We start from the raw sequence: 144,179 nt of genomic DNA, 5'->3' as shown, positions 1-144,179 counted from the left end.
GTTTCAGGTTCCTACCACTTTCAGTGTTAAAAGCTTTCTCCTCACATCTCCTTTAACTTTCCCCCTCTCACCTTTAAATGCATGACCCCCACCCCCGCCAGAATTAGAATTTCAACTGTGGGAAAATCTATTCTGACTGTCAACCCTATCTGTGCATCTCATAATTTTGTAAAATTCTGTCAAGTCTCCCATCAGCCTTTTCTGCTCTAGAGAAAACAACCCAAGTTTATTCTAGCATCCTCTTTTAGCTCATACCTCTCACCCAGGCAGTATCCTTCTACTGCATCCTCTGTAAAGCTTCCACATCCTTTCTGTAATATAGAAACCAAAATTGAATGCAATACTCTAAGTATGGCCTGACCAAAGTCTTATAAAGCTGCAACATAACACCCTGACTCTTGTACTCAAATCCCTGACCAATAAAGGAAAGCACACCAAATGTCTCCTTTACCACCTTATCTGCTTGTGTGGCTGTTTTCAGGGAGCTGTAGACATGAACCCTAATAGCCCTCTGTACATCAACTACTGTATTTCCATGAAGCCAAAGACATGGAAATAAAGCAAAGAAGAACAGGGCTGGACATGCTGTCTAAAAAGGATGTTACGCCATTCAGTTTGATAACTGGTCGTACACTTCTATAGCAGAGAAAAAAAAGCCTTCTAACTTATCAAGCCTAAACCTAACTATTCAAAATGCATTTGCCAGCACTTGGCCCAGAGCCTTGTATGCCGTGGCATCACAAGTACACAACTAAGTACCTCTCCAGTGTGCTGAGGGTTTTTGTATATAATGGAGAGCAAGCTTCAGGTTCCCACCACCTTGGGTAAAAAAAACACACCTTTCCTCACATCCGTTTTAAACCTCTGGCGCATACCTCAAATCGGTTGCCTGATGATTGGTCCCTCTACCAAAGGGAAAGTTCATCTTGTGTACCTTACATATGCCTCTCATAATGTTATACTTCTCAGCCTTCTCGCTCTTAAATGCTACACTCTACTAACAAAGAAAATTATCCCATATACTTCTTAACCACTATATCTATTTGCTGTACTACTTTAAGGGACTGGCAGACATGCAAACTAAGATTCCTCTGATTTTCACTCCTTTGAAGGGTTCTAACATTTATTACCTATTCACGTGCCTTTTTTGACCTGTCCAAGTACCTCATCTTACATTTAACTGGGTTGTGGCTGATTGGATGAAGATTTACATCTTCTTTATCACTATGTCCCATCTGTCTATCATAGTCTTCCTTTACTTCCCCGTATTTCTTCAATGATAATGCTGTATGGGCACAGACAATAAGTACTCGCAGGCTTCAGAAAAAAAGACATTCATTAATTTGCAAATTCCGTATCACCCAGAGATTCCTTTTATTCGAAATTTGCTTTAGACTCTACAAATAATATAACAGTTTAGAACGAAGAACAAAGAAAATTACAGCACAAGAACAGGCTCTTTGGCCCTCCAACCTGCGCCAATCGAGATCCTCTGCCTAAACCTGTCATCTATTTTGTAAGGGTCTCTATCCCTTTGCTCCCTGCCCATCCATGTACCTGTCCAGGTACATCTTAAAAGACACTATTGTCTCTGTGTCTACTACCTCCGCTGGCAGTGTGTTCCAGGCACCCACAAACCTCTGCGTAAAGAACTTTCCACGCATATCTCCCGTAAACTTTCCTCCTCTCACTTTGAACTCATGACCCCTAGTAATTGAGACCCCCCTTCTGGGGAAAAAGATTCTTGCTATCCACCTTGTCTATACCCCTCATGATTTTGTAGACCTCAGTCAGGTGCCCCCTCAATCTCTGTCTTTCTAATGAAAATAATACTAATCCACTCAAACCTCTCTTCATAGCTAGCACCCTCCATACCAGGCAACATCCTGGTGAACCTCCTCTGCACCCTCTCCAAAGCGTCCACATCCTTTTGGTAACGTGGCCCAACACCGATTTAACACTGGTCTCATCAGTGAGTCCAAACACAGCCACATTGATTTGGCTCAGGAACGACAGGAAGGCCAGATTAAGTCAGGATATCAGTTTTCCTTTACTTGAGCACATTGCGAAGCAAACATTTCTTTTTCTTAAAAGAACTGACAGTGACCAACATTGAGACAAGTCTCCAATTCCAGATTGATGTTTTAATTGCATTTAAATCCCCTGAGGTGCACTGACGATATCTGTGTCAATTTCGATAGACCGTCACCCTGGGATTTGTTTTCATGAGCAGCCAATTAACTTCAGTATTGCATGACTGTCTCTTCCCATGATTGCACAAGATATGCGTCTGATTTATCTGAGCGACTAGTATTAATGTGGTTTCCACGATATGGAGAACATGTCTCCCCATCATGAGGGATTCACCACCTTCAAGGTCCACGTAGGAGTGTAATTCAATATCTCCTCTTCACTGGATGACTGCAGACTCAAAAATGTCACAAATTCTACCCAATCCAAAGAAACATCTGGTCTGATTGATAACCACACTACATCTTAAACATTGACCCCCCCCCCCTCTCAACATTGGCACACAGTTTGATGACCTTTCTGAGGAAGGGGCACTGGACCTAAAATGTTAACTCTGTTTTCTCCTTCACAGATGCTGCCAGACCTGTTGAGCTTTTCCAGCAACTTTGGTTTTTTTTCCTGATTTACAGCATCCACAGCTCTGTCCATTTTTATTTTGATAGCCTTTCAGTTACATTTCAGTAATTTGCTGAAGCACCTTAAACTTTGCCACCTTCAATGGAAAACCTGAGCACCTAGAAGATAACAGACTTACCCATGTGTCCTGCAACTCGATTAGCAGCTCTCTTTCACTTCCTGGGTCTAACTCATATTTATTTCAGAATCCCCTTTTCTCTCCCCCATTTCTGAAGGGGGGTCCAGACCCAAAACATCAGCTTTCCTGTTCCTGTGATGCTGCTTGGCCTGCTGTGTTCATCCAACTCTACACCTTTGTTATCTCAGATTCTCCAGCATCAGCAGTTCCTACAATTTCTAATTCATCACTGGGTTGCATGATTTATGGGACCGCGGATAATGCAATCCATTCAGATGATATGACAACTTCCCTCAGTAAAATACGAAGGCCTCAATAATCAAATTGAAAATGATATCCAAGAGTTTTGAAATAAATAAACTTGAAATACTACAATAATAATATGAGCATACCTTGTTCTCGTAATATGTTGCAGTCCATTATATTCACTCTCACTAACTGATTGCAAATAAAATAAAAATTATTATCACTTTCTTTGATTGTTAGAGGACTAATGGGCAGTTATCAGTTAGTTTGGAGTTAGATATAGTGTCATAGATATACAGCGTGGAAACAGACCCTTCTGTCCCATTCATTCATGCTGACTAGATATCCTAGATTAATCTAATCCCATTTGGCAGCAATCAGCCTATATCCCTCTAAACCCTTTTTATTCATACACTCATCTGGATGCCTTTTAAAATGCTGTAATTATACCAGCCCCTGCCACTTCCTCTGGCTTCTCATTCCTTACACTCACCACTTGTGCTCCTTAGTTCCCTTTGAAATGTTTCCCCTCTCATTTTAACCCTATGCCTTCTAGCATTGAATTCCCCTAGCCTTGGGTAAAGACCTTCTCCATTTACCATATCCATACCTCTCATGATTTTATGAGCTTCTTTAATGTCACTCTCAGCCTGCTATGTTCCAGGGAATAAAATGCCCCAGTTTGTTCAGCCTCTCCGTAAAGCTCAAACCCGCCAACCATGGCAACGTCCTTGTACATCTTCTAACCCTTTCAAGTTTCACCACAAGGAGACTGGATTGCGCACAGTATTCCATTATTGGCCAAACCAATTTCCTGTACAGATGCAACATGGCCTCCCAATTTCTGTAGTCAATGCACTAACCAATAAAGGCAAGCACAGCAAATGCCTTCTTCACTACCCTGTTCACCTGTGACTCACAACATCTTTCTTATAGCAGGGAGATCAGAATAACATGCAATTCTCCAAAAGTGGCCAAAGAGCTGCAACATGACCTCCCAACTCCTAAACTCAATACACTGACCAATGAAGACAAGTATACCAAACACCTTCTTCACTATCCTGTCTACCTGCAACTCCACTTTCAAGGAACTATGAACCTGTACTAAAAGGTCTCTTTGTTCAGCAACACTCCCCAGGCCATTACCATTAAGTCTACAATTCCAGCCCTGATTTGCCTTTCCAAAATGCAGCATCTCGCATTTATCTAAATTAATCTCCACCTGCCAGTTCTTGGTCCATTAGCCCTTCTGACCCAGGTCCCATTGTATTTTGAGGTAACCTTCTTCTTTGTTCACTATTCTTCCAATTTTGGTGTCACCTGCAAACTTTCTAACCACACCTCTATGTTCACATCCAAATGATTGACACAAATGACATCAAGCAGTGGACCCAGTTAGTGGTAAGACCAAGCTCAGAGACCATTTTGTAGAGCATCTGCACTCTGTACGTGACAAACAGCAGCACTTTCTGGTCACAAACTATTTTAACTACCCCTCTCACTCCCTGGGTGACACATTTATCCTGTACCTCCTCTAGTGTCACAATGACACCACTTGCAAACTGGAGGAACAACACCTCATACTCTGCATAGGGAGCTGACAGCACAATGGGCTGAACGTGGATTTCACCAGTTTTAAAATCTCCCCACCTTGGCCTCATCCCATGTCTAATCCTCCCTCTCATCTCTGCCTCCTTGACCTGACACACCCCTGTGCATCTTCTCTCCCAGCTATCCGGTCCTCCCACCTCACTGACCAATCCCCACCACTGCTTACTTGTACTCACCTATCACCATCCCACCTACCTCCTCCAGCCCCACCCAACATAGAACATTACAGCACAGTACAGGCCCTTCGGCCCTGGATGTTGTGCCAACCTGTCATACCGATCTGAAGCCCATCTAACCTACACTATTCCATGTACGTCCATATGCTTATCCAATGATGACTTAAATGTACCTAAAGTTGGCGAATCTACTACCGTTGCAGGCAAAGCGTTCCATTCCCTTACCATTCTGAGTAAAGAAACCACCTCTGACATCTGTCCTATATCTTTCACCCCTCAATTTAAAGCTATGCCCCCTCGTGCTTGCCATCACCATCCAAGGAAAAAGGCTCTTCCTATTCACCCTATCTAACCTTCTGATTATTTTATAGGTTTCAGTTAAGTTACCTCTCAACCTTCTTCTCTCTAACGAAAACAGCCTCAAGTCCCTCAGCCTTTCCTTGTAAGACCTTCCCTCCATACCAGGCAACATCCCAGTAAATCTCCTTTGCACCCTTTCCAAAGCTTCCACATCCTTCCTATAATGTGATGACCAGAACTGTACGCAATACTCCAAGTGCGGCTGCACCAGAGTTTTGTACAGCCGCAGCATAACCTCTTGGTTCCGGAACTCGATCCCTCTATTAATAAAAGCTAAAACACTGAATGCCTTCTTAACAGCCCTGTCAACCTGGGTGGCAACTTTCAAGGATCTGTGTACATGGACACCGAGATCTCTCTGCTCATCTACACTACCAAGAATCTTACCAATGCTTTGCCTACCGGTTACTCCTACCAAAGTGCATCGCATCACACTTGTCTGTATTAAACTCCATTTGCCACCTCTCAGCCCAGCTCTGCAGCTTATCTATGTCTCTCTGCAACCTACAGCATCCTTTGTCACTATCCACAACTCCACCAACCTTAGTGTTGTCTGGAAATTTACTATTCCATCCTTCTATGCCCTCATCCAGATCATTTATAAAAATGACAAACAGCAGTGGACCCAACACCGACCCTTGCGGTACACCACTAGTAACTGGTCTCCAGGATGAACATTTCCCCTCAACTACCACCCTCTGTCTTCTTTCAGCAAGCCAATTTCCCATCCAAACTGCTATATCTCCCACAATCCCATTCCTCCGGATTTTGTACAATAGCCTACTGTGGGGAACCTTATCGAACGCCTTGCTGAAATCCATGTACACCACATCAACCAGTTTACTCTCATCTACCTGTTTGGTCACCTTCTCAAAGAACTCAATAAGGCTTGTGAAGCATGACCTTCCCTTCACTAAACCGTGCTGACTATCCCTAATCAATTTATTCTTTTCTAGATGATTATAAATCCTATCCCTTATAACCTGTTCCAACACTTTACCAACAACTGAGATAAGGCTCACTGGTCTATAATTACCAGGGTTGTCTACCCTTCTTGAACAGGGGACCTCATTTGCTATCCTCCAGTCATCTGGCACTATCCCTGTAGACAATGACGCGTTAAAGATCAATACCAAAGTCTCGGCAATCTCCTCCCTGGCTTCCCAGAGGATCCTAGGATAAATCCCATCCGGCCCAGGGGACTTATCTATCTTCACCTTCTGTAGGATTTCTAATACCGCTTCCGTGTGAACCTCAATCCCACCTAGTCTAGTAGACTGTATCTCAGTATTCTCCTCGACAACATTGTCATTTTCTAGAGTGAATACTGTTGAAAAATATTCATTTAGTGCTTCCCCTATCTCCTCTGACTCCACACACAACTTCCCACTACTATCCTTGATTGGCCCTAATCTTACTTTTGTCATCCTATCCGCCAATAACTTCTCATGTCTCCTCCTGGCTCTTCTGAGATCTCTCTTTAGGTCTTTCCTGGCTACCTCATAGCCCTCAAGCGCCCTAACTGAGCCTTCACATCTCATCCTAACATAAGCCTTCTTCTTCCTCTTGACCAGAGATTCCACTTCCTTCGTAAACCACGGCTCCCGTGCTCTACCGCCTCCTCCCTGCCTGACAGATACATACTTATCTAGGGCACACAGGAGCTTTTCCTTGAATAGGCTCCACATTTCTAATGTGCCCATCCCCTGCAGTTTCCCTCCCCATCCTATGCTCCCTAAACCTTGCCTAATCTCTTCGTAATTGCCTTTCCCCCAGCTATAACTCTTGCCCAGTGGTATACACCTATCCCTTTCTATCACTAAAGTAAACGTAACAGAATTGTGATCACTATCACCAAAGCGTTCACCTACTTCCAAATCTAACACCTGGCCGGGCTCATTACCCAGTATCAAATCTAATGTGGCTTCGCCCCTTGTTGGTCTATCTACATACTGTTTCAGGAAGCCCTCCTGCACACACTGGACAAAAACTGACTCATCTATAGTACTCAAACTGCAGTGTTCCCAGTTAATATTTGGAAATTTGAAGTCCCCCATGACAACTACCCTGTCTCTCTCACTCCTATCGAGAATCATCTTTGCTATCCTTTCCTCTAAATATCTGGAACTACTCAGAAGCCTATAGAAAACTCCCAACAGGGTGACCGCTCCTTTCCTGTTTCAAACCTCAGCCTATACTACCTCAGTTGACGAGTCCCCAAATATCCTTTCTGCAACTGTAATACTGTCCTTGACCAACAATGCCACACCTCCCCCTCCTTTTACATCTTCTCTGTTCTTACTGAAACATCTAAATCCCAGAACCTGCAACAACCGTTCCTGTCCCTGCTCTATCCATGTCTCCGAAATGGCCACAACATCGAAGTCCCAGGTACTAACACGTGCTGCAAGTTCACCCACCTTATTCCGGACGCTCCTGGCATTGAAGTAGACACACTTCAATCCAACTTTTTGCTTGCTGGTGCCATCTTGCGTCCCTGAAACTTGATTTTGGGCCTCCCTACTCTCAATCTTTTCTATACTCGAACTACAATTTTGGTTCCCATCCCCTGCTGAATTAGTTTAAACCCACCTGAATAGCCTTAACAAATATCCCCCCCAGGATATCAGTACCCCTCTGGTTCAGGTGAAGACCATCCTGCTTGTAGAGGTCCCACCTACCCCAGAAAGAGCCCCAATTATCCAAGAATCCAAAACCCTCCATCCTGCACCATCCCTGTAGCCACACGTTCAACTCCTCTCTCTCTCTCTCCCTATTCCTTGCCTCACTAGCACTTGGCACAGGCAACAAACCAGAGACAACAACTCTGTTCGTCCTAGCTCTTATCTTCCATCCTAGCTCCCTGAATTTCTGCCTTAAATTCCCATCTCTCTTCCTACCTATGTCATTGGTGCCAATGTGGACCAAATCTTGGGGCTGCTCCCCCTCCCCCTTAAGGATCCCAAAAACACAATCAGAGACATCATGCACCCTGGCACCTGGGAGGCAACACACCAACCGTGAATATCTCTCGTCCCCACAGAACCTCCTATCTGTCCCCCTAACTATGGAGTCCCCAATGACTACTACTCTGTTCCTCTTCCCTCTTCCCTTCTGAGCAGCAGGGACAGACTCTGTGCCAGAGACCTGTGCCCCACCGCTTTCCCCTGGTAAGTCGTCCTCCCCAACAGTATCCTAAACGGTATACTTATTGTTGAGGGGAATGACCACAGGGGATCCCTGCCCTGCCTGCCGGTTCCCTTTCTGACCCCTGACCGTAACCCATCTGCCTTTTTCTTGTACCTGAGGAGTGACTACCTCCCTGTAACTCCTCTCAATAACCCCGTCTGCCTCCTGAATGATCCGAAGTTCATCCAGCTCCAGCTGTAGTTCCCAAACGCGGTTTTCGAGGAGCTGGAGTTGGGTGCACTTCCCGCAGATGTAGTCAGCAGGGATACTAGTGGTGACCCTTACCTCCCACATTCTGCTGGAGGAACATTCAACTGCCCTGACCTCCGTTCCCATTATTCTAAATTCCCAAAGAGACTGTTAAAAATAAAGAATAAAAAATAAAGTTGTTACCTTACCAAATCAGGAGCACAGAACATTTTTTTTTGGTTAGAGGAGGACGATGGGTGGGACACACTACCCGAGTAGTGTTTCGGGTAATGCAACCACACAAATATATTACCTCACTTACTCAGCAGTACTGAGTACGCTCCTGCTCAGCGTACCTCCGCCTATTCATGAGGTAAGCTTTTTATAAACTCAAAAACAGTGACTCACCGGCTTCCCGACAGGCCCCTGCTCCAAGCTCCCGCTCGTGCTGCTGCTCAACCAGAAATGGAAGGCACCGACACTCGACACCCCACCTCTCTATTTATTTCAGAGCTTCCATCCCCTTCCCCATTTCTGATGCTGCCTGGCCTGCTGTGCCCCAGATCCACACTGTCTTATCTCTGACTCCAGCATCGACAGTTTTTGCTATCTCTGGCCTAGTTAAACATTTTTTTTTCTGTGGGCAGGACAATGTGAACAGCACATAACTGAGCATTTTCCATGTTATTGAGTGAATGTTAGATTTTAGCTTGTGTAAAATATTTGGCTCGAAGTGTAGTTTTGGAGTACAAGACTTCAGTAATATTTCAAGATTGTTGCCAGGGCCTCCTACCCTTTGAGGTGCTCAGTATCACCAGCTATTTCTTGGTGCCTTCTACAGAAAAGCTCTGAAGAGGGGCCATATCAGATACGAAATATAAATCTTGTTTTTCTCCGTCAATTGATGCTGCCAGACGTGCTGAGCTTCCCCAGCATTCTGTATGTGTATCAAATGTTCACATTCTGCAGTGGTTTGCTTTCATTTGAGGTCAGGTTCCACTTGAATTAAATGTCATAGACACTTGAAGATTATTTTACAGAAGTCATTTACAGGCTGTGTAAGATAAGTGTGTACACTGTTGGAGAGACATATAAGGCACACAAAAGTCACGTCAATCTTGTTACAAAAAAATCCGATATGGAATGTACATTAAACTTTTAAAATCTAGGGACCCAATACACTAATTTCTTAAAGATCTTGGAACCCACCTTTCAAATCAGGTGCCTGCATTTGTCAGTGACTTTCTGAAACATTGCAAATGCTAAAGTTTTCACACAGGTTCTTTTAGTGGTAGCTCCTCACTATGACATCTTGAATGCTTTGCCAATTCTCCAATTCATGCATAGGGGTGATCACCATTATTAAGTCCTTGACTAGATTGTAGTGTGCAATTGGTGCAGCCAAATCTCAATTTCTGATTATTTCCTGCTGTTAGTTTGGGTAGACCTACTGCCAAGAAGGTGCAGAGGTAACTGACAGAAATGGTTCCGGGAATGAGGAGCATCATAATCAGGATACTTCAAAGAAGTTAGGAATGTCTTCCTTATTGAGAGGAAAGCCGATAGGGAGATCAGATAGAGATTTACAAAATCATATGGAAGCTGAACAGAGTAGGTTGGAAGAAGCTGTTCCCACTCATAAAGCATAAAAACTAAAAATGAAGAAACGAGGAGTCTTATACTTAAAGTGAGATGCAAAAGAAGCAAGGATGATGTGTTGAAAAAAAAAATGCAGAATGTAATTAGCATCTGGAATGAACTGCCTGGAAATAGACTGGAGGCAAGTTCAGTTGAAGCATTGAAGATGGTATTTTTTGGATAACATTCATTTCAGCTGATACTCAACAATTGAGGCCTTTTGATTTCTCAAAGGAGTCTACTTTCAACAGAATGATATTTTTACTTGCTGTCTTCATAACTTCATTTTTGTACAAAGGTGCATCATTCAGGGGTGATTCTGGGGATGGCAGGACTGATGTATGAGAAGAGATAGATAAGGTTTGGATTGCATTCAATGGAGTTCAAGTTAATGAGGCACAATCTCATAGAGGCTTATAAAATTCTAACTGGACTAGACAAGGTAGATGCAGGGAGGATTCGGGGTAGACCATTTAGGACAGAGTTGAGGAGACATTTGTTCACCCAAAGAGTGGTGAGCCTGTGGAAATCATTACCACAGGAAGTAGTTAATTCCAAAACATTGAATGTATTCAAGAGACGGCTAGATATAGCACTTGAGTTGAATGGGATCAGAGGTTATGAGCAGAAACAGTATTAGGCTATTGAGTTGAATGATCAGCAATAATTGTGATGAATGATAGAGCAGACTCGAAGGGCCAAATGGCCTCATCCTGCTCCTATCTTCTATGTTTCTGTGTGTTCACATCTATAGAGTACTCCAGCACTATGGGAAGGAACAGGTTTCTCAAAATGATGAATCAAGCTAAGGGAGATATGCGTGGAAAGTTCTTTACACAGAGGGTGGTGGGTGCCTGGAACGCGTTGCCAGCGGAAGTGGTAGACGCAGACACGTTAGCTTCTTTTAAGATATATTTGGACAGGTACATGGATGGGCAGGGAGCAAATGGACACAGACCGTTAGAAAATAGATGATAGGTTAGATAGAGGATCTTGATTGGCACAGCCTTGGAGGGCCGAAGGGCCTGTTCCTGTGCTGTAATTTTCTTTGTTCTTTGTTCTAACAGCTATTTCTTCCACTGCTCCTCTTATGACACTGGAATGGATTTTTCTGCATTTTGGAATCAATTTATATTACATGTGGGAATGTGAGCAACATGATCCTCTGGAATCAGAATCATAAATTTTTAGCTTACAAAAATTGGAGCTGCTTTCTTGTTGCATCAGGGAATGAAGTTTTATCAGAGGAAGAGGAATGTACACATTTGAGGTTATAATCAGATCAACCATGAACTAATTAAATGGTGTAGTACGCTCAAAGGTCCGAACAGGTGTTTCCTGCTCTGTGGTCAGGTGCTAGGCTTCAAACGCATGAGCGTCATAGATGAAGAAGAGAGAGAAAAAGAGCTGTTCCCTCTGTGGGAAAGATTCGTAATGAGAGAGACAAAAACAGATGTTGCTGGAAAAGCTCAGCACGTCAGGCTCCATTTGTGAAGAGAAATCAGTTAATTATTCGGGTCCAATGATCCTTCCTCAGAACGAATGGTAGCTAGGAAAACATTGGCTTATATACAGAAGAAAGGGTGGGGGTTGGACTAAGAAGTAAACAATAGGTGCGGTAGAACCCAAAGAGGGAGAGAAGAACAGTTAGACAGACAAAGGAGTGTATAATGATCTGGCTAGGAGAGTGAATACCTCTAAATGGAGACTGTTAGTGGCTAACAATAAATAGATTGTAATGGCAGACTATGTGATAGGTATGTGGGGTAGGGGGCTAGGACATGGAAGAGTTCAGGCCCTAAAATTATTGAGCTCGATATTAAGTCTGGAGGGCTGCAAGGTTCCTAAGCGGAAAATGAGGTGTTGTTCTTCCAGCTTGTGCTGAGCTTTGCTGGAACACTGCAGCAACCTGAGACAGAGCTGTTGGCCAGGGTACAGGGTGGTGTGGTAAAGTGGCAGGCAACTGAAAGATCACAGTCTTTTCTGCAAGCAGAGCATAAATCTTCTGTGAAGCGGTCACCCAGTCTATGCTTTGTTTCCCTCAGGTGGCGTGAGCAGAAAATTCAGTAGCCGAGACTACTGTGCAGGTAAATTGCTGCTTCACTTAGAAAGTATGTTTTGGCTCTTGGACACTTGGGAGGGATGAAGTAAATGGTCAGGTGTTACACCTTATGCAGTTTCAGAGGAAGGTGCTGTGTGGTTGTGGGGGTTGGTGCTGTGAGTGAAGGAATAGTGGACTTGGATATCCCAGAGGGAACAGCCCCTGGGCAGATAAGAGATGGGAGGGGAATATGCGTCTCTTGGTGGCATCTCACTGGAGGCGGCAAAATAGTAGCTGAAGATCTTCTGGATGTCAATACTGGTGGTATGGTAGGTAAGGACAAAGGACATTCTATCACTGTCGCGGGAGGTAAGAGAGGGTGTGAAGATGGAAATGTGGGAGATGGGTCAGACACAGTTGAGGGTCCTGTCAAAAACCATGCCGTGGAGTCTTTGTTTCAGGAAGAGGGTGGCCATTTTTCAGGCTCCCTTTTCAAAGTTGGCCTCATCGGAACATATGCTAAAGAGACAGGAGAACTGGGTGAATGAAATGGAGTCTTTTCAGGAAGCAGAATGTGAGGACATGCAGTCCGGGTAGCTGTGGCTTTATAGTAAATGTTACTGACCAGTCTATCCCCAGAAGTGGAAACAGATGTCGAGGAAGGGTAGGATAGAGTCTGAGATAGACCAGGTGAAAGAGGTGGAATTTGGAAGCAAATTTTTTGAACTTCTCAAATTCTGAACAAGAGGAAGAAGCAGCACTTTTGATATCATCAAATTTTCAGAGTTAGAGTTGTGGGTTGGGTACAGAACAGGACTGGAAGAACAAATGTTCCACCTACCCCATGAAGAAAAATGCATAACTGAGGTCCATGTGGGTACCCATGGTCAACCCTCTGACCTGCACAAAATGAGAGGAATTAAAAGAGGAGTCATTGAGGGTGAGAACCACGATAATGAGAGGTCAAGTGCATGGCAAAGACCTGCTCAAATACTTTCTTGCAAGGCGAAAAAAGTGGATTAATATTGGTAGGGGATAATGTGCAGGGTTATGGGAAGAAGGCTTTGTCACTACATGCATTTCTCACTTAGAAACATGGTACAGGAACATTGTGTGGAATACCCTCCTTCAGTATCATTGCTCTTCACATAATCTGCTGACTCATTATAACTATCCCAAAAACTATTGCACTTTTCCACAAACTTTAACCGTACTGCAATTTATTGGGTTAATTTTCAACCTAACAGCCCAATATAAAAATGAAGCAAAAAGAAAACAGGAAATGTTAGTCACTTAGGCAAAATCTAAGTATTTGGACAATGCTAGCAAACATTATTGAGTCGATTGGAGCTGGAGATTTTGATGCCATAATGCAATGAGGTACAGTCAATTTGCTTTGTGAAATAGAAGTCACTTTGAACACATTTAGTAGATACCATTGAGAATGTTGCATGCCAGAGTAAATAAAGGGATGAAACACTGTATTTAGATTTGTGCAAAGACCCAAATGATAAGGTGCAAACAAACAGTTACAGCCAAAACACAGTTGTTATAGTTTTGGAGCTGATACATCATTTTGGCTCAAATTCAAACCATGTAACATGGAACTGGGATTTTGGATTAATTGTCAATTTTCAGGTTGGCAAACTTTAATATGCAAATGCTACAGAGTGCAACACTGTGGCCTCAAGGTTTTTAAAATTTGTACTCCTGTGAAAGAGGCGATACATTGTGTCAGAGCTATATTTCCTTTTATAGCCATAGAAACACGGAGCAGGTGCAGGCCATTTTGCCCTTTTACCTGGCTCTGCTGTTCCATGTGATCACGGATGGCCATTCCAATCAGAACCTTCTTCCAACTTACTTTCCGTTTGATCTCTTCATTCTTCAAAGCTATATCTGTACCCTACTTCACCATATTCAATAGATTGGCCTGAATAATTCCCTGTGGTAAAGAAATCCACAAAACCTCTACTCTCTGGAAGAAAACATTTCTCCTCACTTCCCATCCAAAATCGCCTGCCCCTGTTCTTAAGTTGTGATGCTTGCATCTGGACTCCTCGGTCATCAAGAACATTCTTCCTGTATTTACATTGCTTGAGGTTCTATGAATTTTAGAGGCTTCTGTTAGATTCTCGTGACCCCATTCATCTGATCTCCAGTGAATATATAACCTACTGAAATAAAATAAAGGACTGCAGATCCTGAAGATCTGAAACAAAAGGAAACATTGAGAATGGGCAGAAAGGCGGGCATGTGGAATTGATCAGCCATTACCAAATCGAAATCCAGATTAGCTTGAGAGGCCTAGCCATCCCTTTCCTGTTCCATTTATTACTGTATAACGGTATTACATTGAACTGAGTTCATTGAGAAGGTGACATTATTTACCAGGTCTAAAAGAAAGTAACCAAGGACTCCACAACTATGCCTGTGAAACAAAAATCCATGAAAGCCATTTAAGTAACAAGTGGGAGGTTTCCAAAGTGTGATAATGGGATTTGGAGGCATTATATTCCTCTGAGAGTGAAGGCTGGTTAGAGTATGGAACAATACAAGAATAAAGATATTAAGGTTCTTGTCAAGAATAATAAAGAATCAAATGTCAGACATAGACAACTGAGATCAAAAAATCTTTTGAAGGATCATTCATTAGAAGGAAATCAAGAGTGCAAAGAGGAGATCTAAGATAGTCTTGACAGAAAAGGTTAAGGATGATCCAAAGAGATTTTGCAGGAACGTTAACAGCAAAAGAACAACTGGAGAGAGAAAAGGTCCTTTAAACGTGAATGAGGTCATTCATGTGTTGAAGCTCAGCTGATGACAAGGGAACATAAATTAATATTTCATGCCCACTTTTACAGTGGAGAAAGACATGGAGGTTAGAGAACTCAGTAAACTACATACTAATGTTTTGAAAATGGTTCATTTTATAGAACAGGAAGTGCTAGAGCGTTTAGAACATACAAAGGTGGATTAAAATCTGACACCTGATCAGATGAATACCAGGACGTGTGGGAAGTTAGGGAAAAAAATTGCAGGGTCCCAAGCAGAAATATTTGTATCATCTATAACAACAGGTGAGGTGCCGGAGAAATGGATGGTGTTTAATAGCGAGAAGCTTCTTCCCAGAGTGGGGACTCAATTACTAGGGGTCATGAGTTCAAAGTGAGAGTAGGAAAGTTTAAGGGAGATATGCGTGGAAAGTTCTTTACACAGAGGGTGGTGGGTGCCTGGAACGCGTTGCCAGCAGAGGTGGTAGACGCAGACACGTTAGCGTCTTTTAAGATATATCTGGACAGGTACATGGATGGGCGGGGAGCAAATAGACACAGACCGTTAGAAAATAGATGACAGGTTAGACAGGATCTCGATTGGCGCAGGCTTAGAGGGCTGAAGGGCCTGTTCCTGTGCTGTAATTTTCTTTGTTCTTTCTTCTTCGTTGTTCTTTGTTTGTAATGTTGTGCCTTCATTTAAGAAAGGCTGTAAAGAGAGGCCTGGGAACTAAAGACATGTGAGTCTGACATCGGCGGTGGGTAAGTTATTGGAGGTGACTCTGAAAGATAAGATTTACATGGATTCAGAAAGGCAAGGACTGATTGGGGTACTCATCATGGTCTTGTGTGAGGGAAATTGTGTTTCACAAAAGTGATTAAGTTTTATTTAATGAAGTAACAAAAAAGATTGATGAGGGCAGAGCAGTAGATATGCTTAATTGGACTTTCGTAAAGCCTTTGATAAGGTTCCACTGGTAGACTAACTAGTAAAGCTCAATCACATGGGATTCAGGGAGGTCTTGTCAACTGAATACAAAACTGGCCTGACTGTATGCAACAGGGAATGGTGGTGGAAGGTTGTTTTTCAGATTTGATGCCACACGTGTTTGTCAGGTCTAGAAACAATCAGGATGGGATGAGGTTATAGACTTGCTTGTCAAGCCAGTGGGTTTGGTTCCAAATGTTTCGTCACCCTGCTAGGCAATATCATCAATGTGCCTCCAATGAAGCGTCAGTGTTCTCTTCAGCTTGTTTTAAATGCCTCGTTTGCTGGGGCGGTTGCTCAGTGGTTAGTACAGAGGGTCTAATTCAATGTGTTTGCTGATGGAGTTCCCAGCGTGAGGTATAAACCACCGGTCAGCGATCCACAGGCACAGGGGATAGCTGAACAGAACAGCTGCAGAAAGATAAGGGTTATGATGAATAGTGCCCATGATCACCTCCACAAATACGAGCTAGAAATTGTGTACCAAAACACTCTGCACTCCAATACAACCGAACAGGAGTAGACATTCACACTGGAAAAAGCCATCAGCATACAACAGCTAGAGACTAGAGCAAAGAAAAGAACAGCCCTTCATGAAAAGTTGACCAAAATCACTCACATCAAAGACATGGAAACACAGATTCATGCATAAAAAACATCTCAGACACAAACAAGACAGTCCTAGTACACAGACTAGACTATAACTGCAGAGACAACAAAAAGACTGACTTCCTGGCTGTGCTGGAATCGACACTAAAAAACAACGGATTCACAGAAGAAGTACAACAGAACATTAGTCACAGACAATAGTCCCGCCCCTGAACAAAAAAAGTAAAGTGGAAGACATTCACTATCAAGGAGAGGAAAGCCCTGGAAAGAGTCAGGAAAGACGGGAACATTGTAATCTTACCAGCAGACAAAGGACACATGACAGTATCATCAATAGAACCCTATACATCAAGAAAGCTAATGCACAACTAACAGTTTCTGACACCTACCAACAGATGGTGATAGGATTAGGAAACTGGATTTAAATGACCTTGAGGAAATTACACAAGTCAGGAGACATCAGCAAGTCAAGCCTACCAAAACTAAAGCCGGAGGGATCCGATTCTACGGACTCTAGGTACACAAACTGGGGCTCCCCCTCAGACCCATTGTCTCACTGCCTGGCACACCAACATATAGACTTGTCAAAAAACTACAAAGTAATTGAAAACTAAATAGACAACACGACCCAATCCATCCAGTCATCCCAAGAATTATAAGATTCCCAAAAGTCATACTGGCAGGAAATTGACAATAGGGATACATGAATACCAAATAGCCACCAAGAGACACGATCAATTCTCACTTGTTGCACTATACACAGACTATGAGGGACACAAATTTGACTGGGACAGCACATCACTTATCGCAGAGGCCAAACAGAGACATAACATAACAAACCCTGGAGGCCTGGTATTCAAACTGGAACTCCATCATCAAACACATTGAATTAGACCCTGTGTACAAACGGAGAATCAAAACTGGAATGAATAGCTACCACTCCAGTAAACCAAGGCATATGAATGACTAGCGGCACAGGACTTCACCGGAGGTGCACTGACGATGTTACCTAGCAGGGTGACAAAACATTTGGAGCCAACTCCACTAGCTCAGCGAACATGTCTACAGCCCCATCCACAACTCAAGCTACAAATCTTCTCAAAAACTTTTAAGTTGCATGGTAATATAGAAGGTGTGGTTAATATGATGGCACATGACACCAAAATTGGTGGCATAGTGGTCAATGAAGAAGGTCATCTAAGATTACAAAAAGATCTGGATCAATCAGTTCAATGTGCTAAGGAGCAGCAGATGGATTTTAATTTGGACAAGTGTGATGTACAGTATTTTGGTAAAACAAACAAGGTCAGGACTTATTAGGGCCCCTGGATTGTGTTGTAGAACAGAAACACTTAGGGGTTCAGTTCATAACTATTCGAAACTGGCACCAGACCTAGGTAAGATGACTAACGTTTAGCACAATTGCCTTCATTACTCAGACCATTAAGTATAGGAATTAGGACGTCATGTTGAGTTTGTACAAGACGTGGTAAGGCCTCTTCTGCATGCAGTTCCAGTCAGCCTGTTTTTGTAAGGACATTATGTATTTGGAAAAGGTTCATAGAATATTTATCAAAATATCACTCAGAATGGAATATTTGAGTTGTAAAAATGGACTGGATAGGCTGAAACCTTTTTCAATGGAGACTAGGAGGTTGATAGGTGACTGTATATAGGTTTATAAAACATGTGGGACATAGAAAAGGTGGCTAGTAAAGGTCTTTTCCCTACGATGGTGGAGTTCAAAATGAGCATTCATATTTGTAGGGTGAGAGGAGAAACATTTACAGAGGACATGAAGGGCAAACATTTAACACTGATTTGAAGGAAGTGTTTGATGGGCGTTCAGTTGCGACATTTAAAAGACATTTGGATAAGTATATAAACAGGGAAATGTTGGTGAGATACAGGACAAACACAGACAAGTGGGACTTGTTAAGATTGAGAGCTTGCTTGACGAGGACTAGTTGGACCTAAGGGTCTGTTTCCATGATGTATGACTGGAAACTTTATTCAGTAATCTGGCCATTAATTTTTTAAAAAATTAATCCCTTAACTGTGTTTACTTAACTGTCTTTCTCTTGTATGAATGTGTGCTGGATTTATTTTTTCCTTTATCCATTCTTGGGGTGAGGGCATCACTGGATAGACAGCATTTATTGCCCATCTCTAATTGCCCAGATGGCAGGTAAGAGTTAACCTCATTGCTGTGGGTCTGGAGCCACATTTAGGCCAGACCAGGTAAGGATGGCCGTTTCCTTCCCTCAAAGACATTAGTGAACTAGATGCATTTTTCCCAACAATCAGCAATGGGTTGATGGTCATCATTAGATTCTTAATACCAGATATTTATTGAATTCAAATTCCACCACCTGCCATGACCTAACAGTTCTAATTAACCATAAATCAGCTATTCAAGCCTTGAGGATATCAACTGTCAACACCCATATCTAACATAAATGCTCACATTTTCATGACCCTTTCGTTAACCCAACTGTTAATCGAACATTAACACAAATTTACCCCCATCCAATACTCACTGTAACCATAATGGCACTATACTTAACTCAAACCCCAGCCTAAACTTAATGTTACATCCAAACAGCACTCCAGGCAACTCATTGCAGTTCCATTAAAATTGAATCCTTTATTCAATATTAAGGCTGATCCTAACACCAACTTCCAACCATAACGCTGAAACCACACTACCTCACAGAGAATAGGTTGTGGATCTGAAATGAACCTTGTAAGAATGTGGCGAGCCTATAGACAATAGGGTGGAAATGAAGAAGAAAAGTAAAGAGAAGAGAATGAGGTCATGATGGAGAGATGCGAAGGAGTGAGACTGGCTGATCTGGTCCGGCACACCTGAACAAGACCGTGAAAATGTCTGAATTCTGTATTGCTGATTTTGATTCTGTGAAGTACTCAACTGGCTCTCCACAGCTAAAGAGAGCGATGATGCTTCTGAACTTCATCAAACAGTCCGAAGTGTGTGGTCTGTTGGTAGGAATTCAATCATTAAATGGTTGTTAGGGAAGGTCATCTAACGAGTTCTCAAGGTAAAACTAGAAGTGTTTGAAGGACCATTTGCATTAACACAGCTTCCAGTTCTGTTTTGTTTTTTCATGCGTTCAGTGCTATTCTTTGGTAAGGGAGTGAGTATTTGTTCAATTCAATCCCCGTGGCGAACATCTTTCAGTATCAGAGGTTTAATTCAGCTGTCGTCATCTGTTTGTTCCAACTTTTCAAAAAAACACTTTCAAATATTGTGCAACATGAATATCCCAGTAGAGATATTGATGAGCATAAAATTAAGGCCCTGTGAATCAGTCATCACAGAATTAAACTGAGGGGGATTGTCTACAGAATCAAGAACAACTTGCAGCAAGCTGAAAATGCACAGCCTGATTCAAACGGTGAGCAAAATATTCTACCTGGTTCTACGCATCATTGGCTTTCCTGGTGAGTGCATATAACTACTGAGGCTGTTGAAATCAGTGTCAGATTCAGTTTCTGCTGCTACCCATTGAGCAATAATGTTACCTGCAACAGCATATTAGGTCAAATGTGCCGGAAGTTCTCTGCAGTTTAATTGTGCTGCTTTTACTTTTTCAAGCTCTCCCCACTGTGTTATTACACTCAGTGAATGACTGTTCCATGAAAAGAGCGGAATTTCTGATGTATATTATGCCAAGGAATATATGGAATTCTGCAGTGATTAAACTGAATGAAAATGAGATTTTATGTTGCAATTCTTGAAGGGTGAGAAAGTCATTTAGAAGATGACTTCTGAGAAAGAAGTATTTTCAAGAAATTGTATGGGTTGATAAACAACAAGTAGGTCAACTGAGGATATTATAGCAGAACATTGGCTGCCTGAAGACAACAGAGTGAGAGAAGCAGGTACATTTACACAGAAGCAATTTTAACAGGGTGAAGGGGTCCTCACCAGCATGGGTGCTGTTGAAGGGTAAACTGCACAGTCAGCTGGGGTGGGATGGTAGTGGCAGGGAAGCCTTACATTTGCTTTGAAGAAATACAGAACCAGAGGTTGTGGAAATGTTAGAGACAAGCAATGAGGCTATTTTGGGCACACAGTGAAGAAATGTATCTCAAATAATCAGCAGTTTGGTTCAAGATTTCAAAGGAAGATGCTGGGGAAAGCAGAATTTGATGTTTGGGAAGGGTCCCAATCCAAAATATCAACTTTCCTGTTTCTCTGAGGTTGCCTGACCTGCTGTGTTCCTCCAACTCTACACTGTGTGAGGTTCTGTGGAGTGTTGTTTTTGTTTATTATTCCTCTAACTAGTTCCTTTCCCACATTTGTATTGATAAAGTCTAATCCGGAGCACTGAGCCTCAGTGATGGAGAATGTTTTTCATTTCTTTTCATTTCTTTCCCTCTCTTTCAGTCAATTTAGTGATTGTTGCGATCCTGTTTCGAGGAAGATGTGGACTCTCAGCCTGCAGCTCTCACTACCTTCTGGCCATGGCAGTGGTTGATCTATTGGTCGTTATCATTGAGATCATACTCAGCCGAATCAAACATGATTTTTTTCCCAGTATTATTCTTGGACATCACCCCTGTGTGCAGTGTTCACTATGCCCTGCGCCGTCTAGCCATAGACTGTTCTGTGTGGTTCACCATCGCGTTCACCTTTGATCGATATGTCCCCATTTGTTGTGAGAAACTGAAAGCCAAATCCTGCACTGAAAAAACAGCAACTGTGGTTCTTGCAACAACTAGCAGTCTGCTCTGTTTTAAAAACATTCCCATCTACTTTAGATTTGAACCTGAGGGGATTATTGACAACATACCATGGTTCTGTTCTAGTGATAATGGGAACTGCAGATGCTGGAGAATCCAAGATAATGAAATGTGAGGCTGGATGAACACAGCAGGCCCAGCAGCATCTCAGGAGCACAAAAGCTGACGTTTCGGGCCTAGACCCTTCATCAGAGAGGGGGATGGGGTGAGGGTTCTGGAATAAATAGGGAGAGAGGGGGAGGCGGAGCGAAGATGGAGAGAAAAGAAGATGGGTGGAGAGGAGAGTATAGGTGGGGAGGTAGGGAGGGGATAGGTCAGTCCAGGGAAGATGGACAGGTCAAGGAGGTGGGATGAGGTTAGTAGGTAGGAGATGGAGGTGCGGCTTGGGGTGGGAGGAAGGGATGGGTGGGAGGAAGAACAGGTTAGGGAGGCAGAGACAGGTTGGACTGGTTTTGGGATGCAGTGGGTGGAGGGGAAGAGCTGGGCTGGTTTTGGGATGTGGTGGGGGAAGGGGAGATTTTGAAGCTGGTGAAGTCCACATTGATACCATTGGGCTGCAGGGTTCCCAAGCGGAATATGAGTTGCTGTTCCTGCAACCTTCGGGTGGCATCATTGTGGCACTGCAGGAGGCCCATGATGGACATGTCATCTAAAGAATGGGAGGGGGAGTGGAAATGGTTTGCGACTGGGAGGTGCAGCTGTTTATTGCGAACCGAGCGGAGGTGTTCTGCAAAGCGGTCCCCAAGCCTCCGCTTGGTTTCCCCAATGTAGAGGAAGCCACACCAGGTACAGTGGATGCAGTATACCACATTGGCAGATGGGAAATGCTCTCTCTCCGTGACTCCCTTGTTCGCTCCACACTGCCCTCCATCCCCACCATACCCGGCACCTTCCCCTGCAACTGCAGGAAATGCTACACTTGCTCCCACACCTCCTCCCTCACCCCTATCCCAGGCCCCAAGATGACTTTCCACATTAAGCAGAGGTTCACCTGCACATCTGCCAATGTGGTATACTGCATCCACTGTACCCGGTGTGGCTTCCTCTACATTGGGGAAACCAAGCGGAGGCTTGCGGACTGCTTTGCAGAACACCTCCGCTCGATTCGCAATAAACAACTGCACCTCCCAGTCGCAAACCATTTCCACTCCCCCTCCCATTCTTTAGATGACATGTCCATCATGGGCCTCCTGCAGTGCCACAATGATGCCACCCGAAGGTTGCAGGAACAGCAACTCATATTCCGCTTGGGAACCCTGAAGCCCAATGGTATCAATGTGGACTTCACCAGCTTCAAAATCTCCCCTTCCCCCACCGCATCCCAAAACCGGCCCAGTTCGTCCCCTCCCCCCACTGCACCACACAACCAGCCCAGCTCTTCCCCTCCACCCACTGCATCCCAAAACCAGTCCAACCTGTCTCTGCCTCCCTAACCTGTTCTTCCTCCCACCCATCCCTTCCTCCCACCCCAAGCCGCACCTCCATCTCCTACCTACTAACCTCATCCCACCTCCTTGACCTGTCCATCTTCCCTGGACTGACCTATCCCCTCCCTACCTCCCCACCTATACTCTCCTCTCCACCCATCTTCTTTTCTCTCCATCTTCGCTCCGCCTCCCCCTCTCTCCCTATTTATTCCAGAACCCTCACCCCATCCCCCTCTCTGATGAAGGGTCTAGGCCCGAAACGTCAACTTTTGTGCTCCTGAGATGCTGCTGGGCCTGCTGTGTTCATCCAGCCTCACATTTCATTATCATGGTTCTGTTCTAATTCATTTACATATTATTATGATCCTATCTGGATAGGATTTAAAAACTTTGAAAAGATTCTAACATCCATATTCCCATTTGGTTTAATTCTGTTCCTCAATGCTCTGACAGTTAGACATATTTTAGTGGACAGTCAAGTCCGGAAAGTTCTGAAGGGACAGAGTCAGGGAAAGAATTCCAGTGACCCAGAGATGGAAAGTAGAAGACAGTGTGTAATTTTACTCTTTGCCATATCTGGCAGCTTCATTTTCCTGAGGCTGTGGTATATTTTGTATTATTTTGGTGTTGATGATCCTTTAGATAGTGATGGTGAATATATATTTGAACAATTTGCATATATGCTGCGGAATTTGAATTGCTGTACGAATACCATTGTCTATGTGGCATCCCTTTCCAAATTCAGAGAGAAGCTCAGGAACCCACTGGAAGCTATCTTTACATAATGATTAAACCAACTAAAAGTCAAAGCAACTGAGTGTGGATGATCACAAAAGTATTAGCCTGGTGGAGGAAATAAATGCCAAAGGGATGTTATCAATCGTCAAGAGGAGATAGAAAGTCAGAGATTCAGAAGAACATTGGCAGCAGTTGTCAGACGCCAAATAATTCACGGTCAAACAGAAGAGATGACTGTTGGGTAACCTGAGGTCAACGAAAAGGAGAAATCAGTAATGTTATGGAACAGCAGAACAAGGGCAAGAAGTGTTATACAGAGACCCACATGGAAATAAATAGAAAAGAAACAGGAGCAGCAGGAGTCCATTCAGCCTTTTGAAGTTTATGCACCATTCAAAGAGATCTTGGCTGATCTCTTGCTTTCCTGCTTTCCAATTCAGTTGTTGTTAAACTGTGAAAATTGAACAATCCCAGTATTGAACTGAAACTATTGAGTGTTGAAACTAACAAGAGGAGATAGGAATGCCAGAGAAAAGTCAGCAAAGCAAAAGAGCTGACCTTTGGGAGACCAACAATAAAGATGGTGGGAAGAAAGTTGAAGCGCCTCCTGCAGGACAGGAGGAAAAGCAGGATCGACAGCTTCTCCTACACATGCACTCGTTCTTAGCTTGTTACATCCACTCAGGAAAAGAAATGTATTTTCACAAAAGTAAATGCTGTTAATGATGCACATCAAGATATATTGATTCACTATTAAATCTAATGATATTCACTTTGAGAAATAAGTTTTTAATCTGATTTCCTTCCACTCCTGCTGCTGTGTCATAGCTGTCTCTCCCTTTCCATCTCAACCAGGCCCTAGGTTTTAGCTTCAATTGCAGAAAGCCAACCACTGAGCTGGAATGAGATTATGGGACATCGAATAGAGGGTTGGATGATACAGTTCCAGTTATGATAAGGGTGAACAGTGCCCGAGAGCTAACCTGGGAACTGTTCTCCCATTCCATGTTCATCCCTGTAAACGGGTTCAGAATGTATTATTTGCAGACAGTTCTTATCTGAGCCAAAGGTTAATCTATGGTGATCAGAGTTGACGTTTTTATCTCCATGATTTCATGAGTCTGTCCCTATGTCAGTCTTATCGCTGAAACCTTCATTCATTCCATTGCTTTCCTCCGTCTTGATTATTGCACAGCTCAGTATCACATATTCCACACGGTATAAACTGAGCATAAGCAAAACCTCTGCTGCTTGATCGCCAGCTTGCACCTGCTCCCAATCATCGACACTTCCCGTCTGCTCATGTCCTCACTCAGACTCCCTGTTAACCATTATAGAAGATAGGAGTAGGAGGAAGTCATTAGGCCCTCCGTGCCTCCTCTGCCATTCATCACAATCATCGCTGACCATCCAACTCAATAGCTTAATCCTGCCTTCTCCCTCTAAATGTTTACCCCCTTCACCCCAAGTGCTATATTTAGCCACCTCTTGAATTCAGTGTTTTGGCATCCAATACTCCCTGTGCCAATGAATTCCACAGGTTCACCACTCTTTGGGTGAAGAAATATCTCTTCACCTCTGTTCTAAATAGTCTCCCCCGAATCCTCACACTGTGCCTCTGGTTCTCAATACACCCACCATCGGGAAAATCCTCCCTACATGTACCCTGTCTAGTACAGTTAAAATTTGACAAATCTCTATGAAATACCCTCTCGCTCATCTGAATGTCAGCAAAAACAATCCTAATCTAGTCAATCAGTCCTCATATGTCAGTTCCACCATCCTCAGAATCAGCCTGGTAAACTTTTGTTGCATTTCCTCGAGAGCAAGAGCATCCTTCCTCAGAAAAGGAGACCTCATTCTACGTGAGGCCTCACTAAGGCCCTGTACAACTGCAACAACACATCCCTGATCCTGTACTCGACACTTCTCACAATGAACATACCATTTGCCTTCTTTAACACCTGCTGCACCTGCATGCTTACCTTAAGAGACTGTTGCACACAGACACCCAGGACCCACTGCACACTCCCTTCTCCCAATTTATAGCCATTTAGGTAGTAACCTGCCTTTTTTTTTTGCTTACAACATGAATAACCTCATTGTCTTCGTTGGAGAGTAGAAAACTGAGGCGGTGATCTGAATGAGACTTACAAAATCATAAAGAGGCTGAATAGAATGGGTAGGGAGAAGATGTTCCCGCTCATAAAAGAGAAAAATGAAGAAACAAACAGTTGTTTACTTAAAGTGAAATGCAAAAGGAGCAAGGATGATGTGTGGATAAAAAAAATACAGTATGTAATTAGAGTCTGGAATGAACTGGCTGGAAATACAATTGAGTCAAGTTCAGTTGAAGCATTGAAGAGGGTATTTTTTGGATAACAATAAACCGCAAGGATATGGAAAATGATAAGATGACCCCTAGGTAACAGAGTCAGACTATTTCATATAGCTGATGCACATACAATAGGTCAAATGAACTCTTTCAGTGCACAAAATTTTTCTGAGATCTTATGATGCTGTTCCAGCTCACAGTTATTGCTGCTATTCTAATATTCATTCCAGCTAATACTGGATAATCGGGGTCTTTTGAATTCTCAAAGGTGTGTTACTTTCAGGGGAATGATTTTATTTACTTGCCGTATTCACAACTTCATTTTTGTACAAAGGTACATCATTTGGGGGTGATTCTGGGAATAGCAGGACTGACATGTGAGAAGAGATAGACTAGGTTTGGATTGCATTTGTTGGAGTTCAGGTTAATGAGGGACAATCTCATAGAGACTTATAAAATTCTAACAGGACTAGACAAGGTAGACTCAAGGACAATTCGGGGTACACTATTTCGGACAGAAATAAGGAGATATTTGTTCACATATTTGTTGGTGAGTCTGTGGAATTCATTACCACTGGAAGTAGTTGATTCCAAAACATTGAATATAGTCAAGAGGCAGCTAGATATAGCACTTGGGTTGAATGGGATCAGAGGTTATGGGCAGAAACAGTGTTAGGCTATTGAGTTGAATGATCAGCATTGATCGTGATGAATGATGGAGCAGGCTCGAAGGGCTGAATGGCCTCATCCTGCTCCTATCTTCTGTGTTTCTATGCATTCACATCTATAGAATACTCCAGCACTATGGGAAGGAACAGGTTTCTCAAACCGGTGGATCAAGCTAACAGCTATTTCTTCCACTGCTCCTCTTATGGCACTGGAATGGATTTCTCTACATTTTGGAATCAATTTATATTACATGTGGGAATGTGAGCAACATGATCCTCTGAAATCAGAATCATAAATTTTTAGCTTACAAAAATTGGAGCTGCTTTCTTGTTGCATCAGGGAATGAAGTTTTATCAGAGGGAGAGGAATGTATAGATTTGACATTATCTTCAGATCAACCATGAGAGAAAGAAGAACAGTTAGACAGACAAGGGAGTGGCAGGAGAGTGAACAGCTGTTAATGGAGACTGTTACTGACTAACAATAAATAGCTTGTAATAGCAGACTATGTGATAATAAGGCATGTGTGTGGGGTTGGGGGCTTGGACAGGGGACAGTTCAAAATTATTGAACAGGATATTCAGTCCAAAGGGTTGCAGGGTCCCTAAGCAGAAAATGAGGTATTTTTCTTCCGGCTTGCGCGAGCTTTGCTGGAACACTGCAGCAAGTCTGAGACAGAGATGTTGGCCAGCGTACAAGTTGTTGTGTTAAAATGGCAGGCAACTGGAAGCCGAGTCTTTTTTGCAAACATAACATAGATGTTCAGCGAAGTAGTCAACCAGTCAGCACTTTGTTTCCATAATGTAGAGGGAGCAGCAAATGCAGTTGGCCAGATTGTGAATATTGCAGGTAAGGTGTTGCTTCAACTGCAAGGTACGTTTGGGCCCTTGGATATTGGGGAGGGAGGAGTTAAATGGGTAGGTATTACACCTTTGCTGCTTGCAGGGGAAGGTACTATGGAGCTGTAGGAGAGTGGTGTTGGAAGTGAAGGAACAATGAATCGGGATGCCTCAGAGGGAAAGGCCCCTGCAGAAGGCAGGCACGGGATGAGAAAGGAATATGTTCTCGTAGTGTCATCTCATACAGTTTAAAACTCAATAGGCAGTCGTCTGACATTTACTCATGTCCAGGTCTGGAAAGCTCCACAGACAAAAATGCACATTAAGGAGAAACACAAGGGAAAGGCAACTCATACCTGCATCAAAGCTCAAACAGCTGCGCAACGTGATCTGTCGTTCTCAGATTCTAATGCTAACTCAGCTTTCCAGATGGAGGGCTTTCTTTGAGTCAGTTATTCTGCAATTCAGCATGATTTTCTGAAGAAGAGTCTCAACCCAAAACGTCAACTTTCCTGCTCCTGTGATGCTGCTTGGCCCACTGTGTTCATCCGCATCACATCGTGTTATCTCTAATAACTCTGTTTGCTTATTCCCCTTTTGCATGACTGGGACTGAATGCATAGGCTTTCTCAAGAACAGTCTAGGCCCGAAACGTTAGCTTTCCTGCTCCTCAGCTGCTGCTTGGCCTGCTGTGTTCATCCATCTCTAAAACCTTGTTATCTCTATATCACTATGATGTTGAATCAGGTCACTCCTTGTAGACTATTTCACTGTAATGCTGACTGCAGGCCACTCCTTGCTATCATTTCCATTATGATTTCATTGCAGACCACTCATCCCATTAGATTCGCAATGATGCAGGTAACACTTTCCAAATATTTTCATGGTGAGCCACTGCAGGCCACTCACCCCAGTTTGTTTAATTGTGATGCTGATTGCTGGACTGCTCCGTTGAGATGCTGACTTCACAAGACTCTTCCTGGACTTATTTACTGTAATGCAAACTTGAAATCACACTTCAGAAACCTTTTCACTGAATTACACACTGCAGACCACGCTTCCCAGTCTGCTGCACTGTGATGCTGAATTCAGACTACTCTTTATCAACTGCATCACTGTGATGCTCACTGCAGGCACTCTTCTCAGTTCTGTTCCACTACGATACTGATTGCAGACCACTCTTCCCAAACAGCTTTACTGGGATTCTAACTGCTTGGCCACTCCTTGGATGCTTTTTCACTGTAATGCTGACTTCAGGCCACTTTTCCCAGGTTGTTTCCCTATGTTGCTCCCAGCACACTACACTTCCTAAACTGCTTCACTGAGATGATGACTTCAGGACGATCTTCCTGGACTGTTTTCAATGCTGACTTGAGGTAACCCTTCCCGAAATGGTTTTACCCAGGCTTCTCCTGCACACTCCTCAACATTACAGACACCAGTCTTCAGACAATTCTATTCATGCCAGATGATATAAATAAACAGTTAGAGATAAGGGATGCAGCAAAGGTTACAGGCCCTTGACAATATTCCAGCAATAGTACTGAAGACTTGTCCTCCAGAGCTGGCTGCTCCCCTAGCCAAGCTGTTCCAATACAGCTACAACCCTGGCATCTACCCGATAATGTGGAAAATTGCCCAGGTAAGTCATGTGCATAAAAAGCAGGATAAATCCAATACAGCAGATTACTACCCGATCGGTTGACTGGCAAACATCAGTAAAGTAATGGAAGGTGCCATCAGGAGTATTATGAAACAGCACCTACACAGCAATAAGTTGCATACTGATGCGTAGTTTGGGTTCCACCAGGGCCACTCATCTCCTGATCTCATTAGAGCCTCCATTCAAACATGGAATAAAGAGCTGATTCCAGAAATGAGGTGACAGTGACAATCCCTGTCATCAAGGCTGCATTCAACCAAGTATGACATTAAGGAGCCCTAGCAAAATGGGCATCAATTGGTATCGGGGCTAAATATCCTCTGGTTAGAGTTATATAGGAATAGTGATGTTGTGCCACAGTTATACAGGGTCTTGGTGAGGCCACACCTTGAGTACTGTGTGAAATGTTGGTCTCCCAGTCTGAGGAAGGACATTTTTACTACTGAGACACTCCAGCAAAGGTTCACCAGACTGATGCACGGAATGGAAGGACTGACAAACCAAGAAAGACTGGATCCACTGGGCTTGTACTCACTGGAATTTAGAAGAATGAGGGGGGACTCTCATAGAAACATATAAAATCCTAATGGGACTGTACCGGCTAGATGTGGGAAAGGTGGTTGTGGATGTTGGAGATCAGTCAATTCAGCAACAGACCATTTCTGTAGCAGTTTCTTAGGGTAGTATCCTAGGCACAATGGATACTACTTCATCCACTTCATCAATGACTTTCCTTCCATCTTAACATCAGAAATGGGGATGCTCACTGATTATGACACAATGTTCAGCACCATTCGTGACTCCTCAGGTACTGAAGCAGTCCATGTTCACATGCAACAAGATCTGGACAATATCCATGTCCTGGGCTGACAACTGACTAGTAATATTTATGCCACACAAATTCCAAGTTCTGATCATCAACAATAATAGGCAATCTAACCATTACCCTTGACATTCAACAGTTTTACTATCACTGAATCTCCCAATATCAACACCCTGGGATAACACAACTGGATGCACCATCTCCATCTTTGGTCCACCTCCCCCTCTCTCCCTATTTATTCCAGAATTCTCACCCCATCCCCCTCTCTGATGAAAGGTCTAGGCCCGAAACGTCAGCTTTTGTGCTCCTGAGATGCTGCTGGGCCTGCTGTGTTCATCCAGCCTCACATTTTATTATCTTGGATGCACCACATACACAGAATGGCTCTAAGATCAAGCCAGAGAATGCTGCAACGATTAACTCAACTCCTCATTTCCCAAACCCTGTCCATCATCTACAAGGTCTAAGAGTGATGGAATATTTCCCACTTGCCTGGATGGGTACAGCTTCAACAATACTCAGGAAGCTTGACAACATTCAGGAAAAAGCAGCCTGCTTGATTGTCAGCACATCGAAATGCATCCACTCCTTCCATCACAGCAGTGTACACTATCTACAAGATGCACTGCAGAAATTCACCAAAGATCTGCATAGCACTGCTTCAATATCCACAACTGCTCCCATCTAGAATGACATGGACAGGAGGCATGTGGGAACACCACAGCCTACAAGTTCAATAGACAATAGACAATAGGTGCAGGAGTAGGCCATTCGGCCCTTCGAGCCAGCACCACCATACATTATGATCAGGGCTGATCATCCACTATCAGTATCCTGCCTTATCCCCATAACCCTTGATTCCACTATCTTTTAGAGCTCTACCCATCTCTTTCTTGTAAGTATCCAGAGATTTGGCCTCCACTGCCTTCTGGGGCAGAGCATTCCATATATCCACCACTCTCTGGGTGAAGAGGTTTTTCCTCAACTCTGTTCTAAATGGCCTGCCATTTATTTTTAAACTGTGTCCTCTGGTCTGGACTCACCCATCAGTGGAAACATGCTTCTTGCCTTCAGAGTGTCCAATCCCTTAATGATCTTATACGTCTCAATCAGATCCTCTTTCATCCTTCTGAACTCAAACATATACAAGTTCCTCTCCACGTCAGTCACCATCCTGACTTTGAAATATATTGCTTTTCCTTCACTATTGCTAGGTCAAAATCCTGAAATTCCCTCCCTAATGGTTGACTGCGGTGGTTCGAGAAGCAGTTTGCCACCATTTTCTCCAGGGACGTGAGGGATAGGCAATAAATACCAGCCAGTCAGCGACACACAGATACCACAAATGAATCCAACAATCACTCTAAGTCTATTTCCACTCATTCTTGCTCCTTTCTCCATCCCACTTATAATTGTGAAAACCTCCATCACATGTCCTCTCAGCCTTCTTCTCTCCAAGGATAACAGTCCAAACATCTTTAGCCTACTCTCATAAATGATATTCCTCATTCCTATAACCATTCTTATGACCTCTCCTGTACTCTCTCCAATGCATTCACATCTCTGCTATAAGATGGTGACCAGAACTATACACAATATCCCAAATGAGTTTTCACATATATCATGAACAAATACTTTATTCTCTCCTTGCTCTTGTCATCCACATCCACATCCTATCAATGTAGCTGAGAACACGCTATATGTTGTATCAGCTCTCTCCACCTGTTCTGCAACCTTCACTGACCTATGTTCATATACACTTAGGTCCCTCTACTCCTGCTTTCCCTTTTGAATTGGACCCCCTGTTTTATATTGCTGTTCAAAGTTCCACCTGCCAAAGTGCATCACCTCACTCCTTTCGGCAATGAAACTCTTGTGCCAATTCTCTGCCCACTCCACTGAATTTTCCAAGTAATTTTGGAGTTCCATACCGACCTCCTCACTGTTTATCAAGCTTCCAAAGTTTGTGTCACCTGCAAACTTGGAAATTGTCCAATGCATATAAAACCCAGATCAATAATGATATCAGGAAAAGCAAGGGTACCAATACCAACCTCTGACAAAATCTACTCCAAGCATTCTTCTGGTCCCAGAAAATCCATTTTGCATTGAAATATAGAAAGTTAAAAATATGACCGGTAACAGGTCATTGGATCATCCTCCACCATTCAATACGACTAGTCATCTCACTCAGTTCCTGGTCCTACTTTCTCCCCTATAACATTACAACATTTTAGCTCTAAGAACTGCATCTGAATCCTTCTTGAAAAATTCCCAAGTCTTGGATTCAGCTGCTTTCTGTGGCAGAGAATTCCACAGAATCCCCTCTCTCACTGCAAAGACATTTCTCCTCATCTTAGTCTGAAATGGCCTATCCCATTCACTTGGACTGTGACTCCTGGCTATATGTCACTTTTCCTTGCTTATTATGCAACTACTTTGCATCCATGAAGCTACTTGTCCTTTTTATTTCATGATCAATAACCTTCCTATAGCAAAGGAAAAGGTGGCACCCATCTCTGCCTTTTGAGTGAGAGGAGTTTTGGAATATTCCCTACAAGTTGTACACTTGTGTGGTCTGATTGACAATGTCATAGAGAGTTTGTGCATTGATGTGTTATTTTGCAGGATGTGTTATGACAAGAGTCTAGGTAGCTGTGCATCTTGCAATAGCTGTTTCCAACCCCAACTTGGTATAAAATGTACATTATTAATTGAATAATAAGCAGAATCAAAGGGGCGAGGTGAAATAACAGCCAGCATTTTAGGTTATGCTCACTCTGAGCTGGCCTTCCCTGAATTCGTACAAGAATGAGGTACATGCTGCTTTAAAGCCTGGCTTTCTTACACTCCTGGGCCAATATGTGACTAGGATTGTGGAAGGAAGGATGTTCATGGGAGCTGGTCATAGCATCATAGAGATTTAAAACACAAATAAAAACCTTCAGTCCATGGTGTGTGAGTTCAGTTTCATCACAGCCTCAGTTTACACAACCTCTCTTTGTCACAAATTATCCTTAAACTGTGATACCTACTTCTGGACTACTCAGTCACCAGGAACACCCTTCTCTCTGTTCACCTTGCCTTGTCCTCTTAGAATTTTAGAGACCTCCTACACCATATTTTCCTGATCTCCAGTGAATACAATCCTCATCTAAATAAATCCAAGAACTGCTGATGTTGAAGATCTGAAATTAATAACATAAATTGTTGGAGGAACTCAAGAGTGATGGCAGTATATGTAGAGAGAAAATAGAGTTAATGTTTCAAGTCCACTCATCCTTGTTCTGAAGAAAGGTCGTTTGACACAATGTGAACTCTGCTCACTCTCCACAGATCTCCCACAAGGGCAGAGTTTCTCCAGCATTTCCTCTTTTTGTGATAACCCTGTGCAATCCAGTCTGTCTTCATATGTCAGAGCTGCATTTCCAGCAAATGGTCAGATAATCCTTGGGTGCTCTGCTCCCAGAGCCAGAATTTCTTCCTATGTTATGAAGACAAAAATTACACACAGTACACCAGATGTCATCTACCAAGGCCCCGTACAACTGTAGCAAGATATTCCTTCTTGTGTACTAGAATCTTTTCACAATGAAGGCTAACATATGGAATTCAGTCTGGATCACTGCAAAGTGATAGGCTTGGGCATGGCTAAAAAGGCCTGAAATACATGATGCACAATGGGACCCTGAGAAGCTTAGGTGATCAGAGGGCCAATGATGCACATACCCCAGTGCCTTAAGGTAACAGGTCAGCTAAATAAAGTGGTCCTAAAAAGGTACAAAACACTTGCCTTTATTAGCCAAGGCATAGATTTTAACAGTTGGGAGGTAATGGTCTCAACTTCATGAAATGTTGGTTATGCCACTGCTATTCTGGAATTCACGGGATGTGATAGCACTGGAAAGAATGCAGAGGAGATGTTGCCTGCACGGGAGAGTTTCATTTGGAAGAGAGTTTGGACAGACTGAAAGATGATAAAATGTGAGGCTGGATGAACACAGCAGGCCAAGCAGCATCTCAGGAGCACAAAAGCTGACGTTTCGGGCCTAGACCCTTCATCAGAGAGGGGGATGGGGGGAGGGAACTGGAATAAATAGGGAGAGAGGGGGAGGCGGACCGAAGATGGAGAGCAAAGAAGATAGGTGGAGAGGGTGTAGGTGGGGAGGTAGGGAGGGGATAGGTCAGTCCAGGGAAGACGGACAGGTCAAGGAGGTGGGATGAGGTTAGTAGGTAGCTGGGGGTGCGGCTGGGGGTGGGAGGAAGGGATGGGTGAGAGGAAGAACCGGTTAGGGAGGCAGAGACAGGTTGGACTGGTTTTGGGATGCAGTGGGTGGGGGGGAAGAGCTGGGCTGGTTGTGTGGTGCAGTGGGGGGAGGGGATGAACTGGGCTGGTTTAGGGATGCAGTGGGGGAAGGGGAGATTTTGAAACTGGTGAAGTCCACATTGATACCATATGGCTGCAGGGTTCCCAGGCGGAATATGAGTTGCTGTTCCTGCAACCTTCGGGTGGCATCATTGTGGCAGTGCAGGAGGCCCATGATGGACATGTCATCAAGAGAATGGGAGGGGGAGTGGAAATGGTTTGCGACTGGGAGGTGCAGTTGTTTGTTGCGAACTGAGCGGAGGTGTTCTGCAAAGCGGTCCCCAAGCCTCCGCTTGGTTTCCCCAATGTAGAGAAAGCCGCACCGGGTACAGTGGATGCAGTATACCACATTGGCAGATGTGCAGGTGAACCTCTGCTTAATGTGGAATGTCATCTTGGGGCCTGGGATGGGGGTGAGGGAGGAGGTGTGGGGACAAGTGTAGCATTTCCTGCGGTTGCAGGGGAAGGTGCCGGGTGTGGTGGGGTTGGAGGGCAGTGTGGAGCGAACAAGGGAGTCACGGAGAGAGTGGTCTCTCCGGAAAGCAGACAGGGGTGGGGATGGAAAAATGTCTTGGGTGGTGGGGTCGGATTGTAAATGGCGGAAGTGTCGGAGGATAATGCGTTGTATCCGGAGGTTGGTAGGGTGGTGTGTGAGAACGAGGGGGATCCTCTTGGGGCGGTTGTGGCGGGGGCGGGGTGTGAGGGATGTGTCGCGGGAAATGCGGGAGACGCGGTCAAGGGCGTTCTCAATCACCGTGGGGGGGAAGTTGCGGTCCTTAAAGAACTTGGACATCTGGGATGTGCGGGAGTGGAATGTCTTATCGTGGGAGCAGATGCGGCGGAGGCGGAGGAATTGGGAATAGGGGATGGAGTTTTTGCAGGAGGGTGGGTGGGAGGAGGTGTATTCTAGGTAGCTGTGGGAGTCGGTGGGCTTGAAATGGACATCAGTTACAAGCTGGTTGCCTGAGATGGAGACTGAGAGGTCCAGGAAGGTGAGGGATGTGTTGGAGATGGCCCAGGTGAACTGAAGGTTGGGGTGGAAGGTGTTGGTGAAGTGGATGAACTGTTCGAGCTCCTCTGGGGAGCAAGAGGCGGCGCCGATACAGTCATCAATGTACCGGAGGAAGAGGTGGGGTTTGGGGCCTGTGTAGGTGCGGAAGATGGACTGTTCCACGTAACCTACAAAGAGGCAGGCATAGCTGGGGCCCATGCGGGTGCCCATGGCCACCCCCTTAGTCTGTAGGAAGTGGGAGGAGTCAAAAGAGAAGTTGTTGAGTGTGAGGACGAGTTCCGCTAGGCGGATGAGAGTGTCGGTGGAGGGGGCCTGGTCGGGCCTGCGGGACAGGAAGAAGCGGAGGGCCTTGAGGCCATCTCCATGCGGAATGCAGGTGTACAGGGACTGGACGTCCATGGTGAATATGAGGTGTTGGGGGCCAGGGAATTGGAAGTCCTGGAGGAGGTGGAGGGCGTGGGTGGTGTCACGGACATAGGTGGGGAGTTCCTGGACCAAAGGGGAGAAAATGGAGTCCAGATAGGTGGAGATGAGTTCGGTGGGGCAGGAGCAGGCTGAGACGATGGGTCGACCAGGGCAGGCAGGTTTGTGGATTTTGGGAAGGAGATAGAAACGGGCTGTGCGGGGCAGCCCAGCTCTTCCCCCCCACCCACTGCATCCCAAAACCAGTCCAACCTGTCTCTGCCTCCCTAACCGGTTCTTCCTCTCACCCATCCCTTCCTCCCACCCCCAGCCGCACCCCCAGCTACCTACTAACCTCATCCCACCTCCTTGACCTGTCCGTCTTCCCTGGACTGACCTATCCCCTCCCTACCTCCCCACCTACACCCTCTCCACCTATCTTCTTTGCTCTCCATCTTCGGTCCGCCTCCCCCTCTCTCCCTATTTATTCCAGTTCCCTCCCCCCATCCCCCTCTCTGATGAAGGGTCTAGGCCCGAAACGTCAGCTTTTGTGCTCCTGAGATGCTGCTTGGCCTGCTGTGTTCATCCAGCCTCACATTTTATCATCTTGGAATCTCCAGCATCTGCAGTTCCCATTATCTCTTGGACAGACTGAGTTTGTTTTCCTTGAGGAGATTTAGCAGGGGTATGATTGAGGCATGTAAAAATGATGGGGGACATAGATAGGACAGGAGGAATATTTGCCCTTGAATGAGGGATGAATGACAGGGAGACAGAAACATAAAGTAAGGAGCTGGAGGTTTAGAGGAGATAGGACAGAAATTGTGTTCACCCAGAGAGTGGTGGAATTCTAGAACTCATCGCCTGCGAGGATGGTGGAGTCAGAAGCCCCAAAAAATATTGAAATGGTATTAAATGTGCACTTGTGATGCCAGGACATAAAAGGCATGGCAAAATCATTCCAATACAGACGAGTGTGAGGTGTTGCACTTTGGAAAGTCAAACCAAGGCAGGACTTACGCAGTAAGGACCTGAGGAGTGTTGAGGAAAAGAGGGATCTAGGAGTATAAGTGATAATGTGAACTGCAGATGCTGGAGAATCCAAGATAATAAAATGTGAGGCTGGATGAACACAGCAGGCCCAGCAGCATCTCAGGAGCACAAAAGCTGACATTTCAGGCCTAGACCCTTCATCAGAGAGGGAGATGGGGTGAGGGTTCTGGAATAAATAGGGAGAAAGGGGGAGGTGGACCGAAGATGGAGAGACAAGAGAGTTGCAATGGGAGAGAGATTCCCTGAGGTTGGTCCGGAGGGAGAAGATTCCCATTATCACTGATACAATTTTAACCTCACTGCGAAGCCTCTTCGAGGGATGCCTAACCTGAAGAAGTTACCCTCCTCCCTCCGGACCAACCTCAGGGAATCTCTCTCCCATTGCAACTCTCTTGTCTCTCCATCTTCAGTCTGCCTCCCCCTCTCTCCCTATTTATTCCAGAACCCTCACCCCATCCCCCTCTCTGATGAAGGGTCTAGGCCTGAAACGTCAGCTTTTGTGCTCCTGAGATGCTGCTGGGCCTGCTGTGTTCATCCAGCCTCACATTTTATTATCTAGGAGTATAAGTGCATTGTTTGTTGAAACTGGCATCACAGGTAGAGAGGGCGATGAAGAAGGCATTTAGCATGCTGGCCTTCATCATTCGAGGTATTGAGGATAGGAGTTGGGACATTATGTTATAGTTGTATGAGTTATTGGTGAAGCCACACTTGGAATATTGTGTACAGTTTTGGTCACCCTGTTATAAGAAAGACATAGTTAAACTGGAAAGTGTGCAAAGAAGATATGAGGATGTTGCCAGGACTAGTAGTCCTGAGTTACAGGAAGAAGTTAGACAGGATAGGGCATTATTCCTTGGAACATAGTGGGTAACCTTAGCGAGGTGTATAAAATCATGAGGGGCATAGACAGGATGAATGCATAAGTCTTTTTCCCAGGAATGGGGAATTGAAGACCAAAGGGTATAGGTTTAAGAGTGAGGGAAAAGATTTAAGAAGGACTTGAGGGGCAAATTTTTCACACAGAGAGTGATGCATATATAGAAAGGATTGCTGGAGAAAGTGGTTCAGGCAGGTACAATAGCAACATTTAGAAAAGAAAATATTTGGATAGGTACATGGATGGGAAGGGTTTAGAGAAAGATGGACCAAGTGTGGGCAATTGGAACTAGCTGAGTGGGCACCATGGTCAGCATGAACTAGTTTGAGCCAAAGGGCCTGTTTCCTTGCTGCATTACTCTGTGACTCTATGACTATATGACTCTAAGAATATGGGCCAAGTACTGTAAAACAGGTTTAGAATAGTTAAGTGCTTGGTTTTGACTGGCACCGATTCGATGAGCTGATATCTCTCAGCAGATATGTATTTCCATATGATTACTGAAAGATTTTATAACTCAGAATATATTAGGAACTAACACATATCCTACAGTTTGAGAGAAAAAATAAAGAGACAGAGTGAGTGAGTGAGAGAGAGAAAGAGACGGAGATATAAAAAGAAGGAGCAATTGTGGAGAAAGAGGATTATAATTTGGAAAGACAAGTGTTTGAGAATATGAGCAGAATTGCTTAGAATGTATCCACAACCACTTACAACATGAGAGCAGGAGACTGGAATATTACAACCAGTGGCAAGAGTTTCTCCAGCTTACTGCAAATTATGTTGTACCATCATTAGACTGACGGATTTATTATAGAGCCATAGAGACATACAGCAAAGAAACAGACCCTTCGGTCCAACCAATCCATGCCCATATCCTAAATAAGTCTAGGCCCATTTGTCAGAATTTGGCCCATATTCCTCTCATTCCATACATGCACCACTGTCTGCATGAAAAAATTGCCACTTGATCACTTTTAAATCTTTCCCCTCTCACTCTAAACACATGTCGCCCAGTTTTGGCCGCTCCCAAATCTGGGAAAAGATTTACCCTCTCCATGTCCATCATGATTTTATAAACATCTATAAGGCCACCCTCAGGCTCTGACGCTGCAGAGAAATTTGTCCCAGTCTATTCAGCCTCTCCCTTTAGCTCAACTCCTCCAACCACACTGTAGGGATTCTATGATTCGATGACTCTATGATAACCCTGGCAACATCCTGTAAATCTTTTCTGAACCATTTCAAGTTTAGCAGCATCTTTATTGTAGCAAGGTCAGCAGAATTGCATGCAATATTCCAATAGTGGCTGAACCAATGTTCTGCACAGTCGCATCATTTCCTCCCAACTCCTATACTCAATACACTGACCAATAATTCAAGCATACCTTCTTCACCATCCTGTGTACCTATGACTTCACTTTCAAGGAAATATGAACCTGCACTCCAAGGTCCCTTCAGTCAGCAATGCTCACCAGGACCTTACCTTTAAGTGTATAAATCCTGCCCTCATTTGCCTTTCCAAAATGCAGCAATCACATTTATCTAAATTATACTCCACTTCAGACTGCAAAATATATTTATTATTCCATAATCGCTATTGTTGGTGGGCTTGGCAATCTTTCTACACAGCTGCTTATTCCATAAACCGTGATGCATGACTGAAGTTACTGTTTACCATCTCCTCTTTACTGCTAACAATATTCCTGGCAATTCCATAGCTCATTGTTAATAAGTCCTGCCATTTCTGAAGGTATTTGTTCTCTCAAGGTAAACTTGCAGGTTGAGTCAGTGATCTGGAAGGCAAATGCAATGTTGACATTTATTTTGGGAGGACTTGAATATAAAAGCAGGGATATACTACTGAATCTTTATAAGGCTCTGGTCAGGCCACATTTGGAGTATTGTGAGCAGTTTTGGGGTCCAAATCTCAAGAAGTAAGTATTGGCATGGAATGGGTTCAGAGGAGGGTCACAAGAATGGTGCCAGGAATGGAAAGATTAACATATGAGGAACGTTTGAGAACTCTGGGACTGTACTCATTGGAGTTGAGACGGATGAGGGGCGAATCTAATTGAAACTTTCAGAATACTGAATGGCCTGGACAAAGTGAATGTTGGGAAGATGCTTCCACTGATAGGAGAGTCTAGGACCCAAGGACACAGCCTTGGAGTAAAGGGAAGACCTTTTAGAATGGAGATAAGGAGAAACTACTTCGACCAGAGAATGATGAATCTATGGAATTCAAAGCTATGGAAGCTAGGTCATTGAGTACATTTAGGTTAGATTAGATTCCCTACAGAATGGAAAGATGCCCTTCAGCCCAACAAGTCCAAACCACCCCTGGGAGCAACCCACCCAGACTCATCCCCCTATAACTCACACACCCTGAACATTACGGGCAATTTAGCATGGCCGATCCACTTAACCTGCACATCTTTCGGACTACGGGAGGAAACCAGGGCACCCGGAGGAAACCCACACAGACACAGGGAGAATGTGCAAACTCTGCACAGACAGTTACCTGAGGCTGGAATCAAACCCAGGTCCCTGGTGCTGTGAGGCTGCAGTGCTAACCACTGAGCCACCATGCTGCCCCAAATACTGAGATAGATAGGTTCTTGATTATCAAGGGGATCAAGGGTTACGGGGAGAAAGTAGGAGAATGGGGTTGAGGAACTTATCAGCCATGATTGAATGGTGGAGCAGACTTGATGGGCCGAATGGCCTAATTTCTGCTCCTCTGTCATCTGGTCTTATGGTGTACACACTTGCTTATCTCTGGTCTAGAACAAAGAACAAAGCAAAGGAACAAAGAAGATTGCAGTTTAGGAACAGGCCTTTCGGCCCTCCAAGGCTGCACTGATCCAAATCCTCTATCTAAACCTGTCACCTATTTTCCAAGGATCTCTGGACTCAGTAGTATATCCCTGCTTTTATATTCAAGTCCTCTCAAAATAAATGCCAACATTGCATTTGCCTTCCAGATCACAGACTCAACCTGCAAGTTTACCTTGAGAGAACAAATACCTTCAGAAATGGCAGGACTTATTAACAATGAGCTATGGAATTTCCAAGGATCCCTCTGCTCCCTGCCCATTCATGTGTCTGTCTAGATACATCTTAAATTATGCTACTGTGCCCACCTCTACCACCTCCGCTGGTAACACGTTCCAGGCACCCACTACCTTTCTGCATAAAGAAATTGACATGCTATCTCCCTTAAACTTTACCCCTCTCACTTTGAACTCAGGACCCCTAGTAATTGAGTCCCTCACTCTGGGAAAAAGCTTCTTGCTATTCACCCTGTCTATACCTCTCATGATTTTGTAGACATCAATCAGGTCCCCCCTCAATCTCCGTCTTTCTAATGTAAATAAGCATAACGTACTCAATCTCTCCTCATACCTAGCGCCCTCCATACCAAGCAACATCCTGATGAACCTCCTCTGCACCCTCTCCAAAGCATCCACATCCTTTTGGTAATGTGGCAACCAAAACTGTACGCAGTATTCCAAATGTGATCAAAACAAAATCCTATGCGATTGTAACATGACCTGCCAACTCTTGCACTCAATACACCCTCCGATGAATGAAAGTATGCCGTTTGCCTTCTTGACCACTCTATCAACCTGCATTGCCACCTTCAGGGTACAATGGACCTGAACACCCAGATCTCTCTCTGCATCAACTTGCCCCAGGACCTTTCCATTTACTGTATAGTTTGCTCTTGAATGGGATCTTCCAAAATGCATCACCTCACATTTGCCTGGATTGAACTCCATCTGCCATTTCTCTGCCCAGCTCTCTAATCTATCTATATTCTGCAGCACTATCTGCTACTCCAGCGTTTTCTCAGCAGTGCAGACATTCTCGCTTGAAATTATACTGCTGTCCTTACACAACCTTTCTAAAAAAAACGCACATGTCCACAAGCACTTCCATTTATGTCAAACATCATGGGATGTGAGAACTTACAATGGAGGAGGTGACACGGTGGGTCAGTGACTAGCGCTGCCGCCTTACTGCACCTGATCTCTCAAGATTCAATGGCACTATTATGGTGGGGTCATCTGATCTCTCCCTGTCAGTGTCACAGAGACAGAGTGGAGCACTGCAAAGCTGTATGCAGTCAGAAGGCAATTGGAGTAGCTTTTGTGTACAGTTTTTGTCTGTCTGATTGTTGAATCAGAATAACAAATGTCCCGCTAGAAAATTGTCTTGATGACTGTGTCTTAAATTACTCAACATAGTCATCGAAAACATCACTTCAACTTTCCATGGCAAACATCTTTATAAATAAGCAATTATACATCACATTACATATCACTTAAAAAGAATTTTTCAATTTAAATTCATCCTTCCCGATTTGTGAATTGACAAATCCACATTTGAAAACAGAATTATAGAAAGCAAGGAAAATGGGAGTTGTCGTAAACAACAACCCCCCCAAAAAATACCCAAGTCTATTGCAACATTTAACATTATCTTAAATTGGTTTTCATTATGATGCCATAAACCTGTTCTCTCTCCATATCCATGAATGAGTTAGGGGTATGTGGTGGAGAATTGCACAAGTTCACCACCTTCTAAGAGAAAAAAAATCTTTCCATTAAATTCTAATTTGCTTAACCTGGATCCTGAAATCCTAAATTCTTGTTCTGAATCACACTGCCCCCAGAAGGTCATAAGATGTAGGAGCAGAAGTAGACCTTTCAGCTCATTGGGTCTGCTCCACCATTCAATGAGGCAATGACTGATCACATCACCATTAAATGTTGCCCACCAAGTCCTCATCACCCCGCGCCCCACCCCCCTCCCTGCACCAGGCTCTGATGTGCTAGCAAAGTATCTCAACACTGTCTTCCACCTATTTTTGTGTTATCCACAAACTTTGTGATAGTGTATTCAATTTCCTCACTCACATCACGAACATACAAAGTAAGATATTCTGGCCCCATTCCTGACCTTTGAGGAAAATTAATCATTATTAGGTTGCCATCATGAATATGCCCTCTTATCCCGACTCTCCATCTTCCATCATGTACCCAATTCCCCATCAAAGCTAATGTACTTTCTCATACACCATGGGGTCAATCTTATTTAGTACATTATTGAACACATTTTTAGTTGGAAATATGAATGTGCATCATCGACTGGTTACCATCCCACACCAGGAATTCTAACATATTTTTCAGGCAAGATTTGCCCTTCATGAAGCCATGCTGAATCTGCTAGATCATTTTTAAATGTTTTGCTCTTACATCCTTTAGAGCAGACAAAAACATTTTCCCAATAACCAACTTTAAGCAAACTGGCCTATGTTGCTTTGTCTCTTCCTTTTTTTATACATATGCAGGTCTTACATTTACAGTTTTTCAATGATCTGGGACTATTTCAGATTCTAAGACTTCTTGTAATAATACAGCCAGTGCAAACACTATCCCTGAAACTACCCCATTTAACAACCCAAGAAATCTCGGGTACCTGTTGGACTTGCGCCACTTTTGGTCCTGCAGCACTTTTCTCTCTAGTGTTAGCTATTCAATTTCCTTCCTCTCTTCATTTTGTTCCTCGATTATTTAGTTTGTTTCGAATGTTAGTGCTTGCTATCGTGAAGACAAATGCAAAGTATTTCTTCAACTCTTTTTCCATTTCTTGATTCCTCATTAATATTTCCCAGCCTTATTCTCTAATGTCAACTCTAGTCTCCTTCTTTTGTTTTATTTATTTAAATATGTTATTGCTGTCAATTTTTATATTACCTGCTGGTTTACTCATAGAATTTATGTCCTCAAAATGATGTTACACCACTTTTTAGTTTGAGATAACTTCTTAAAGTGCCTCATTACTGATTAACAGAGCCAAAACAGCCTGATCCCTGACCACAAAGTGTGAAGCTGGATGAACACAGCAGGCCAAACAGTATTCCAGGAGCACAAAAGCCGACTCTTCGGGCCTAGACCCTTCATCAGAGAGATGAAGGGTCTAGGCCCGAAACGTCAGCTTTTGTGCTCCTGGGATGCTGCTTGGCCTGCTGTGTTCATCCACCTTCACACTTTGTTGTCTTGGATTCTCCAGCATCTGCAGTTCACATTATCTCTGATAGCCTGATCCCTATTTGATTCCACCACATGTTGTTCTAGGAAATTGATCTAAACGCAGAATCTGAATTTTGCTTCCTTTCAATCTCACTGCCCCAAGCTCTACAAAAATTAACTACTCAGGATTAAGGTACTGTCCTTTTTACTGGCCCTCACTTTCTCTGATGTATTCTGCATCCAGCTGTACAGTTTTACTTGCAGGAATTGACAATCTTCACGTTTGTCTTCTCCCCCTAGTAATTCACTATCTCAAACTATGTTGATTCTTCATATTCCCAACCATGATCTTTTTTGTTTGCTGTCATACTTATTCTCTTCCTCAATAACAAGGTTACACTACCCTTTTCTTTCCCGACTGTCCTGTTGAAATGTCATATATCACTGAATAATTAGTTCACAGCTTCGATTTCCTTGTAAAGATGTTTTCAGAATATCAATACAATTAACTTCTACTTGTGCTGGTAATTCATTGACCTTGTTCTGAAACAACATATCTTTAACTTCTGCATTGGAAGCCTATGGATCACCTCTCTGGGGATCCATTCATCTCAAGCTTTACATTTGAGCCTTGCATTTATCCTCTTGAACATTTCTTACCCTATGCTAGTTTACCCATGACAAAAGTAGTAATCTGGCAATTATTGCCTAGGAGGGTCTACTTTTTTTCCAGTAACATTATTTATAACCATACTCTCTCCTACCACAATTATCTTCATACTTCTCCCTCCATTCCCTTAATTGGATGGAATCTGTGCCCTGGTCAGTTTGTTTGCTCCTACAATCCATGTGCTTGTCCATGCATTTTCCAAAAACCTGCTATATATTGGACAGTGGCTGGGGCTGTGACTCCTCAAACACTGCAAACATTGGGTCGTCATACCTGCCTCACCTACAGTACATCCTCCTGTATCTGATCACAGATGTAACTATAATAATCTAACCTTGTGACTGTCTCCTGGAGTAAAATGTCCAGGTAAACCTTTCTCTCTCTGATCTTGTGAAATATCTGCTGCTAAGACTCCAACTCCTCAACTCAGATCTGAAGTTCCTTGGACTGTAAGACTGTACTAGAGATGTGTTTGCTCTGGATCACTTTGGTGTTCAGAAGCTCTCATGTTCTCAAGCAGCAACACATCACCCGCTGTACCATCTTGAAAGTATTTGATTAAATATATTAATTGCTCTTTTATCCTTGCTCTTGGTACTTCAAGAATTTCTGCATGCTTTACACTTTTAACACCACAATTACCCTTATGCTGACATCATTATGTTTAAGAAAAAGAAACAGATGGAAAAATAGACTTATATTTATTTTAAAGAATGGACATACTCAACAATCCCGTCCACAAATGAGTGAGTCTCTTGCTGTCATGTAATCCCATGGCGTGCTGTGTCATTCTGCCTTAGCCTTATTGCAGTTAGGTCTCTCGAACTATGCCTTTTGCCCTCAGCCACACACCTCTTCATCAAAACACACTAATTTTGAATCTTTGGCACGCAATAGTACTTAATCAATTGCCAGAAACTCACCAATTGTCAAGTTTCTTCTCCTGTGACAGAGCAAGAATAATGAGATCTAAGGACATGGGAGCATAAATATGCCATTCAGCTCATTAAGCCTGCCTCGTACCCAAAGAGGCAAAAACGTTTCAATAAGGCTACCTCCCATGCATCCATATTCCATTGACTGTAAAGCCTACACAACCTCGACTCATAAGATAGTCCCTTCACACAACAATTAATTTCTGGAGTTTGGAAAAGGTTCAGCAAAATAAAAGCTCCTCTTGCCCTTCCTGTGCTGAACTCACCACTGCCGTCAATTCTGACTCTCCGTTGTAATCAACACAATGCTGAAGAATGCCTTTTGAACTGCAGTTATCACAGGCATTGTCAAACTGAATGTTCCTCAGAAGACAAACCTGCCAATTCCAGCAATGCATTTGGTGAACGTCCGGTGCACCTCTGTGATAATTGAGAGAATCAGGACAGAACTATGTCTAATGGTATGAGCCTATCAGTGACCTGTGGAGCAGACATTGCAAAGTCAAGCACCAAATCTCAATCATGAGGAATACTAAAACTGGGGTGAAATAGACACTCAGAACTGAAGAATAATAGACAGCTACACAGTCATAAAGTCCTATCAGTCCATTGCACAGAAAACAAAAGGGTAATTTAGCGCACCAAATCTGCTTCAGGAACATGCAACCACCTAACTATTCTCATCACATTTTCCAGCACTTGGCCCATCGATTTCCATGTGGGGGTATTGCAAGAGCACGTCTAAATGTTTCTGAAAATTTATGAGAGTTTCTATCACTACTACTCTTGTAGACACCAAGTTCCAGATTCTCACCCGCACAGGGTGAAAATATTTTTTCCTCATATCACGTTTCAACCTTCAGTCCCATTTGTTAAATCACTTTGCTGAGAGTCCTAACTTCTATTATGATGTTAGCATGGTGGGAGGTGGGGGTGGAATGATAATAGGGGTTGACATACAGCCTCTATAACTCTATAGCCCAGGGGAGGCGATGGCCTAGTGGTATTATCGCTGGATTGTTAATCCAAAGACCCAGATTATGTTCTGGGGACCTGGGTTTGAATCTTGCCATGGCAGATGGTGGAATTTGAATTCAATAAAATATCTGGAATTAAGAATCTAATGGCTCCATTGTTGTTTGTCAGGAAAAACCCATCTGGTTCACTAATGGAAGGAAACTGTCATCCTCACCTGGTCTGGTCTATATGGTCCACACTCATTTGAGAGTGAGTGAGTGTGTGTGTGTGTAGCACTGTGTATCTGCTCATAAAAATAAAACAAAAAGATAGTAAAGTATGAAGCATACCATTTCAAAGATTAATCTGTCAGACTCCAAAATGATATATATCGTAGAATGAATAGCTGCTGCCTGAGCGCCAAACTTAGTGGACAAATGTCGCTGGCTATTCTGAACTGCAAGCTAAATTCTTTGAGAATCCAGCTGAATTTCACTGTTAAGATCTCCAAATTCATCAGTTTGCATCAGCAATGAAACTGGCTTGTGGGATGTGCAGGAACGTAGCAAATTACGAATCAAATGTGGTGCATGTTTCAAGTCAAAGAAACAACATTGTCAATGATTCACAAATATCTAAACCACAGCCTTAGTTGAAGGTACTAAATTGGGGGAAGACAAACTATAATAACATTAGGCAGGAATTGGAGAGTTTTGATTGGCGGCGGCTGTTTGAGGTTAAATCGACATTGTTCACATGGGAATATTTCAAAAAGCAGCTGATAAGAGTTCAGTAGTGGCATGTTGCTGCGAAAATAAAGGATACGTATGGCAAGTTGGATGACCAGGGATATTTAGCCTTGGTCAAAAAGGACAAGTAAGCATATATAAAACTTCAGAGGATGGGAACTGATGAAGCCCTTGAAGTATATAGGGAAAGTAGGAAAGAACTTAAACAAATAATTTGATGGCCTAAAAGGGGTCATGAAACATTGTTAGCAAACAGGATTAAGAAGAATCCCAAAGCTTTTTATACATAAATAAGAAGCAAGAGGGTAGCCAGGGAAGACTTGGCCCACTTAAGGACAAAGTAAGCCAGAAGAGGTAGGTGAAGTCTTAAAGGAATACTTTGTGTTGGTATTCATCAAAGAGAAGGAATTAGTAGAGGATGATCTCAGGAAAGGGAGCTCCGAATTTCTAAGCCAAGTTGCCATTAAAAATAAAGATGTGTTGACCGTCTCAGAAAGTATGAAGGTCGATAAGTCCTTGGGTCCTGAGAGGATTGATCCCAGAATATTGAGGGAGGCAAGGGAACAAATTGCTGGGGCATTAACAGACATAACTTTGTATCCTCTATGGCCATAGCCTCGGTCCCAGAGGACTGGAGAATAGCCAAAGTAGTTCCATTCTTTAAGGACCAAAGCAAGGATAATCCAGGAAATTGCAGCCTGTGAGCCTCATATTGGTGTTCTGGAAGTTGTTAGACGATGTTCTCAGGGAAAGACTTACATGCATTTAGAAGCAAGTGGATTTATGAGTGATGGGTAGCATGGTTTTTAGCAATGGAGTTTGTGCCTCACCAAATTGTTTGAGTTTGTTAAGGAGATGATGAAGAGGATTGATGAGGGAAAAGCACTTGATGCTGTCTACATGGACTTCAGTAAAGCTTTTGGCAACTTTCGTCATGATGGACTGCTACAAAAGGTGAAGTCACATGGTATTGGGGTGAACCGGTAAAATGGATACAGAACTGCTTTAGTCATAAGAGACAGAAGGTAACGGTGGAAATATGCTTTTCAGAATGGAGGGTTGTGACTAGTGGTGTTCCATCGGCATCAGTGCTGGGATCTCTGCTCTTCATAGTCCCTGCAAATGATTTGGAGGAAAATGTAGCTGTTCTAATTTGTAAGTTTGAGAGTGGTACAAAGATTGGTGTTGTGGATAGTGAGGAGGATTCTGAGAGGATACCATTGAATATAGTTGAGTCAGAGGCATGAGCAAGAAAATGGCAGGTGGAGTTTAATCCAGACAAATGTGAGATGATGCATTTCAGAAGGACAAGTGCAGGTGGTAATTGTACAGTGAACGACAGAAACCTTAGGAGTATTGATATACAGAGGAATCTGGGTGTGCAGGCCCATTGATCAGTGAAGATAGCAGCAGAGGTAGATAAGGTAGTATAAGGGCCTATGGTATGCTTGCCTTCATTGGAAGGGGCATTGAATACAAGTATAGGCAAATTATGCTGCAGATTAATGGAACTTTATTTAGGCCAAACTTGGAATATTGCATACAGTTCTGGCCACCACAGCACTAGAAGGATGAGGATGTATTGGACAGAGTAGAGAAAAGGTTTACCAGGATGTTATCTGGTGTGGAGGACCTTCACCATGAAGAAAGGCTTGATAGACTGAGTTTGTTTTGACTGGAATGCAGGAAGCTGATAGATGTTTATGAGATTGTGCATGCTGTGGCTGGAGTGGAAACTATGAGTCTTTTTCCCAGGGTTAAGGGGTAAATTACTTGGGGGACGCAGGTTCATGGTGCAGGATGGCAGAGGATATTTAAAAGACATGTGCAAGGTAAGTTTTTCACACAAAGTCTGGTGAGTGCCTGGATGCGTGGCCAGAGGAGGAAGTGGAAACAGATACAATAGCAGCATTCAGGAAACACCTGAACAAATACATGAATAGGAAACGCGTAGAGGGATGAAGATCCTGTAAGTGAAGGCAGCTTTAGAATGGAAGGGCAAAATGTGTCAGCACAGGCTTGGAAGGCTGAAGGGCCTGCTTCTGTTGTTGCAAAGTTGGGTAGAGTACTTGTGGATTGGAAGGCAGGAAGTTAGAATTTGGTGTTTGCAAAATGGTGGGGGTGGAGTTGGGGTGGGGTACAATCATTGAGTGGTCCCTTTAGAAGATTGTGTTTTTTTGTATGCTTAGAGATTTAACAATATGTCTGTGACCAGCTTGAAAGTTTGAAGGTACACAGAGAGCTCCTGAATTGAAACATCTGTATCCAAAGGCCATATAGTTAGCAAGCCAAGAAACAGTTTTGTTTGGCTCCTAATGCAACAAGTTTTGAATTTAGCTCATCAATTTGAATCAGACACTTGGATTCCAAAAACCAATTAAATTTAAATCTGATGGCTTTGACAACGTCAAACCAATCCTGTTTTAAGAAATTGACACGTCATCAAGGGACAAAGCTAGGAGAACAACCTGCCTTCTGCCAGAGTAAACAGCTCTCAGCTCACAAGAGAGAATCGCTGTTTCACACAGTCTTCTCTAAGTCTTAGAGAAAGCACTATCCGAAGGTCAAAGGTACCAATAGCACAATCAGTTAATATTCCTGACAGAAGAATTGACAGAGAAGGTGTTCCTGACAGAACACTTGATAGAGAAGGCACAGAACATTTCGGAAGATACATAAACTGGCTGTAATTTTGAGAGACTAAATTCTATTTTCTTAAATTTTATTTTATATAATTAGAACTTATATCTATTGGAACAGCATACCATTAGAATCTTGTTTTATTCAGGAATATTTGGTGGTTATAAGGGGTCTATTCAGTTTGTTAATGGTTTAGTTAATTTGTTCACTGATAGAGTTAGATAAATAAATTATTACCTATTGGTTGTAAAGTGAGTGTCGGAATTTATTTGATTTTAACCACTAGAAGATGCTGAAAGACAAGTTAGATCCCTTTTAACACTTGTTTTGCAGATTGTGGGTCAGGGTGCTCCTCTTTGGTTGTTTCAGTTTTAATTCTCAGGAGGGTGTCAAATCTCCACCTTATAACATATTGTGGGCTCATGTCCAGGATTTGAACGGATATGACAGATTAGAAGAGATCCAAAGAGATTTGGATAGAATTGAACAGATTTCGGGGATGAGAGATCCCAACAGGTTTAAACAGATTTGGGGTTAGTCAACTAGATCTTTAAATAAAACTTAGGTGAGAAGATGAAAATCTGTTTTTAATTTTAGTTTTTTTTAGATTAAGTCAAAGGTGAGGTAATGGTTCTTTCAGGCAGTAGGAGTTTCCTGGGGGTAAAAGAAGTGACTTTGGAGGTTTTATAAAAGCTGATCAGGGAAAAACTGCTGGAATTGGCAGACAAGCTGGAGTTGGGATTGCCTTTGTCTGTGAAAATCGAAGAGGTAATTACTTCAACATTTCAACTTGCTGGAAACACCATTAGAATCTTTGGAAAAGGCTAGAATTCAATTGCAGATGAAGTAGTTTGAATGAGAAAGGGAACTGAAATTATTTGAATTACAGTTACAGACAGAGGAAAGACAAAAACATAAAGAGAGAGAAGAAAGGGAGAGAGAAAGAGTTTGAACTTTGGAAGTTCAAAATTAGACAGGATAGCTGACTTAAAATGGTGGAAATGGATGCAGAAGGCAGGCTTAGTGAGGAGGAGGGTGATGCTGAGCAGACCCATTGTACTCAAATAGCTGCTAGTGGGGATACAGGGGGTTCGCATACAACATATATTCCGCCAATGCGAATTGGCATAACACATTTGGCGAATAGGTCAATGGTGTTTGTAAAATGCAAACACTATGTTGACTATAATGTGATCCCTGCAATGCTTAGCATTAGAGAACTGTAATAATAAAGTTGAAACACAACAGTGTTGGTACATAAGAGCACAATGTTTGAAAAGTTACATCAAAATCATTACACACAATTCTGGATAATTGCCTGTCATTTTCAAATTCAGACCTTTCAAATTCACAATCGATTAAATATTCTGGGAGATATTTCCATAGGCATCGTGGCTGTACAGGAAACATCTTTAACTCTATTTTCTTTCGGTCTAGACCAAAGAAAGTAGGGATGGCAGTTAGGGCAGTGGTTTGCTCCTCTTGCAGGATGTAGAAGATCAGGGAAACTTCCAGTTTCCCTTGCAACTACACCTGCAAAAAGTGCACCCAGCTGCATCTCCTGTCAGACTGCATTCAAGAATGAGAGCTGGAGCTGGATGCACTCACGATCATCCGGAGTGCAGAAAACATCATTGGTCATATAGTGAAATGGTCACTCGTAAGGTGCAGGTGCAGGTAAGTGAGTGACCACCAGAGGAGGTAAGAGGGGATGGCAGATTGTGCAGGGTTCCCCTGTGGCCGTTACCCTCAATAACAGGTATACCACTTTGGATACTGTTGACGAGGACAGGGAGGGGGGTGTGACCTTTCAGTGGGTAGCAGCACAGCCAGGTCATGCACTGTGACTGGCTCTGAAGCTCTGATGGAAAGAGTGCAGTCAGGCAGAGTGATAGTGATGGGAGACTTAGTTGTGAAAGGGACATGCAGGAGATTCTGTGGCTGCAGAAGAACACCAGGATGGTGTGTTGCCTCCTGGGTGCCAGGGTCAGTGAAGTCTCTGAGCAGTTGCAGAACATTCTCAAGGGGGAGGGTGAACAGCCAGAGGTCATTGATCACATCAGTACAAATGACAGCGGAAGACAAAGGGATGGGGTCCTGTGAAATGAGCGCAGGGAGTTAGGTAAGAAGTTAAAAAGCAAGACCTCAAGGTTAGTGATCTCAGGATCACTCCCATTGCCACATGATGGTGAAGATGTAAATAGAAAAATAGGCCAGATGAATGTGTGGTTGAGGACCTGGTGTCGGCGACAAGGTTTTCAGTTCTGGGATCATTGGGATCTCTTTTTGGGTAGACGTGACCTGGTATAAGAAGGTTGTAGTTGAACTGGAGGGGATCCAACATCCTCATGGGGAGATTTGCTGGTGTTACCCAAGAGGGTTTAAACTAGCTTGGCATGGGATTGGTGCTCTGAATAAGAGAGGGGCCATGAGAAGTCAGGGGAAAATACATGACCAATGAGAACAAGTTTACTATTCAGGATAGCCAGGGGCACAGTAAAGGGAGGGAAAAGACTTCTGGTCTAAAGTGCATTTATTTCAAACCACAAAGCCTGGCTGGTAAGGCAGATGAGCTCAGACCATGGATTGGCTCTGGGGTCTGGAATGTTATAGCCAAAACAGAAACAGGGCTGAGGGAAAGGCAGGACTGTCAGTTCAATTTTCTGGGATGCAGAAGCTACAGGCATGACAGAAGTACAAATAAATGAGGGGGCAGATGCCTTTTGATAAGGGAATATACAACAACAGTACTTAGAGAGGATATTCTGAAGGGGGTATCAAATGGTGCCATATTGTTAGAAATTAGAAACAAGAAGGGGTGGTCACTCTGTTGGGACTGTATTATAGACCCCCAAATAGCCAGGGGGTATTAGAGGAGCAGATGTGTAGAGAAATTGCAGATACCTGTAGGAATAACAGAGCAGTATACATTGGAGATTTTAATTTCCCCTGTACTGACTGGGCACCCATGGTGTAAAAGGACCAGACGGGGTGGAATTTGTCATAAGTGTCCATGAAAGTTTCCTCAATCAAAATGCAAAGGGTTCAACACTGGACCTCCTCTTAGGAAACAAGGTCAGGCAATTGACTGAAATGTCAGTCAGAGAGCACTTCGGGTCCAGTGACCATAACTCTTTTAGTTTTAACATAGTTATGGAAAAAGATAGGACCGGTACTCAGGTTAAAGATGCTAAACTGGAGCAGGGCTAATTTTGGGGCCAGAAGGCAGAATCTAGCGGATGTGGATTGGTTGGGTTTGTTTGAAAGAAAAGGAACGGCTGGACAGTATGTCCCTATTAGGGCGAAGGGAAAAACTGGCAGGTTTAGGGATCCCTGGCTGATGAGGGATATTGAGGCTCTGGTCAGGAAAAAGAAGTAGGCATACTGTGGGTTGGCGCTATCAGGCTCAAGTGAATCCCTAGATGACTATAAAAGGTGTAGGAGCACATTCAAGAAGGAAATCAGAACAGCCAAAGGTGGAACAAAATGGATCTGACAGATAAGGTTAAAGATAATCTCCACATCTTCTATAGTTATACTAGGGGTAAAAGGGTGGCTATGGAGAGAATAGTCCCCTTAAAAATCAGCATCACCATCTATGTGTGGTACTGCAGACGATGGGGAGATTTTTAATAAATATTGCCCTCGGTGTTTATTGAGGAGAGAATCATGGATGCTAACAAAATAAGGGAAACAAATGGGGAGGTTTTCGAACATATACATATTACCAGAGAAGAGGTGTCTGCAGCCCTAAAGTGCATTAAAGTGGATAAATCCCCTGGACCTGATCAAGTTCATTCTCAGACATTGTGGGAGACTGGAGAAGAAATTGCAGGGGCTCTTGCAGAGATTTTTGCTTCATCTTTAACCACTGGTGAAGTTCGAGAAGACTGGAGGGTGGCAAAAATTGTTCCAGTGTTTCATAAAGGCAGTAAAGACAATCAAAGGAACTACATGCTAGTTAGCCTGACATTAGTGGCAGGCAAGTTATTGGAGAGGATATTGAGGGACAGGATCAACCAAAATTTGGATAATCAAGGTCTGATTAGGGATAGTCATCATGGATTTGTACACAGAATGCCACGTCTGATAGATCTTTTAGAAATTTTCAAAGAGGTAACCAAGAGGATGCGTGAGTGTAGGGCAACAGATGTTGTCTATATGGACTTTAGTAAGACCTTTGACAAGGTCCCTCAAGACAGGCTAGTTAGGAAGATTAGGTGGCATGCGATCCAGGGAGAGCTAGCTAATTAGGTTCAAAATTGGCTTAATGGTAGGAAGCTGAGGGTCATGGTTGAAGGTTGTTTCTCAGAGACTGGAGTCCTGTGACTGGTGGTGTGCCACAGGGGGCCAGTGCAGGGGCTTTTATTTTTTGTTATTTACATTAATGATTTAGTCGCGAATGTTCAAGTCATGATAATTAAGTTCAGGAATTATGCAAAATTAGAAGGTATTGTTGTGAGTGAAGAAGATTATCAAAAATTATAGAGGAATCTTGATGAGATGGGGAAGTGGGCTGAGGACTAGCAAATGTAATTCAATACAGATACGTGTGAGGTGCTGCACTTTGGAAAGTCAAACCAAGGTAGGACTTAAACAATAAATGGTAAGTGAGATGTTATTGGGATAACATCCTATTGATTTCTATATTCTCTAAAACTTACTGTTCTTTATCTGCTTACACAGAGGTATGCAGACACTGTCTTAAAACTTCCTGCCCAACTGTATTGGGTAGAAACCTTGTAAATCTTTATCGTCCTGCACAGGGGTATGTGGAAACTGTCTCAAATAAGATTTTAGAATTAGAATCCCTACAGTGTGGAAACAGGCCCTTTGGCCCAACAAGTCCACACTGAACCTCAGTGCATCCCACAAAGACCCATTCCCCCTAAGCTACACAGCCTGAACACTACAGGCAATTTAGCACAGACAATCCACCTAACCTGCGCATCTTGGACTGTGGGAGGAAACCCATGCAGACGCAGGGAGAATGTGCAAACTCCACACAGACAGCGATCTGAGGCTGGAATTGAACCTGGGCCCCTGGTGCTGTGAGGCAGCAGTGCTAACCACTGAGCCACACAAAGATTAGGTGGGAAGCATTTGTAAAGGTGTGAGACTTCTGAAATGCTGTAAAGTATGTAACTTCTGTTTCTGCTAAAGGAACCCGGGCACTGACTTTTGTTCAAGCCAGACACTTCGGCGACTTGAAATTCTGTCAGTTGCGCAACTTGAAATCACCTCCTGCCATTAGCAGCACTTCACGAACGATCGATACTGTATCCTGCTCTCTTTATGTTTTCGATGTAGTAATTGTTTTTGTATCATGTCACTGTCCGATGTAGTGATCGTTTCATGTATCAAGCCATTGTGAGATGTAAAATTACTTTATGTATTATGCACTTGACAATGTATAAAAAGTGGGGACTGTCTGCTGCTCAGGGAGAATCACTTACGAGACTCTGCACTCTATGCCAGGTTGAGTACAGTGATGCTTCATGGCTTGCATTTGGTTTATAATAAAGGATTTGTGTTTTTCTAAACAGGTCAGTGTCTTGTTATTGCATCAAGCCTGTGAGGGTCTCAGAAAACAAACCTAACATTTGGCGCTGCGAGCAGGGTTCCAACGTGTACAGCAGTCTTACTTGAAGGACTGAATAAATGATTGTTCGAATGTCGGTGGAGTGAGATAGACGGGCCCGCAAGGTACAATTCACCTTGGTCTCTCTAACAAACCTGCCACCGTGCAACCCCTCGTCCCTGCGTGGCTCTGTACTAACAGAACCTCGAGGCGGCTCACGGTTTTGAACACTGCTAAACCCTAAAGCCTCGAGGTTTGAGTCCCCAGGTTAGTAAACAAAAATTCAGAAGGTTAGAGTCCCCTGGTGGCCGGGATTAGAGTCCCTAGGTCAGGTAACCGGAAAAATCTGGAAGGTTAGAGTCCCCCGGTGGCTGGGCTTAGAATCCCTAGGTCGGGTAAAATTGACTAAGTAAGCCTGGACGGTTAGTATTAGAATGGCAAAGTAGAATAAGTGTTGAGACATAAGATATAGGATAGTTACAGTGTCTGTCTGTCTCAACCACCCTGCCTTAGATCGGTTGTTAAGAGGGGAGATCCCCCACGCGAAGGTCAGGACTCTGAATTGCGTGTTGAGACTAAGGACACTGGTGTAACAAATAGAAATAAGTAAAGAGTAAAAGCGCTAAAAATGGGAAAAACGTTAGATAAGTCGGGTGTCGGAACCCCTTTGCATCGTTATGCCGGGATGACCCGAAAAATGAAGTACAGTACAGACGTTTGTTGATATGCCAAAACAAAAAATTGGGAAATGAGAATTGGCCATTTGGTGAACGTGGGATATAGATCCATGTAAAGCCAAGGAGGCACGATGGACACACAATGCAGGAAGGAAATGGAAACGGTTAATGTCATCCTGGAGAAAGAGAGCTGAGGGGCTGACTGAGAAATCAAAACTGGCCAGTTGGGTGGATAATGCATGTAGGAGAGGGATTAGTGCCTGTGATAGTGAGGGCAAAGCTAAACCTTAGGAGATGTTAAAGCTGCAGTGTGAGGATCATGAGATGAATGAACAGAAAAGGGTTAAACAAGAAAGGCTGGAAAGGGAAAGACGAGACAAAGAACGGGGATTAGAGCAGCAGGTCACGTTGATAGAATATAAAAAATCGGTGGTACCTCCTGACATATCTGGCACACCGATGTTGCTTCAAAATAATGATACAGATGAGCAAGACGAGGAGGACTGGGGAAGGCACCCCACGCCCCATGGGGCCACTGCCCCCTCCTCAACTCTACCCATCCTTGGCCAACCTACATCCGCAGGCACCCCAACACTGCCATCAGTCCCAGCAATCGCCCGTAGCCCTATCACCGCCACCGTATGCTGACCAAACCAAACTTCATGCGAGAGAATCTGCAAGCCCTTCAGTAATCAGCCCACATGAATCCTCTGACAAACCCATGGCTTGTACAGGCCCTATCTCCTGTCATACTAGGTCTAAAACTAAACAGAAAAATAGGAAACAGAATATGGAACAGAATGCTAGTGGACTAAAGGAGGGAGGGCAGGATTCTTTTAAAACTCACAGTGGAAGCCTGAAAAAATGACCTCAGGTGCACCCATCCAGAATTCCCTGTATGTTAAAAACCTTCTCCAGGCAATCCTCCTCCCCGAACAATTGGCTGTTATCGAGTGCGCTGCCCATGCCTCCGATGATTCTATAGTTACTCAGGGCAATGCTCGGGCTGATCAGGCTGCCAAACAGGCTGCTGCAGATCAAACTTTTATTGTTCCCACTATGAACAAGCAGGCAGTAAATCGCATGCCTCCTTTGGACAAGATGGGCATGCCAGATATAGTCACTGTTCAGCACTTACAGGGAGACGCCCCTGCTTCTGAGAAGGATACTTGGAAGGTGCATGAATGTTTGCATTCTGCGTCCTCAGGCCTTTGGGTTACCCCCAGTTGGCCAAGTATGTGTCCCTGATACTTTGTTGCCTATGCTTGTTGACTGTCTGCATTCTGACACCCACCTTGGCAAAAAGGGAATGAGTGGTATTATGCTCCGTACCTGGTGGCACCCCAGACTGGCTGAGGCAGCCCAGTCTTGTATAGCATCATGTCTCACATGCCAGCAAAACAATGTGGATCAGTGGGTGAGTTGCTCACCAGGAAAGACACCCTTGTCAGGTAAACCATTTGTAAGCATTCAGCTGGATTTTATTGAATTACTGCGCGTAAACTGTTATAAAACGAACCTAACATAAGGCACTGAGGTTTGTTATGGAATAGAGGAGTACAAGTACATAGTTCATTGAAAGCAGTGTCACAGGTGGACCGGGTGGTGAAGAGGCATGTAGCATGCTGGCCTTCATCAGTTGAGTATAAGAGTTGGAATGCTATGTTATCTTTGTGTAAGTCATTGGTGAGGCCACACTTGGAGTATTGTGTGCAGTTTTGGTCACCCTGTTATAGGAAAAACGTAGTTAAACTGAAAAGTGTGCAAAGACGATTTACGAGGATGTTCCCAGGACTAGTAGGCCTGAATTATAGGGAGAGGTTAGACAGAAAAGGACTTTATCCCTTGGAACAAAGGAGAAGGACGGATGACTTTATTGAGGTGTATAAAATCATGAAGGGCATAGATAGGATGAATGCAAATGTATTCTTCCCAGGAATGGGGAAATGAAAACTCGAGGGCATAGGCTTAAGATGAGAGGGGAAAGATTTAAGAAGGACCTGAGGGGCAACTTCTTCATGCAGAGTGGTATGTATATGGAATGGGCTGCTAGAGAAAATGTTTGAAGCAGGTACAGTAGCAACATTTAAAAAAGCATTTGAACAGGTACATGGATGAGAAAGATTTAGAGGGATATGGACCAAATACGGCAATTGAAACTAGCTGAGTGGGCACCACAGTCAGCATGGACCAGTTTGGGCTGAAGGGCCTGTTTCCATGCTGTATCACTGTGACTTTATGACTCTATAACAGACAAACAATGGAATTGTTGCAATCTGTTCTGCAAAGCTCAAAACAGTGCTCCAGTACAATCAACATGTTCATTTCCAAGTATTAATGTTCTTTGTACTGCTTTGTTTGTTCCCTTCTAGGCCAATGAACAATTGTGTTGAGATCCTGAACAAGGAACATAATCTTGATTGCATTTCACCATTCACACATACAAATAGAATGAGAAAGTCTCTGCCCTAAGTGACAGTGTCTATTTTCAGACAGAGGAATGTAATGACATAGAAAATAATAACAGAAGTAGACCATTTAGCCCTTCAAAGCTGGAGGCAATAGATGACTAAAGTCAGTGGGATTACCTTAAAAGCTTATGCACTCTATTATTTACAATGGATACATTTAGGGAGATGTTCTATTGAAAAGTTTCACTTACTTCCAACAGGTGTATTAAATAAACAGATTTATGTTGTTAGGGGGAACACAAATAAATGTTGACCCAACAATATGAGCCATTATCTTGAAAACTTGTTCATTGATTATTGTTTACTAGAGTTTATATTATTTCACTGTTACCTTATGAAACAGGGTGATGCATGTGGGCAGCTCAAACAAGGCAAAGGAATTCATGATGGACAATAGGACCCTGAGAAGTACCATGGTACAGAGGACCTTGAATTGCACCCCCACCAGGGCACACCAGGACAGGTATATAAAGTTGTTAAGAGGGCATATGGGATTATTGCCTTTATTCACCAAGTCATAGAGTTTAAGTACTGGGAAGTGATGCTGGAACTCTACAAAGTATCAAAGGAGATTTACCAGGAATGTCACCTGGGCTGGAGAATTTTAGTCATGAAAAGAGATTGGATAGACTGGTCAAAACAACTAAAACTTCTGAGGATGCTGGAAATCAAAAATTGAAATTATTGTAAAAAGCTCAGCAGGCCAGGGAGCATCTGTGGTGAGAAATCAGAATTAATGTTTCAGGTTTCTTAATGTCTCAGGTCAAAATGGTTCTGAAGAAGAGTCACTTTTCCCAGAAACGCCAACTTTGATTTCTCTCCACAGATGCTCCCTGGCCTGCTGAGCTTTTTCCAGAAATTTCTGCTTTTATTTGGATAGACTGGTGTTGATTTCCTTGGTGCAGAAGAGACCGAGAGAGTACATGACTGAGACATATAAAACTATGAGGGGCATAGACAGGGTAGACAGAAAGAATTCTTTTTCCCCATGGTGAACTGAGTAAAGGCCATGTGGATACAGGTTTAAGGTAGGCGCAGGAGGTTTCAAGGAAAAATGTTTTCACCCAGAGGGTGGTGGCAGTCTGGAACTCGCTGTCTGTAAAACCGAGAGAGACAGAAGCCCTCATCATGTTGAATACATATTTAGATGTGTACTTGCAATGGCAAGCAACTGCTGAAAAAAGTGATTAGAATAGTTAGGGGTTTGTTTTTTATTAGCGCAGATTGGATGGATTGATAGACGTTTTTCTGTTCTGTTCATGACTCCTCTTTGTTAATCCAGAATTTTCAACCCTGACTTTCAAATGTACAAATAATCATTGTGATTCTTCAATTGCAATTGGTTGAAGATAACATTCAGTGTTTTGATACTCCTCCACATTCAACAACTCAAGACTGCGAGATGATTCACTTTGGAAGGAGTAACGGGAATACAGAGTACTGGGCTGATGGTATGATTCTTGGTAGTGTGGATGAAACCTCGGTGTCCATGTACATAGATCCCTGAAAGTTGCCACCCAGGTTGATAGGGTTATTAAGAAGGCGTACAATGTGTAGGGTTTTATTGGCAGAGGGATTGAGTTTTGGTGCCATGAGGTCATGTTGCAGCTGTGCAAAACTCTGGTGCGGCCACACTTGGAGTATTGCTTACAGTTCTGGTCGGCACATTATGGGAAGGATGTGGAAGCGTTGGAAAGAGTGCAGAGGAGATTTACCGGGATGTTGCCTGGTATGGAGGGAAGGTCTTATGAGGAAAGGCTGAGGAAATTGAGGCTGTTTTCGTTAGAGAGAAGAAGGTTAAGCGGTGACTTCATAGAGACATACAAGATGATCAGAGGATTAGACAGGGTGGACAGTGAGAGCCTTTTTCCTCGGATGGTGATGGCTAGCACGAAGGGACATAGCTTTAAATTGAGGGGTGATAGGTAAAGGACAGATGTCAGAGGTAGGTTCTTTACTCAAAGAGTTGTAAGGGCACATAATGCCCTGCCTGCAACAGTAGTAGACTCTCCAAGTTTAAGGGCATTTAAATGGTCATTGGATAAGCATATGGATAATACTGGAATAGTGTAGGTTAGATGGACTTCAGATTGGCTTCACAGGTCAGTGTAACAGCGAGGGCCAAAGGGCCTGTACTGCGCTGTAATGTTCTATATTCTATGTTCTATGAAAGTGCTGCGCCTGTGTATAAAAGAAAAGTACAGAGGCACAGGAAAACAAGAGACAGGGGAGAGAAAGAGAGGGAAAACCACAAGACAAATAGAAAGAGAGGGAGAAGGACAGAGAGGGAGAGAAAATAAAAGACTGTGGGGACAGAGGGTGGGAGAGGGAGGGGGAGAGAGAAAGATGGAGTAACCCAAGATACAGAGACAAACATAGCAAGAGACAGAAAGACAGAGAAAGAGAGGCCGGTGGAGTAAACAAAGAGGCAGAGATAAAGACAGGTGAGAGAGAGGCCACAGGATAGACAGACACACAGAGAAGAAGAAAGGGAGTGGCAGAGATGGATAGAGAGACAGAGAGGGATAAGAGAGAGACAGAGAGGCAGAGGGAGAGAAAGTGAGACAGGCAGAGAGGGAGAGTGAGAGAGTGAGACAGAGACAGAGAGACACACAGAGAGAAAGAAATACTGTTAGTCAGAGATGGGCAGAGAAATGAAGACAGAGTGAGAAGAGAGACAGATGAAGAAACAGAGAGAGAGAAAAAAGAGAAACCAAGAGCATGATAGTAGAGAGAAACTGTGAGTAAGAGACTAAACCACCAGCTGCCAGAAAAGGGAACTGAAAGTCAAAGATACATTTTAAGAGTGAAAGGCTGAGAGCAAGCTGAGGCAAATAATTCAACCCCCTGGGGGGAAGAGGGTTTGACCGAGATGCTGAATGCATACTTCTTATCTATCGTCATGAAGAAAAGAATTGGATAAGTTGTGGTGCCCAGAATCTGATAAATTGCTCCCATCAAGACCTTAGCAGTGACTTATAAAGGTTTTGTTCACTTATCTTTCAACTGCATTTTTTTAATAAAAGAATGAGAATTTGGCACATTGTTTTTAACAGCCTACTCGCAGCTAAAATGTTTTTTTGAAAGTGAATGCTGCTGTGAATTGAGGCTTTGAGATTTTCTGACGTAAGATGTTTTCTTTTCAAATGAGAACCTCAGAAATTGCAGCTGCTGATAAACTCAGGGCCTTTTGGCACTCTTGCAGGGATAGTAAGGCTCCCATAGCTGCTACTGGGGGAAGAGGGATACAGGAGGACACGCTGGTGGTTGGGTGCAAATGCTGCTGCAGCTTCAAAACTCAAAACTATGTGTGGGAGCTTGCTGTGTATGAGTTAGCTGTCAGCCACCTCTGACCCATGACCCTCAGTTCATCATTGGCTATGTGATGGTTTCTGGGAAGCCACAAGATGGGAAAAAGCTGAGGAGTTGTGGGATCTTGCAGAAAATAGATGCTTGTTCTTCTCGCCAGTTAATGACAGTTTGGAAGCAGGCTATTGGCCCATCAAATCTACACCAATCCTCTGAAGAGCACCCCCATCCCACCCTATCCCTGTAACCCTCCATTTCCTACATCTAATCCACCTAGCCTGCCCTTTATGGTCAATTTAGCATGGCCATTCCACCTAGCTTGTACATGTTTGGACTGTAGGAGTACCCGGAGGAAATCCACACAGACATGGGCAGAATGTACGAGCTCCACACAGAGGGTGGAATTGAACCTGGGTCCTTGGTACTGTGAGCCACTGTGCTACCCTGTAGCATTGCTACTTTAAGAAGAACAGGTGCCCTGGGACTAGACATTCCTGTTTTAAGAGGAGCAGACACCTATAAATTGGAAGTACCAATTAAGTTGGGTGTGGGGAGCAGAAGCCATTTAACAAGGTCTCCATCCCCTATTCCCAATTTCTTAGCCTCCGCCGCATCTGCTCCCAGGATGAGGCATTCCACTCGCGCACATCCCAGATGCCCTCATTCTTCAAGAGCCGCAACATCCCCCCCGCAGTGGTCAAGAACGTCCTCGACCGTATCTCCTGCATTTCCCGCATCTCATCCCTCACACCCCACCCTCGCAATAACCACCAAAAGAGAATTCCCCCTAGTCCTCACATACCACCCCACCAACCTCCGGATACAACGCATCATCCTCCGACACTTCCGCCATCTACAATCCGACCCCACCACCCAAGACATTTTTCCAACCCCACCTTGTCTGCCTTCTGGAGAGACCACTATCTCCACGCCTTCCTTGTCTGCTCCACCCTCCCCCCCAACCCCACCACACCCGGCACTTTCCCCTGCAACCACAGGAAGTGCTACACCTGCTCCCACACTACCTCCCTCACCCCCATCCCAGGCGCCAAGATGGCTTTCCACATCAAGCAGATGTTCACCTGCACATCTGCCAATGTAGTATACTGTATCCGCTGTACATGGTGTGGCAACCTCTACATTGGCGAAACCAAGCGGAGGCTTGGGGACCGCTTTGCAGAACGCCTATGCTTGGTTCGCAGTAAACAACTTCACCTCCCAGTTGCAAACCATTTCAACTCCCCCTCCCATTCCTTAGACGACATGTCCATCCTGGGCCTCCTGCAGTGCCATAATGATGCCACCCGTAGGTTGCAGGAACAGCAACTCATATTCCGCTTGGGAACCCTGCAGCCCAATGGTATCAACGTGGATTTCACCAGCTTCAAAATCTCCCCTCCCCTCATTGCATCCCAAAACCAGCCCAGCTCGTCCCCACCTGCCTAACCTGTTCTTCCTCTCACCTATCCCCTCCTCCCACCTCAAGCTGCACCTCCATTTCCTATCTACCAACCTCATCCCACCCCCTTGACCTGTCCGTCTTCCCCGGACTGACCTATCCCCTCCCTACCTCCCCACTCATACTCTCCTCACCACCTATCTTCTCCTCTATCCATCTTCAGTCTGCCTCCCCCTCTCTCCCTATTTATTTCAGAATCCTCTCCCCATCCCCCTTTTCTGATGAAGGATCTAGGTCCGAAACGTCAGCTTTTGTGCTCCTAAAATGCTGCTTGGCCTGCTGTGTTCATCCAGCCCCACACTTTGTTATCTTGGATTCTCCAGCATCTGCAGTTCGGATTATCTCTGAGTAGACATTGCCACTTTAAGGCGACAGAGGGACCCATTAACCCGACATTGCCATTTTAAGTGGGTTGGCCCTTGCTGCAATAGTGGGCGGGGAAGCTTTAAATAGGAAGTAACTCCAGAGCTCCAGGAGTAGCCGTTGCGTACAGAAAGAGGAAAGTTTTAATTTTTTTTTGAGGGCAAGACAGAAACGGGGAGGATAGAGCGTGAAATGAGGAAGCGGGAGTAGAAGCTCTTAGTGCCGGAAGACTTTCTGGGGGTAACAATCAAACGCGTTTTAGTAGTTTAATGTTTGCCCTCTGGGGCGGATGCTTGTTCTGACGCTGAGCCGAGGGTGCAAGATGACTTCAGGAGGCTATGTTGCTCCTTGGAAAACTTGCGGCGAGTTTTCGGATTCCAGAGTTGGCTCAGGCTTCCCTGAGACAACGGGGGCTGGGCCATTGTAGTAAAGGCTCTGTCAGCCCTGCTACCACTTTGTTCCCAACATAGACAGGGCCCGTACAGTGGGTTACCGATGAACTCTTCCTGACCGCTGGCACTCGGTGGTGGGGGTAGGGCTGTTGCCCTCGGCAGCCGGAGCAAGATTTCTTGTCACTTCCCCACCTACCCAAACAATATCAGTACATCAGCTGCCTTCCTGCTTATAGCAGTGGGTTACCCACACGAGAGTGCGGTCAGCAATTCGGTATAACTCACGTCTGCAAATCTACGCCTCCAAGGGTGCCCTCCCCCCACCCCCTGCGGCCGATGCCCGACCACCCCGGTTCTGATCTTTTTTTCCTGTCTCTCTTTTTTTCTCTCTCTCTCTCCACACAGCCGTGCTTTACCCAAATGATGGAACCGGACACGATCGATCGACATGATGCCCAGCACAACGGGACGGCGGGTGGCGAGCAGCTCCTGCAGGGTTATCAGGATGACCACTTTGATGCCCAGGTAGCCCCGTGAGGACCTCGGGTCACCCAGAGATACCCCTGCTCACACCACAGCCACCCGCTCCTCGAACACACCTCCCCTACCTTGTTGGAGTACGGGATAGGCTGGGTCCATTCACCCTCTGAAAAGTTGGCTTCCAGCCAACTTGGGTGGAATGGCTCCGTAAGGATGTGTGTTGAAGGAGATTTCACTTGTTTCTTTTTATCTGTCTCATTTTTTTCCTTTGGACCGGAAGGTAGAGGAGTGGGGAGTAGGTTATTCAATCTCAACAAGTCAGCTCTGCCCTTGAGTTCGTGGCTGGTCTGATAACTCTCAAATTAATTCACCTGCCCTTTTATTTCCATATGACCCTTGATTCCCTCGCTGGGTTTTTTAAAGATCTGTTTTCTTTTTCCCAACCTTGCATGTAGACCTCGAGACCCAGCCGCGACAGCTTGCTCTGGTAGACAATTCTGCAGGTTCGCTCCCCTCTGAAGCAAGAAACTCCGCTATACCTCCAGTCTTAAAATGTGCCATCCCTACTTCTGAGATTGTGCCATGTGGTCCTGGACACTCCCAAAAGGGGGAACTACCCTGTTAAGTCCTCTGAGAATCTTGTACTTGTCAGTAAAGTTACCTCTGAGTGATATCGTTCCTTTATGCCCAATATTAAGCTTGGTGAAAATTCTACCAGAGACTCTCTTCCCAGAGTGTCTGTTTGTTAGAGTCCATCCTACTTACTAGCTCTGCCTCTCCTTGACTTTCTCATTCTTTCTCTTTCTCTTTCTCCTTCCCCCCCCCCCCACCCCCACCCCCACCCCCACCCCCTCTCTGCTTCACTGTCCCCCTCTCTGGTTGCAAAATTCCTACTCACGTTCTCGCCTGCTCCACATCACACTTTTTTTGTTTTCCCCCCACCACCTACACCCGCCAGGCCACTGACGCTGATTTCTGTTTTTGCGGACAGATTGATGACTTCATGGCCCCAAACCAGGATTACAATGAGGAGGAAGAGGAGCGGAAATATTTCCGCCGGAAGTGCCTGGCAGTGGTGAAGAACGTGGTGTTTGCCAGTCTTGGTAGCTCCCTCACCTATGGAGTCTATTTGGGTGAGTCTCAGCCTGAGGGAGAGGCAGGGCACTACATGCCCATCAGTCCTTGGACCAGGTGAAGTTTCTAATGTTGATTGTTACTAACGCTCGCGCGCGCACACACCACACCACCACCCCCCACCACTAACCACCTTTAGACCAGAGTGGAGGGGTGGCAGTGTTGAGATGGAATGTGCATGTACATTTCAGAGAGCATGTTTAAACCCCCTATTGCCACTGCCCAATTGTTTGGCCACTCTCTGGTTGGCTCATTTGAGGTCTAAAACAATGAATATGAGAGTAGCAGGGCATGCAAGTACTAGTGGGGAAGCAGGGCTGAGGGTCAGTGCAAGAGGTCCTATCCCCGCTGACCTCTTCCCTCAGAGGGACCATGCTCTCCCCTTTGCCCTTTGACTTCTACTCCCTCTCTGACATGTGCTTGCTTTATTTTTCTGTCTTTCTTTCTGCTTTCCCCTCCCCTGCCCTCACCTCTAGGTCTACTGCAGATGCAGCTCATCCTCCATTATGATGAGACTTACCGGGAGGTCAAGTATGGAAACCTGGGGCTTGAGGACATTGACAATAAGATGTTGATGGGCATTAACGTCACTCCCATTGTTGCCCTCCTCTACACGCCTGTCTTGATCAGGTAACCCTGGAGTTTGGGGAGGGTTGGGAGGGTTCCCACGGGGATGCAGCATGACCTGTGATCATGGTGGGGTTGGGGGGAGATCTTGTGTGGCTCGTGGGGGTGGTAGGACAGTGTTGCACCCCTGCTCTGTTCTGTCACTGACCTGAGTGGACAGTTCAGTTCTTGGGGAGAGGAAGTGGTGGCCTGTGCAGGGGAATGATAACGGAGAGAGAGAATTGGTGGAGAGAGAATTCCTGGTGACCACTCCGACTGATCTTTCCCCCAACTTTCGCAGATTCCTTGGGACGAAATGGATGATGTTCCTCACCATTGGAATTTATGCTCTCTTTGTGTCGACCAATTATTGGGAGCGATATTACACCCTGGTCCCATCAGCAGTTGCCATTGGAGCAGCCATCGTCCCCCTCTGGGCCGCAGTGGGGAACTACATCACCAGGTCTGTTTCCGTGGTGACTCATTCCTGATCTCCCCACCCCAAGGCTGTGTGCCCAAACTAAAAGGGAATATTGAGGGAGCTCTGCTGTTTCTGAACTCTTCCTCTGAATGTCCTGGGATTCTCTAATAGATACAGTAGAGACAGATAAAGGAAGCAGGCAAAAACCTGGCAGATGGAATGTAATTGGGGAAAGGTGAGGTCACACTTTGTCAGGAGGAATAGATCAGCTGAATTTGATAGCAGAAAGCAGTGGAAAAGAGGGATTTTGTAGCCTTTGCATGTGAATCAGAAAAAAAGCCAGCACCCAAGTTCAGGTAATTGGGAAGCAAATTCAGTAATGGTGTTTATATCAAAGGGAGTGGTATATAAAAGGAAAAAGGCTTTGTTAAAATTGTACAAGGCACTCATCAGACCACAGCTGTGAAATACTGTTAACAATTTGGATGCCTCACCTAAGGAAAGGTAGGTCGGCATCAGAGGCAGTCCAGGGAATGTTTGCCCATCTGATTCTGGGTATGGACTGACCCACTATGAGAAGTTGAGTAGATTGGGCTTGTGTTTGGAATTTAGGAAAAATAAGAAGCAACCTTTATTGACACATGTGGCTCTTAGGGACCTCACAGTTGATGACGTGAGATAGACTCACTTCCCCTTGAGAGAGTGTCGAGGAAACAAGGCATGATCTCGGATGAAGGGAGCATGTACTTAAGACATATGAGGAGGAATTTCTTCGGAATGGAGGAATCTGTGCAGTTCTGGGCCGTATGGAGCTGTTGAAGATGGGTTACTTTAACTATATTCAACGTTGAGAGGCCGGTTTCAATCAAAGAGAGAAGGGTTATGGGGGTGGGGGATGGCGGGGGGGGGGGGGGGGGGGTGGTGGTGTGGAAGGTAAAACACTGGAGTTGAGGATGGTCAGACCTGGTGTGATCTCAATGAATACCAGGCAGACTCTATGGATGAAATGGCAAGCTTCCTTCTGTTTGGTTCTAACACTGTGTACTGGGAACACTTGATGGAGTCAGTGTTATGTAAACATCATTTTCAGTCTAAATTAGTAGAGGGAGCCTCATTCTGTATCTAACCCCATGCTATCACTATTCTGGGAGTGTTTGGGGACAGGGTAGAGGGAGCTTTACTCTGTATCGAAAGCCCTGCTATCCCTCTCCTGGGAGTGTTTGGGGGAAACAATGTAGAGTGGGCTTATTCTGTATCTGCTGCCCCTTATTCTGGGAGTGATTGCCAAAGTGAATCTGATGTGCAGAATCTTCTGAAAGCTCCATTCAGTAATTACTCAAATTGCTTTCCTGACAGAATGGCGCAGAAATATTATGAATATGTTAATTATAAAGAGGACCATGTTCTGGAACAGAAGAAACTGCCCAAAGGAGCATCTCACCAATATGTCATCATCTTCCAGTCAATCTTCTACTTTCTGTTTAATGTAAGTCTTTTTTTCTGCTCCAAAGCGGGTAAATCAGCCAGGGCTCCTGATCAATGTCTGGTGATCCCTGGGTTGAAGTGAGTTGAAGGCAGCTTGGACTCCTGCTTGTGCTTGCAGTCTGTCATGGTCATTTTGAGAGACAGGAGAAACAAGCCAGGGTTCCTGCTCACAGTCAGTGTTGTGAAACTGAGGACAGGGAGAAAATCGGCCCGGGACCTGGCCTCATCACTGTCCAGTGATCCCTTTCTTAGAGGAAGGTTTCAAATCAGCCAAGATTCTCGAGCTCCTGATGAGTATTGTGTGATCCCCTGTTTTGAGAGAGTTTATCAGCGAGGGGTCCTGCTTCTGACCATTATCCTGAAATCCCTGGATTAAAGTGAGGGGTCTTCCCCCATGACTCCTGGTTAGTGAGAAAGATGGGAAATCAGCCAGGAGTCCTGCTCTGCTTGCTGTCCCAGTGATCTCCTGAATTGATTGGGGGAAGAGGGGAAATCGGTAAGTTTCTGAACTCTTGATCGTGTGTCAGTGATCCCTCAGTTAGAGATCGAAAGGAAATTGGCCAAGGTTCTGGTACCTGATGCCTTGACCAAGGTGAAACCAGCCAGGGTTCCTGCTGTTGCTCCCTATTCCAGTGAGAAAGGGGGAGGGGGAGATCGAGATTCAGGTGTTAGAAAGGGAGAGGATTGGCCAGGTACTTTACAACTGATCATGATCCTGGTGATCTAAAAGACTGTGCAGAGTAGTTGGGTAAAGGGACTCGCTGCATTGCTGTTGCAAAGGGCCAGCATAAGCTGGAGGGTCAAATAGCCTCTGCTGCTGCTACAATGGGCCTGCATTCTGATCAAAAACAAAAACCAGAAGTTTCTGGAAAAGCTCAGCAGGTCCAGCAGCATTTGTGAAGAGAAATTAGAGTTAATGTTCTGGGTCCAGTGACCCTCCCTCAGAATTTCCCTGTGTTCTGATCACTGTCTCTCTGCTCCTCCTACTTTTAGCTCAGTTTTGTGTTTGCTGAGATGCCCATGGCCTTTTTCCTGAACCGCTATCTCTACCAGTCCAACCACACACTCCACGCCGTCAAGCACTGCGGTAAGAGAGCTCGGTTGAAAGAGAAAACTTCGAGTAAATGTCAGCAATGCAGGCCACAGACAGATGGAGAGGGAGAGACTCCAACACTTACTGAGAGAGTCACAGGGAAAGACAGACAGAGTGAGATATACACATGCACGCGCGCCCTGGCATCGAGGGCCCTAAATCATAGGCATGCAACATGGAAATAGACCCTTCAGACCAACTCATCCATACTGACCAGACATCCAGAACTGATCTATCCCATTTGCAGGCATTTGGCCCGTATTCCTCTAAATCTTATTCATGCATTAATTGAATGTTGTAATTGTACCTGCCTCTACCACTTCTTCTGGCATATACACACCACCCTCTGCATGAAAAACCTACCCCCTAGGTCCTTTGAAATCCTTCCCATCTCACCTTGAATTTGTGCTCTCTTGTTCTTGACTCCCCTATCCAGGGTAAAACAAACTTTGGCAACTCTCCCTGTCCATGTCCTTCATGCTTTTATAAGCCTCTATAAAGCTGCCCCTTGGCCTCTGCTCCAGGGAAGATAGACCCAGCCTATTCAGCCTCTCCCCACAGCTCAAAGTTCTTGCTCCCCTCCAGTTCTGGTAACATCCTTGTAAATCTTTTCTGCACACTTTCAAGTTTAACCTCATCCTTCCTATGGCTTCATCAGTGTCCTGTACATCTGCAAAATGACATCCCAACTCTTATATGCAATACACTGCCCAATGAAGGCAAATGTGTCAAATGCATTCTTTACAGCCCTGTCTACCCCTGCTGCCATTTTTGGTGAACTATGTACCTGAACCCCCTTGGTCTCTGTTTGGCAACACTCCCCAGGACCCTACCATTGACTGCACAAGTCTGCTCTGCATTGCCTGACCAAAATACAAGCTCACGTTCATCCCAATTAAACTCCATTTACCACTTCTCGACCCATTGGCCAATCTCATCAAGGTCCCATTATACATTGTACATCTTCACTGCCCACAACATCACCTATTCTGGTGTCATCTGCAAACTTACTAACCATGTTCGCATCCAAATCACTTATTTAAATGCAAAGTAGTGGACCTAGCACTAATCCTCGGCGTTCCACTGGTCACAGGCCTCCAATCTGACGTACACAGAGACACTCAAGCGAGTGAGGGAGAGAGATGCACAGGCACAGAGTAAGAATAGCAGACACGCAGATGTGCGCACATGCCCTAGCCTCGAGAGAGAGAGAGAGAGATGGAGACAGATAGTCAGGCACAGAGTGAGACACATATGACCACACCGAGTGGCTGTACACGTCTGACACAGAGGCAGTAATGACAAGTGTGGGTGGAAAAAAAAACTGGTCAAGAGGGAGGAGGCAAGTGCACTGTCACGCTGCCTCGTTGAAAGATACCTGTGGCCAAAGCGAATGGTGATTTTTATTTTTGTTTTTGTGGCAGGCACCGAGATGAAGGGACTGATTGAGGGTCTGAACAAGACTGTGTTAATGAAACTGCCTCAGAGCATCAGCCTCATTGTGGTGGAGAGTGTCCTGATGGCTGTTATATTCGTCGCTATGATACTGGTACATCCACAACACCACATGGAGGCAGAGGGTATAGAAGGAGAGCAAGAGCACAAGGGGTGGGGGGCAGCAGAGAGGATGAAGGAGAGGGGTTTCAAGATGGAGGCTGTTGCAGAAGTTAAATCTCCTAGGGTAGAATTTAACACTTAGCTCGAAAGTGAGCAGCTTGGGTATGAAACAGTTGTGCTGGACTTAAATACAGTTAGTTGCTTAAGAATGAGGGCCATGTTGGCTCGGTGGACCATGAAATGGGTTTTGCAACAAAAAGCAGTTGAGAAATAGTTCTCCAGATGAATAAGGAAACAGTTCATGGCTCATGATAAAGGTATATTCTGGTGAAGAAGAGGATATACCAACCATGGTTAACTGGGGAAATTGAAGATCACATCAGACTGAAAGACAAAAATACAAAAACCTGCAGTGTGGCAAAAATTACTGGAAAGCCAGAGAATTGAGGTTTATAAAAGCATGAAGGACATGGACAGGGAGAGTTGCCAAAGTTTGTTTTATCCTGATGTCCAAAAATGCAGTAATACACGAGTAAAGCTTGAGGCTAAACTCTCAAACAGTATCAAAATTGACAGCAAGAGCTCCTTTGACATCCAAAGAATGGCGAACACCAAAGTTAACATTGGTCCCCTTTATAGAATAATGCTGGAGAAATAATATTGTGGAGCCAGGAAGTGACAGGAGTTGAATAAACATATTGCATCAGGCTGAGAAGGCACTGATGGTATTCCTGAATTACTATATAATCATGGATGAGTATAAAGTACAGCAAATATTGTTGAAATATTATAACAGTAACTACTAGGTTTAATGACCAATGAGTCTCCTGGATTGGATGCGTCATTGGGCATTTGAAGGAAATGGCAACCAAGATAGATGCCCAGAAGGATCTTGGGCTCAAGTCCATCACGTCATGAAAGTGACTGCACAGATAGATAGGGTGGTAAAGAAGGCTCATGGCATGCTTGCTGTTATTCTTTGGGAAATTGAGTACAAGAGTCAGGATATTATGTTGCAGCTTTATAAGACTTTGGTCAGGCCACAGTGAGAGTATTGCATTCAATTCTGGTTGCCACATTACAGGAAGGATGTGGAGGTTTTGGAGAGGGTGCAGAAGAGGCTTATCAGGATATGTGGCCTTCTCTACATCAGGGAAACCAAGCAGAGGCTTGGGGACTGCTCTGCAGAACACCTATGCTCAGTTCGCAACAACAGCTACACCTCCCAGTTGTGAACCATTTCAACTCCCCTCTTCCCCCCCCCCCCCCCATTCCTCGGGCAACATGTCCATCGTGAGCCTCCTGCATTGCCACAATGACGCCACCCAAAAGATGCAGGAACAGCATCTCATATTTTTGCTTGGGATCCCTGCAGCCCAAGGGTATCAATGTGGACTTCACAAGCTTCAAAATCCACCCCCCCCGCCTCCCCTGACCACATGCCAAAATCTGCCCAGCTAGTCCCTGCCTCCCTAACCATTCCTCCCACCTCAAGCTCCAACCATCCCCTACCCACTAACCTCATCCCGCACCACCCCCCCGCTGCCGCCACCAACCTATTCTCTACCCCCCCCCCCCCCCCCAACCTCTCCCGGACCAACCTATCCCCTATCCCTAACCATTCCTCCCACCTCAATCCCCTACCCACTAACCTCATCCTGCACCACCCCCCGCTGCTGCCACCGACCTATTCTTTCTCCCCCCACCTCCCTGGACCAACCTATCCCCTCCCTAATTCCCCACCTGCGTTCACTTCACTGGCTGTAACCCCACCTCTTTGACCTGTCTGTCTCCTCTCACCCTATCTTCTCTGAAATCCATCTTCTATCCACCTCCACCTCCCCCGTCTCCCTATTTATTTCAGAATCCCCTTCCCCTCTCCCATTTCTGAAGAGCCTTGACCCAAAAAGTGAGCTTTCCTACTCCTCTGATGCTGCTTGGCCTGCTGTGTTCATCCAGCTTCACACCTCGATTGGAGGGTGTGAGATCTGAGGAGAAGCTAGAAAATTTCAGGTTGTTTTTCTCTTGAGTGACGGAGGCTGACGGGAGACTTGATGGCAGTTTATAAAATTGCGATGCTTGAATAGGGTTGATGGTCAGAATCATTTTCCCAGAGTTGAAATATTTCAAGATGAGTGGGGAAAGTTCAAAGGCGATGAGGGTCAAGACAGTGATAGAAGTCTGGGACACAGCCAGGGGTTGTTGTGGAGGCAGATACTATAGGGGCTTTTAGATAAGACCATAGACCATAAGACATAGGATTGGAAGTAAGGCTATTCGGCCCAACAAGTCCACTTCACCATTTAAATCATGGCTGGGCATTTCAACTCACTTCCCTGCAGTCTCCGCGTAGCCCTTGATTCCTCCTGAGATCAAGAATTTGTTGATCCCTGGCTTCCACTGCACTTCATGGCAATGAATTCTACAAGCCCACCACACTCTGGCTGAAGAAATGTCTCATTTCAGTTTTAAATTTACCCCCTCTAATTTTAAGGCTATGCCTACAGGTCCTAGTCTCATCGCCTAACGGAAACAACTTCCTAGCGTCCACCCCTTCTAAGCCATACATTATCTTCTAAGTTTCTATGAGATCTCCCCTCAACCTTCTAAACTCTGAGTACAATCGCAGGATCCTTAGCCGTTCATCATAGGTTAAACCTACCATTCCAGGGATCATCCGTATGAATCTCTGCTGGACATGCTCCAGGGCTAGTATGTCCTTCCTGAGGTGTGGGGGCCCAAAATTAGACACAGTATTCTAAATGGGGCCTAACCAGAGCTTTATAAAGCCTCAAGCACATTGCTGCTTTTATATTCCAACCCTCTTGAGATAAACGACAACATTACATTCGCTTTCTTAATCACGGACTCTACCTGCAAGTTAACCTTTAGAGAATCCTGGGCCAACACTTCCAGATCCCTTTGCACTTCTGCTTTACGAATTTTCTCACCATTTAGAAAATAGTCCATGCCTGTATTTTTTTTCCAAAGTGCAAAACCTCACATTTACTCACATTGAATTTCATCAGCTTTTTCCTGGACCACTCTCCTAAACTGTCAATCTTACTGCAGCTTCCCCCACCTCCTCAGTGCTACCTGCCTATCCACCTATCTTTGTATCATTGGCAAACTTTGCCAGAATGCCCCCGGTCCCTTCATCCAGATCTTTAATATACAAGGTGAACAGCTGCAGCCCCAACACTGAACCCTGCTGGACACCACTCGACACCGGTTGCCATTCTGAAAAACAGCCTTTTATCCCAACTCTCTGCCTTCTATTAGACAGCCAATCCTCAATCCAAGCCAGTAGCTCACCTCGAACACCATGAGCCCTCACTTTGCTCAGCAGCCTCCCGTGAGGCACTGTATCAAAGGCCTTTTGGAAGTCTAGATAACTTCTACTGGGTTTCCCTGGTTGAACATTCTTGTTACCTCTTCAAAGAATTCTATCAGGTTTGTCAGGCATGACCTCCCCTTACTAAATCCATGCTGACTTGTTCTAATCTGACCCTGCACTTCCAGGAATTTAGAAATCTCAACCTTGACAATGGATTCAAGAATTTCACCAACTACTGAGGTTAGGCTAATCAGCCTGTAATTTTCCATCTTTTGCTTTGATCCTTTCTTAAACAAGGGGGTTAAAACAGCAATTTTCCAATCATCTGGGACTTTCCCTGACTCCAGTGACTTTTGAAAGATCACAACCAAAGCCTCTGCTATTTCCTCAGCCACCTCCCTCAGAACTCTCGGATGTAGCCCATTGGGGCCAGGAGATGTATCAATTTTTAGACCTTTTAGCTTTTCTAGCACCTTCTCTTTTGTAATGCCTACCATACTCATCTCTGCCCCCCTGACTCTCCCTAATTGTTGGCAAGCTACTCATGTCTTTCACTGTGAAAACTGATGCAAAATACTTAAGTTCTTCAGCTATTTCCTTATCTCCCATCACTAGCCTTCCAGCATCAATTTGGAGCGGCCCAATATCTATTTTTGCCCCTCGTTTGTTTCTTATGTATTGAAAGAAGCTTTTACTATCATTTCTAATATTACTAGCTAGTCTACCTTCATATTTGATCCTCTCCTTCTCTTATTGCTCTTTGTTATCCTCTGTTTGTTTTTGTAGCCTTCCCAATCTTCTGATTTCCCAGTGCTCTTGGCCACTTTATAGGCTGTCTCTTTTTCTTTGATATATTTCCTGACTTCCTTTGTCAGCCATGGCTGTCTAATCCCACCCCGGATAATCTTTCTTTTCTTTGGGATAAACCTCCCACTCGATTTCTGTCAATTCCCCCCTCATGCCCCTATAATTACCTTTATTTAACTGTAACACCATTGCATCCGATTTTGCCTTCTCTCTTTCACACTGCAGACTGAACTCTACCATATTATGATCGCTGCCTCCTCAGTGTTCCCTTATTTTAAGATCTTTTATAAAGTCTGGCTCATTACATAGCACGAAGTCCAGAATAGCCTGCTCCCTTGTGGGCTCCATCACAAGCTGTTCCAAAAAGCCATCCTGCAATCATTCCATGAATTCCCTTGCTTTTGATCCACCGGCAACATTATTCGCCCAATCCACCTGCAAATTGAAGTCCCCCATGATCACCGTGACCTTGCCTTTCTGACATGCCCTATCTATTTCTCGGTGCGTTTTGCGCCCCTGGTCCTGATCACGTTAGGAGGTCTATACATAACTCCCATTATAGTTTTTTTGCCTTTGTGGTTCCTCAATTCCACCCCCACAGACTCCACATCTTCTGACCCTATGTCATTCAGTGCCAAAGATTTAATTTCATTCTTAACTAACAAGGCAACCCCACCCCCACTGCCCACCTCCCTGTCTTTTCGATATGTTGTGAATTCTTGGATGTTCAACTGCCAGTCCTGAGCTCCCTGCAAACATGTCTCTGATGCCTATCACATCATAATCATTCAAGACTATTTGTGCTGTTAATTCATCTACTTTGTTGCAAATACTACGAGCATTTAGATAAAGTTCCTTAATGCTAACTTTCTTATTATTAGAGAGATTGGAAATCCTACGATGTCTTAAACTGTTCTTCCTTTTTGCTGTATTCCTAGTCTGCCTTGAGCTTAAACCCACCAGTACACGTGCTATCCTGTTGCTTATTTTTCCATTTAACTCCATAGTCCCTGTCTCTTTCACTTTCCCTCCCTCCCCCCCCCCCCCCCCCCCCGCCAACCGCCGACTCAGAAGTTAAGTCCTACTGACCACCCTATTTATCCTTTTTGCTAGAACACTGGTTCCAGATCGGTTCAGGTGGAGACCGTCTCAACGGTACAGATTCCCCCTGGTTCCAAAGCTGATGCCAATGGCCCATGAATATGCATGGGATCACTGGATATGGACCAAAGGCAGGCAGAAGATATTACTTTAATCTGACATCATGTAAAGCTCAACATCATGGGCTGAAGGGCCCGTTCCTGTGCTGCACAGTTCTATGTAATAGCAAATCTTTTAGATACATACAGTATGATCAAACAGAGTCAGCATAGCTTCATGAAAGGGAAATCCATGCCTGATAAATTTTGAATACATTTGAGGTGGTAACTGTTTTAAGGTTGGGTTGCATTAGAAGGGCAGAGAGATATGGAGAAAGAGGATATATTAGCATGGCTATAGGATTAGCTAGCTAATAGATGGAGAATTAGTAAGAGTGGGGCATTTCAGGATGGTAACTAGTGGGGTGCCACAGGGGTCAGCACTGGGACCATAGTTATTTAGAACCTATTGTACTGAATTGGATGAGGAAATAAATGTACAATAGGCGGGTTTGTGCATGATACAAAACTAGGTGGGAAGGCAAATAGTGAGGATGTTGAGGAACAGGTTGAGTGAGTGAGTTAAAACTTTGCTTTTTATTATTGATGGGATGTGGATGTCACTGGCTGAGCCAGCACTAATTACCCATCTGTAACTGCCCAGAAGAGTCAACCACATTGCTGTGGGTCTGGATTCACATGTAGGCCAGACCAGGTAAGGATGGCAGTGTCCTTTAAAGGACATCAGTGAGCAAGATAAGTTTTTCTGACAATTGACAGTGGGTTTGTGGTCATCATTGGACTCATTTCCAGATTTATTGAATTCAAATTCCACCATCTGCTGTGGCAGGATTCAAACCTGAGTCCCCAGAATGTTACCTGAGTCTCTGGACTAACAGTTCAATGATAACACCACCAGACCCCACTTCTCTGATGGAATGTGTTGTGGTGAAACATGAGGTTGTATACTTCAGGAAGACTAGAGGAGCTGGATATTATTTGAATGCAAAAAGCAATAGCAGGTGTTGAATCACAGAAAACTAACATCCAAGTTCAGTGGGTAGCAGGGAAGGCAAATGGAATGTTTGCATTTATTTCAAAGGGAATGGCATATTGGGGTATTGAGGTTTTGCTGAAATTTGTACAAGGCACTTGTCAGAAAAGAGTTGGCATACTGTGAACTGCTTTGAGCCCCTTTTCCTAAGGAAAAGAGATGGTCCAGAGAAGGTTCACTCAGCTGAGTGAGTGACTCTGTATCTTGTAGTCTTATGAATTGACGATGGATGAGAGATTAGCAGAAGAGTCAGAAGGAAGAGAGCAGGACAGCTGGATTGGAGTGACTGATGCAAAGGGCAGGGGTACATGGACTGAAGTGAAGTGACATATCACATGATTTGAGAGAATGGGTAAAGGCGTGAGAGAATAAGTAATGGTTGATTATGAACCCTGAACAGTGTCTCTCTCTCTCCCTCCCTGTCTGTCTCCCTTCCTCTGCCAGCCCCACCCTGCCAGTAGCCCTTCACTTGACCTTCCTATTCTACCCATGACCCCAGTTTCCCCCTCAATCTGACTGACCCCGCCTTCTCCGGCCTCCGCCTTCAGACTGTTCTCTCTGGTCTTGACACACTCGGCTGCTCTGAAGGGGGTTGCCAGAGCTGTTAGCCTGTGGGGGTGTGGGGTGGGGGGAGGAATCACGAGATGAGTTTTCTGTCTGTCTCTCGCTGTGTTGTAGGTGCTGACTCTCTGCGGCCCCGCATACCGGCCCACCGAGGAGATTGATCTGCGCAGCATTGGCTGGGGCAACATCTTCCAGCTACCCTTCAAACACATGCGGGACTACCGCCTGCGGCTCCTGCTGCCCTTCTTCATCTACAGTGGCTTCGAGGTTCTCTTTGCTTGCACAGGCTTTGCCCTGGTGAGTGGGGCAGTGTTGTCCCTTTAACAGCTCTGGCTCTCCTCTCCTGGTGAGAGATGGTGGGAGGAGGCAGTGGCTCTCTGTGCTTTCGTTCATTCTCTGCATGTCGCTCTTGTCGTGCACCTGGCAGAATAGCTTCCCATTAAACAGTATCTCTTTCTGTTTTTTTTCTCCCCCTCAGTCGTACGGTGTGTGTTCGCTGGGGCTGGAGCGTCTCGCCAATATCATCATCACCTATGGTGTCTCTGCGTCGGCGTTCTCGCTGCTGTCTCTCTCCATGCTGCGGGTAGCCCGCTCGGTGCCCCTGCTATCGGGCGCCACCGTCCAGCTCGTGCTGATCATCACCCTCTTCTGCTGGGCCCCCAGCCCCAGGAAGACCCAGACTACCAGCCTGCTGGGGGTCTATGGTGTGGCTGTGTTGTGGGGGCTTGGCACGGCCTTGAACAAGACCAGCCTTGCCGGTGAGTATATGTTCAGGGTGGGAACAGATAGGGCTGATCTGTCAAGGAAACAAGGAGAGGCAATGGCCTAGTGGTATTATTGCTGGACTGTTAATCCCGAGACCCAGAAGATTTTGGGGACCCAGGTTTGAATCCCGCCATGGCAAATTAATCTGAATTTAATAAAATATCTGGAATTAAGAATCTAATGATGACTATGAATCCAGTGTCAATTGTCAGGGGGAAAAACCCAACTGGTTCACTAATGTTCTTTAGGGAAGGAAACTGCTTTCCTTACCTGGTCTGGCCTACATGTGACCCCAGACTCAGCAATGCAAATAACTCTGAACCCCAATTTGGGGTGGGCATTAAATGTTGTCTGGTCAGCAATGCCCTCATCCTGTAAGTGAATTTTTTTTTAAAAAAAGGGAGGGCAAGGGGAGCAGGGGAAAGATAAGAAGAAAGGAAGGGATTGGGGCAGAGGGGTAAGGTGTGAAATGGGGTCAAGAGGAGCAGGGACAAGTAAGATCGCGTTTCGGGGAGAATGGTTACTGTGTGTGTGTGTGTGTGTGTGTCCTGTATTTAACAGGGATCCAGGTTACTGTTTGGCCTTTACCCTCACTCTTCTCTCAATCTTTCCTCCAGCTCTGTTGGGAATGTTGTATGAGGATAAAGAAAGACAGGACTTCATCTTCTCCATCTACCATTGGTGGCAAGCTATTGCGATCTTCGTAGTGTACCTCTGGTCAGGAGCCCACATGAAGGTTAGTGAGTCATCAGCCCACCTTCTGATCCCTGTAAAGAGGGGGCAAGTCCTACAGGCTGGCATCAGTTAGCCTGGGAGATACCAGGCTTATTCATATTGTGGGGTTCAAAGATTTTGACAAACTACTTCGAAACCCGTCTTTGTGGAGCAGCGTAGAGGGAGTTTTGCTCTGTATCTAACCCCATGCTGCTTCCATCCTGGGAGTGTTTGTGGACACAGCACAGGGCGCTTTACTGTGTGTATCTAATACTGTGCTGTCCTTGCCCTTGTCCTGACCATGTTTGATGTGGCAGTCTAGAGGAGGCTTTACTCTCTCATTCTATGCTGTCCCTGTCCTGGGGGAGTGTTTGTTTGAGATGGTGCCGAGGAAGTGTTTCTTTAGGCTTAATAGAGTGAAAACATAAGTGATATGTTGTCTAATACTGTGTTGTCCCTGTCCTGGGAGTATTTGATGGGGGCAGACTTGAAGGAACTTTGGTAGAGAAGGAGCTCAAATTTCAGGTTGAGATCCTCTGAATCCAACTCAATGCTATCCCTGACCTGGAATGTTGGCTGGGAACAGCGTCTGAGAATGTGGCTATGGAGCTAACCGTACTCATGGTGTCGTTCCCCACCACACCACCTTTCCCCAGGTGAAGTTATCGATCATGCTGGTGACTCTGGTCATTGCCATTGCCTCGTATCTGTGGATGGAGCGCAAGCTGGCGCGGCGGGACCCCTTCCGTCTGCCTCGTATCCCCAAACCCCAACATAAGACGAAGGGCTACCGCTACCTGGAGGATGAGAATTCCGACCAGTCTGACGAGGAGGCTGAGGCGCAGAGTAACCCCAGCGAGCCTGAGCCAGACCCAGATCAGGATCCACTGGACACTGACCTTTACCAGCCTGTTGACCCTGATGTTGCTGAGGGGCAAGACTGACAGGCCCTTTGCTCATCACAAGCTGCTGTGCTTCTTGTTTGCTGATGTCAGTTTTTTTTTCTTTGAGCTGCTTAACTGCGTGGATCTGAAGACCAGTTGCTGTTGTCTTCAGGTCAGGAGCATGTTGGCATCTTCGTTTGAAATTAACCTAGAATGCAGAGCATCCCTTTCCGGTGTGATGGTACCCATTCAATCAACAGTGGGATGATAGGTTGGGGTGAGGGTTGTCTGCGGGATAAACTTAAACAGTGCTGACTGGTGGTGGGAGGCCTGTACTGCACTGACAGTTGACATGACACAATTCTGTAGACTGTTAAAAGTCACATGATACCAGGTTATAGTCCAACAGATTTATTTGAGATGACAAGCTTTCGGAGCATAACCCCTTCATCACCTGATGCTCTGAAAGCTTGCCATCTTAAATAAACCTGTTGGGCTATAACCAGGTGACAAGTGACTTCTGACTCTTTTTCAGCCCAGTCTAACACCTGCATCTACACATCATGGGCTATTACAGCCATAGAGTTGGAAGGGATGTTCAGCATGGAAACTGACCCCTCGGTCCAACTCGTGCATGTCAATCAGAGATCCTACATTGAGTCCCATTTGCCAGCATTTGGCCCAGATCCCACCCAGATGCCTTTTAAATTTTGTAACTGTACCAGCTTCCACCACCTGCCTGGCAATTCATTCTATACATACCATTCTCTATGGAAAAAGTTGCCCCTTAAATCCCTCTTAAATCTTTACCCTCTCACCTTAAACCTATGCCCACTAGTTTTGGACTCCCTTAACCTGCGGAAAAGACCTTCATGATTTTACAAACTTCCTTAACATCACCCCTCAGCCTCTGAAGTTCCAGGGAAAATAGCCCCAGCCTATTTAGCCTCTCCCTATAGCTTAAAACCTCAAACTCTGGCAACATCCTTGTAAATCTTTTCTGAACCCTTTTTAAGTTTTACAACATCTTTCCAATAGCAAGGAGACTAGCATTGAGCATAGTATTCGAAGAGATACAGTATTTTCTCCCTGTAGCAAGTGGGTGGATATGACAAGCAGGTTACCATGAGGGATGGATGCATGTCTGTGAAGCAAGTTTAGGACGATAGTGGGAGAAAGTCTGCCAGGTTTGCAGAAGGGGACCTTCTAAGAAACGATAATATTACTTAGACAATCTTCAATAAGATTTGAGTCAGGGAGGTTGGTGCATTAATGAGCAGCAACAGGCATTTTTCAGTTCAGGAAAATCTGTCTGGTGATAGGCCTTGGATTGGTCAAGCTATGCCTTGCTATAAACTAAGGAAGCATTTGCAGTCCCCAAGGAGAAATCCTCTTTCTCCCTCCTCTCAATGTGGGTGAAATGATGAAAGGAAAAACACGTGAATATCTATCAAGTTAGTTCAGTTGCAAGTAAAGACCTAGGTCCAATTGATCTATTGATTAAAACAGCAACCATTACTTTTAAGGTGCACCCATGTATCAACATTGCTAAAATCCAAAGAAACTGAGATCATTTAACCCTTCCTTGTGATCTGGTCTCCCTGTCTTCAGGATTTTATTTTCCACGTCTATATTTACCACACCTAAGGCACAGTTTGACACATCATTTGAGAATGATCGATTGTGTAAATGAGTAATTGGCATTTCAAAGGGGTGTAGGTCAAGTCCAATTGTAATAGATCATTAGTCATTTTGTCTGCCATCTGTTAAATAATTGTGTTTAAAATAAAGCATTATTTTGTATAAATGATGATATGGTGTGAATTGCTTTTGTCTCAAATAGCAGTCAGTTTGGAAAATTGATCATCTTGGTTTCTGTATTTGTGACAGCTTATGTAACTCTATTCTCAAACGTGAGAGCAAATTACTGCGGACACTTGAATCCGTACTGAAAACAATAAATGCTAGAGATCGTAGCAGGTCAGACAGTATCTGTGGAGAGAGAGCGCAAGCTAATGTTTAGTGTCTAGATGAAATGACATTTTCAGAGCTGAAGTGAAGTGTGGAGGAGACAGCATTTACGCTGTCGTTCTAGGGAGTGCATGGAGGGTATTGGCTGTAGGGTGCTGGTGGCGAAAAGATGTTAGTTCAGATTGTGATCAGTATGAGAGAATGGCAGGAGTACCATAATTGTTCTGCCAGACTTGAAAGGACACCACTTGACTGCAATGATGGTGGGAGGGGAGAGAAGATGTGATAACAAAGTAACAAGCTGGAAGAAATAATTCATGATTTGAAGGTGTTGAATTCTACCTCTTTGTATTTCCCATTGAAATCATTACGCTGACTGAATCCACAAGATTCTGCTGTTTGGAACAAATAATACATAAATGTTCGAACTTAGAATATGCACACAAGCTATCAGGCATGTAGATTAGATTAGATTAGATTCCCTACAGTGTGGAAACAGGCCCTTCGGCCCAACAAGTCCACACCGCCCCTTGATGCAGCCCACCCAGACCCACCCCCCTATAACCTACACACCCCTGAACACTATGGACAATTTAGTATGGCCAATCCACCTAGCCTGCACATCTTTGGACTGTGGGAGGAAACCAGAGCACCTGGAGGAAACCCACGCAGTACAAGTCACTTTTAACATGCAAGATTTTTCTTTTTGTTTTGGGGTAACAGACTTGGTGAGTAACACCATTGATGTGGTATATACTGATTTCCAAAAGGAACTTTATACAGTGCCACACACAGACAGATGTGAGCAAAGTTATAGGTTATGGTATGAAAGAGACAGTGTCAACATGGAGACAAAATTGGCCTAGCACAGGGAAGCAGAGTAATGGTCAATGAATTTTTTGTTTTTGTATGCTGCAAGGTGGTTTGTTGTGCAGTCCCCCATGATGTCTATCTGGATCTTGCTGTACACAGGACTATTTCACAAGTGGTAGATGACACTGAACTTAACTGGAATGCCAAAAGGTATTGGTTGAGTGCATTGATAGGTAGCAGATGATGGTCAATTGAAGTGGTGATACACTTTGGCCATGAGGACATTTCAAAGTGAATATAAATTGGGAGAGGGGCAGTTCTAAAGGGGGTACAGGAACACAGGTACCTAAGGATATATCTGCACAGATTATTGAAAGCTATGTAACAGTTGTAGACAGTGATAAATAAAGTGAACAATGTTCTGTGTTTTATTAATGGGGAACGAATACAAGATACTTGTCAGACTTCAGCTTGAGTATTGTGTATAGTTATGGGTGCCACCTTTTATAGGAAAGGTGTGAATGCAATGGGGAGAGGGCAGAAGTGATTTACAGGAATGATTCCCAAATATGAAGCTTCAGCTCCATGAATATTTTGAAGCAGTTGGGACTGCTTTCCCTGGAAAGAACAGGAAATTTGATCGGGTGCTCAAACATGAGCAGGGTAGATGGGGTGAAGCTGTTCCTGTGTGAAAGGAACAAGAACACAAGGGCACAGATAGATCAAAGTAAGATGCAAAAGAAGGGAGATGATATGAGAAGGGAAGGGTGGGGGTGAAAACTCCATTAGTTGGAGAAGGAATGCACTGCCTGGAAATGTGGCAGAGGCAAGTTCAATTGAGGCATTTAAGTGGGGCACTGGATTTTTAATTAAAATGGTGTGTATGTATATTGAGAAAAGGCAGAAGATTGGTACCAAGAACTAGAACAGGTACAAACCTATTAGGCCATATGGCCATCTCCTAAAGTGTAACAATTCTGTGAATCTGTGCTATAAGTAATGTTGTGTGAAAATGTTCCACAGTGAACCTGAAATAGTAACTGGTCAGACGGATTCTTTGGGGTTTTCATAAACACTTCCACCAGCAATCGCCTTCCTAACCATTATCTGCTTCTGGGGATCAGCTCTTTTTTGTTAATGTTTGATCCCTGGCAAAATGAGATCAGGAGCTGAGCAGGTTATTGCTGAACTGGTGCTGCTTGTTAAGACTGGTGATTACACCTTCATCACTTTACTGATGATTAAGAGTAGATTGATGGGGATGATCATTGACTGGATTGAGTTTGTCCTGCTTTTGGGTGCAGAACATACCTGAGCAAGTTTCCACAGTATTGGGTAGATGCAGTATTATAACTACTAGGATAGCTTTGTATTTAGAGCATAAAGTTCTAGAGTGCAGTGTTAATTCTGGAATGGTGTCAGGGCCCATAGGATTGTGTGTCTACTCCCTCTAACTGAAGAGTAAATCAGTGGCTGAAGTCTGCTATCTGTGATGTTGGGGACCTCTGGAGGAAGCTGAGATGGATCAGTAACTCACAGCAGTCTTCAGCCAGAAGCACTAAGTGCCTCAGCCTTATCTTTTTGCATCAATGAGAAGGGAATGTTTATGGAGCCCCCTCCACCAGTGAGTTTATAGGTCTTTGTACCTTCCATGTAAATCACTATGCTGAATCAGCAAGATTCTGCTGTTTGAAACAAATACATGTAACCATTACAGTATACATACACACTAACAGACATTGTGCAAGTTACTTTTTAATGTGCAAAATATTTCATTTTTTTGAAGGTTAACAGACTTGATGAGTAATGTTATTGAAGTGGTATATACTGATTTTCCAGAAGGAGCTTTATACAATGCCATACACAGACCTTGCTTGAGAAGGTTACGAGCAAGTTTGATAAAAGGGAAGCAGTAGATGAAGTGCTGAAGATTGGGGCAGTGCGGTGGTTAGCACTGCAGTCTCTCAGCACCAGGGACCCAGGTTTGATTCCAGCCTCGGGCGACTGTCTGTGTGGAGTTTGCACATTCTCCCCGTGTCTGCGTGGGTTTCCTCCAGGTGCTCCCGTTTCCTCCCACAGTCCAAAGATGTGCAGGCTAGGTGGATTGGCCATGCTAAATTGCCCGTAGTGTTCAGGGGTGTGTGGGTTATAGAGGGGATAGGTCTGGGTGGGATTCTCCGAAGGGACCTGTTGGGCCGAAGGGTCTGTTTCCACACTTGTAGGGAATCTAATCTAATCTGAACACGGATTTCCAAATGAAGGTTAAAGTACATGGTCATGTGCCACAAAACATTGCTGCTCAGTTTAGAGTTTGTGGGTCGTAGATATTCTATCAGCATGGATTGAAGTTTGGTTAAATAACAGGAAAGACTCAACAATTGGGTGATAATTTAACTTTAAGATCAGGTCTATTATTTTCCATAACAATTTTAAAAGTAATAAAACTAACAGATCTAGCAACTTGAGACTGGGCATCCATGAGGTACTATATGCAGCAGCAGAATTGTATTCCAGCAAAATCTGTAACCTTAGGGCCTGTTATATCACCCACTCAACTGTTACAATGAAGTCGGCCTGGTTCAATGGAGAATGCAGGATGACATGCTATGAGCAGCATCAGCATACCTAAAAATGAGGTGCCAACCTGGTGAAGCTACTTACCAGGACTGCTTGCATATCAAACAGTATCACAGCACCTGATAGACAGAGCTAATGGATTGAACAACCAGATATAAGGTCTGGTGCATTCAGTCTGGAACTATGCTAAACAATTAGCAACACACCAGAAGTAAAGGCTTCAAAAATATCCCCATCTTAAATAACGGAGCAGCCCAGCACGTAAGTGCAAAAAAAAAGCTGAAGCATTCACAGCAATCTTCACCCAGAAGTGCTGAATAGATAATCCATCTTGGCCTCCATGTGATGATAACAAATTGTTGGAAGCATTGGATGCTGGAAAAGGCTTTGAGCCCTTCCTGCATTTCTGCAATAGACTTTTGTTGCAGCACTGCTACAAAAGTAGTATCTTGGCTTGGTTCACCGTGTTATCCAAGTGTTTCTTTTTTGGATGTTTCTTTTTTCTTTCTTTTTTTTTGGTGTGTTTCTTTTTTTTTGGTTCCAGTAAATATAATATAGAAAAGATTTGACAGCAGCAATATGCTTTAAATATGAATGTTTTATTAAGTAGTAATAATAAATGTTTATAGCAGCAATAATAAATTAATAAAGGGAAGAGAAAAGGAAAACAAAAAAAAGTCTCATGCCTTCTAGCAAAAAAAAGCCCCAAGTCTCATGTCCTCCTGCCCCTTGGTGGTCCCTCTATTGATGGCTGGTCCAGAGGATTAAGTTCACTCCTGGTGCCATTCACGGCTCTGAGCCGAGGTGAAGTCCAGCAGCTTGGAATGAATCTTGCATAGTGAGACAAGCAGCCAGCGCAGAAACAGCAAATACAATGGACAAAACTGCTGGCTGGTACAGAGAAAACAAAAATATGCTTCAGCCCATAAAGGAATGTTCACAGGACACATACAAGGTCATGCAGCTTACCAAGTATCATCATTATCTTTCCCATCCTGTACAACTCATTCTCCCACACAGCTCATTGTCATTATTACCTTCTAGTCCTTTGACCCATCCTATAGACATTGATATGCCAAAGTGGAGAATTGCCCAAATCTGTCCTGCAAACCAAAAGCAATTCTCGATTACCATTTAATTTGAGAGAAAGTGTCATCAAACAACCTATCACGCAGCAACAGATCAGCAATAACCTGCTGTACAATGCTTAGTTTGGGTTCTGCAAGGGTTACACACCTTCTGACTTCATTACAGCCTTGATACAAACACCGGACAAACGATTTGAACTCCTGAGGTAGGTGACAGTCTTAACAGTAAGGCCATATACAACAGAGGTTAGCATCAAGGAACCCTTGAAATTGGTAATTAATGGGAATCTGGAATCAAGCTTTCTGCCAAGACAACAAAATGTGAGGCTGGATGAACACAGCAGGCCAAGCAGCATCTCAGGAGCACTTTTGTGCTCCTGAGATGCTGCTTGGCCTGCTGTGTTCATCCAGCCTCACATTTTGTTGTCTTGGATTCTCCAGCATCTGCAGTTCCCATTATCAAGCTTTCTGCTGTTTGGAGCAATCCTGAGCACATGGGAAGATGGTGCTGTTGTTGGAGGTTGGTCATCTCAGCTCTAGGCCATCTCTGCAGAAGTTCTTCAGAAAAGTGTTCCAGGCCCAACTATCTTCAGCTGTTTCAACAATGACATTCCCTCCATCATAGGGTCAGGAGTGGGGCATTCACTGATAATTACACAAAGTTCAGAATCATTCACAACACCCAGATGCTGAAGCAGTCCGAGTTTAAATACAACAAGATCTGCACAACATCCAGGCTTGCGCTGACAAAAAGCAAGCGAAATTAATACCACACAAAGGCCAGACAATGATTATCTCCAACAAGAGAGAATCTAGTGAGATTAACACCAGACAAATGCCAGACAATGACCATCTCCAACAAGAGAGAATCTAACCATCACTCCTTGACATTTAATCATGCTATTGTCATAGAAAGATCGAACAGTACAGTGCAGGCCCTTCGGCCACAATGTTGTGCCAAACTTTTACCCTAAACCTAAGGTCTGTCTAATTTCCACCCCTACCTTATACCCATATCCAAATGCCTATCTAATAGCTGCTTAAATGCCCCTCTCCGGTAATGCATTCTACGCCCCTACCACTCTCTGAGTAAAGAACCTACCACTGACATCTCCCCTGTATCTACCTTCACTCACTTTAGAAATCTGCACTCTCATAATAGCTACCTCCACCGTGGGAAAAAGTCCCTGGCCGTCTACTCTATCTACACCTCTAATCATTTTGTACATGTCTATTAAGTCACCTCTCATCCTTCGTTGTTCTAAAGAGAAAAGCCCTCATGCTCTCAACCTTTCTTCGTAAGACATTACAGACAACATCCTGGTAAATCTCCTGTGCAGCTTTTCCAATGCCTCCACATCTTTCCTGTAATGAGCTGACCAGAACTGGACACAATATTCCAGGTGTGGCCGAACTAGGCTTTTGTACAGCAGGAGCATAACTTGATGACTCTTGAACTTGATCCCTCTATTGCTGAATGCTAACATGCACCTTCTTAACAACTCTGTCTAACTGGGTGGCAGCTTTCAGAGAACTGTAAATATGAACCCCAAGATCCCTCTGCTCCGCCACTCTGTCAAGAATCTTTCCATTAACCCTGCATTCTGCTTTCAAGTTTTTCCTTCCAAAATGAATCACCTCACACTTTTCAGGGTTAAACTCCATCTGCCACTTCTCAGCCCAGCTCTGCATCCTATCAATGTCCCTTTGTAACCTAGAACAGCCCTCCACACTGTCCACAATGTGACCCACCTTTGTATTGTCCATGAACTTGCTAATCCACCCTTCCACTCCTTCATCCAAATCATTTACAAAAATCACAAATAGAAGAGGACCCAGGACAGATCCTTGTGGTACACCACTCATAACTGAGCATCATGTTGAATATTTTCCGTCCACTTCCTTTGTCTTCCAAAGGTCAGCCAATTCTGTACCCAATCTGCCACATTTCCCCCATCCCATGCCTCCTTACCTTCTGCATGAGCCTATCATGGGGAACCTTATCAAATGCCTTACCTAAATCCATGTATACCACATCCACTGCTCTACCTTCATCCACATGTTTAGTCACCTCTTCAAAGAATTCAATAAAGTTTGTGAGGCATGATCTACCCCTCATAAATCCATGCTGACTATCACAAATCAAACTGTGCCTTTCCAAGTGATCATAAATCCTATCTCTCAGAGCCCTTTCCAATAATTTGCCCACCACTAATGTAATACTAACTGGCCTGTAATTTACGGGGTTATCCCTATTCCCTTTTGTTTGAACAAGGGAATGATGTTGGCCCCTCTCCAATCTTCTGGCACTATACCCATGGACAGTGAGGACGAAAAGATCATAGAACATAGAACATTACAGCACAGTACAGGTCCTTCGGCCCTCGATGTTGTGCCGAACTGTCATACCGATCTGAAGCCCATCTAACCTACACTATTCCATGTACGTCCATATGCTTATCCAATGACGACTTAAATGTACCTAAAGTTGGCGAATCTACAACCGTTGCAGGCAAAGCGTTCCATTCCCTTACGTCGTCAAAGGCCCTGCGATCTCTTCCCTGGGTTCCCATAGAATCCTTGGATAAATCCCATCAAGCCCAGGGGACTTGTATATCTTCAAGTTCCTCAAAATTCCTCGCACATCTTCCTTACTAACATCGACCTCCTCTAGCCTATCAGCCTTTTTTCACACTGTCCTCCTCTACAACTAGGTCCCTCTCATTGTGAATACTGAAAAAAAGTATTCATTAAGGACCTTTCCTACCTCTTCAGGCTCTGTACACAAATTCCCTTTACAATCCTTGATTGGCCCTATGCTTTCTCTGGTCATTCTCTTATTCCCCACATACGAGTAAAAAGCGTTGGAGTTTTCCTTGATCCTATCTACCAAGATTTACTCATGCCCCCTTATTGCTCTCCTAAGCTCTTTCTCCAGCTCCTTTATGGATAACTTGTATTCCTCTAGAGCCTTTTCCATTCCTTTTTTCCTAAACCCATAAGCATCCTTCTTCCCCTTAACCAGCTATGGACAAACATATCGAGCACACACAATATGCATTCCTGAAACAATCTCCACATTTCAACAGTGCTCTTCGCTGACAGTATCTGTTCCCATTTTATGTTACTCAATTCTTGCTTAACAGAATTGTAATTACCCTTCCCCCCATTATAAACCTTACCCTGCTGTATGTACCTATCCTTTTCCATGACTATTGTAAAAGTAACAGAGTTATGGTCGCTACCGTCAAAATGCTGTCCTACCAACAGGTCTACCACTTGGCCCAGTTCATTGCCAAGCACTAAATCCAAAGTGGCCTCTCCTCGTGTTGGTCTATCTACGTACTGTGTCAGGAATCTTTCCCGAACGCATTGGATAAAATCTGCTCCGTCGAAACTATCACAGCTAAAATGTTTCCAATCAATATTTGAAGTCACCCATGACTACAGCCCTGTGACTTCTGCATCTTTCCAGTATCTGCCTTCCAATCCGCTCCTCTACTTCTCAGCAACAATTAGGGGGTCTGTAAACAAAAAAAATCCCCAAAAAAGTGACTGTTCCTTTCTTGTTCTGGACCTCAACCCAAACTGACTCTGTAGACATATCATTCTTGAACTGCCTTTCAATAGCTGCTATACAAGCTCTGACTAGCAATGCCACTCCACCACCTCTTTTTCCACCCTCTCTATTTTTTTTAAAGCATCTGAATCCGGGAACTTCTAACAACCATTCCTTTCCCTGAGTTACCCAAGCTTCTGTGATGACCACAACATGATAGTTCTAAGTACCGACCCATGCTCCAAGTTCATCCGCCTGATTTCTGATACTTCCAGCATTGAAGTATACACACCTCAAACCATCCCTGTGTCCATAATTACGCTCCATCAACTGCATTTCTTTATTAACAACCTCACTCTCCATTATGACTGTTGGAAGGCTGAATATCTCATCCTCTGAATTTTAAATCTGGTTCACCACCCCCTGCCAATCTAGTTTAAACCATCCCATATAGCTCAAGCAAACCTCCCTCCCAGGATATTTGTGGTTCAGGTGCAACCCGGTCCTTACTGTACAGGTCCCATCTTCCCCAGAATGTGCTCCAATTATCCACATAATGGAAGCCCTCCCTCCTATACCAGCCCTGTAGCCACATGTTTAGCTGCACTCTCTCCCTCTTTCTTACCTCGTTATCACATGGCACTGGTAGTAATCCAGAGATAACTACCCTATTTGTCCTGGACTTCAGCTTCCAACCTAACTCCCTGTACTCATTTTTCACATTCTCAGTCCTTTTTCTACCTATGTCATTGGTACTGGTGTTCACTCTCCCCTTTAACGGTCTTGAAGACACAATCCAAAACATTGCAGACCCTGGCACTCGGGAGGCAACATACCAATTGTTCATCTCGTTCGCATCCACAGAACTGCCTGACTGTGCCTCTTACTATCGAAACCCCACTACAATTGCTCTCCTCTTTTCCTCGCTTCTCTTCTTTGCCACAGGGCCAGGCTCAGTGCCAGAGACCTGTCCACTATGGCCTTCACCTGGTAGGTCATTCCCCGAAACAGTATCCAAAACAGTATACTTATTATTGAGGGGAAAGGCCACAGGGGATCCCTGCACTGTCTGCTTGTTCCCTTTCCCCTTCCTGACAGTCACCCAACTACCTTTTTACTGTACCTTGGGTGTAACCACCTCCCTATAACTCCTCTCAATCAGCCCCTCAGCCTTCTGAATGATCCAGAATTCACCCAGCTCCAGCTCCAGTTCCCTAACACGGTTTTTGAGGAGCTGGAGTTGGGTGCACTTCTTGCAGGTGAGGTCAGAGGGGACACCAGAAGTGACCCTTACCTCCCACATCCTGCAAGAGGAGCTTGCAACTGCCCTACCTTCCATTCCCTCTCCTCTAGACTTCCAGAAGAATTTTTAAAAAGCCTTACCTTACCAACCCTGCACGTAGATTTTTTTTGGTCAGAGGAGGGTGGGAGACACTAGATTAGATTAGATTCCCTGCAGTGTGGAAACAGGCCCTTTGGCCCAAGAAGTCCACACCACCCCTTGAAGCATCCCATCCAGACCCATCCCCTAATAACCCACACACCCCTGAACACTATGGGCAACTTAGCATGGCCGATCCACCTAGCCTGCACATCTTTGGACTGTGGAAGGAAACTGGAGCACCCAGAGGAAACCCACGCAGACATGGGGAGAATGTGCAAACTCCACACAGACAGTTGCCCGAGGCTGGAATCGAATCCGGGTCCCCGGTGCTGTGAGGCTGCAGTGCTAACCACTGAGCCACAGTGCCGCCCTATATATGTAGTGTTTTGGGTTTAGCCAATGCCCGGATATATCAATTCCCTCTTTGGCTCGCGTTCTCTCCACACAACCGCCGCTGAAAACAAGAGGGCCGCTGCTGCCATGAGGTAAGTTTTTATACTGCAGAAGAAAACAGCCTTACCTTCCCATCAACACTTTGGCTCGTGCTGCTGCCGTTGAAAACAAGAGCTGAAAAGCTGAAAAACAAGCTGAAAACAAAATTACCCACTGTCAACATCCTGGGGATTAACTGTTAACCAGAAACTTAACTGAATTCACCAGATAAATACAGTAGCTACAAGAGCAGGTCACAAGTTCAGAGTGCTGCAGCAAGAAAATCACATCTGGCCTCCCTAAATCCTGTCTATCATCAACAAGGCACAAGTCAGGACTGTGATGGAATAAGCCCCATTTGCCTGGATGGGTGCAACTCCAACAACACTCAAGAAGCTTGACATCCTCCAGGACAAAGCAGTCCACTTGACTGGCATCACATCCACAAACATCCATTCCCTCCACCACCAACACACAGTAGCAGCAGGGTGTATGATTTACAAGTTGCATGCAAGAAATTTACCAAAGATCGTCAGACAGCAGCTTCCAAATGAATGCTTGCAACAAGATGGCAAAGTCAGCAGGTGCATGGAAACACCACCACCTGCAAGTTCCCCTCCCAAGCCTCACACCATTCTGAGTTAGAAATATATTGCAATTAAAAATTCACAGTTCTCCCTCACATTTTGTTTCTCCAGTTTATTTTTAGATATCCCTGGATAAATACTTGTCAATACAGAAGTGTTTATATTCCTGGTTATGATTCAAAAATATTCATGCAAAGGTGTAATACATTGGTGAGACCATAGGTGAAGTATTGTGGGCTCTTCTGGAATTCACATTATGGGAGCAATGTGATAGCATGGGAGAGGGCACAGAGGAGATTTACCAGGCTATTGCCGGGACTGGAGAATTTAGTCATGAAGAAAGATAGGACTCAGGGGGTTAATTTGCTTATAGCAAAATAGATTGAGAGGGGGCAGAATTGGGATGAATAAAACTATAAGTCACATCGATAGGGTCAAAAGAAAGTCACATCTTTCCCTTATTGGAGGGATATATGACCAAGGGGCATAGATATAAGGTAATGGGCAGGAGTTTTAGAGGAGACATATGTGGAATCACTTCATTTTTCAGCCAAAGGGCAGTGGGAATCTGGAACACCGTGATTGTGAGGATGTTAGAGGGGAACCCCAAATATTTGATTTGAGCGGTGACAGTGGGGAGCGCGTGAGCTGGGAAGTGAACTATTATATTTGGACATTGTCTTAAACCTGAAATACTACACGTGTGGTGTCTCCCATCCATCCTCCTCCTCTAACAAAAAAAATGTGTGGAGGGTCGGTAAGGTAAGTTTTTATTTATTCTTTTGACAATCTACAGTAGATGAATTTTTTTTCCTTTCCTTTTTGCTTTTTTTTGGGCTGGAAGCTGTTGGAAGGAGGAAAGTATCAATAAATTTAATTAACTCATTATAATAAATTATATAAATTAAATTAACTAAGTAGAAATGGCTGGACAGATGTTGTGTTGTGCCCGTATGATGTCGGAGCTGGCTGATCCCATTGCGAACTTCAGTGACCACATGTACAGCAAGTGCTGGTTGCTCGAGGAACTTCGGCTCAGAGTTGATGAGCTGGAATTGGAGCTTCAAACACTGTGGTACATCGGGAGGGAGAGAAGTACCTAGATGATTTGTTTCAGCAGACAGTCACACCTGGTAGATTAAGTAATTCAAATTTGGACAGTGGCCAGGAACAGCAGGGTGTGACTGTAAGCGAGGCAGGTAGAGGGATCCTGTAGTCAGGGACAGAGAAACCTCAGCTCTTGACCTTGTCCAACAGGTACAAGGTACTTGCTCCCTGTGTGGAAGAGGAAAAGGGCTACAGGGAGGATGAGCCAACTGACCACTGCACTGTACGGGAGGCCATTCAAGAGGGAGGAACAAAAAGACAGGTGGTAGTTGTAGGGGATTCTATAATTAGGGGGATAGATAGCATCCTTTGTAAGCAGGATCAAGAGTTTCGCATAGTGTGTTGCCTGCCCGGTGCCAGGGCAAGGGATATCTCTGACCAGCTTGAAAGGATATTAGAGCAGGATGGGCAGGATCCAGTTGTTGTGGTCCACACCGGAACAAACAACACAGGTAAGACTAGGAAAAAGGACCTGATCAGGGATTATCGGGAGCTAGGAACCAAATTAAAGAACAGGTCCTCAAGGGTTATAATCTCCAGATTACTACCCGAGTGATGCGCTTAATGGCATAGGGACATCAGGATAAGGGAAGTAAACACGTGGCTAAAAGAAAGCTGTGGGACAGAGGGGTTCCTTTTCATGGGGCACTGGTATCAGTGTTGGAACAGGAGGGATCTGTACCATTGGGACAGTCTCCATGTGAATCGAGCTGGGACCAGTGTTTGAGCAAAGAGGGTAAATAGGCTGGTCAACAGGACTTTAAACTAGAAAATGGGGCGTAAGGGAATGGTGAAACTTTCCCTGGTGGGAACAAAGCAGCAGGTTAACGTCAGTAATGGTGGATTCAAATAAGTGGAAACATATGAAAGAAATGATCGGGAGGAAGAATTCAGGAGAGGTTATTAAAGTCTCCAGCACAGACCCAATAGGACAGAGTGTTTGGAAAAGGCTAGCAATCAAACACTGGAAAAGTGAATGAAATTGGAAGAGGGAGGGTTAATACAGGACTGAAGGTGTTATATCTGAATGCACACAGTATAAGAAATAAGGTAAATGAGCTTGTGGTGCAGATCGAAACTGGCAGGAATGACTTGGCAGGCATCAGGGAGATATGGTTGCAAGAGAATCAGGATTGGGAACTGAATATCCGACAATATACATTCTATCGAAAAGATAGGCAGGTGGGCAGTGAGGGTGGGGTTGCCTTATTAATGAGAAATAAAGTTAAATTCATAAGAAGAAACAAAGTAGTGTCAGATTGTGCAGAATCAACATGAGTAGAATTGATGAACCGCAAAGGTAAAAAAGACCATATTTGGGGTTGTGTACAGGCCTCCAAACAGTAGTCAGGAGCTGGGGCGCAAGATGCACCAGGGGATAGAAAAGGTTTGTAAGAAAGGCAAAGTCACAGTGATCATGGGGGATTTCAATATGCAGGTGGACTGGGAAAATCATGTTGGTAGTGGATTGTAAGAAAAGGAGTTTGTGGAACATCTACAAGATGGCTTTTTGGAGCAGCTCGTGGTGGAGCCCACAAGGGAACAGGCAATATTGGATGTGGTGTTGAGCTATGAGGCAGACTTGTTAAGGGAGTTTAAGATAAAGGAACTCTCAGGAGGCAATGATCATAAGATGATAGAATTTACTCTGTAATTTGAGAGGGAGAAGATAGAATCAGAGGTAACAGTATTACAGCTGAATAAAGGTGACTGCAGAGGTATGAGGGAGGAACTGGGCAGAATTGACTGGAAGAGGAGCCTAGCAAAAGCAAAAGAGAAAGAAAATATTGTGGCAAAGGGCAGTGGGAAACCAGATGACTTGGAAGCTTACAAAGACCACAGAGGATGGTCACAGAAATTTGACGGTGCATACATGTGGATCAATGGTCGGCACAACATCGTGGGCTGAAGGGCCTGTTCTGTGCTGTACTGTTCTATGTTCTATGTTCTAGGACGACAAAAAATGAAATAAGGAGGGAAAAGATTTAATATGAGGGTAAGCGAGCCAGTAATATAAATGAATGACGGTAAGAGTTTCTTTCAGTAAACAAAGGAAAAAGACAGACAAAAGTGAGCATTGGACCACTGGAAATGACGGTGGAGAGATGGTAGTGGGGAACAAGGAAATGGCTGAGGAACTGAATAATTATTTTGCATCAGTCTTCACGGTGGAAGACATGAGTAATATCCCAAAAATTCAAGAGAGTTAGGCGGCAGAGCTGAGTATGGTGGCTATCACCAAGGAAGTAAAACTGATTGGCCTGACTGTGGACAAATAACCTTGACCAGATAGACTACACCCCAGAGTTCTACAGGAGATAGCTGAAGAGATCGTGGAAGCGTTAGTGGTGATCCTACAGGAATCACTAGAGTCAGGGATGGTTCCAGAGGACCAGAAAGTTGCTAACGTGACACCCCTGTTTAAAAAGGTCATAAGGCAAAAGATGGAAAATTACAGGCTGATTAGCCTAACCTCAGTCGTTAGTAAGATTTTGGAATCCATTGTAAAGAATGAGATTGTTGAATATTTGGAAGTGTATAGTAAAATGGGACAAAGTCAGTATGGTTTCATCAAGGAGAGGTCATGCCTGACAAACCTGCTAGATTCTTTGAGGAAGCAATGAGCAGGGTAGCAATGAGCGTAGGAGGCCTTTGGTAAGGTGCCACACAGGAGGCTGCCATGTAAGATAAGGGCCCATGGTGTTAGAGGCAAGTTGCTAGCATGGATAGGAGATTGGCTGTCTGGCAGAAAGCAGAGGTCTTTCTTAGGCTAGCACAATTGGTGTTCTGCAAGGGTCAGTATTGGGATCACAAATTTTCACTTTGTACGTTAATGATTTAGATGAAGGAACTGTGGGCATTCTGGCTAAGTTTCAGATGATACAAAGATAGACAGAGATTCAGGTAGTATTAGGGAGGTGGGAGGCTGCAGCAGGATTTGGACAGGTTAGGAGAATGGGCAAAGAAGTGGCAGATGGAGTACAACGTGGGAAAGTGTGAGTTCATGCACTTTGGTAAGAAGAATAAAAACATGGATTATTTCTAAATGGGGAGAAAATTCAGAAGTCTGAAATGCAAAGGAGTTCTAGTCCAAGATTCTCTCAAGGTGAACTTGCAGTTTGAGTCAGTAGTCAGGAAGACAAATGCAATGGTGGCATTTATTTTGAGAGGGCTTGAATATAAAAGCAGGGATGTACTACTGAGGCTTTATAAGGCTCTGGTCAGGCCACATTTGGGGTATTGCATGCAGGGTGGCTCATACCTGTTGTCTGTAAACATAGAGAGTTTTCCATACCCTACTTCTGAAATTTCTAAAATGCAGGAATCTATGAATAATTCAAGATTCAACAGGAGGCAGTCAGTCAGCCATTTTAGATGGCTGGTCCATCACAGAATCCTATAATACAGTTCACCGGTTTCAAACATTCTAAGAAAAGGGCCCTTGTCAAATTGTTTACTAAACTCGACTGCATTTACTTTGGTGAGCAGGAATATAAGCAGCAGTGCACTTATATGACAGCAAGTAAACCAAGTCACAGTGAGAAATTTTTAGCAGCTTGAGCTGCAGGAAAGTGAGTCTTGACTCAAGATTACATCATTGACAGTACTAAAGATGGCAGGTGGCTCAATGAAATCCAGTATGAGTGGGGATATAAAATTCCAAGTATTTGACAGTATCCAGTGCCAATGGAATCTGTGCCAAAAATGTGGCGCGAAGAGCTGGCCCGTTCAAGTAGACCAGGAGTATTTCACAACTGGAAAGTAGTCCTTCTGATCAATGATGAAGCAAGGAGAAGTACTTTCAAAAGAGTCCTGCATGCAAAACCAAGTCTATCATCGACCAAGACATTGCAAAATTACACATATTTTAACAGAGCCAGTAAATGAGAGAGGGGTATCAAACAACTCAATGAGTCTCAGTAGGAACAACATCAGCAGAAATACAGTCTGAATGAATGACTGACAACACTACTGCTAAACAAGTTTCTTACAATCAATAGCTGGATGGGAGACGTCCCAGGGATACCATCAATAGCCAGAATGAGATAGTAAAATTACTGGCTAACATTAAGTGGAATATTCATCCAAAATGCTGACTTGTTTGGATGACCTTCCAGAAAGATTAAAGCCTGAGGAATATGTCCTTTATTTCAAAGGATAGAAACAGGTCCTATGGATGTCAGTGATGACGAAGATTGAAAAAGCTTAGAATGAATTTTCTCAGAATAGAGAAAGTCAGGACTTGATCAAACTGATGCTAACAAAGAGATGAGAAAATTTGATGGAACTGGTACAGGAAACCTGTTTCATCTATCACTGAACCAGTCTCATTGAATTAAAAGGATGAACAAAACACTGAGAGTACAAAAGAACAGAATAGATTTTGCTCAAATGTTTTTTTTTAATATGATCGGTACTGGCTGTACCAGCATTTATTGTCTCACACTGATTGCAACTTGATAAGGTACTGGTGATCAACATTCTTAAACTACTGCAGTCCATGTGGTTTGGGGCACAGTGCTGATAGGAAATGAGTTCCTGCAATTTGACTGAGCGGCATTGAAGGCACGGTGATTATTTCCAAGTCGAGATTGCGATTGCCATGGAGTGCGGTTATTGCAGAGGGTGGTGTTCGCATTCATCTGTTGCCCATGCCATTCTAGATGGAAGTGGTTATGGATTTAAAAGGTACTGCCTGAGGAGCCTTTGTCAATTTCTGCTGTGCATCCTGTAGACTCTACTACATCAGTGTCAGTAGAGGAGGGAGTGAATATTTGTGGATATAGAACATAGAAAAGTACAGCACAGTACAGGCCCTTCGGCCCATGATGTTGTGCTGTGGAATAATCCTAATCCAAAAATAAAATAACCTAACCTACATTCCCCTCAATTCACTGCTGTCCATATGCATGTCCAGCAGTCGCTTAAATGGCACTAATGACTCCACTTCCATGACTACCACTGGTAAACTATTCCATGCGCTCACAACTGTCTGGATGAAGAACTTCCCTCTGACATCTCCTCTATACCTTCCTCCTAACACCTTAAAACTATGACCCCTCGTGGCAGTCAATCCTGCCCTGGGGAAAAGTCTCTGGCTATCGACTCTATCCATGCCTCTCATTACCTTGTACACCTCGATCAGGTCACCTCTAGTCCAAGCTCAGTCAACCTCTCCTCGTAAGACAAACCCTCCAGTCCAGGCAGCATCCTGGTAAACCTCCTTTGCACTCTCTCCAAAGCCTCCACATCTTTCCTATAATAGGGTGACCAGAACTGGACACAATATTCCAAGTGTGGTCTCACCAAGGTTTTGTAGAGCTGCAGCATAACCTCGCGGCTCTTAAACTCAATCCCCCTGTTAACGAAAGCCAAAACACCATATGCTTTCTTAACAAACTTATCCACCTAGGTGGCAACTTTGAGGGAGCTATGCACTTGAACACTAAGATCCCACTGTTCCTCCACACTGCCGAAAATCCTGCCTTTAATCCTATATTCAGCATTTAAGTTCGACCTTCCAAAATGCATCACTTCGCATTTATCCAGGTTGAACTCCATCTGCCATTTCTCAGCCCAGCTCTGCATTGTGTCAATGTCTCGCTGAAGCCTGCAATAGCCCTTGATACTATCAATGGCACCTCCAACCTTTGTGTCATCAGCAAACATACTAACCCAGCCCTCAACCTCCTCATCCAAGTCATTTATAAAAACTACAAAGAGCAGAGGCCCAAGAACAGAGCCCTGTGGGACACCACTCAGCACTGACCTCCAGGGCATCTACAACCACTCTCTGATATGGTGCCCTTCAAGTGGGCAGCTTCATCATGGCTGGTGTGGAGCTTCTTCAGTGTTGTTGGAGAAAACCCATCCAAGCAGGTAGAGAGTACTGCATCACACTCCTGACTTGTGCCTTGTAGATTGAGTCAGGAGTTCTGCAAAAGAGTTGAAGGAAATGCTATTAGGAAGGATATTGAAAGACGTTGATACAGAAACTGGAGGATGGACAAACCAAAATATGATTCAGCATATACGTTCATTTCAGTTTGGAAGAACTTAGTTTATTTTCTCTCTGGGTTACAGCTGAGGTACACGATGAGGCAGTTTGTTTTTCAAAGGAAGTGCTGCAATTTACTGATCAATGTTCAACTCAAATGATGTATATGAATTTATATATTGATTTCTTATATCATTAATCAAAGATGCATTTTCTGCTCAATGCAGAGTGAATGGAAAAGAAATGTGAAATGGGATTTACTTCCGGTGTTTGGCACCTCTCAATGTGTTCTCAATACCTGTTTCAATGAGTCCATGTTTCCGGCTTCTAAGCACTCAATAAGGATTAGTGCAATTTGCTAACATGATGAGATAGTGTAAAGACAAAACAAATGTGCTTGATGACAGGAAGATAAAGTGGTTGATTAGGGTTCATGCCTTTATTAAATAAGCTTGAAGAGCAGGGAGGATATTCTGTGAACTGTGTAAAATGGTGGTTAGTCATGTCAAAAGTATTGTGTAAAGTCCTGGACATCCACATTACAGGAGAAATGTGACAGCAGAGAAACGGGTGCAAACATTTATAGGGCTGAGCTGAAGACTATTAGTTATGATGGGAGATTGGACAGACTTCCTTAGAGATAAGGTGACGGAGAAGAGAAGGCAGGAGGTCATGGTTGAGATGAGCAAAATTATGAGGGCTGTAGATAGGGATCGATGAGCAGAGGCATAGATTTAAGATAGTGCCCAGGAAGTTTAGAGGGCATGTGAGGGAAAATGTTTTCACTCAGAGGGTTGTGGGAATCAGGAACTTACTGTCAGCAAGGGTGGTAGAGGCGGAAACCCTCATAGCATTGAAGAAGTATTTAGATGTATACCTGTGATACTGAGGTTATGACCCTGTGCAGGGAATTAGGATCAGAATACTTGGATGGTTATTTCTGACTGATGCAGTCTTGCTGGGCTGAAGAACCTTTTACCATGCTGTAAACCTGTGTGAAGTTATGAGAAATCTTCCTTTTGAAGCCTTTCTTCCTCAGCTTTCTCCTGTCACTGACTCTTCCACCTCATTTTGATATGGTCTTTTTGACAAATACATCGACATTCTGCATGTGGGAGGGATGTTTGAAAAGTGAAGAGACCTGTTGCCTCTCCAGCTGTTAACAAGATAAGTTCCAAACACGAGTGGACCAACATGTGTGAAAAAAAGTGTCCTTTCTCCAAGTATTGTGCTGGGAGTATTTGATGTCTTTTGCTGGACATTGAGTGAACAAACCTTCTGGACCCGACACATATTGAAACTTTAATTTGCAGGCATTGTTTGTTAAGGATATATGTTCTCTGTAATACAGCTCTTCTTTACATCCTCTCAAAGTTAGTGTGTTAATTACAATTAACACCCTATATATGACTATAAACAATTACAGAGGTGTAGAGGTCTGGGATAATACTGGCTCAACCATAATATTAATTGGGCTCACAGCATTTTGTACTTTGATAGCCAGTTCAGAGCCTTTTCTTGTCGTTGTTATTTATTTCAATGAGTCCATGTTTCAGACATCTACTCAGAGAGTATTAATGCAGCTTGTTAACATGATGAGATAGGGTAAACGCAGGAAGAAAGATACTGATGACCGGCAAGTCCAGAATCAGAGGGTCACTGTCTAAGGATGTGGGCTTTAGGGTTGAGATGTGGAGAAATAACTTAACCTAGAGACTAATGAGCCTGTGTGGTTCTCTACCATAAGAAAGTGTTTAGGGTAAAAACATTGAATATGTTCAAGAAAGAGTTAGATGCAGTTCTCAGGACCAAAGTGTTCAAATGGAGGAAATGGGAATGGGGGAATGAGATGCATTATCAGCCATGATCATATTGAATGGTTCAGCAGGTTTGAAAGGCTGAATCGCCTCCTCCTGCTCCTATTTTCTATGATTCCTTAATTTCTTTACTTCACAATACCTGATCCCAGGAAGCACACTGGCTGATGTCTTTTCAGATTCCTCCAATGTACATTTGTCACTCCATAACATCAAATCTAGGAACAGGAGTAGGCCATTCAACCCGTCTAGCCTGCTGTGTCATTTGATATGATCCTTGGTAATTTCATCTTGGTCTCAACTCCATTTTCCTGCCTACTCTCCATAAACCTTCAGTCCTTCACTAGCTAAAAATCCTGTATCTCCTCCTCAAATGGATTCAATGTCCCAGCATCCACTGCACTCAGCAGTCATGAATTCTACAGATCAATAACCTTTCGAGGGAGGTAACTCAACTTCCTCTCTTTCTACAAATTTGTTCCCCTTGTTCTAAACTAGACTTTTCAATCCACAAAGTGCAACATCCTGAAGTAAGCAAAGCAGTACTGTTCAACATCCTTCAGGTACAGTCTCTCTAACACATGTAGAATTGTGATAAGGTCTCCTGCACGCTTGTATATTTCTGTATCTTTTTCTCTTGGTGTCACTCTATCTCTGCCACATTTTTCTCGATCTCTGACTGTCTGTCAGTATCTGTCTCCCTCTCTTTTTTTTCTGTCTCTCCCTCTCTCTGTCTTACTACCCTCATTCCTCTCTGTCACTTTCTGTCAGTCTGTCTTGCTGTTTTCCTTTCTCTCACATTGTCAGACTCTCTCTCTCTCTGTCTTTGTCCCTCTTTCTGTCAATCTGTCTTTTTGCTCTTTCTCTCTGTCTTTGCCAGTATCCCTCTCTGTCTATCTCAGCCTATCAGTCTCACCCCTCTTGCACCCCCACCCCCAAGCCCTCTTTCTCTGTTAATCCCTCTCTGTCTTTCGTGGATTCAAGTCCAGTTAATCCTCCAGTTGGCCATCACCATCGTCGCAGAGTTGAATCTCACTGACACTACCTCACATGTCCACAACACCCAAACACTCCCTTGACTCTGAGCAACCGTGAATGAGTTTCCAATTGTGACCAACTTTCTGTCAATCTCTCTCACCTGCTGCTCCTGAGATTTGTGGCCTGGGAATCAGGCCGTGTGGAACTGAGCAAGATGGGAAACATGAACTTCTCAGAAACTTGCGGCTATTCTAAATATAAAAATTAGAGTAAACCAGATAATGACTTAAATTGTCTAGATAGGCTCATTTGTGAATATGAACCTGCGGTGACCCTCCCCTAGTGGAGGAAGATTCAGGAGCTAGAACTGTAGAGCACATTACAGGCACTTCGGCCCACGATGTTGTGCTGAACTTTTACCCTAAACCTAAGGTCAATCTAACTTCCACCCCTACTTTATATTATCATCCATATGCCTATCTAATAGCCGCTTGAATGCCCCGAATGAGGCTGACTCCACTGCCCTCTCCAGCAATGCATTCCACACTCCTACCACTCTCTGAGTAAAGAACCTACCTCTGATGATTCCCCTATATCTACCTCCACCCTAGGAATAAGTCTCTGGCTGTCCACTCTATCTATACCTCTGATCATTTTGCACACCTTTAATGAGGTCATATCTAAAATGTTGTGATCTCTGTACCTGAGGGAGGATATTCTGGTGATGGAGAGTGCTCAAAAAAGACTAATTTCAAGAATGGCATGTCTCACATGCCAGGATTGTATTGACTGGAGTTTAGAAGAATGAGTGTGGATCTCATAGAAATGTAAAGAATTGTAACAGGAGTAAACAGGTTAGATGTTTGAAGGATGTTCCCAATAATATGGCAGCCAAAAGTAGGGATCATTGTTTAAAGATAAGGGGTAAATCTTTTAGGACTAAGAGGAGAAATTTCTGCACCCAGACAGGAGTGAGTCTGTCGAATTCACTGTCACAGAAGGTGGAAGAGGACAAAACATGATGAGTTTTCAAGAAAGAGAAGCATGCAGCTCTTGAATCTAAAGGGATCAAGGGATTGTGAGGGAGAATGGGATCATGGTACAAAGCTCATGATCAGCCACGTCCAATTTTAATGATATTGCAGGCTCAGGGGATGAAATACTGATACTTTCTCCACTCTTCTTTGCTTCTATAGTTTAAAAGTCAAAACAAATACATTTTTTCATGAGGGGAACGGAGAAGAGAGTCACGATGTGGCGACAGTGTGTGGTAACAATTAAAACTTTCTGATATAAATTGGGTGAACACAGCATCATGATGGATGATAAAATGTGAGGCTGGATGAACACAGCAGGCCAAGCAGCATCTCAGGAGCACAAAAGCTGACGTTTCGGGCCTAGACCCTTCATCAGAGAGGGGGATGGGGGGAGGGAACTGGAATAAATAGGGAGAGAGGGGGAGGCGGACCGAAGATGGAGAGCAAAGAAGATAGGTGGAGAGGGTGTAGGTGGGGAGGTAGGGAGGGGATAGGTCAGTCCAGGGAAGACGGACAGGTCAAGGAGGTGGGATGAGGTTAGTAGGTAGCTGGGGGTGCGGCTGGGGGTGGGAGGAAGGGATGGGTGAGAGGAAGAACCGGTTAGGGAGGCAGAGACAGGTTGGACTGGTTTTGGGATGCAGTGGGTGGGGGGGAAGAGCTGGGCTGGTTGTGTGGTGCAGTGGGGGGAGGGGATGAACTGGGCTGGTTTAGGGATGCAGTGGGGGAAGGGGAGATTTTGAAACTGGTGAAGTCCACATTGATACCATATGGCTGCAGGGTTCCCAGGCGGAATATGAGTTGCTGTTCCTGCAACCTTCGGGTGGCATCATTGTGGCAGTGCAGGAGGCAAAATCTCCCCTTCCCCCACTGCATCCCTAAACCAGCCCAGTTCATCCCCTCCCCCCACTGCACCACACAACCAGCCCAGCTCTTCCCCCCCACCCACTGCATCCCAAAACCAGTCCAACCTGTCTCTGCCTCCCTAACCGGTTCTTCCTCTCACCCATCCCTTCCTCCCACCCCCAGCCGCACCCCCAGCTACCTACTAACCTCATCCCACCTCCTTGACCTGTCCGTCTTCCCTGGACTGACCTATCCCCTCCCTACCTCCCCACCTACACCCTCTCCACCTATCTTCTTTGCTCTCCATCTTCGGTCCGCCTCCCCCTCTCTCCCTATTTATTCCAGTTCCCTCCCCCCATCCCCCTCTCTGATGAAGGGTCTAGGCCCGAAACGTCAGCTTTTGTGCTCCTGAGATGCTGCTTGGCCTGCTGTGTTCATCCAGCCTCACATTTTATTATCTTGGAGTCTCCAGCATCTGCAGTTCCCATTATCATGATGGATGATACTTGCCAATAGAATGGGAGTGACAGTATGGAGGAAGAGGACAGTGTTGATGGATATGGACACTGTCCATTGTGATGGGAGTATTTGTGTCATGAAGGTGGATGGTGTTGATGGACATGGATACTGGCCAATGGAATGAGAATGATGGGAGCGCAGAGTGATGGGACATATTGGACAAACTAGTGTCACATTGAGGTTTGAGGCTAGATTTATGATGGACATGGAAATTGATCAATGTGATGGGAAAGACGGTGTGGAGGTTGGACAGACTGTTTATGGACATGGAAATTGGCCAATGGCATGAGTGTTGATGTGGTGTGAGGGAAGAGGGTGATGATTGACATAGATACAGGCCAATGGGATGAGAATGATGTTGGGGAGGGTAGAAGAGCGACGATAGACATGGGGGTGGAACCACAGTGTGGAATGAGGACAGATTTATATGGACATAGAGATTGGTTAATGTGATCAAAGCTATGTGTGCAAGGCAAGGTGATGGATTAATGGGATGGCATTGATGATGGGAGGTTAAGGTGCCAATAGACACTCGGACTGGCAGCAGGGTTAGGAATGAATGTGCAGAGGGAGGACACAGTGACTGTGGTCATGCAGCCTGATGAATTAGATGGGAGTGATGGTGAGTCAAAAGTGTCTGTGATGATGGAGTACTAGTCAATAGGATATTAATGATGTTGCAGAGTTTGGACCGAAAAATTATTTACATAGACTCTGGCCATTAGGATGAGAGTGACGATGTAAGGATGGGAAGAATGGTTATAATGGTGTGGTGACTGGGCAAATCAGTGAGAATGAATGATGGGTTGTGACGAAAGAGTGATGATAGATATGGGGACTTGCATATGTTCATCACCGTGCTAGCCAATGGAAAGGTCCCAGAGGACTGGTGAGTAGCTAATCTTGTTCCTCTGTTTAAGAAGGGAAAGAGGGGTAATCCAGAAAGTTGTAGATGGGCGAATCTCACATCAGTGATTGGGAAGCTTTTACAGAGAATTCTAAGGGACAGGATTTACATGCATTTGGAAAACCATGGCCTAATTAGGGACAGTCAACATGGCTTACTGCAGGGCAGTCATCTCTTTCTAATGTGATTGAATGTTTCGAGGAGGTGACAATGGTGATCAATGAGGGTAGAGCAGTGATGTTGTTTATTTTGATTTTAGTAAGGCTTTCAACAAGGTCCCTCAATGTAAACAGAAGATTAAGATGCATGGGATCCATAGTCACTTGGATCCAGAATTGGCTTTCCCAAAGAAGACAGATGGTAGTGGTGGAAGGGTGTTTTTCAGGCTGGAGGTCCATGACCAGTGGAATTCTGCAGGCATCCTTACTAGGACCTCCTCTATTTGTGATATATGTATAAATGACTTGGATGAAAATGTAGATGGGTGCATTAGTAAGTTTGCAGATGATACAAATATTGTTGGAGTTTTACGTAGTTGAGAAGGCTTCCAAAGGGTACAGCAGGACATAGGTCACTTCCAGATATGGGTGGAGAAATAGCAGATGGAGTTTAATCTGGATAAGTGTGAGCTAGTGCACTTTGGAAGATGAAATCATAAAGAAAAGTACACAGTTAATAGCAGGACCCTGAACAGCATTGATTTACAAAGGGATCTTGGATCCAAGAGCTCCCTGTAAGTTGCTATGCAAGAAGATAAGCTGGTAAAGAAAATGTATGGTGTGCTTGCTTTTATCGGACCGGGAATTAAGTACGAGAGTCAATGTCTTGTTGCAACTTTATAAAACTCTGGTAAGGCCACACTTAGAATATTGCAGTCCATTCTGGTTTCTAAATTCTATGAAGGATAAGGAGGTATTGGAGAGCGTGGAGAAAAGGTTTACCAAGATGTTACCTGGATTTGAGGATTTAAGGTGTAAGAAGAGGTGAGAAAAACTTGGGTTGTTTTCTCTGAAGTGATGAAGGCTGAGGGGAGACTTGATAGAAATTATGAAATGCATAGATAGTGTTGACAGCCAGAATCTATTTGCCAGAGTTGAAATATCAAATACTAGGGGGCAAGCATTTAAGGTGAGAGTGGGAAAGTCCAAAGGATTCCTGAGAGGCAAACCTTTACACAGAAAGTTGAAATAATCTGGAACACATGCCGAGGTGGTGGTGGAGGAAGATACGATGGGCTCGTTTATGGGATGTTTAGATTAACACATGACGCAGACCAAGGGAAGGCAGAAAGAATTAGTTTAATTTGGCATCATTTTTGGCTCACGGGCTGAAGGCCTGTTCCTGTGCTGTACAGTTGTATGTTCTTTGTTTTCTGTTCTAAGTGGGACGGGAGTAATGGTGGATTGGGAGGATATAGTGCTTCTGGAGATGAGTCAATAGGATTTTAGTGATAGTGGATTCTCAGAGCAATGGAAGACACAGTGACTGGCATTGGGTTGGGAGTGACGATGTTGTGTGGGTGTTCATTGGGTTGGGAAGAATAATGACAGAGATGAAAACTGGATATTGGGATGATAATGTTGTAAGCGTTTGTGTGTGAGAGACAGTGATGATGTACATGGAGACTCTTCAGTGAGTTGAGATTGATGTGGGGTAGAATAGGAGAAGAAAGATGGACATGGAAACTGGATATTGGGATGCCAGTGATGTTATGAATAAGGGAGTGCAATGATAGTTTTAGGGATTGTTCAATAGAATATGAGAAGTAGTTTGGAGGAATTGTGGTGATGGACAGGGAGGCTTGCAAAAGGGATACAAGTGACGATGTGGTGTGGGTGTTCAGAGCAATGATGGACAAGAAGACTCACCAATGGGATAGGAGTTATGCTGTGGTGTGGGGATTCAAAATGATACTGGATGTGGTGACTGGCCAATAGAATATGAGTGATGGTGAGGTAGTGTGGTAGGACAAAGTGATGTTGACGTTTCGGGTCAGGACCCTTCTTCATTTCTGACCTGACCTGAAACGTCAACTTTCCTGATTCTGTGATGCTGCTTAGCCTATTGTGTTCCTCCAGCTCCAGTGTTGTCTTTCACTCCAGCATCTGCAATTCTTGCAATCTCAGGACAAAGTGATGAATGGGACTGAAACTGGATTTAGGACTGCTGGTTCAGGATTCTTTTTAGGTTAACGTGCAGGCTCAGTTTACAGACTCCATGCTCATCATCATGCCCCAAACATCAGGCAACTACTCGCATCACACTGGTCAATCTCAATGCCCATTATGTCTCATACAACAGACTTGCAACTTTCACATCTACGTCGATCAGTTGCCATGCCCATCATCACTGTTACCACATTCAGCAACATATCTTAGGTAATCCCACGCATTGGCCAGTGTCCATGTCCGTCATTATTCCCTCTGGACCCACAGCATTACTATCCATTCTCCACTTCCAACATAATTCTATCCAGGGTTCTGTAAGTGTCAATGAGGTCCCCTATTGTATATCCACACTCAATCCAGTTCTGCCCAGAATCCTCGACCGCTCCTCGCATGACAAGCCAGGACCATTCTTATAAATCTTCTCTGGTGCCCTCCTGGGCCAGCATGTCCTTCATTTTATGCGGGGCCCAAAGCTAATCACAAAGTGCAGAATGCTTTCTGACCAAAGGCTTCTGAAAAGGAAGGACTGCAGGAAAAGGAATAATCAGCCAATTGTAAATAAGGAAATAAAGAATGGTATCAAATTGAAAACTAACGCAAAGGTCATTGGGAAACGAGGGAATTGGGAAATCTTCTAAGGTCAACCGAAAGCCACAAAGAAAACCGATTGAGAAAGGTCAAATGAATTATGAGAGTAAACCAAGTCAGAATATAAAAACAGATAGCAAAAGTTTTGACAAATATATAAAACGAGGAAGAGTGACTAAGGTAAACGTTCATCCTTTAGAAGATGAGTAGGAGGATTTAGTAACAGAAAATAAGGTAGCCGAGATATTGAACAGATATTTTGTGTCGTTCTTCACAGTAATAGACACAAATTGGGTGGCACGGTGGTTCAGTGGTTAGCACTGCAGCCTCACAGCGCCAGGGACCCAGGTTCAATTCCAGCCTCGGGTAACTGTCTGTGTGGAGTTTGCACATTCTCCCTGTGTTTGTGTGGGTTTCCTCCAGGTGCTCCGGTTTCCTCCCACTGTCCAAAGATGTGCAGGCTGGGTGGAACGGCCATGCTAAATTGTCCATAGTGTTCAGGGGTGTGTGGGCTATAGGGGGACAGGGATGGGCCTGGGTGGCATGCTCCAAGCGGCAGTGTGGACTTGTTGGGCCGAAGGGCCTGTTCCCACAATGTAGGGAATCTAATCTAATCTTGAAAAAAATAGCATGCTAATAATTGATGACAAGGAGACTATGACATGTGAGGACCTAGAAATGATTACTGCCACTAAAGCTGAAGTATCGGGTGAGATAATAGGGATAAAGGCAGCCAAGTCTCGTGGCCCTGATGGAATGCATTCTAGGGTGCTCAAAGAGATGGTGGGGTAAAAAGCAATGTGCTCGTGGTAATTTACCAAAATTCACTGGACTGTGGGGTGGTTCAAACAGATTGGAAAACAGCAAACGTGACACCATTGCTTAAAAAAAGGAGGTAGACAAAAAGTGGGTAACTATAGGCCCTTTAGCTGAACTCCTCTAGTGGGGAAATTGTTTAAATGTACAGTCAAGGAAGAAATAACAAGACATCTGGATAGAGATTGTCCCATTGGGCAGATGCAGCATGTGTTCATGAAAGGCTTTACCCGTTTTAACTAATTTACTGGAATTTTTGAGGACATTGTGAGCTCAGTAGACAATGGGGACAATGCTTGAAATCAGAAGCTTTTGGAGCCCTACTCCTTTGTCAGCTAACCTGGCGTTGTTTGAATTATGACTTTGACCCATGATGGAATGGATAGTGAGAGTGATGATGGACATGGTGATTGGCTCACGCTGGCTGAGAGATGGTGGAGCAGGAGCGGAGAATGATGATGGACATGAACACTGGCGTGAAATAAGTAGCGTGAGAGGGCAAAGTGATAGAACATAGAACAGTACAGCAAAGGAACGGGTCCTACAGCCCAAGCTGTTTTGCCGAATACGATGCCAAATTAAACCAATCACTTCTTCCTGCCCTTCATCCATATCCCTTCATTCCTTGCATACTCATGTACTTATCTGAATGTCCCCTAATCACCCCCGATGCATCTGCCTTCACCATAACCCTTGAATGTGCCATCCAGACTCCTATCACTGTGTAAAAAACGTACCCCTCACATCATCTTTGAATTTACTCCCTTGTACCTTTAAATGCATGCCCCTCTAATATTAGAGATTTCAGCTCTGGGGAAAAGTTTCCGATTGTCAAGCCTATACATGCATCTCATAATTTTATAGACTTCTTCAAAGTCTCACCTCAGCCTCCATCACTGCAGAGTAAATAAACCAAGCTTTTCTAGCCTCTTCTTAAAACTCATACCCTCTAATTCAGGCAGCATCCTGGCAAACTTTTCCAAAGCCTCCACACTGTTCCTGTAATGTGGTGACCAGAATTGAATGTAATATTCTCAGGTGGCCTAACCGAAGTCTTATAAAGCTGCAACATGACGTCCTGATTCTTATAGTCAGTTTCCCAAACAATAAAAGCAAGCATGCCGTAAGCCTTCTTTACCACCCTATCTACTTGGATGGATAATTTCAGGGAGCTTTCTACTTGAACCCCAAGATTCCTCTGTGCACCAGATTCCTGCCATTAATTGCATACTTCTCCTCAACGTGTGGTCTCCCAAACTGCAGCACCTCACAGTCAGATTGAACTCCCTCAGCCATTTCTCTGCCCATATCTGCAACTGATCAAGGCCCCGCTATATCCTGTGTTAACCTTCTGCACAATCCATTTCTCCACCAACCTTAGTACCATCTGCAAACTTACCAACCCTCCCATCGACATTTTCATCGAAGTTATCTGTATGGATCACAAACAGCAGAGGTCACAGTATGGATCTCTGCAATGGACATGGTTACTGGACAATTTGGTGGGAGTTAAGCAGTCAGGAGGAGAGACTGCTGATTGATACGGCCAACGGAATGGCCCATTCAGCGAAAGCTAACCTCCAATTTAATTTCACACCCTCCCCTCCAATTGGCATGTCGCAAAGGTATTACTACAGTTATTACGGATCAGACTCTAAATTGTACATCTGAAACTTTGCTCAGAATTTGACACAGATGTTTCATTTGGAATTATCCTTGTATTATTTGTTAGAATTGATAAAAATTTAAAAGTAGCTAAATGCAAGCCAGACCCATCCTCCAAGGACTTTTAGTATCCATCTTGCTTGTTACAACAAACAGATAACTCCCATGTTGACTCCTTTCTACTCGAACTGTGTACTTTACAGTCATTGGTTGTAACTTTCTGGAGGACATGCAACATCCTCACCAGCGACAGACAATCCAACGACAGGTTTGACCTGATATTCCTTTCTCTGTGGAAATGTGTGCTTCCTGTTTGTTTCTTGTTGTCTTGGAGACCCTTCTGACTGGAGAGAGCAGAGTGAAAAGGTTTTCAGAGATGGTAGGAACTGCAGATGCTGGAGAATATGAGATAACAAGGTGTAGAGCTGGATGAACACAGAAATTTGTGAAGAAGGGTCTAGGCCCGAAACGTCAGCCTTCCTGCTCCTCTGATGCTGCTTGGCCTGCTGTGTTCATCCAGCTCCATCCATCTCCTTGTCGCTAGTCTAGATGAGGAATCTAACCGCTCCGATGCCATCCTCCTCCTTAACTATCTGAACCGTCTGAGTTATGTTGTCTCTCCCAAGAAAGTCTTGATTGCACAATGCCAAGTAAAGTTCATAGGTTTCATCCTGTCGGCTGATTCACGCTCCCTTGAACAGAGCCGTATTACTCCTGTTGTCAACTTCCCAGTCCAACAGACCGCAAAGCAGATTCACCAGTGGCTGGGTATGGTCAACTTCTGTTGACAATGGATCCCTAATGCGACTGTCCTTGTTGAGATATTGACCCCTTTCACTTCCTACGAAGGGACCTTCAAACTCCCCTCAGAAGCAAAACAGGCCTTTGATGAACTCAAGCAAGCCTTGTGACAAGCTCCAGCTTTGGGAAGACCCCTTTATGACAGACTTTCCAACTTTACTGCACTATTCTGGATGACTGTGCCTCCTCAGTTCTCACCCAACTACATGGGGAGAAAGATAACAAAGCGTGGAGATGGATGAACACAGCAGGTCAAGCAGCATCTCAGGAGCACAAAAGCTGACGATTCAGGCCTAGACCCTTCATCAGAGAGGGGGATGGGGAGAGGGTTCTGAAATAAATAGGGAGAGAGGGGGAGGCGGACCGAAGATGGAGAGAAAAGAAGGTAGGTGGAGAGGAGAGTATAGGTAGGGAGGTAGGGAGGGGATAGGTCAGTACAGGTCAAGGAGGTGGGATGAGGTTAGTAGGTAGGAATTGAAGGTGGGGCTTGAGGTGGGAGGAGGGGATAGGTGAGAGGAAGAACAGGTTAGGGAGGCGGGGACAAGCTGGGCTGGTTTTGGGATGCAGTGGTGGGAGGGGAGATTTTGAAGCTTGTGGAGTCCACATTGATACCATTGGGCTGCAGGGTTCCCAAGCGGAATATGAGTTGCTGTTCCTGAAACCTTCAGGTGGCATTGTTGTGGCACTGCAGGAGGCCCATGTCGTATAAGGAATAGGCGGGGGAATTGAAATGGTTCGCGACTGGGAGATGCAGTTGTTTACTGCGAACCGAGCGGAGGGGTTCTGCAAAGCGGTCCCCACGCCTCCGCTTGGTTTCCCCAATGTAGAGGTAGCCACACCGGGTACAATGGATACAATATACCACATTGGCAGATGTGCAGGTGAACATCTACTTAATATAGAAAGTCATCTTGGGGCCTGGGATAGGGGTGAGGGAGGAGGTGTGGGGGCAAGTGTAGCACTTCCTGCGGTTGCAGGGGAAGGTGCCGGGTGTGGTGGGTATGGAGGGGAGTGTGGAGCAGACAAGGGAGTCACGGAGAGAGTGGTCTCTCCGGAAGGCAGACAAGGGTGGGGTTGGAAAAATGTCTTGGGTGGTGGGGTCGGATTGTAGATGGCGGAAGTGCCGGAGGATGATGCGTTGTATCCAGAGGTTGGTGGGGTGGTATGTGAGAATGATGGGGATCCTCTTTGGGTGGTTGTGGCGGGGGCGGGTTGTGGGAATGTGTAGCGGGAAATGCGGGAGACACGGTCAAGGGTGTTCTCGACCACTGCGGGGGGGAAGTTGCGGTCCTTGAAGAACGTGCACATCTGGGATGTGCAGGAGTAGAATGCCTAATCATGGGAGCAGATGTGGAGGAGGCGGAGGAATTGGGAATAGAGGATGGAATTTGTGCAGGAGGGTGGGTGGGAGGAGGCATATTCTAGGTAGCTGTGGGAGTCGGTGGGCTTGAAATGGACATCAGTTTCTAGCGGGTTACCTGAGATGGAGACTGAGAGGTCCAGGAAGGTGAAGGATGCGTTGGAGATGGCCCAGGTGAACTTGAGGTTGGGGTGGAAGGTGTTGGTGAAGTGGATGAGCTGTTCGAGCTTCTCTGGGGAGCAAGAGGCGGTGCCGATACAGTCATCAATGTAACGGAGGAAGAGGTGTGGTTTGGGGCCTGTGTAGGTGTGGAAGAAGGACAGTTCCACGTAACCTACAAAGAGGCAGGCATTGCTTGGGCCCATGCGGGTACCCATGGCCACCCCCTTTGTCTGTAGGAAGTGGGAGGAATTGAAAGAGTTGCTGTTGAGGGTCAGGACGAGTTCAGCTAGGCAGATGAGGGTGTTGGTGGAGGGGGGCTGGTCGGGTCTGCGAGACAGGAAGAAGCGGAGAGCCTTAAGGCCATCTGCATGAGGAATGCAGGTGTATAGGGACTGGACGTCCATGGTGAAAATGAGGTGTTGGGGGCCAGGGAATTGGAAATTCTGGAGGAGATGGAGGGCGAGGGTGGTGTCACGGACGTAGGTGGGGAGTTCCTGGACCAAAGGGGAGAAAATGGAGTCCAGATAGGTGGAGATGAGTTCGGTGGCCGAACTCGTCCTCATCCTTAACAAATTCTCTTTCAATTCCTCCAACTTCCTACAGACAAAGGGGGTGGCCATGGGTACCCGCATTGGACCGAGCAAAAGAGAAGTTGTTGATGGTGAGGACTTTACCCCACAGTGGTCGAGAACGCCCTTGACCGTGTCTCCCGCATTTCCGGCAACACATCCCTCACACCCCGCCCCCGCCACAACCGCCCCAAAAGAATCCCCCTCGTTCTCACATACCACCCACCAACCTCCGGATACAACGCATCATCCTCCGACACTTCCGCCATCTACAATCCGACACCACCACCCAAGACACTTTTCCATCCCTACCCTTGTCTGCCTTCCGGAGAGACCACTCTGTCCGTGACTCCCCTGTCCGCTCCACACTCCCCTCCAGCCCCACCACACCCAGCACCTTAACCTGCAACCACAGGAAATGCTACACTTGCCCCCACACCTCCTCCCTCACCCCCATCCCAGGGCTCAAGATGACTTTCCATATTAAGCAGATGTTCACCTGCACATCTGCCAATGTGGTATACTGTATTCATTGTACCCAGTGTGGCTTCCTCTACATCGGGGAAACCAAGCGGAGGCATGGGGACTGCTTTGCAGAACACCTCCGCTCGGTTCGCAACAAACAACAACACCTCCCAGTCGCGAACCATTTTAACTCACCCTCCCATTCCTTAGACGACATGTCCATCATTGGCCTCCTGCAATGCCACAATGATGCCACCCGAAGGTTGCAGGAACAGCAATTCATATTCTGCTTGGGAACCCTGCAGCCCAATGGTATCAATGTGGACTTCACAAGCTTCAAAATCTCCCCTTCCCCCAGTGCATCCCCAAACCAGCCCAGCTCGTCCCCTCCCCCCAGTGCCTCCCAAAACCAGCCCAGCTTGTCCCCGCCTCCCTAACCTGTTCTTCCTCTCACCTATCCCCTCCTCCCACCTCAAGCCGCACCTCCATTTCTTACCTACTGACCTCATCCCACCTCCTTGACCTGTCTGTCTTCCCTGGACTGACCTATCCCCTCTCTACCTCCCCACCTATACTCTCCTCTCCACCTATCTTCTTTTCTCTCCATCATTGGTCCGCCTCCCCCTCTCTCCCTATTTATTCCAGAACCCTCTCCCCATCCCCCTCTCTCATGAAGGGGCTCAGCCCGAAACATCAGCTTTTGTGCTTCTGAGATGCTGCTTTGCTTGCTGTGTTCATCCAGCTTCACACTTTGTTATCTTACATGGAGATAAACACCATCCTGTTGCCTATTTCTCTACTAAACCTGATGCTGTTGCCTTGGGGCACCCCCGTTGTACTCAAATCCTTACCGCTTTTTGTCTCAGCTTATGATCCGCAGAGAACCTCACCCTCCAGCAGGACATTGTTGTCTACAGCTCTCATGCAGTAGTCACCCTGTTAGGGCAACTGCAAACCCAACATTTGACTGCTGCCCGCCAAAACTGCTATGAAACTTACCTCCTCAACAACCCCCGGCTGACTTTTAAGTATGCATCCCGCCGATTTCCTTGCACATCCCCTGTCGTTTTTGTCCACCGCAGATGATGATTGTTTCCTCCTCATTAATGAGGACATCCACGTTCACCCAGACCTTTCTGATACCCCTATACCGGACCCAGACATCGATATGTTTACTGATGGTAGTTCCTCTCTTGACCATACAGGTAATCGCCTCTCGGTCTACGCAATAGTTGATTACCATGGCTCCGTCCTGGAATCAGCTTCTTTTGAGACTCCCTTTTCTGCCCAAGAGGCTGAACGTTTTGCCCTGATCTGTGCCTGCGTCCTCAGGATAGGTCTTCCCGTAAACATTTACACTGATTCCCGCTATGCCTTCGGTGTTGTCTATGATTTTGGTCAGATCTGGAAGAATAGAGGATTTTTGACCTCTTCAGGTACCCTCATTTCTCATTGCCAGCTTGTTTCAGACCTTTTAACCATGCTCCTGCTCCCAAGTTAGGTTTCTATTATCAAATGTGCTGCCTATGCCACTGGCCAATCCCCTGTTGACATTGGTAACCGTGCTGCCAATAAGGCTGCAAAAGATGCCTCTCGCAGCTGTCTTATGATTGTGCCTAAAATGATGAGCCAGACTGTAAGGTCTGATAAGAGTGGGTCGACAAGCTAATGCCAACCATTAAAGCTGTTATTGCCTTACAGGGGAATGTCTCTGAATCTGAGAAGCTGCTATGGTCCAATGCCGGCTGTTATTGTAATCCTGTTACTAAACTCTGGACCACTCCAGCTGGTCAAATTTGTACGTCTAATGCTCTTGCTTCATGGGTCATTGACTGTTTGCATAGTGTTACTCATTGTGGTGCTCGCTTGGCTTCTGACCTCCTCTTGGCCACCTGGTGGTACCCTTGCTTCCAGCAGATGGCCCAAAGTGTCAGTGCTTGATGCCTCACTTGCCAGGAACATAATCCAGGCAAGGTGTGCCTTACCCGATTGGGCAGGCACCCCTTCCTGAAGGGCCCTTCCAGACCCTTGACTTTCAGAGCTTGACTTTACTGAGTTTCAAAAGTGTTAGCATTATAAGTATGTTCTGGTTATTGCTGATGTTTTTTTCTAAACGGATTGAGGTTTGTCCTACTTCTAATGCAACTGCCAAGGCTGTTGTAAATATTTTGCTCAAAGAAATTATTCCTTGTTTTAGTATTCCCTTTTGTCTGCCCTCTGACAATGGTCCTCACTTTATTGGGGATATTAATGGTGCAATACGCTCTCATTTTGGCATCCGCCGCCAGCTTCATTGTGTGTATCACCGTCAGGCTGCGGGGCTCGTACAGTGTTGTAACCAGACTTTGAAAACTAAACTTGCCAAATTGACTTCTGCGACTGATCTTTCCTGGGTTCAGTTGTTACCTCTAGTCTTATTCCACCTGCGTTTCTCTCCCGCAGGCAAAACTCGTTTATCCCCAGCCGAAATTGTTTATGGTCGAGATTTCCGCACACCCTGGAATGATGCCTCTTCCCCTATTCATTTTCACCACTGACTAAAGACATGTCCTCCTATATTCTTACTTTGACTAAAATTTTGCGAGGCCTTCACTCCCAGGTCCGTGCTGCTTATGAGAAGCTCCCCTCCCTCAACAATGTTCTGACTGTTGAGCCCATCTCCTTCGTTCTCATCAAGAATTGGATGCTGCGGCCTCCAACCTCGATGGGAAGGGCCCTTCCAGGTTCTGCTCACCACCCCTACTGCTGCTAAGGTCACCGGGCGCTCCGCCTGGGTTCACCTCCATCATTGCAAGGTCATCGGTCGAGCCCCTTCCAAGGGGGGAGATGGAGACAATGAGGAACTGGGGAAGGAAGCAGTTGGTAACAAACCAGACTCCTAAGATACAAGCAAAACTGCATGTTTTGAATAGTAATTCTTCTTTTGTTTTAGATATCCTAATCCTTGCTCCAGGACAACCAGAAGGAATCTCCCGGCCATTCTAGATACTCCTGCAAACACCAACAGCAGCCAAAGGCCAGAGAACAGAGCTGCTGGATTCAACTGAGTGATTGGAAACGATGGGCCCCGCAAAAGGATTAAAGACTGCTATTGGGCTTTCCATTGTCATGGCCGCCTTTACAGCATTAAGCCTAAAGGACAATTTGTTTTTAAAGACTCATATCCTTTTATATGGAAACCGCACTGTGTGTTACCCACTTGCCCTGTCAGTTACTTGTAGCCACCCCTGGGTGGACCCCCTTTGACTTATACACGACTGACACGACTAACGTCTCATGCATAGTCCAGACTGGTACATCCCGATGAAGTATTCATGGGAGATGTGTAGAGCTGATAAACTTAACAGGACACAGTCCCCCAATTGTATAGGAACTCAGGGAAAGAACGGCACAACATGTTCAAACCTGCTAAGTTACCCCCTTAGCTCTTCAGGACAAGGATGGGGGTGCACATATGCTCTAGTCCCCAGTGGTACTCCCTGTGTGCAGACGCAGTGCTCGCACCAACATTGCCAAGTGAACAAAGGCCTGTTTACGTGCACTTGCGATGAGCAAAGATGTCAACATAACTGCTGGTAGACAGCTTATTTGTGGCCAACGTAATGGGACACATGTTAGTTCAGACACCTGAATGTATCCAGGTGGGGTCAGGCGGAGACTCCAGCCAGCCGGAGAACTGGTGGTACAAACAATTCACGCAGGAAAATAATCAAGAGGTCAAATGCTATCAAGCTAAGAAATGATTTGTGTTCCTCCTTAATGGGATATACACAACAGCCACCCCGACCCTTCCAGTCCTCTTTGCAGTTGGTACTATTGGACCGCTTACTATCCCATGCCCCCAGCGAGGACATACCCGTAGGAAAGTAGTGGCCTGAGCCATTAGTGCACAATTCTGTGCAGACTGGAAGGACCCTGTCACACTGGGGTCCTCACTTGGCTACGGGTTCCTTGGATCCCTGTCTCTAGGGGGAGCAGCAGGAGTCAGTAGTGCCAAGAATAGGAACTACCTTATTTGTGGATTAACCATCCTGGGAAACCACACTGTGGCATGTCTGGAAGCTGTTAATAAGGAACTGGCAGAACTAAGGCTTTATGTGCAACAGACAAGGTATGCTGTGGATTATTTGTTGGCTCAACAAGTGGGAGTCTGTACTATAGTGGGAGACAAATGCATCACCCATGTTACGGACAAATCATATGACGTAACCCATGCCATTCAGTCTAATAGGTAGCAATTAGATGATTTCAAGCAAGATCCTAGTGAAGGAGATTGGAGTTTCAGCTCATGGTGCCACTGGCTGCTCAGTCTAGCGATATAGCTTGGCATTATTTTACTTTGTCTTTGTGTTGGTAATACTATCGTTAAATGTTAATGCTAAACTAATGAATTCTATTAGTGATATTGGTTCCTCTCAGAAAATGCTCCTCCTCCGCCTTAATGGTGTACCCACTGAGGATGAGGAGGACCAGTTGTCCATCCCTGACTCCTCCTTGGAGGCGGAGGACTATTGCAAGCTCTGGCGTCCATCCACTTGGACTGACCTAATCTATGCTCTCCCGCCCTATGGTAATGGTCACGGAATGACCAAACTGGGGAGATGAGAGTCTGAAACTTGGATACAGGCACAAGATGGCTTCTCGGTGCAAGTTAGCACAACAAAATGGCTTCTAGCCTGGGAACTGTGAATTCTGCTAGAGCTGCATAAAATGCAGTAATGATAAAGTAATGCAGTACTAACCATTCTAGCTGACCTTCGGTTGTAGATGTTGTGGCGCTGAATGGCGAGACAAAAAGTAACCTAAGCATTGTGACATAAGTTGTTTACCAGTTAATACTATTGGATTAGGTAACTGTCAATGAAGCAATATCATGTATTGATTGGTAATTGTTTGTACACACATGCGACCACACCATGTACCCTGCTATAAGAAAAGTATAAAAATGTCTTTGTATTAAACTGTGGTGTGCAGCTCCTCTGAGGAATACGGAAGTGCTCAACTTCTATGTTTCCGGATGATCTGCACCTGGCCGTATGAAGAAATATAGAGTAAAGTCTTAAAAAGCCAGACCAATTGCGAGTGCTCATTGACCGATAATGGAATCGAGAGACCCCACTGGGGGTCGAGATTTTCACACCCTGATATCTCAGAATGAAAAGGCTATTGGGATTTGTGATGATCAGAGTAGTTATTTATTCACAAACTATATCCAGAACAAGTGTGTGTGAATGTGAACAATAGATACTCGAAAGAGACCAGGTGGGGTCTATTTGACCAACCAGACCTGTTGTCCCTGTGGAAGAGCAATTCAATGAATCCTTCACTTCTCCCTGATAGTCCTGTCCATTACTTTCTGTCAATGATGTAACCAATTAAAACTTTGGTTAGACCGCACTTGGAATACTGCGTCCAGTTCTGGGCGCCCTATTATAGGAAAGATGTGGATGCTTTGGAGAGGGTTCAGAGGAGGTTTACCAGGATGCTGCCTGGACTGGAGGGCTTATCTTATGAAGAGAGGTTGACTGAGCTCGGTCTCTTTTCATTGGAGAAAAGGAGGAGGAGAGGAGACCTAATTGAGGTATACAAGATAATGAGAGGCATAGATAGAGTTGATAGCCAGAGACTATTTCCCAGGGCAGAAATGGCTAGCACGAGGGGTCATAGTTTTAAGCTGGTTGGTGGAAAGTATAGAGGGGATGTCAGAGGCAGGTTCTTTACGCAGAGAGTTGTGAGAGCATGGAATGCATTGCCAGCAGCAGTTGTGGAAGCAAGGTCATTGGGGTCATTTAAGAGACTGCTGGACATGTATATGGTCACAGAAATTTGAGGGTGCATACATGAGGATTAATGGTCGGCACAACATTGTGGGCTGAAGGGCCTGTTCTGTGCTGTACTGTTCTATGTTCTATGTTCTATGTTCAATTCTGCTTTGATTATTGAATTATTATCCCTATTGCTGGAAGACACCAATATCTATGTTTGTGCTCAGAAGTCCTGGTTTGTCCTTGTACTCAAATCACGCAGAACATTAACACACTGTGACTGCAAAATTAGGGAGATCCATAAAGAGCCAAGGGGATTGGCCATCAAGAGGAAGGACATATTGCTAAGGCTGTTTTAATGAGATCACATCAGTAATCCGGGGACCACTTTAATTGTCAGACTGACTGTACACAGTTTCTGCAAAGTCACATTTATGAAATGCAGGAATGTACAAATGAAAACAGCTAATGATGCTCTTCCTGAATACAATCACTGATAGTTTTCAAGATGAAAATCGATGGAGTCCATTAAACTGGCAGAACCATATAACCTGAGATTGCAGAATAACCCATTCAAGCAGTTCAAGGCTGCTCCAACATTTAACGTGATCGTTCCTGATCATCTGTCTCAACGCCATATTCTCACTTTCTCTCCATTCCTCTGGATATCTTGAATATCTAAAAATACAATCTCTCTCTTGAACATATTCAGTGACTTGGCCTCAACAACCTCCTGTAGTAGGAAGAGAATTTCAGAAGCTGACCAATGTCTGAGGGTGCAAAAATCTTTTTAAATCGCCAAGCCTATATCCTGAGACTGTGACCCCTGAATCTGAACTTCCCAACCAGGGAAAATATTCTCCTGGCATCTATAGTGTCCAGACCTGTTACAGTTGTACACATTTCAACCAGATCCCTTTGTGTTGTTCTGAATTCCAGTGAATACCCTAGATGAACCAAACTCTTCTCACGACCCAGCCTTGGCATTTTTGGCATCAATCTAGTGAACGTCTGGGGCAAACCTTTCCTTACTTAGATAGGGATAGCGAAACTGCAGACTTTCTACTTTGCACGAGCACAAACACAACTTACTTAACCTCAACTCATAACACAGTCCCTCCATACACACTACCAGCCTAGAGAATCTTCACCGCACTGTGTCCAACATCAGGCACTTTTCCTTGTATCAGGGACACAAAACTGTTCAACTGTGACCTCAGCAGTGATGTGAGGGTGAGTGCCTTTATCCCAGGGAGACACAGAAAGCTTAAGAAGAGTGTGGAGATTGGTGAATAATTTCATCCTGAACAGTATCTCAAGAGACGAGAAAGTAATTGTAAAAAGAGCATGCAGAGTGGATTGATGGTGCAATTTTCACACCATACCCAGAAGTGAGTGGTAGGATTAAAAGCAGTGTGTATAACACTAAAAGAAATTAGGAACAGGAGTAGAACATTCAGTCCTTCAAGCCTGCTATTCCATTCCAAAAGATCATGCCTTATTTGACATTCCTCAAATCCACTTCCCTGCTCTTTCCACAAAAAAGTCAATTCCCCTACTGATCAAGAACCTGTCTCAGCTTTAAATTTACACAATTAACTCTGAGTATATCTGTCCTGGGAGTCTTTAATTGGGACCGTTCAGAGGGACCTGTATTTCATAACTGACTCCGTGCTGACCCTGTGCTGGGAGTTTTTGATGTGGACAGTGTTGAGAGAGATTTTCTCTGCATCTCTCACCATTCTGTGCCTATTCTCAAAGTCGATGATGGGGACCGTGTCAAAGGCTGTTTTCTCTGTAATTAACCTGGTGTTTTATAAAAACCAAAAGAACTGTGGATGCTGTAAATCAGGAACAAAAACAAAAGTTGCTGGAAAAAACTCAGCAGGTCTGGTAGCATCTGTGAAGAATATATCAGAGTTAATGTTTTGGGTCCAGTGAGCCTTCCCCAGAACTGAGCTGTTGTATAAATTGTTCCAGTGTTGTATAAATTCTGGGAGTGATTACTGAGGAGAGTGTAGAGTAAGGCTTGCACTATATCAAACCCTGTTCACTCCCTGTACTTGGTGCTTTGAAGGGGACAGTGTCAAGACAGTTTGTAAGTCTGTTCTGTCCCGGTAATGGGAGTGTTTGATGGGGGACCATGTAGGAATGTTATCGCTTCCTCCCACACTACCTGACCAGGGAGAAAGACACAAGATGCAGGCAGGACTCAGGCAAGTGGCAGACTTATATTCAAACAACAATCAGTTAATGCAGAGAGATGGCCAAAGATATTTCCCAAATCTGGCCTCAACAGGAGAACTCTTAATCTACGGCTCAAATCAGAGGAGAGATCAATGATACACTCCGACTTTTACAGCGAAATGCACGATTTTTATACATTTTATGTTACAATAATCATATACAATATGGTCACTGTGTCCTTCCCCATTATTCCATGCACCCAATCCTGTGAAACAATGATGGGCATTCCTATGGACAGCCCCAGGTTCCCATGAACTCATGATGTTTAACAGATATTGTAATCTCTAGTTACTGGTTATACTCCTCCTAGTCTGTCCCAGGCTTGCTTATTTCTAATGATTGCTTGAATTCTGTTCTTCATTGTTTTCCATGTGCTCTCTTCATTAAATTCAGTTATTCTTCTTATATTTTCCACTGCCCCAATTATGCATATAAATGATGCAAAAGACAACAGGTTTGAACTAAATACTGTAAGATTCATAATATTAATTCTGTTATAAAGCTAGTTATAAATTGCAATGTTATACAGCTATTCCACTGTCAGCACTTTGTAACTCATAAATTGCGAACAAACTATTTCATTCAGGGTGTACAAGACATCATTTTAATAGATAACAAAAGTGTTTCCTGAGACTAATTGACTTCCACACCTACGTTTAAATGCTTTTTCCCCTAACTCCTCTGGCCTACTTTGGTTATATGTATATCCATACTTACGCTGAACTCGATCTCTATGATAGCACAGCTGGGCAAAGAAGTGGCAGATGGATGGTAGCATAATATAGGGCATGCAGGGTAGTTTGATCTTAGTAGGATCAACCTCATGGGCCGAAGGGCCTGTAAGGTGCTGTACTTTCTATGTTCTACTAGAACCTGTTTCTTAATATTGTGAATAAATTTAAAGAAACAGCTAAGTACTACAAAATAACTTAAGTTGTTGTCTTCTATTAGAGCCTGGCGAACACAGTCATTGGCTCATACAGAGAAGTGTCCATTCTACCAAACCTCACAATTCTATTTAATAATGTAGTAGTCAATACACGAGTAACATACACATTCAACAATACACAAATGGCTCATATGTTTTTCTTTCACTTAAAGGCTGGAGTAAAGTGTTAAATTCTACTGATCTCTTGTTGGCCATTTTGTGCCTTTCAAACATGGGCCGCCCTTACAAGCACTAATAAAGCAGCTTTAATTTGTATCTAACTCTGTGCAGTTCCAGTGTTGGGAGTATTTGATGGGGAAGGCTTTGAGGGAGCTTTCGTCTGTATCTGACTCCATGCTGTCCCTGCTTTCTGAGTGTTTGATGGGGACATTGTAGAGGTGTGTTACATTGTATCCAAGCCTGTGCTGTCCCAGCCCTACAGTATTTGATGGGGACAGTGTCAAGAAGCTGTAATCTGTATGTAATGTAATGTTGAAACTGACATGGGAGAGTTTGACAAGGACAGTGTCAAAGCAGCTTCGCTCAATGTCACACCATATACTATCCCTATCCTGGGAGCATTTGATGGATAATGTGCAAAGGGAGGTTTAGAACAAAGAACAATACAACACAGGAACAGGCCCTTCGGTCCTCCAAGCATGCACTGACACATTTTGCCCTGCCATACTAAAACTGTCTTCACTTACCAGTTCCATATCCCTCTAATCCCTTCCTATTCATGTTTTCATCAAGGTGCTATTGTGTCTGCTTCCACCACCTTCTCTGGTAGCGCATTCCAGGCACTGACCACCTTTTGTGAAAACTTGCCTCGCTCATCTCTTTTAAACTTCCTTTGATCCCTCGTGCCTTGAACCTCTGTAATTGACACCACCATCTCAGGAAAAAGCCACATAGTTTCCAAACTGTCCATGCTAGTCACATCTTATAAACTTCTATCAGGTCACACCTCAACCTGTGTTCCAGTGAAAACAACTCCAGTCTATCCAAGATAACAAAGTGCAGAGCTGGATGAACATAGCAGGCCAAGCAGCATCTTAGGAGCATGAAAGCTGACGTTTTGGGTCTAGACCCTTCATCAGAATCCCGAAACATCAGCATTCCTGCTGCTGAGATGCTGCTTGGCCTGCTGTGTTCATCCAGGTCTACACCTTGTTATCTTAGATTCTCCAGCATCTGCAGTTCCTATTATCACAGTCTATCCAACGTTTCTTCATAGCTGAAACACCCCACACCAGGCAACATCCTGGTAAACCTTTTCTGTGCACTTTCCAATGCACCCCCATTCTTCTGGTACTGTGCTGAACTGAACTATGTGTAATATTCCAAGTGTGGCCAAACTAAAGTTCCACAAACATGCAGTATGACTTACCCAACATTATACTTAATGCCCTTTCCAATGAAAGCAACCATAGAAGATAGAACATTACGGCACAGTACAGGCCCTTCAGCCCTCAATGTTGTGCCGACCTGCCATACCAATCTGAAGCCCATCTAACCTACACTATTCCATGTACATCCATATGCTTGTCCAAAATCAATCATGCCATAGGCATTTTATTTTACTAATTTATCTACTGCACTGTCACTTTCAGTGATCTGTGGACCTGTACACTCAGATCCCTCTGCATATCAATACTCTGAAGGGTTCTGCCATTCACTGCATAATTTCCACATGTACTTGACTTTCCAAGATGCAACACCTTACACTCATCTGGGTTAAACTCCATTTGCCATTTCTTGACCCGTACCTACAACTGATCTATATCCTGCTGTATGGTTCATCAACAATCTCTGCTATCAACAAAGCTATTGATCTTTGTATTGTCTGCAAACTTACTAACTTACCATCTGTGTTTTAATTGAAGTCATTTTTCTATATCACAAACAGCAGATATCCCAGTGTGAATCCCAGCAATGGACATTGTGATTTGACAATTCAATGGGAGTTATGCAGTAGGGAGCAGAGAGTGATGATCAATATGATGGTTGCTGATGGAATGGGAGTAAGAAAAGAACAAGGTGCAGGGTGATTATTTTCAATGTTCATGGTCATCCCCATTCAGTGAAATCTAACATACTATTTAATTCCACATCCTCCTCTCCAAATGGTTTGCTTGACTCTCTGCAAAGTGGGCCCACTTTGTTTGATTTGTAAGACAAGTGGTAGTTATAGGGGATTCTATAGTTAGGGGGATCGATAGTATCCTTTGCAAACTGGATCAGGAGTCCTGTATAGTGTGTTGCCTGCCCGGTGCCAGGGTAAGGGATAACTCTGACCAGCTTGAAAGGATATTGGAGTGGGAGGTGGAGGATCCAGTTGTTGTAGTCCGTGTTGGGGCTAACAACATAAGCAAGGCTAGGATGGGGGACCTGTATGGGGATTATCAAGCACCAGGAACGAAATTAAGGAACAGGGTCCTTGAGGGTCACAATCTCTGGATTACTGCCCAAGCCACGTCCAAATTGGCTTAGGGATAAGAAAATTAAGCAAGTAAACATGTGGCTAAGGAAGTGGTGTGGGAAAGAGGAGTTCCATTTCATGGGGCAATGGCATCATTTTTGGAACAGAGGGATCTGTACCGATGGGACGGTCTCCACCTGAACTGATCCGGAACCAGTGTTATAGCGAAAAGAATAAATAGGGTGGTCACTAGGACTTTAACTATTGAGTCGGGGAGAAGGGAAAGGGAAAACAACAGGGAGCTTGATGGTAAATAAAAAGGCAAGCAGCAGGTTAGCACGTGTGCAGGAGGGTGTCAGTTCAAGGCAGGCTATGAATGAAGCAAAAAGGAAGGATAACTCAGGTGACATTATTAGAGATGTTGGAAATCATGAGGTTAAGAAACCTAGCATAAAGGCACTTTACCCGAATGCTCGTAGCATTAGTAACAAGTTTGATGAGTTAAGGCACAAATCATCGTGAATGAATATGATTTGGTAGCCATTTGGAGACATGGTTACGGGATGGTCACGACTGGAAGTTAAATTTCCAGGGGTACCAGACTATTTGGAAGGACAGACGGGAAGGTAAGGGAGGTGTTGCAGCTCTGATATTCAAGGACAACATCAGTGCAGTGCTCAACGTTGATATAAGTTCTATGGAGAATGAGGTTGAATCCATTTGGGTGGAAATTAGAAATCCTAAGAGGAAAAAATCACTGTTAGCTGCAGTCTTTAGGCCACCAAATAATAACATCACATTGGGGCAGGCAGTAAACAAAGAAATAACTAAAGCCTGTAAAAATAGTACGGCAATTATCATGGGGGATTTTAATCTACTTGTAGATTGGTCTAACCAGCTCGGTCAGGGTAGCCTTGAAGAGGAGATCGTTGAGTGTATCCAAATGATAGCTTTCTGGAACAGTACGTAATGGAACCGACGAGGGAGCAAGCTATCCTAGATCTGGTCCTGTGTAATGAGATAGGAATAATTAATGACCTCATAGTTAGGGATCTCCTTGGAAGGAGTGATCACAGTACGATTGAATTTAGAATACAGTTGGAGAATGTGAAGATAAAATCCAATACCAGGGTCCTATGCTTGAACAAGGGGGAGTACCATAGAATGATGGAGGACTTGGATAAAATAGACTGGAAACAAAGATTTTAAGGGGGGACAGTTGACGACCAGTGGAGGACTTTCAATGCATTCAGCAACAGTATATTCCAATGAAAAGGAAAAGAGGTAATCTGCCATGGGTTTCTGAAGAAATAAGGGAGTCTATCAAATTGAAAGAGAAGGCATACAAAGTGGCCAAAAACAGCATGAAACTAGAAGATTGGGAAAACTTTAAAAATCAACAGAAAACCACAAAAAGAGCTATAAAAAAAAGTAAGCTAGAACATGAGAAAAAATCTAGCACAGAATAGAAAGACAGATAGCAAAAGTTTCTATAAATATATAAAATAAAAAAGAGTGGCTAAAATATACGTTGCCCCTTTACAGAATGAGGAGGGGAATTTAGTTATGGGATATGATGGAATGGCCGAGGTATTGAACAGGTAATTTGTATTGGTCTTCACAATGGAGGACACTAATAACTTGCCAGTAATTACAAAGAGACGAAGGTAGGTGAGGACCTGGAAACAGTCATTATGGCAGAAGAGGTAGTGTTGAGCAAGCTAATGGAGCTCAGGATTGATAAGTCTCCTGGCCCTGATGGAATGCATCCCAGGAGAGATGGTGGGAGAAATAGCAGGTGCACTGGTGGTAGTTTTCCAAAATTCGTTGGATTCTGGGGCAGTCCCAGCAGATTGGAAAATGGCAAACATGATGCCACTGTTTAAAAAGTGAGGTAGATGGGGAATTATAGACAGTTAGCTTAACCTCTGTAGCGGGGAAGATGCTTAAGTCTATTATCAAGGAAGAAATAGCAAGGCATCTCAATAGAAATTGTTCCATTGAGCAGATGCAGCATGGGTTCATGAAGGGCAGTTCATACTTGCCAAATCTTTTGGAATTCTATGAAGACATTATGAGCAAGGTGGGCAATGGGGACCCAGTGGATGTGATGTACCTAGATTTCCAAAATGCCTTTGACAAGGTGCACAAGAGTCTGCTGCATAAGACAAGAATGCATGGTGTTAGGGGTAAAGTATTAGTAGGGATAGATGATTGGTTGACTAACAGGAAGCAAAGAGTTGGGATAAATGAGTGTATCCTAGCTGGCAATCAGTGGTGTGCCTCAGGGATCGGTGTTCGGACTGCAATTATTTACAATTTATATAGATGATTTGGAGTTGGGGACAAAGTTTGCAGATGACATCAAGATGAGTGGCAGAGCAAAGTGCGCAGAGGACTGTGAAACTTTGCAGAGGAGCACAGATACATTGAGTGAGTGGGCAAAGGCCTGGCAGATGGAATACAATGTAAATAAATGTGAAGTCATCCATTTTGGTAGGAGTAATAGTAAAAGGGACTATTACTTGAATGGTAAAACGTTACAGCATGCTGCTATGCAGAGGGACCTGGGTGTCCTTGTCCATGAATCATAGAAGGTTGATCTGCAGGTACAACAAGGAAGGCAAATGGAATTTTACCCTGCATTGTTATAGAGATTGAGTTTAAAAGCAGGGTTATGTTGCAACTGCACAAGGTGCTGGTGTATTGTGTGCAGTTTTGGTCTCCTTACTTGAGGAAGGATGTACTGGCACTGGAGGGGTTGCAGGGGAGGTTCACTATGAGGAGAGACTGAGTAGATTGCAATTATATTCACTGGAATTCAGAAGATTGAGGGGGGATCTTACAGCGACAGATAACATTATGAAGGGAATAGATAAAATAGAAGTAGAGAGGATATTCCCAGTGGCAGGTGAAGCTAGGACAAGAGGGCATAGCCTCAAGATTAGAGGGAGCAGATTTAGGACCGAATTGAGAAGGAACTTCTTCACCCATAGAGTTGTTAATATATGGAATTCCTTGCCCAGTGAAGTAGTTGACACTACTTCAGTAAAAGTTTTTAAAGCTAAGGTAGATTTTATTGAACAATAAAGGAATTAAGGGATACGGTGAGAACGCGGCTAGTTGATCTGAGTCCACGAAAAGATCAGCCATGATCTTATTGAATGGCGGAGCAGGCTCGAAGGGCCGAACGGCCTACTCCTGTTCGTTGTTCTTATGTTCTATACCTTACATTATACTACAACAGGAAGAAATACTCGGGATCATATCAGTTCCATATTCTTATTAGGAAGAGTCGTGTTCATGCTGCACAATGTAAGTTGCTGCACAAACCATTTATTCATGGAACGACGAGTTTAGGTTCAACGAGCAACTCATAACTGCAATGAAATGTAGTGTTAAATCAATGCTTCTCCTGACTAAGACAAATGAGAGCATCCTAGAGAGATTTTCTAGTGCTTTTGGTTCATTACTGTCAAATATATTGCAGATTCTCAATAAAACGCATGACAAATAACTGTGCAAATCGATTAAAACGTAATGGGCAACATGTCAACGCTCATCCATCTGTTATCTCTTCCAAAAGCTCCAGTAACTCATTATACATGAATACCATTTTGGAAATCCATGCTATGTCAATGTAACAAAGTTGCCGTATTTCATGCGACTAAAAATTCTATCCTGAATGATAATTTCTATCAGTTTCTACAGTGCGTTAACCAATGCGGCCTGTAATGTCTGGCCTTACGGTTACAGCAAGTCTTGAACAAAGGCAGTTGCAACAACCCAGTGTTCTGGCACCTCCATCGCATCTAGACAAAACTGAAAGTTTGCGTCCAGTACACTTTCCATGATGCTTTGTTTTTTAACGTCGTTCAACGTATCTCGTCTGGAACGGGTTCGCTGTCAACTTTACATACAGCATTCTATCTTAGCGAGTCTAGCATTAGGGTCATCGATCTTTATGTCAATAGCTTGGACATTTCCCATCTGTGTTCTGGGGAGATAGAGGGTGTTGAGAAGTCGGAAGTTCAGACTCACCTGAATCCCAGCGTGGCTCCTAGGTTTCCTGCGTAGGTGGAAGATCTTAGTCAATTCCGTACGCCTCTAAGTGAAATCAACAGCTGTGAGAGGCGAATAAGTGCTCCTGATGGAATCCTGGGCACAGGTCACAGCCTTAAAAACTCTGGTAATACTCTGTCCTCGCTGTGGTTAATCACAAGCTTCGATGAGGACTGTCTGTTACTCCATAATGAGTGCGTCTGATGGTTTCCTGACGACTATTCGCGGCCTTGACCGTTCTGAAGGGTCGAGTGGTTGATCTGGTCTGGCCTCCTCAATATCTTGTCACCGCAGGATCAGTTCTCATTTGTTGGCCAGTCCGGCCTCAGTTCCAGATTTCCACGGGGAGGTGGGTTTATAGTTCCAGCATCGGCAACCACACCTTGTCAGAGGATCCTCAGACCTGCAAGTATATTTAAGGTATGTAAGACCTGCTCGAGATAACTAGTAAGGAGTCACGATGCTGTGACCATCTTAGATACCTGTGGATTATCCCTCCAAAATAGAGGTGGCTCAGTGGCTCGTCCTACTGCCTCACAGCGCCACAGACCTGGGTTCAATACCACCCTCAGGCGACTGTTTATGTGAAGTTTGCACGTTCTCTCTGAGTGTTGGTGTGGACTTGTTGGGCTGAAGGGCCTGTTTCCACACTCTAGGAATTCTATGAAATACCTTTCTTCTTGTAGAAACACAGTGTGTCCAGAATCCGTGAAAGGAAAATTTGAGTAACTGCATCAAACATTCACTCAGATGAAGGTAGATATGTTTGTTAATTTGAAAGTTGAGGGAAATATATGAATACATTTTAATTTAACAGAAGGCAACATAAACCTCTACTGTGATTTATCTAAGGCACTAAGGCAATAACATTATAACTGTTTGACCATTATTCCTGCACTGAGGGTCTGAAAGTGCTATCCACTAATTGCCATTACCCTTGTCTTTTTTTGGTGTCTATGAATAGTTTCTTTCTTAATTATTTCTATGAAAAAGTTTTCTTCTTGTTTAAAGATTTCCGTACCTTATTTTGTTTACGCATGACGCCAAACCCACAGCACTTTGGTTGCATGCTAGCTGCCCTCAAGGCCATCAGAGATGCCATAAATGTCAGCTTTAACAGTGTCACCTGCATCTCCTGAACGATTGTTGCAAATATCAGCTGATTGACTAAAGGCAGCTAAATCATTTATATCATAAGTCAGCCTAATCCCAAAAGAATGGTAACTAGGCTTCAGGAATGAATTCTCTCAATCTGTTTCCTGAATGCTTCCAAAGCTTGTTTGAGGAGAGATGGGCCATGAAGAACACTTGGTTCTATTTCTTCATCAGAAGTGCCAGGCAAGAACCTAATGACAGCCAGTCATGGAGTCATACAACAGGGGAACAGACCCTTCAGTCCAATAAGTCCATGTCAACCATGTTCCCAAACTAAACTCATTCCAACTGCCTGCACTCAGTCCATACCATACAAACCTTCGTATTCATGAACTTAACAAAATGTTTTTATACTTTGTTCCTGTACCTACATCCACAATTTTCTTTGACAGTTCATTCCACACACAAAACATTGCACAAAAAGTTGCCTCTCATGTCCATTTTAATTCTTTCTCCTCTCACCTTAAAAATATACCCCCTAGTTTTGAATATCCTCCACATGAGGGAAAAGACCCTTTTCATTCAATTTATGTATGCCCCTCATGATTTTATAAACCTTACTTAGGCCACCGCTCAAACTCCTACTCTGTTGTTATAGTGTTCATCTGTGACCATAAAATCTCTTTGCATGATAAGACCGAATATCCTGAAGTTAACAATTGCAGAAACACAGTGTGTCCAAAATCCGTGAAAGGAAAATTTGAGTAACTGCATCAAACATTCACTTAGATGAAGGTAGATATGTTTGTTAATTTGAAAGTTGAGGGAAATATATGAATACGTTTTAATTTAACGGAAGGCAACATAAACCTCTACTATGATTTATCTAAGGCACTAAGGCAATAACATTATAACTGTTTGACCATTATTCCTGTACTGAGGCTAATTGCCATTACCCTTGTCTTTTTTTGTGTCTATGAATAATTTCTTTCTTAATTATTCAACCAATTCCTGGAATCATATCATTCAAAAAAGGTCCTTCAGTCCTTCAGATTTTTAGCACCATAAAACCCACTGTTACCTACACACATTGCACTTTCCCGCACAGGGGCATAGAGTTGAATGATATGGCACTTCAAATGCTCGTCCAAGAACTATTTAAAAGTTTTCAGCTTTCCCATCTCAACTGTCCTTCAAGGCAATGCATTCCAGAGCCCCACCACATTCTTGGCAGAAACAAATGCCTCAGTTCCACTTTCAGCCTCCAAGCTTTCACCTCAAATGTCTCAATCCCTACCTTGTTCACAACCCTTCGACTAAGGGTACAACCATTGATTGTGACAGCACAGAGGGGTCTAAAACAGGTATCAAACCTGATGCTTTAACACACTGTGATTATGCGTTACAGATGTCGACTCAACTGGGACTGAAGAGTTTTCATGGGGACAGTGCAGAGAGAAATTTAATCTGTAGTCAAATTGCATTGTTCCTATCCTGGGAGAAGGAGGAAAGCATGGAGGGTGAGTTATTCATATTTAACTCAGTGTTGCTCCTGCCCTGGGAGTGCTTGATGGGGACAGTGTAGGGAAAGCTGTTGGGGTGGAATGATCAAATGATTCACTCGAAACCCAGGAGTTCATTTCCAGCATCAAAGAGTTTATTGAAATTACACTGGTTGGCAGAAACCCTCTGAAAATCCAAACAGCTTCTTCTCCAAATAAACGACCCGGTCCTTCATCATCTCATAACTTTTCCCAGACTATCTTATCTCCCTTCTTGTTGATTTTCATGATGGACATTGTATTCAAGTATCTTCCTGCTCAGACATTTGCCAGCTGCACTGTGTTAACTGCCAAAGAATTGGTTACTTGTCTATCATTTAAGGACTCTTTTGGGATGGCATGGTGGCTCAGTGGTTAGCACTGCAGCCTCACAGCACAGGGACCCAGGTTTGATTCCAGCCTCAGGCGTCTGTCTATGTGGAGTTTGCACATTCTCCCCGTCTCTGTGTGGGTTTCTGTCAGTTTCCTCCCACAGTCTAAAGGTGTGCTGGCTAGGTGGATCAGGGGCAGAGTGGACTTGTTGGGCCAAAGGGCCTGTTTCCACACTGTAGGGAATCTAATCTAATCTAAATCCTTTATTAACCTCATTACATGAAATACAAAAGAATATTCATTTTTTTACTATTTATTATAATATCAGTTCTAAAAAAGCTATGTGATTACATCTATGTTAGAATTCTTTAGCTAACAAGTTGTGAGTGGTGTCTTTATTACCATATTTACAAGTTCCCCCAATCTTCATTCTTGGAGGTCTTATAATGTCTTCATTCAAGCCACATTCCAATGTCTACTAATTTTTGTGCCTTTGATTCATTCTTACCCATCATGACATGGGGGCTGCTTTTACTGTCTGAGAGTTGTTTGCTCTTGTAGTTTTACTTTAATCTTTTCCTCGTGCAATTTTTTTGTTCATAGCTGCCTCCATAAATACTTCAAAACATATAACTACGAGTATTTGAAGGATCTTAACTAAAAACTATTATTATCTAATTAAATATTGTGTGGGCATTAATGCCTTACGCATAAACAACTGCAGCTGCATATTCTGTCTCAGTTTTGTTACCTTGGGCCTATTCTTCTTCTTGTAAAGTTTACATTCATCAAATATTTTCCCAACTACTGTCGACCATGTTCTGCCGAATTAGCCATGGACTGCCATTGGCCATTTTGTGCTGCTCAGTCATGAGCAGCCCTAATAATGCTATATTTTGTATCAAATGCTGTGTTATAACTGTCCTCAAAGTGTATGATGGGGCAGTGTAAAGAGAGACTTACATCCACTTTAAAGAGTAGAGGGAACTTTGCTCTGTATATAGCTGAGTTCTGTACCTGCCTGTGGAGTATTTTAAGAGGGATTTGTACAGAGAAATTTATTTTCATTTTTAAAAGAATACACATTTATTCTGAATTATGCTCTGCACAGTAGCTTTGTTAGATGTGTTTGATGGAGACAATGGCCTTTTAATGTGTAAAGACCCGGTGCAGTACCTGTCAAGGCAGTGTTTGTTCAAGATTGTGTTGGGGGTGATATAATCAATGAGGAAATACACAGCGAACATGGCGTGGGAATTGCAGAAGGTTTTGAGACTGTTGTTAAAGTTTTAGATGATGACCCAAATCCTAGACTCTAGAACTAGGAAGAAGTCTTTCTCTCTATCAAACACAACAGGTTCTGTCATCATCTCAAAAATTATACTCACCTCAAATTGCTTTATAAAGAGAGTCACCTTGCAAGTGACTTGGTGAACAGATTAAAATTCGAGTACTCTTAAAAAAAAACTTCTATTCTTTATTCTAATGCTGAACTTTTTTTTATGATTCTTTCAAGTCTGTAATCCACACTGTACCTAAGGTGGTGCCAAAGCGGTGACAGTACAAACATTTCACTCCACTCATTCAACAACAAAGGTTAGTTTGATTCAATTCAATTCTAAATTCCGATAATAAGTACTGGGTTCGTGCCATTTCACCTTCTGGTCATTGAACTCCTACTGTCCAGCTATCACTCTGGTGAATCTCCACTGCACTCAAAAACACTTTGATTCCTAATTCCACACCCTTTTTTGAATGTTCTAATTTCTAAAGGAAATGTCATTTCTGTGCTAACGTCAAATGGCTACAGTGAACAAACCTAAAATGCCTGACTCACTCCTTCACAATCATTTTTCGTGCCTTACAGATGAAAAGATATTTCACACTTATACATTATCATATCTTGGCTTCCTGTATGTGAAATACAGTGAGATGCGAAGTGATGATTATTGAATGTTGGACTGAGGAAAAGTACGTGAATTGAATGGTTCATGTGAAACAGGGCACAGGGCAGGGAAGGCTTCACTTTGGGCATGAAATTCTGACAGCACGGGGTTGTGGAAGGAAACATTTCACAAGCTGTTTTCATTAATTCATTCATTCATTCCATTCATTTCTGCACTGTAGAAATGTTATTTTTGTTTGGAGGAAAAGGGCTTGGGAAGGGATGTTTGAAGGTACATGCAGGTTTTGATTGATTAAGATGCGAATTCCAGAATTGGTTTACAGATATCCAGTCACAATCAGCACAGAAGCAGATCCTTCATTCCTACCAGTACATACATGCCATAACCGGGCGTAGCTCATACCCCTTCAAACATTTTCTATCCATCTACTCAACCACACGAGAACCACTCTCAGTGTAAAAAAAAACTTGAGTCTCATGTCTTTATTTTAAAGCTTCCTCCTCTCACATTAAAAATATGTCACAAAGCCTTGAAATTCCCCACTGGAGGGAAAAGACACATGCAATTCCCTTCATCTATACCCCTCCTGATTGTACAAACCTCTATAAGGTCAGGTAACACCTCCTACACTAACGTGAAAGCAGTGTCGGACTATCCAGCCTCTGTTTATTAAGCAAACCATCTCTCCTCAATAACATCCTTGTAAGTCTCTTCTGAACTCACTCCAGTTTAATAAAATCTTTCCAAACAGGCAACCAGAACTGGACACAGACACTCCAGAAGAGGCCTCACCAACATCATGTACACTCTCAACATTACTATTCCTACATTCCTATTCCTATATTCAGTGATATCAGCAATGAAGGCAAGCATGCTAAGTTCCTTCTAAACCATGTAATCTAGATTGAGTTAGAGAATCAGAGAGTAAAACAGCCTGAAAATAGGTCTTCAGCCGAAACTGGTCCTTGCTGACTACGGTGCCCACTCAGCTAGTTTCAATTACCCGCATTTGGTCTATATCCCTCTAAATCCATCTTATCCATGTGCCTGTCCAGATGTTTCTTTAAACGTTGCTATGGTACCTGTCCGGATCACTTTCTCTGGCAGCCCATTCCATTTACGCACCAGTCTCTGCGTGTAGAAGTTGCCCCTTCGTCCTTCTTAAATCTGTCCTCTCTCACCTTAAACCTATGCCCTCTAGTTTTCTATTCCCCATCCCTGAGAAATAAAAACTGTATGCATTCATCCTATCTATGCCCCTCATGATTTTATAGGCCTCACAACAGTCACTCATCATTCTCCTACATTCTAAGGAATAAAGTCTTATATCCTGGCCAACCTCTCCCTATAATTCAGGCCGACTAGTCCTGGCAGCATCGTCTAAATCTCCTTTGCACAATGTCCAGTTTAACTATGACTTTCCTTTCACAGAGTGACCAAAACTGTACACAATACACCAAGTGTGGCCTCACCAACAACTTATACAGCTATAACGCCACATCACAACTCCAACACCCAATCCCTCGACTGATGAAGGCCAGCATGCGAAATGTCCTTCTTCACCACCCTGTCCACCTGTGACACTGCTTTGAATGAACTATGTCCTTGTACTCCTAGGTCCCTCTGTTCCACAACACTCCTCAGGTCCTTCCCATTTACTGTATAAGTCCTGCCTTGGTTTGACTTTCCAAAGTGCAACCCCTCACACTTATCTGTATTGCATTACACTTGCCAATCCTCAGCCTACGTCCCCATCTCATCAAGATTCCTCTGTAATTTTTGATAAACTTCTTTGTCCTAATTTTGTATCAATCCTAAACTTACTAATCATGACTTGTACATTCACATCAAGATCACTTACGTAAATAACAAATAACAAAGGTCCCATCACCGACCCCCATGGCACACCACTGGTCACAGGCCTCCAGCCTGAGGAACGACCTTCAGTCATCATCCTCTGCTTCCTACCATTGAACCAATTTGGAAACCAATTCACTAGCTCTCCCTGGATCCCATGCGACCTAACCTTCATGACTAGCCTGCCATACAGGACCTTGTTAAATGCCTTACTAAAGTCCATATAAACAACATCCACTTCCCTACCCTCATCCATCCTCTTGGTTACCTCTTCAAAAAACTCTAAAAGATTTGTCAGGCATGACTTCCTGTGCACAAATTCATGCTGACTATCCCTAATCGGACCTTGACAATGCAAATGTTGGTTGATCCTGTCCATCAGTATCGCCTCCGATAACTTGCCTACCACTGACGTCAGGCTCACTGGCCTGTAGTTCCCTGGCTTCTCTTTGCTACCCTTCTTAAACAATGAAACAACATTAGTCACCACCCAATCTTCCAGAATTTTACCAGTGGTTAAAGATGAAGCAAAATTCAATGCAAGGGCCTCTGCAATTTCTTCCCTAGACTCCCACAATGTCCAAGGATGGCTGTGATCAGGTCCAAGGATTTATCCACCTTAACATGCTTTAAGGCTGCAAACCCTTCCTCTCTGTTAAAGTGTATTTGGCCCAAAACATCCCCATTTGTTTCACTTTTTTTCTTAGCATCCATGGTTCTCTCCTTAGAAAGCACTGAGGAGAAATATTCATTTAAAAAATCTCCCCCATCTCGTGTGGTCTCACACATAGATGGCCATGCTGATCTTTAAGGGGACCGATTCTCTCCATAGCCACCCTTTTACTCTTACTATAGCTGTAGAATCTCTTGTGATTATCCTTAATCTTATCTGCCAGATTCATCTTTTGCTGTTCTGATTTCCCTCTTAAGTGTGCCGCTACACAATTTATAGCCATTTGGGGATTCACTTGAGCCCCTTAGAGTAAACCTCCTTCTTCTTCCTGGTCAGAGCCTCAATATCCCTTGTCAGTAAGGGATCCCTAAACCTGCCAACTTTTCCTTCACCCTAACAGGGACATATTGTCCCTGGACTCTTGACATGATATTTTTAAAAGCCTCACATTTGCCAGTCCTTCCTTTTCCTTCAAAAAGCCTCACGTAATTGACCTGTGCTGGATCTTGCTTACTGGGTCCAAAATTCACCCTGCTCCAGTTTAGTACCTTAACCTGTGGACCTGTCCTATCTTTTTCCTGTAACCATGTTAAAACTAAGAGAGTTATGGTCACTGAACCCAAAGTGCTCTCTGACTAACATTTCAATCACTTGCCTGACCTCATTTCCTAGCAGTAGGTCCAGTGTTGTACACTCCTGAGTAGAGCCCTCTACATGCTGATTTAGGAAACTTTCATGGACACATTTGACAAATTCCAACCCGTCTGGGCCTCCCACAGTCTAAAGATGTGCAGGCTAGGTAGATTGGCCATGCTAAATTGCCCATAGTGTTTGGGGATCTGTGGGTGATGGGTCTGGGTGGGATGCTGTGAGGTTTGGTGTGGACTTGCTGGGCAGAAGGGCCTGTTTCCATACTATAGGGATTATATTCTATTCAAATAAATGCACTTTAAAACAGAAGTCTTTTCCCTCCCTTTGCTTTGCCCCTGCCTATCCTGAACAGTAAACTTGCTCTTGATGTCTAATGTATTTTTCCCTGCATTCCCCTGTCTTATTCAGGGTCCCAACCCTCTGTCAAACTAGTTTAAACTCTCCCGGGGAACAGTGGCAAATCTCCCCAAGAGGATATTGGACCCCATCCGCTTCAAGTACAACCTGTGCCTCTACCCCAAAAGAGATTGCAATGATCCAAGCCTGCACCCTGCGACTGACTATTTTACTGCAGATCTTATCAATGATGTTCTCTGTATCCTGAATGATCCTGAGTGTATCCAGCTCCAGCTCCCGTTCCGTAATGCGGTCTGTCAGGAGATGCAGCCAGGTGCACTTCTCACAGGTGTAGCCACCAGGGAAACTGGAAATCTTCCTGACCCCCCCACCAACCTGCAAGAGGAACATGCCATTGCCCTAACTGCCATCTCGACTGCCTTCAGTCCAGACAGAAAGAGAGTTAAAGAACCCTTACCTGTACACCCTGCTCAGTGTCCTCACACTAGAACCTCTCAAACAAAGGCCTCAACACTTCCACTCAAATTCTGGCCCATTCTCTTAATGGGTCCTCCCTTCCACACCTTTACCTGGCCAGTTGCTTTCCTCACAGAGCTGTTTCTTTTTTTTTGGTCCCAGGAAGAGAGAAGGTGGGGAGACACCAATATAATGCTTCAGGTTTAGCCACATCTTGACACCAAGTTCTGTCTGACCTGCTATACAGCCATGGCGACTGTGGCGATGTCTCCCAGAATTCTATTGTGATAACTCTCAGCTGCCCTCTGGTTTGCGATGACTGGAAACTGAGGAGAATATTTGGCTGAATAGGAGCTGGACCTGCACGAAGGGAAAGCATCATATATCCCCCTAAAGTCTTAACAACTGCTCACCACTTCTTTACCACAACCTCAGCCATTGCCTCATGTCCAGGCTACCTCTGGCGCTTTAAGCCATGGATTGCAGTACAAACTGCCTTGCATTTAACATAGAACACAGAACACAGAACATAGAATATTACAGCACAGCACAGACCCTTTGGCCCACAATGTTGGATTATCTTACTCTAAGGTCAAACTACCCTGCAGACCCTACATTTTACTATCATCCATGTGCCTATCCAAGAGTTGCTTAAATGTCCCTAATGTATCTGACTACACAAACACTGCCAGCAGTGCATTCCACATGCCCACCACTTTCTGCATAAAGAACCTACCTCTGACATCTCCCCTATACCTTCCTCCAGTCACCTAAAAATTATGCCACCTCGTAATAGTCATTTCTGCCCTCGGAAAAAGTCTCTGACTATTCATAATATTATGCCTCTCATCATTTTGTCCACCTCTATCAAGTCCTCTCTCATCCTTCTTCACTCCAATGAAAAAAGCTCTAGCTCACTCAACCTTTCTACATAAGACCTGCCCTCCAGTCCAGACAGCATCCTGGTAAATCTCTTCTGCAATGTTTCCAAAGCTTCCTCATCCTTTCTATGATGAGGCAAACAGAACAGAATACAATATTCCAAGTGTGGTCTAACCAAGGTTTTATAGAGCTAGAACATAACCTCACGGCTCTTAAACTCAATTCCCCTGCCAATGAAAGTCAACACACTGTACGCCTTCTTAATAACCCTATCAACTTGGGTGGCAACTTTGAGGGATCTATGGATGTGGCTGCCATCAGTAACTCTGCTGGAGCTATCCCTGTTGTTGTGTGCAGGGTGATCCTACAATCAACAGGAACCAGGACAGTTTGGTATCAATTGACACTGTAGGCTGCTTCTTTAAGCCTGCCTTCACAATATTTGGTCCACTCTTTCCACTAGGTCATTGGACAATGGATAATATGGAACTGGGTTCAGTAAAGATTTACAAGGATTTTGCCAGGGTTGGAGGTTTTGTGTTACAAGGAAAGGTTAGGACTTCTTTTCCTGGAGTGTCAGAGACTGAGGGGTGATCTTATAGAGGCTCATAAAATCATGAGTGGCATACATAAAATGAATAGGCAAGGTCTTTTCCACAGGATTTGGGAGCCTGAAACTAGAAGGCATAGGTTTAAGGTGAGAAGCAAAGATTTAAGGGATACACAGCTGCAGCATAGCCTCCCTGGTTTTAAACTCCATTCCTCTAGCAATGACAGACAAAATTCCATTTGCCTTTTTAATTACCTGCTGCACCTGCAATCCCACCTTCAGCGATTCATGCACAAGGACACCCAAGTCCCTCTGCACAGCAGCGTGCTGCAATTTTTTACCATTTAAAACATAGTCCATTTTGCTGTTATTCCTACGAAAAAGAAAGACCTCACAATTATCAACATTGTACTCCATCTGCCAGACCTTTGCCTACTCACTTAGACACTGCAGACTTTCAGTGTCTTCTGCACACTTTGCTCTACCACTCACCTTAGTGTCATCTGCAAATTTTGACACACCACACTTAATCCGCAACTCCAGATCATCTATGTAAATTGTAAACAATTGATGTCCCAACATTGATTCCTGAGGCACAGCACTAGCCACTGACCGCCAACCAGAAAAACACCCATTTACCCCTACTGTTTGCCTTCTACTGGTCAACCAATCCTCGATCCATGCAAATACATTACGTGTAATACCGTGCAACTTTATCAAATGTAACAGCCTTTGGTATGGCACCTTGTCAAATATCTTCTGGAACTCCAGATACACTAAATCCACAGGTTCCCCATTATCCACCATTGCAAGTAATGTACTCAAAGAATTCCACCAAATTAGTTAAACATGACCTACCATTCATGAACACATGCTGGGTGTTCCCAATGGGAGAATTTGTATCCAGATGTCTAACAATTTCTTCTTTAATGATAGATTCAGGCATTTTCCCCATGACCGAAGTTAAGCTAACTAGCCTAGAGTTATCTGATTTTTGTCTACTTCCTTTCTTAAACAGTGGCGTCACATTGGCTATTTTCCAATCTGCAGGAACCACCCCAGAGTGCAGTGAATTTTGGTATATAATTACTAGTGCACTTGCTATTTCCCCCACCACCTCTTTTCGAACCCTGGGATGCATTTCATCAGGGCCAGAAGACTTGTCTACCTTTAACCCCATTAGCTTGCCCAGCACTGCCTCCTTAGTGATAATGACACTTTATAGGTCCTCACGTGCTATAACCTTCTTGCTATTTGTCTTCAGCCCATCACTCACAATCGACATTGCCTCTAAGCTGGAAGCCTCTCTCATGCGCATCTTGGAGGCCCATGCAGCTAAAAAGAAAAACTCAAGGTGTATTGAAAAGGTGAAAGCCAATTTTAAAAACAGTGATTAGAACTTTTTTATTATGAGTGTTTTAATTAGTGGAATAAAGGAACCTCAACTGCTACTAATTACCACTGGGGGTATTCCTAATTAGTCCACAGGATGTTAATTTTTAACAGATATATGAATTTGAATGTTGGAAGTTTCAAGCAATCTTAAATTGATTAAAAAAATTCATCAATAAACCAAAGCTAAGATACCACAGCTCTAGTGAGATGTTTCATAGAGAAACTAACCAAAGTGAGAGTTGGCCAAAAGGCTTTGAAAACTGAACAAACAACAAAAACTAGAGTAAATAAAGAGGCCAACATTTTGTAACTCGAGACAAGGTATTTTTCTTATGAACTGTCTCTCTGGAAGCACGAAGAAAGAGATTCACTGGGCCTCATTAAAACAGAGAAATTCAATGACATGAATTACATAGTGAGTACTCTGGATGGGAAGGGAAGAAACAGCAAATTTGTCATGTTACTATGTTAAAGAAATAATAAGGTGTCTGATCATAAGAAAAGCACATTTACAGTAGCAAAAATATAGGGAACAAAATTAAAATATCCAAATATTTGGAGATTGAATCAAATGAAAATTCAAAAGGTGATCTTCCAGCAATTGGATCGGATAAGATGAAGGAATTTAAACAGGTAGAGAGCATAATATTCTGTCTCCCAGAAAACTAATTATGTGGACCACAAAACAATGACAAATAAATGAGGTGATTTGCGCTTATAGGCCTCAAAAAATGCTTTTGGCTATACATGACATTAATGTAGGGGATGTGTTACTTATAAAACAACATCCTTACAAATTCAATCCAAAAAAGTTAGTTCAAGTGACAGAGGAAGTTAGGTTCATGATGGACAATGACATTATTAATGATATTATGGGTGGCACAGTGGCTCAGTGCTTAGCGCTGCTGCCCCACAGCACCAGGGACTCAGGTTTAATTCCACCCTCGGGCAACTGTCTGTGAGGAGTAAGTACATTCTCCCCGTGTCTGTGTAGGTTTCCCCTGGGTGCTCCACTTTCCTCCCACAGTGCAAAGATGTGCAGGTTAGATAGATTGGCTAAGCTAAGTTGCCTGTAGTGTTCAGGGGTCTGTAGAGTAGGTGGGTTATAGGGGGATGGGTCTGAGTGAGATGCTCCAAGGGTTGGTGTGGACTTGTTGGGCTGAAGGACCTGTTTCCACACTGTAGGGATTCTATAATTATTGAATTAAGCCATAGTAGCTGGACCTCTCCAAAGAACAAAGGAAAAATTACAGCACAAGAACAGGCCCTTCGGTCCTCCAAGCCTGCACCGATCCAGATCGTCCATCTAAACCTGTCACTTATTTTCCAAGGATCTGTATCCCTCTGCTCCCTGCCCATTCATGTATCTGTCCAGACACTTATTAAATGACGCTATTGTGCCCGCCTCTACCACTTCCAGTAGCAACATGTTCCAGGCACCCAACACCCTCTGTGTAAAGAACTTTCCGAACATATCTCCCTTAAACCTTTCCCCTCTCACCTTGAAATCGTGACCCCTAGTAATTGAGTCCCCAACTCTAGGAAAAAGCTCCCTGCTCTCCAAGCTGTCTATTCCTCTCATGATTTTGTAGACCTCAATCAGGTCCCCCCTCAACCTCCATCTTTCTAATGTAAATAATCCTAACCTACTCAACCCCTCTTCATAGCTGGCACCCTCCATACCAGGAAACATCCTGGTGAACCTCCTCTGCACCCTCTCCAAAGCATCCACATCCTTTCAGTAATGTGGCAACCAGAACTGTATGCAGTATTCCAAATGTGGTCGAACCAAAGTCCGATACATCTGTAACATGACCTGCCAACTCTTGTACTCAATACCTTGTCTGATGAATGAAAGCATGCCGTATGCCTTCTTGACCACTCTATCAACCTGCGTTGCCACCTTCAGGGTACAATGGACCTGAACACCCAGATCTCTCTGTTCATCAATTTTCCCCAGGGCTTTTCCATTTATTGTATAGTTCGCTCTTGAATTGGATCTTCCAAAATGCATCACCTCACATTTGCCTGGATTGAACTCCAATCCTGGATTGATCACAACCTCAAACCTGATAGCTCCCCAACACTGCACCATCCATCCATCCCCACACCCTTGCCCTGTCTGTGGATTCGATTGTGAGGTTGGGTTTGGAGTAGAGGGAGCAGAGTGCTGCCATTTCTGATGCTGAGAGGTTGGCGTAGGTGAGGAGATGCAGACATTAAGGCAACCGATGTGACAATAGCAGTTGGAGATGAAGAGGTCAAAGAGGACGTGGTTTGTTAAGAGAATGGCTCGACAGACTCCTGTTTAAAGAAGTAGGTGCTGAGGTGGAGCTGGCAGAAAAAAAAGCAGCTTGATATCTAGAATTGTGTGGAATTTGTAGATGAATGTGCAAAGGGCAACGTAAGTGGAGAGCTGACCACTCATCTTCAGTGAGGGGGAGGTCAAGGAGGATGGTGAATACTCGGCAGTGCTTGGGCTGGGGCTTCATGTTAAACTGGAGCTAGGAGTAGAGTGGAGATTGCCTCTAGAATGAGTGTGTGTATGAGAACTGTCACATGGGAGGAAGCAGAAGTAGCAATGAGACCAGCCGGATCAGTGGTGGGGTGCTGGGGCAACCACGCAGTTAATTGCGCCAGCTGCTTTCAGAAGAAGGTTGGGATTATTTTGAGGTCCAAGGTAGCTGAGGAGATTGGTGTTGGGAGGTATGAGAGAGCTTGGCATACAATATTTGATGCGCGCCCTTCAACGAATAAATAACAGTAGAGGGCCTGTGCAGGTCTGAGAGAGAGAGGCTCTGAGATGCGGGAAGGGCTGACTGTAGTCAGAGAAGATACTGGGGCATGGCCACGATGGTGAAGATGAGGGTCCACGGGGAGAACCGTTTATGGAGGTACTGTAGTTAACAGTTGTCCTGATTTGGTTCAAATTGGCATGCTCTGAACATTGCTTGGAGCCCATGGAGAATGAGCTAGCTGT

The 144,179-nt window shown here is 44.2% G+C and overlaps 1 protein-coding gene and 1 long non-coding RNA gene across 4 annotated transcripts in view; both read left to right on the top strand.

Moving 5' to 3' along the window:
- The first annotated feature begins 63,515 nt into the window (after positions 1-63,515).
- unc93b1 (unc-93 homolog B1, TLR signaling regulator) lies at positions 63,516-118,448 on the top strand. Of its 3 annotated transcripts, none has more exons than XM_048563006.2 (12): positions 63,516-63,675; positions 64,233-64,352; positions 65,299-65,440; positions 65,918-66,071; positions 66,349-66,510; positions 67,825-67,954; positions 68,947-69,040; positions 70,471-70,595; positions 77,619-77,801; positions 77,983-78,262; positions 78,887-79,005; positions 117,011-118,448. In XM_048563006.2, the coding sequence occupies exons 2-12, from the start codon at positions 64,248-64,250 to the stop codon at positions 117,017-117,019; spliced, it is 1,503 nt and encodes a 500-aa protein (XP_048418963.2). In that variant the 5' UTR covers positions 63,516-63,675; positions 64,233-64,247; the 3' UTR covers positions 117,020-118,448. The 3 variants fall into 3 exon arrangements, with proteins under 3 accessions (XP_048418963.2, XP_048418961.2, XP_048418962.2); XM_048563004.2 differs by lacking the exon at positions 117,011-118,448 and adding an exon at positions 79,640-81,677; XM_048563005.2 differs by lacking the exons at positions 64,233-64,352; positions 117,011-118,448 and adding an exon at positions 79,640-81,677.
- Positions 118,449-129,488: 11,040 nt separating this feature from the next.
- The window catches only part of LOC125467343 (uncharacterized), a 19,303-nt gene continuing 4,612 nt past the window's right edge, over positions 129,489-144,179 (top strand). Inside the window, exons 1-3 of the long non-coding RNA XR_007250616.2 lie at positions 129,489-129,922; positions 132,006-132,117; positions 133,988-134,067. This is a non-coding gene — a long non-coding RNA (uncharacterized LOC125467343). The remainder of the gene's footprint in view (positions 129,923-132,005; positions 132,118-133,987; positions 134,068-144,179) is intronic.

This window comes from Stegostoma tigrinum, chromosome 33 (assembly GCF_030684315.1).
Source record: "Stegostoma tigrinum isolate sSteTig4 chromosome 33, sSteTig4.hap1, whole genome shotgun sequence".
NCBI lineage: Eukaryota > Metazoa > Chordata > Chondrichthyes > Orectolobiformes > Stegostomatidae > Stegostoma > Stegostoma tigrinum.
This window is presented reverse-complemented; position numbering and strand designations above follow the sequence as displayed.

Bases quoted from the DNA above. Each gene is read 5' to 3' on its own strand.
- unc93b1 (XM_048563004.2), top strand. From the start codon at position 64,248: ATGATGGAACCGGACACGATCGATCGACATGATGCCCAGCACAACGGG. The intron at 65,441-65,917 runs GTGAGTCTCAGC...CCTCACCTCTAG, and splicing joins CACCTATGGAGTCTATTTGG to GTCTACTGCAGATGCAGCTC. The intron at 70,596-77,618 runs GTACATCCACAA...GCTGTGTTGTAG, and splicing joins TATTCGTCGCTATGATACTG to GTGCTGACTCTCTGCGGCCC.